Source organism: Oncorhynchus mykiss, chromosome 21, assembly GCF_013265735.2.
Source record: "Oncorhynchus mykiss isolate Arlee chromosome 21, USDA_OmykA_1.1, whole genome shotgun sequence".
Classification (NCBI taxonomy): domain Eukaryota; kingdom Metazoa; phylum Chordata; class Actinopteri; order Salmoniformes; family Salmonidae; genus Oncorhynchus; species Oncorhynchus mykiss.
The window spans coordinates 38,845,265-38,955,846 of record NC_048585.1 but is presented as its reverse complement, the minus strand read 5'-3'; the positions used below and the strand labels follow the sequence as shown (position 1 = coordinate 38,955,846).

General features: G+C 43.1%; 3 protein-coding genes across 7 annotated transcripts; 1 reads left to right on the top strand and 2 right to left on the bottom strand.

Moving 5' to 3' along the window:
* Positions 1-12,734: 12,734 nt before the first annotated feature.
* Positions 12,735-16,790, top strand: LOC110500353 (mediator of RNA polymerase II transcription subunit 11). 3 transcript variants are annotated; one of them, XM_021577676.2, is made up of 3 exons: positions 12,735-13,032; positions 14,874-15,004; positions 16,327-16,665. In XM_021577676.2, exons 1-3 carry the CDS (start codon positions 12,963-12,965, stop codon positions 16,468-16,470), a joined length of 345 nt encoding a protein of 114 aa, XP_021433351.1. In that variant the 5' UTR covers positions 12,735-12,962; the 3' UTR covers positions 16,471-16,665. The 3 variants fall into 3 exon arrangements, with proteins under 3 accessions (XP_021433351.1, XP_021433350.2, XP_036813678.1); XM_021577675.2 differs by having other exon boundaries at positions 12,738-13,075; XM_036957783.1 differs by having other exon boundaries at positions 12,955-13,075; positions 14,874-15,078; positions 16,327-16,790.
* On the bottom strand, positions 16,728-87,912 carry arrb2b (arrestin, beta 2b). 2 transcript variants are annotated; one of them, XM_036957781.1, is made up of 15 exons: positions 87,645-87,912; positions 34,949-34,979; positions 33,876-33,936; positions 32,418-32,462; positions 32,039-32,241; positions 31,307-31,366; positions 30,920-30,987; positions 30,604-30,739; positions 30,250-30,334; positions 29,872-29,944; positions 28,309-28,446; positions 23,121-23,204; positions 21,715-21,791; positions 21,555-21,609; positions 16,728-21,444 (listed from the first exon to the last, which is right to left on the bottom strand). In XM_036957781.1, exons 1-15 carry the CDS (start codon positions 87,665-87,667, stop codon positions 21,351-21,353), a joined length of 1,233 nt encoding a protein of 410 aa, XP_036813676.1. In that variant the 5' UTR covers positions 87,668-87,912; the 3' UTR covers positions 16,728-21,350. The 2 variants fall into 2 exon arrangements, with proteins under 2 accessions (XP_036813676.1, XP_036813675.1); XM_036957780.1 differs by lacking the exons at positions 34,949-34,979; positions 87,645-87,912 and adding an exon at positions 34,258-34,441.
* Positions 87,913-91,316: 3,404 nt separating this feature from the next.
* hmgb3a (high mobility group box 3a) lies at positions 91,317-98,731 on the bottom strand. Of its 2 annotated transcripts, none has more exons than XM_021577670.2 (5): positions 98,610-98,731; positions 95,645-95,874; positions 94,735-94,874; positions 93,119-93,293; positions 91,317-92,782 (listed from the first exon to the last, which is right to left on the bottom strand). In XM_021577670.2, exons 2-5 carry the CDS (start codon positions 95,792-95,794, stop codon positions 92,624-92,626), a joined length of 624 nt encoding a protein of 207 aa, XP_021433345.1. In that variant the 5' UTR covers positions 95,795-95,874; positions 98,610-98,731; the 3' UTR covers positions 91,317-92,623. The 2 variants fall into 2 exon arrangements, with proteins under 2 accessions (XP_021433345.1, XP_021433346.1); XM_021577671.2 differs by lacking the exon at positions 98,610-98,731 and adding an exon at positions 97,247-97,362.
* Positions 98,732-110,582: the final 11,851 nt, after the last annotated feature.

Here is a 110,582-nt window from a genome sequence, read left to right as displayed (position 1 = left end):
GACATTATCGAACAAATCAAACATTTATGGTGGAACTGGGATTCCTGGGAGTGCATTCTGATGAAGATCATCAAAGGTAAGTGAATATTTAAAATGCTATTTCTGAGTAATGTTGACTACCCAATATGGCGGATATCTTTTTGGCTGCTTTGTTGTCTAAAGGCTGTACTCAGATTATTGCATGGTTTGCTTTATCCGTAAAGTTTTTAAAAAATCTGACACAGCGGTTGCATTAAGGAGAGGTTTATCTAAAGTTCCATGTATAATAGTCGTATCTTTATCAATGTTTATTATGAGTATTTCTGTAAATTGATGTGGCTCTCTGCAATATCACCGCATGTTTTAGAACTACTGAACGTAACGCGCCAATGTAAACTCAGATTTGTTTATATAAATATGAACTTCATCAAATAAAACATACATGTATTGTGTAACATGAAATCCTATGAGTGTCATCTGATGAAGATCATCAAAGGTTAGTGATAAATTTTACCTCTATTTGTGCTTTTTGTGACTCCTCTCTTTGGCTGGAAAAAATGGCTGTGTTTTTCTGTAGCATGGTGGTGACCTAACATAATCGTTTGTGGTGCTTTCACTGTAAATCATTTTTGACATCAGACACTGTGGCTGGATTAACGAGAATTTTATCTTTAAAATGGTGTAAAATACTTGTATGCTTGAGGAATTTTAATTATGAGATTTTTGTTGTTTTGAATTTGGCGCCCTGGACTTTCACTGGCTGTTGCAGGGGGGGGTTCCGCTAGCGGAAGCCACCAACCTCCTTTGGTTTGTATGTACGCGTAGCGCGCAGGGGGTTTGTGTGTGTGTGTGAGATACCTGGTTTCAGGTAGAGGGGTCCAGGCAGACAGGGTCTGAGAGAACAGTCTCTGTAGCACACTGGAATACTGCACCAACCCACTGCCTAAACTGAGATAGGAAAGAAGAATTCAAGTCCATCAGTCCACTAATTAATAAAACACTCATTGCATTTAGATTTTTTTTTTTCAAGCCAGCACTTGCGTAGCCTGATCCCAGATCTGTTTGTGCGGTCATGCCAACTCCTTGTCCCTCATTGTTTGACTAGACAATGACAGCAATGGAGTTGGCATGAGCGCACAAACAGATCTGGGACCAGGCTAGCACTTGGGTTGCCTTCAGTAGGTACTTACGCTGTGATGAGAGCGTGCAGCACCCGCAGAGTATCTTTGTGTATGGCAGGCAACACCAGCAGCTTCACACACCCATCAGCTGTTACATTCTGTTGATAAAGAGAGCCTTGTTAACGATACACCAAGACCCCCGTGTACCTAACCTTACTGCATTTTTGGTTTGACAAAACAGTGGTGAGTGAGTGAGTGAGTGAGTGAGAGAGAACTCACTATGCTCTTGGAGCTGACCGCCAGGGCGCGACAGACCAGGTTTAGCACCTGCTGTACAGGTAGACGCACTGCAGAGGCCGGGTCCACACTGTGTGTGAGAGAGAGCGAGAGAGAAGAGACAAGACATGAACAATTGTAATTTGGGTAGTTAGTAAAAGCTTCCAGTGTGTGTGTGTGTGTGGACCTACCGGAGTGTGTGTTTGAGAGCCAGGCAGGTAGCTCTGTGTCTGTGTTGTAACTGCAGCAGGAGGAGGGGGTCTGTGTCATGCAGAGGAGAGTAGGGCAGCTCTACACCTGGCCCTTCATACTGCACTGTCCCTTCTGAAACACAAGAGGGCAGAACACACAGTAGGGAAAGAGGCATGACTCACTAGACTAGATAATAGGGATGGGAATCGTTCCTTTCAAGCACGATCTAGATACATGGGCTCTGATATGGATACTTTTAGTGTGAAACGTTTCTTTTTGATTTGGGGAACAACATTTGTTGCATGAAAACTAACATTTGTTGCATGAAAACATTAATTTTCCGTTCTAAATTCAAACCTGTTACCGATGGTGCTATAGCCTGACGACTCACACTAAATTATCACGCTGCTCTGTTGTTCGCTACCGACTTTAGTCCGAGACTGTCATCATTGAAGTTGTTCGTGGTGACGAGGGCACGTGGGGCTTTGTACAAAAAGTCCTCAGCGATTTGATCGTCTCTAACCAATCAGAGTATCAAATCCAAAGACTCATTTTCAAACCGCCGCTCTGGCCCAACCCATTGGCTTCTAAACCAATCAGACGGCGCGAATGTGTTCAAATTTGGTGAAGGGTTGGGGAGGTATTCATTGCGGAGGAGAAACTAATGTCCGTGGGCATGGCGTAGCATTTGGCTGGAGCAAGGAGTCTGGGTTGCCAGGAAACGGGAGCTGAGGACCTGAGCATCCAGATTAGGGGGGGGGGATGTTTTATCTGAACTCCCCATCACATACTGTTTAACTTGCCATTTTAACAGATGCTTTTTTTATAATAATGATTCAATATTGATAGCCAATTAATATAAAAACACAGCTTTGGATTTCACCCCCGTCTCAAAAACAAAATGGTGAAACTCGCAAAAAAATGATTGCTGCACTTGTTATGAAATTACACATTTTAACTGTTCCTGTAAAAATGACCAAATGCAATAACTGTTTAAAGCAAAACTACCAAAACTATTTCTTATGGTCAAACCTGGCAATCGAAAAGACCCAATCAGCAGTTAGATGTGCAAATCAGCAAGATGTAAGTTGTGTCCACTCCGGTAGCCTACACAACTCCACCGGTAAAACACAATTTTCTACAATGCATTTAGTAACAATAACCCAGCAAATTAAAATGGTTGTCACCCAACTAATAAAGCCTATGATTTGACATTGCAAAAGCCATTTTACAAGCATTGGAATGCTGAAGTTGCCATGCAGGAGTTTGAATATAAGATCAGTGGTAGAGATGCACGATATATCGGTAAGCATATCGGAATCGGACGACCTTAGCTAAAAATGCCAACATGCCAACAAAAGCAGAAAAATACTAAGCGCAAACTTCCAACAACTAAACAAGTTCAAGTCGAGCAGTCATTTGAAAGAGTAAGAAAGTTTCAGCGAGACAACTCAAAGGTGAAATCCATTAATGCCAAGATAATGGAATTCATTGCCATTGACAATCAACCGCTCTCTTGTCCTGGATGATGTTGGCTTTCACAGACTGGTCGAACACCTCGAGCCCCGGTACACACTACCAAGTAGGCGCTATTTTTAGATGTTGCCCTACCAGAGTTACACAGTATTGTTGAAACGCACATCCATGAGCTACGTTCTATGAGCGTCACTGCTATTAGCTTCACGACTGACATTTGGACCAGCGAAGTCAGCCACATGGGCATGCTGAGTCTGACAGCACCGTGGTTCGACGAGGCTTGCGTACTGAGGAAAGCCGTATTGCTCAAGAATGTGCTGGTTCACATACCGCTGCTGCCATTTCAATGGCATTTGAGAACATGTTTGAAACTTGGAAACATGAACACACTCCTAGCTCCATTCGAACAACTGACTGGAGAAATAAGCTAATAAACCGCGTCTGCAGCAGACGTAATACCCTCTGTCATGGCATTGATACGCCTGCTCAACAAAACACAGACCGTGGGGTTAAAACTTGCAAAAGTATTCCACAAGAGGCTGTGAACAAGCGGTTCGGTGGAATTCTCTGAGTCGCCACCATGCTCGGTGCCTAGCATCATGCTCGGTGCTAGGTACCGCTACGTCGATGGAGGCAAGAAACAGGGTTTACTTGAAATGTTACAGACACAGCTGGATAAGACAGAAACGGACAGTGACAGTGCGCACCGAGGATGAGAGGCCACGGACAGACCGAGCTGAAACTTCACTGCTTGACATGTATGATGAAATCCTGGTTGAGACTGAACTAATCTGGAGTATTTCTCCTGTCTTATCTGGTGTCCTGTGTGAATTTACAGTTGGAGTCAGAAGTTTACATACACTTAGGTTGGAGTCATTAAAACTTGTTTTCAACCACTCCACAAATTTCTTGTTAATTAACAAACTATAGTTTTGGCAAGTCGGTTAGGACATCTACTTTGTACATGACACAAGTCATTTTTCCAACAATTGTTTACAGACAGATTATTTCACTTATAACTCACTGTATCACAATTCCAGTGGGTCAGAAGTTTACATACAGTGCCTTGCGAAAGTATTCGGCCCCCTTGAACTTTGCGACCTTTTGCCACATTTCAGGCTTCAAACATAAAGATATAAAACTGTATTTTTTTGTGAAGAATCAACAACAAGTGGGACACAATCATGAAGTGGAACGACATTTATTGGATATTTCAAACTTTTTTAACAAATCAAAAACTGAAAAATTGGGCGTGCAAAATTATTCAGTCCCTTTACTTTCAGTGCAGCAAACTCTCTCCAGAAGTTCAGTGAGGATCTCTGAATGATCCAATGTTGACCTAAATGACTAATGATGATAAATACAATCCACCTGTGTGTAATCAAGTCTCCGTATAAATGCACCTGCACTGTGATAGTCTCAGAGATCCGTTAAAAGCGCAGAGAGCATCATGAAGAACAAGGAACACACCAGGCGGGTCCGAGATACTGTTGTGAAGAAGTTTAAAGCCGGATTTGGATACAAAAAGATTTCCCAAGCTTTAAACATCCCAAGGAGCACTGTGCAAGCGATAATATTGAAATGGAAGGAGTATCAGACCACTGCAAATCTACCAAAACCTGGCCGTCACTCTAAACTTTCAGCTCATACAAGGAGAAGACTGATCAGAGATGCAGCCAAGAGGCCCATGATCACTCTGGATGAACTGCAGAGATCTACAGCTGAGGTGGGGAGACTCTGTCCATAGGACAACAATCAGTTGTATATTGCACAAATCTGGCCTTTATGGAAGAGTGGCAAGAAGAAAGCCATTTCTTAAAGATATCCATAAAAAGTGTTGTTTAAAGTTTGCCACAAGCCACCTGGCAGACACACCAAACATGTGGAAGAAGGTGCTCTGGTCAGATGAAACCAAAATTGAACTTTTTGGCAACAATACAAAACGTTATGTTTGGCGTAAAAGCAACACAGCTGAACACACCATCCCCACTGTCAAACATGGTGGTGGCAGCATCATGGTTTGGGCCTGCTTTTCTTCAGCAGGGACAGGGAAGAGTTAAAATTAAAATTGATGGGAAGATGGATGGAGCCAAATACAGGACCATTCTGGAAGAAAACCTGATGGAGTCTGCAAAAGACCTGAGACTGGGACGGAGATTTGTCTTCCAACAAGACAATGATCCAAAACATAAAGCAAAATCTACAATGGAATGGTTCAAAAATAAACATATCCAGGTGTTAGAATGGCCAAGTCAAAGTCCAGACCTGAATCCAATCGAGAATCTGTGGAAAGAACTGAAAACTGCTGTTCACAAATGCTCTCCATCCAACCTCACTGAGCTCGAGCTGTTTTGCAAGGAGGAATGGGAAAAAAATGTCAGTCTCTCGATGTGCAAAACTGATAGACATACCCCAAGCGACTTACAGCTGTAATCGCAGCAAAAGGTGGCGCTACAAAGTATTAACTTAAGGGGGCTGAATAATTTTGCACGCCCAATGTTTCAGTTTTTGATTTGTTAAAAAAGTTTGAAATATCCAATAAATGTCGTTCCACTTCATGATTGTGTCCCACTTGTTGTTGATTCTTCACAAAAAAATACAGTTTTATATCTTTATGTTTGAAGCCTGAAATGTGGCAAAAGGTCGCAAAGTTCAAGGGGGCCGAATACTTTCGCAAGGCACTGTACACTAAGTTGACTGTGCCTTTAAACAGCTTGGAAATTCCCAAAAATGTTGTCATGGCTTTAGAAGCTTCTGATAGGCTAATTGACATCATTTGTGTCAATTGGAGGTGTCCCTGTGGATGCATTTCAAGGCCTACCTTCAAACTCAGTGCCTCTTTGCTTGACATCATGGGAAAAATCAAAAGAAATCAGCCAAGACCTCAGAAAAAAAGATAGTAGACCTGTCTGGCCAACAACCTCCTTCCCTCAGTAAGAGCATACTTGTGTCATGCAATACAATGAAAATTAATTCCTTAAAAATCATGTGTGATATTCTGGATTTTTGTTTTAGATTCCGTCTCACAGTTGAAGTGTACCTATGATAAAAAATTACAGAGCTCTACATGCTTTGTAAGTAGGAAAACCTGCAAAATCGGCAGTGTATCAAATACTTGTTCTCCCCACTGTATATCCTGACTCAGTTACACCAGCTGTCAGGCGGAATGGGCCAAAATTCACCCAAATTATTGTGGGAAACTTGTGGAATGCTACCCAAAACATTTGACCCAATTTAGGCAATGCTACCAAATACTAATTGAGTGTATGTAAACCTCTGACCCACTGGGAATGTGATGAAAGAAATAAAAACTGAAATAAATCATTCTCTACTATTTTTCTGACATTTCACACTCTTAAAATAAAGTGGTGATCCTAACTGACCTAAGACAGGGAATTTTTACTAGGATTAAATGTCAGGAATTGTGAAGAACTGAGTATAAATGTATTTGGCTAAGTTGTATGTAAACTTCCGACTTCAACTGTATGTATGCTCTCTCTAATCCTCTCCCTTTCTCTCTGAGGACCTGAGCCCTAGGACCATGCCTCAGGACTACTTGGCCTGATGACTCCATGCTGTCCCCAGTCCACCTGGTTATGCTGCTGCTCCAGTTTCAACTGTTCTGCCTGAGGCTATGGAACCCTGACCTGTTCACCGTACGTGCTACCTTGTCCCAGACCTGCTGCTTTCAACTCTCTAGAGACAGCAGGAGCGGTTGAGATACTCTGAATGATTGGCTATGAAAAGCCAACTGACATTTACTCTTGAGATGCTGACCTGTTGCACCCTCAACAACCACTGTGATTATTATTATTTGACCCTGTTGGTAATCTATGAACATTTGAACATCTTGGCCATGTTCTGTTATAATATCCACCAGCCACAGCCAGAAGAGGACTGGCCACCCCTCATAGGCTGGTTCCTCTCTAGGTTTCTTCCTAGGTTCCGGCCTTTCTAGGGAGTTTTTGCTGTTTGGGGTTTTTAGGATGGGATTCTGTACAGCACTTAAGGGCTTTATAAATAAATGTGATTGATTGAACAAGAAAACAGCACAACAAGTAAGTGAAAGAAATAGGTTTTGATTATGTTTTACTGGTAATGGGGATATACAGTGGGGCAAAAAAAGTATTTAGTCAGCCACCAATTGTGCAAGTTCTCCCACTTAAAAAGATGAGGCCTGTAATTTTCATCATAGGTACTCTTCAACAATGACAGACAAAATGAGGGGAAAAAATCCAGAAAATCACATTGTAGGATTTTTAATTAATTTACTTGCAAATGATGGTGGAAAATAAGTATTTGGTCAATAACAAAAGTTTCTCAATACTTTGTTATATACCCTTTGTTGGCAATGACAGAGGTCAAACGTTTTCTGTTAGTCTTCACAAGGTTTTCACACGCTTGCTGGTATTTTGGCCCATTCCTCCATGCAGACTCCTCTAGAGCAGTGATGTTTTGGGGCTGTTGCTGGGCAACATGGACTTTCAACTCCCTCCAAAGATTTTCTATGGGGTTGAGATCTGGAGACTGGCTAGGCCTCTCCAGGACCTTGAAATGCTTCTTACGAAGCCACTCCTTCGTTGCGGTGTGTTTGGCATCATTGTCATGCTGAAAGACCCAGCCATGTTTCATCTTCAATGCCCTTGCTGATGGAAGGAGGTTTTCAAAATCTCACGATACATGGCCCCATTCATTCTTTTCTTTACCCGGATCAGTCGTCCTGGTTCCTTTGCAGAAAAACAGCCCCAAAGCATGATGTTTCCACCCCCATGCTTCACAGTAGGTATGGTGTTCTTTGGATGCAACTCAGCATTCTTTGTCCTCCAAACACGACGAGTTGAGTTTTTACCAAAAAGTTATATTTTGGTTTCATCTGACCATATGACATTCTCCCAATCTTCTTCTGGATCATCGAAATGCTCTCTAGCAAACTTCAGACGGGCCTGGACATGTACTGGCTTAAGCAGGGGGACAAGTCTGGCACTGCAGGATTTGAGTCCCTGGCGGCGTAGTGTGTTACTGATGGTAGGCTTTGTTACTTTGGTCCCAGCTGTCTGCAGGTCATTCACTAGGTCCCCCCGTGTGGTTCTGCGATTTTTGCTCACCGTTCTTGTGATCATTTTGTGATCTTGCGTGGAGCCCCAGATCGAGGGAGATTATCAGTGGTCTTGTATGTCTTCCATTTCCTAATAATTGCTCCCACAGTTGATTTCTTCAAAACAAGCTGCTTACCCATTGCAGATTCAGTCTTCCCAGGCTGGTGCAGTTCTACAAATTTGTTTCTGGTGTCCTTTGACAGACAGCTCTTTGGTCTTGGCCATAGTGGAGTTTGGAGTGTGACTGTTTGAGGTTGTGGACAGGTGTCTTTTATACTGATAACAAGTTCAAACAGGTGCCATTAATACAGGTAACGAGTGGAGGACAGAGGAGCCTCTTAAGGAAGAAGTTACAGGTCTGTGAGAGACAGAAATCTTGCTTGTTTGTAGGTGACCAAATACATATTTTCCACCATAATTTGCAAATAAATTAATAAAAAATCATACCATGTGATTTTCTGGATTTTTTTTTCTCATTTTGTCTGTCATAGTTGAAGTGTACCTATGATGAAAATGACAGGCCTCTCTCATCTTTTTAAGTGGGAGAACTTGCACAATTGGTGGCTGACTAAATACTTTTTTGCCCCACTGTATGTAAATGCCAACAAAATTACTTTTTGGTCAGTGTGTGTGTTTCAACTATGCTTAAAAAGGCAGCTTTTTTTTTTTTATATCAGTATCTTTTTTTTGGCAAGGAAAATATTGGCTATCGTTATCGGCCAAAAATGTCATATCGGCGCATCCCTAATCAGGGGGTATGCCTAGCACTTGTTGGCATGAGCAGCTGCGCTCTGTGCGCGCACACAGTTATCATCTGGCTTGGAGATCAATGACTGTCACACACATTTACGTGCTTAGTTAGATAGGCTACTATTCAGTCTCAAAAGACAAGAGGTATTTTCGAATGGGGGAAATAAAATGACATGAGTAAAAGACATCAGTGAATCTACTGCTACTACTTTCACCACATTTAGTCTTGAAACCTTTGGTTGTTTACTACACTGGGAGTCCTTAAAGAGTTGGGTGGGACTAAGGTTTTACGAGGGTATGAACAATGCTGAATGGGTGTAGACAAAGAAGAGCTCTCCAGCAGGTGTACCAAAACATTCACAGGCCATTTTCTCTAAAGTGAGGTTTGAAAATTGATCAACTTTCAAAAGCACAATTACTTTCCCATTGTTCCTCAACTGCAGTGTATGATATACCATTTTCTAGATCGGAGTCTCTACTTTTATCCAATGTAAAAAACACTATTTCACTACATAGGACCGAATCCAGGTGGTGAGTCACAAATAAACTGAAGACAAACCTCTTGTCCTTTTGGGTTGGCACTGTCCATTTTGGCTAAGAAATAGGCACCCAGTTTGTCCTGTTGAAGACAAATTGTCAGACAGATAAAACAACAACACAGTGTCTCCCAAATAGGATGTACTAAAAGAGCATCCTAATTGTAATGTAGTTTATGAGTGTGTTGTAATGCTCACCCTCAGGGAGCCACAAGCTTGGGGATAGAAGGTCATGCAGTCATCCCCTCAATGGCAGCTAGGTGACACTAAACATACACACACAGTTACCGAATTCTGCACTAGTATTTCTCAATAAAAAGTCCAACAGAGAATGAATCACTCGTGTTTCCTTTGCCACCTTTTTGCTTTAGGATCCTCCAGCTTACGTAGTTAACTACTACTGTATACAAGCAATTTCCCCAGCCCTAACTTACCTCAGACTTGAGGCCTAGCAGGGAGGTGAGGATCCCCAGGATAGAGTTGAGGCCCACCTCCCTGGCCAGCTCAGGTAGCTGGGAGGAATACTGGAGCAGGTCCTGGAGGACCCCCGCCGCTAGCTGGACGGACGGGAGGGGGTCCTGGGACTGGGGGGGAGAGAGGAAAAAAAGGGTTTGAATTAGCTTAAGTAAAAAAAATTTAAAAATTAAATAAGAAATGTCAAGAGATTTAACCCAGTTCTTTCTGATGTCCCTATCCACATTTGATTAAGCAAATTCATAAAAATCTGTGCCTCTCTCTAGGCTATGCATTGTGCTGTACAGGTGTGCGTCTTCAAATCAAAGTTTATTTGTCACGTGTGCCGAATACAACAGGTGTAGGCTCTATCCAATAGTGCAAAAAAGGTATTAGGTGAACAATAGGTAAGTAAAGAAATAAAACAACAGTAAAAAGACAGGCTATATACATTAGCAAGGCTATAAAAGTAGCGAGGCTACATACAGACACCGGTTAGTCAGGCTGATTGAGGTAGTATGTACATGTAGATATGGTTAAAGTGACTATGCATATATGATGAACAGAGAGTAGTAGTAGCGTAAAAGAGGGGGTGGCGGGACACAATGTAGATAGCCCGGTTAGCCAATGTGCGGAAGCACTGGTTGCTCAGCCCAATTGAGGTAGTATGTACATGAATGTATAGTTAAAGTGACAATGCATTTTTGATAAACAGAGAGAGTAGCAGCAGCGTAAAGAAGCCTTTTTGAGAAGCCTTGTTGTCCTCGACTTGGCACTCCGGTACCGCTTGCCATGCGGTAGTAGAGTAAACAGTCTGACAATGTTTAGAGCCTTCCTCTGACACCGCCTGGTGTAGAGGTCCTGGATGGCAGGTGAACTCTTCACGACTGTCTTGGTGTGTTTGGAACATTCTAGTTTGTTGTTGATGTGGACACCAATGAACTTGAAGCTCTCAACCTGCTCCACTACAGCCCCGTCGATGAGAATGGGGTGCGTGCTCGGTCCTCCTTTTCCTGTAGTCCACAACCATCTCCTTAGTCTTGGTTACGTTGAGGGATAGGTTGTTATTCTGGCACCCCCCGACCAGGTCTCTGACCTCCTCCCTATAGGCTGTCTCGTCGTTATCGGTGATCAGGCCTACCGCTGTTGTGTCGTCTACAAACATAATGATGGTGTTGGTGTCGTGCCTGGCCATGCAGTCGTAGGTGAACAGGGAGTACAGGAGGGGACTGAACACACACCCCTGGGGATCTCCAGTGTTGAGGATCAGCGTGGCACATGTGTTGTTACCTACCCTCACCACCTGGGGGCGGCCCATCAGGAAGTCCAGGATCCAGTGGCAGAGGGAGGTGTTTAGTCCCAGGATCCTTAGCTTAGAGATGAGCTTCGAGGGTACTATGGTGTTGAACGCTGAGCTGTAGTCAATGAATAGCATTCTCACATAAGTGTTCCTTTTGTCCAGGTGGGAAAGGGCAGTGTAGAGTGCAATAGAGATTGCATCATCTGTGGATCTGTTGGGGCGTTATGCAAATTGGAGTGGGTCTAGGGTTTCTGGGATAATGGTGTTGATGTGAGCCATTACCAGCCTTTCAAAGCACTTCATGGCTACGGACGTGAGTGCTACGGGTCTGTAGTCATTTAGGCAGGTTGCTTTTGTGTTCTTGGGCACAGGGACTATGGTGGTCTGCTTGAAACATGTTGCTATTACAGACTCAATCAGGGACATGTTGAAAATGTCAGTGAAGACACCTGCCAGTTGGTCAGCACATGCCCGGAGCACACGTCCTGGTAATCCGTCTGGCACGGCAGTCTTGTGTATCTTGGATTTGTCTCAGTAAATGTTTTGAACAGATGTGTCTCCAGTGTGTGTGTGTGTGTGTGTGTGTGTGTGTGTGTGTGTGTGTGTGTGTGTGTGTGTTTATTGTGAAAGTCTACAAAAGCGCTTGACTTGGACTGAAATAGGTGCTGGTAGTTATATTTAGGTGTAGGAGATCCACAATACTTTTTAGTTAATATTCTATAAGAGAAACAGGAGCTCAAGCAGTAGAACATTTCAGGTGCTCCTCCTGAGCTCCTGCCAAAGTTAAGCACGGGTCTACAGGTGTCTTCATACAGTGTCTTAGCTTCACACTGTGTCTTACCTGTATGACCTGTTGTAGGGACCGTAGCCATGAGAGACAATGTTGTTGGAACACATTACTTGAACTGTCTTTGACCAGCACTGAGAGAAGACACAGCCCCTCAAACTTGGTTTTGCTGTTGCCGAGTTTGGCGTTGCTGAGTTCCACAAGACCACCGACAGCTCCAGTAATCTGAGTGATAAGAGCGAGAAGTGACATCAACCAGGCCATCAACACTGCTATACAAACTTTAGAAGCAAAGCGACATTAGAGTTGGCTATGTAGCAAGATATGACACAATGGTATTCAGCAAGGGAAAAACAAAGACTAGCACGAGTCGATTGCATTGAGACATCAATCATTGAGACAGCTGCCGAGTGGCGCAGCGGTCTAAGGCATCTCAGTGCTAGAGGCGTCACTACAGACACCCTGGTTCAAATCCAGGCTGTATCACAACCGGCCGCGATTGGGAGTTCTTAACTGACTTACTTAGTTAAATAAAGGTAAAAAATAGAAAGCAGACGGGATGCCATGCGTGGCCAATTCCAAGAATAGCAAGCCAGTTTTACCTGTGTCGAGAACACGCCGTGCTCCCGGTAATTCGCTAAAAGTGCTGGTAAATATTCGGTCCGCTGCTCTTTCAGAACAGACACCAGACCCTCGGTTAGCATGCATCCAATCCGCTGTTACAGCTATCTTCCCACTCCGCCACACTAAAACGTCTAAATTATGCGACGGATGTAGTTATTCATGCAGTCATTTATATGCGCCTTTACTCGGAAAGCTTTTTGCTTTGTTGATGTTCGCTTTCTGTAGTGTTTTTGGCATTATGCAGGAGTTTGGCTACATTTAGGATTAATGCATTTAAGTAATAACCTATTTTCTACGATAGTGTTCCGTACGTAGCCGATTCTGATAAGAATCGTCTATTTTTATTACTCCCAGTGTGTGAAATTGATCCTGATGGCGAATGACCGACTGCGAGCTTTGGAAGAGGTTGAGAATCAAATTGCAACGATTCTGCAGTGCGCCGGTTCGTCTACCGCTGCATGCAACAACAACAGTTCAAATACATTGTAATAACAAACGCATACCTAGCTAGTTAGATATACAATGCATTCCCGAAAGTATTCAGACCCCTTGACTTTTTCCACATTTTGTTACGTTACAACCTTATTCTAAAATTGATACTACAATTTTAGAAATGTTATATATATTAAACGTAAAAAAAACTGAAATACCACATTTACATAAGTATTCAGACCCTTTACCCAGTACTCTGTTGAAGCACCTTTGGAAACTATTAGAGCCTCGAGTCTTCTTGGGTATGACACTACAAGCTTGACGCAACTGTATTTGGGCAGTTTCTCCCATTATTCTCTGCAGATCCTCTCAAGCTCTGTCAGGTTGGGTGGGGAGTGTCGCTGCACAGCTATTTTCAGGTCTCTCCAGAAACGTTCGATCAGGTTCAAGTCCAGGCTCTGGCTGGGCCACTCAAGGACATTCAGAGACTCGTCCCGAATCCACTCCTGCGTTGTCTTTGCTGTGTGCTGAGGGTCATTGTCCTGTTGAAAGGTGAATCTTCACCCCAGTCTGAGGTCCTGAGTGCTCTGGGGCAGGTTTTCATCAAGGATCTCTCTGTATTTTGCTCTGCTCATCTTTCCCTCGATCCTGACTAGTCTCCCAGTCCCTGCCGCTGAAAAACATTGCCACAGCATGATGCTGCCTCCACCATGCTTCACCGTAGGGATGGTGCCAGGTTTCCTCCAGGCGTGACGCTTGGCATTCAGGCCAAAGAGTTCAATCTTGGTTTCAATCCTTGCAGAGAATCTTGTTTCTCATGGTCTGAGAGTCCTTTAGGTGCCTTTTGGCAAACTCCAAGCGAGCTGTCATGTGCCTTTTACTGAGGAGTGGCTTCTTTCTGGCCACTCTACCATAAAGGCCTGATTGGTGGAGTGCTGCAGAGATGGTGTCCTTCTGGAACTATGTCAGAGTGACCATTGGGTTCTTGGCTACCTCCCTTACCAAGACCTTTCATTCCCCAGATTGCTCAGTTTGGCTTGGCGGCCAGCTCTAGGAAGAGTCTTGGTGGTTCCAAACTTCTTCCATTTAAAAATTATGGAGGCCACTGTGTTCTTGGGGACTTTCAATGCTGCATAATTTTTTGGGGACCCTTACCCAGATCTGTGTCGACACAATTCTGTCTCGGAGCTCTACGGACAATTCCTTCAACCTCATGGCTCGGTTTTTGCTCTGGCATGCACTGTCAACTGTGCCTTTCCAAATCATGTCCAACAATTTATTTTACCACAGGTGTACTCCAAGTTGTAAAAACATCAAGGATGATCAATGGAAACAGCATGTACCTGAGCTCAATTTCGAGTCTCATAACAAAGGGTCTGAATGCTTATGTAAATAAGGTATTTGTTTATTTTTAATACATTTGCAAAAATGTCTAAACTTGTTTTTGCCTTTGTCATTATGGGGGTATTGTGTGTAGATTGATGAGAGATGTATTTAATCCATTTTAGAATAAGGCTGAACGTTACAAAATGTGGAAAAGGGAAAGGTGTCTGAAATACTTTTCGAATGCACCGTACATTAGCTCTGATCCAGGGCGTTAGTGTGGCTTGCTAGCGCTGGGCCTTCACCCTGGACCAGAGCAAACAGTAGTACCTGTGCCATTACATAGCTAGCTAACTGTACCTAGCCACACATTTATAGTACTAGAAAAGAGCTCTTAGAAGGAATGGGCATTCATTGTCACTCTATTTTCTCAATGTCTGTAGTTGTTTAAGACAAGCCATGACAGTTTCTGTAAGTAAATACATCAACTGTAGGCCTAATTCTGTTTTCTGTGTTTATCTTCTCTAGGCAACATTGTGTTGGAGCTGTCTAAAGACAAGCACAATGCCAGTTTCCTGGACAGACAGCTCAGCCAGTTTACTGGATCCGTCAACAGAGTGGAGACTGAGCTCAGCTCACAAATCAGATACCTCACACAGGTAACGCACGCAGACAGACACAGTTGTACGTTTACTGGGGCCGTCAGAGTGGAGACTGAGCTCAGCTCACACAGGTAAGAGGGGACACACAGAGATGCACAGACAGTCGGCCCAGTCAATTCACTAGCTCTGTCAGAGTAGACCGAGTTCAGGTCCCAGATCAGTACCTCACATAGGTAGGAGAAAGAAGACACACACACGCATGCCCTCACACACAGTGTGCCATGCCGTGAATTGAAACGTATACAGTACCAGTCAAACGTTGACACACCTACTCATTCCAGGGTTTTACTTTATTTTACTATTTTCCACATTGTAGAATAATGGTGAAGACATCAAAACTATGAAATAACACATGGAATCATGTAGTAACCAAAAAACAAATCAAAATATATTTTATATTCTTCAAAGTAGCCACCCTTTGCCTTGATGACAGCTTTGCACACTCTTGGTATTCTCTCAACCAGCCTCATTGGGTAGTCACCTGGACTGAATTTCAATTAACAGGTGTGCCTTGTTAAAAGTTCATTTGTGGAATTTCTTTCCTTCTTAATAATGCGTTTGAGCCAATCAGTTGTGTTGTGACAAGGTAGTGGTGGTATACAGAAGATAGCCCTATTTGGTAAAAGACCAAGCCCATATTATGGCAAGAACAGCTCAAATAAGCAAAGAGAAACGACTGTCCATCGTTACTTTAAGACATGAAGGTCAGTCAATCCGGAATATTTCAAGAACTGAAAGTTTCTTCAAGTGCAGTCGCAAAAACCATCAAGAGCTATGATGAAACTGGCTCTCATGAGGATCGCCACAGGAAAGGAAGACCCAGAGTTACCTCTGCTGCAGAGGATAAGTTCATTAGAGTTAACCACACGTCAGGTTGCCACCCAAATAAATGCTTCACAGAGTTCAAGTAACAGGCACAACAGTTCAGAGGAGACTACGTGAAATCAGGCCTTTGTGGTCGAATTGCTGCAAAGAAACCACTACTAAAGGACACCAATGAGAAGAAGAGACTTGCTTGGGCCAAGAAACACGAACAATGGACATTCGACCGGTGGAAATCTGATGTCTGTCTGAAATCTATTATTCTACAATGTAGAAAATGGTAAAAAAAAAAATTAAAACTTGAATGGGTAGGTGTCCAAACTGTTGACTGGTACTGTACATGTAACTTGGTAGTGTTGATATAGCTCTCATGTAGTTGACCTTTTCTTTCTACATCAAAGTTATGCTTGTTTCACATTCACCTAGTAGTGTAGCCTTGTGCCAGCACTAACATTTCTCCCTTTCACCACACTGCCTTCTCTCTCCGTCCCCTGCAGGTTGCCACAGGCCAGCCCCACGAGGGCTCCACATACTCGGCCAGGAAAGACTGTCAAATGGCCTTGAACCGAGCAGAATACACCAGGGTCAAACTGGGAGAGCTGGGACGCACCTGCGAAGTCATGCTGGATCCACAACCCTGAGAGAACACACACGGTCGGTCGGCACTCGGGCAGAGCGCAGTAGGGGGATGTTTCCATCGCTCGCTGTCACCATGGTGTTTTAGGACCACCTGCCCGAAGAGAGGTGGGGACTGAAATACTTCATTTTTGTTTTGTTTTTGTATGATATCAGTCATGTATCTGGCAATGTTCTGTAATAAAGTTAGTGTTTCATTACATTATCCTGCTTGTGTCATGCATACACAGAACGTACACGAACTTACAAATAGACCATTTTGTATGTTAAGTTTTTTATTTGACATTTTCTAAAATGCAGTACAAAATAAAGAAGCGACATATATTCTCCAATGTAATTTGTTTTATAATCTTACATTTTTTTCATTGTCATTTTGTTCCATTTTATTGAGTAAAATAACATTGCTTATACAGCATCTTGGTTTCCTTGATAACAATATACTTTGTCTTAATTTTAATTAATTCACAGATAAAGTATCAGGTAGCATTTAAGTATAGTTCTCTATGAATCTACATTTTTGTGGTAGCTTAAATTGTCCTTAAAATAAAATGTCTGACTCAATACACAAGCCTACAAATTGACATGATTGCGTGCGTTTCCATGGATAGATACCTCAACTAAGATTGAAGGGAACAAAAATAAAATATTTGTTTTTAAAAAGGGGAAGTTAAGTATTTTACTGAATATTTTAGATGGTTCCTCACCTTGAAAGTAGTCTATGGGCCAGGAAAAACTAATCCATGGTTGTAAAATACTGAACTTCGACTTTTAAGTTTTTCTACACTTCACTGGTTTATAGACATGAGGACAATCGCCATTCAGATTTACAAAAAAAAGAAAAAAAGCTGGTAACACTTCTACCTGAAGCAGTTTCTTATGAAGTCTTATGCCTTATTAAACATTCATAGCACATGTAAATATAACATAGTAACAAAACAAGAGGCCCCTAGCCTTAGCTGTGATATATTATCAGTATAACGGCCTTACTGCTTAATTACACAGTTTAATAAACCTCTATGGCCTCTACGGTGCTGTGAATGTTCATAAGGCTTTATAACGCTTCGCAAGATGCCACTTAAAGTACAGAGTTACCAAAAAGCTCATTGTAACGTTTACATGGTCCCTAAGAGTTTCTGGAGGTTCTAAAAGTTCTAATCACAAATATCACAACATGTTCCATATTGTTGCAGTGCATTGTTAGAATACCATGCCATGCGTTGATCCATTCATAACACGAACAGAGTATGAGCTTCGTAACCTTCTTATGAACCTTTATAACCTTCATGTGAAACTTCAAAACCAATGTGTTGTGACTGACATCACACCCCTGGAAATATATTTACACAAAAGCAAAACATTAACTTGAATGCAGATTTCCTTTCTAGTAATTATATTTCTATAATTGTTACAACCTCAACCATCTGGGTTTCGTTCAAATGTGTAAAAACCAACCAATGTACAAAATGTTTTGTTAACGTGACCAATAACTCTTGTTAACCATGGACAGTTGTTGAATTAGGCAGCACGTTGTGAAAAAAACACATTCTTGTCATTGAACCAAAATGGCTACAGTTACAATCTAATCCATTTAAACACACCTCTGCCCTGATATTAAAATACATCATATAAGAAGAGGTGGTCATTGTTGTTACATTGCATTTGCTGGCTTAGTAATTTGTAACTCTTGGTTTGCTGTCGTTGAAGCTTATCCTTCTGAAACTGTACACAAGGTGGATACTTTATCTTTTATGTTTATACGTTATATAAATCTATAACCTGATCAAACACAGTGATTTCCAATCTGATAAGTGAGCCAAGTTGCCATCAATCGATCCTCCTTATCTACCTTTGTTCTGCACCTACACACCATGATAGACACACGTAATTGACTGCAATGTACTTCTCTGTACTATCCTATCGGGTGTCTGCAATCTAGATACTACAGCAGTAGCCTATGGCTGAATCCCAAATCACCCCCTCGCCCCTCCATTTGCGCGTTCACGCTTTCCTCCACCATTTGCACAAGTGTCCCAAAGCTGAGGGAGTGAAAATGATCCAAGGGTGTAAAGGGATATTTAGACTCTCAGATAACAAGGCTGCAGGCTTCAGAGTGAAGTGCAATCCCAACATGCACTGCGATATGTTTGGAGTTTGCGCAATTTCATACAAAATAATGTAGAGGTGTGCCTAATTATATGTCACATGCGTTTGTTTTTTTTTTGTCTGATTTCAAGACTTGACACATGTAAAAGATTAAATACCTCCCAAATTAAACTGTTACTGAGGTTTATATCTTGTAAAACGGCAGAGGGGATTTGTTCACTTGAATTTCATGCTTGTTTTATTCATTTCAGTGTGTCCCAACGTTGATGGGGTTATTGCTTATTCCATCGTCACCCTCGGAGTTTCGTCAGCAACACGCGACAACGGAGGGCCCTCAGAGCGAGTTGGGAGGGGCGAGGGGGTGGTTTGGGATTCACTGTATCTCTCTATATCCTGTTCCAGAGGGGCCCCTGGTTATACCGGTTTCCTATACAAAACATATTTATTGACCTTAACGTGGACTTGTGAAACCAACATTCAATTGATGTAGAATTTTTAAAGTTCAGTTTACACAATTTTAACTGTGAAACCGGTTCAGAACTAAGAACAACATACTAAGAGGTCCTGGAGAACCTGGATTGGGGAGTCTGACTATCCTATAAACTGTGCTCTTATTGGACTGCAGTGTTCTATAGTGAACTCTTATTGGCTGTTGAGTTGCATTTACAGTAATAATATTTACAGCAGTTGAGAGAATACAGCAGGGAATTAGCATAAGGTTAGTTTATATCACTTATGACTTTTTAATAATGAAAAATAAAATGTCTTTAGAATAAAATAAAAATAATGGCAACATTTAAGTACACATATCTCTGGTGATTATTACAACAATAAAAATATAATTATTTTCCCGACATTATTTTCCCTACCTCCCATCCCCCGTGCCTGGCTTTTCCCCTCTTTCCTCCCATCGCCCTTTCCACTCCTCCCAACATTGGTGATTCTGATGATTGAGGCCAATGTTGGATGCTGGTAAGTTTGAGAGATTGGACAATGATCAATTTAGCCGATTTGAGGTAGAAGATGCACTTTAACCACAGATCTAGGATCAAATAACTCTACCATCAATCCTAACCTTTACCATTACACGGTCAGATTGTTTTAATCAGTGTATCAGTGATTAGGGGAAAACTTCAACCTGCATCAAACTTTCTCTCCAGAATCGACAGTATATTCGAGAGACCTGCAGAAGACTGCAGTACTGCTTATCACACACCAGGTGTGCCATTGAACACACATTTGTGACTAATCAAAAAAATCTCCTTGGCTGATTTTTAATCAGTTTTAGCCAGGTTGATCGTAATGAATAACACTACATGGACGGGACCGGGGCTGATCCTAGCTCAGTACATCCTAGGCATGAGCCCTAATCTTATCGATGGTGGGGTTCAATCAAACTGCAACCAGGACATGCCATTTGACCTTTGTCAAATAATAAACTTTTGGCAAATCATAAATGTAAAAGAATAGTTATTTATCGTGTTCATGGCAATCAATGCATGTAGGGTGTGTGTGTGTGTGTGTGTGTGTGTGTGTGTGTGTGTGTGTGTGTGTGTGTGTGTGTGTGTGTGTGTGCGTGTGCGTGTGTGTGTGTGTGTGTTGATGCCGGAAGTCTCCTATGTAGTCCCTAACAGAAAAGGCCACAATGTCTGCACATACGATTCCGCGTATCTTCACGATGAGTGCACCACACTCGCACCCTCCGTGTAAGTGCACTGCGCTTAAAAACACTCACTGTACTCTTAGTGCACTACACTCACAACCCTTCCTCGCTGTGAGTGCACTACACTTACACACTCCCTCAACTGTGACAATATGCAATCGTTCTACACTTGCCATAATGGATAGAGTATTGAGTTATTACAAATTGGGTAATGAGCGTGTGTTAAGGATAAGTGAAAATCTGCAATGATCATGTAGCATAGTGACCCGTCATGTTGTGGTCAAATAAATAGGTGGGTAAACGCTGGTCACCATTGGCGGTGAGTAAAGTAAATGCTCCCTATACTTTCAATGCATTTTCCCGCAAAAAGGTGGAAGAGAAAAAAAAATCTGCGTAAATGGCGTTTAGGTGCGTTTACCCTCCACTCCACCACTGATAATAACGTAATAACAGTGTAATAACAGGTTATAACCATGTAATAACAATGCATTTGCATAAACTATTAAACTCGTGTTCCCTCTAAGTAGTTGTGCAGCAATGTAGTCCTGTACATTCAAGTTCCAGATTCCCCACATTTTCAAATAATTCCCAGATTTTCCAGAAATCCCGGTTGGAAGATCCCGGAATCAGAAGGGAATAAGCAGGAAATCCGGAATCCTCTAACCGGGATTTAAGGTAAACCTGGGGATTTTGGATATGTTTTTTAATTACAAACATATATCTGTCTGTCTGACCGCTTGTGGGACCTATAGAACATATAAGATCAACCCTGAATCAACGAATGGACCCAAAACATATAGAATGATTTCCTAAAACAGAGACAGTTGACTCGACACGCCCTTTAAATATCTCCATCTCTCTCATTATCTCTGTTTCTCAAACAAAAGGAGTGACAAAACTAAGGAGATGAAATTAACAATGCCATCGCAAATGTAGGAGAAAGAAGATGGGAGAGCAATTTGAATATGAAGAGAAGGGGGGGGGAGGCTTTTAAAAATATCTGAGTGCTCCTGCACCCCTTTTCTGGAGTTGGGCCTACTGTCTGGTGCTGAGGCTAGACCAGTGACTCGCCTAGCTCCTCTCCCCAGGTTTGGGTGCCTGGTCCTGGGGCAGGGAGAATTAGCAGAAGTGGTCATCCTCATCGTCCTTCATTCCTTTCAGTCGGAGACGGGCAAAGTCCTCGAACACAAAGTCATCATCCTGAGAGAAATTACTGACAGAGAAGGAATGGAGGAAGAGATTCAAATTGTGTTCAACAACAAACAAGGTTAAATTGAAATCTGAGAAACACACTCTCTCTCTCTCTCTCTCTCGCTCTCTTACTTTGTCTCAAACTCTATAAGGTTAGTGTCCACTGGGGCATCAGTTTCTGGGACGGCTGTTGGAGAAAGTAATGACATGGCAAAACAGGTAACTATCACTGAAAAACACTTCTATTTCTAAAATGTCATTTTCTCTCGATCACACACACACGGGTCTGTACCTGATTGAGGTCTGGAAATGTGTTGGTCTGAGGGTTTGGGGTGCATCAGGACAAAAGGTAGCTCCACCGACACGTCGCTATACAGAGGACATACACAGTCATGTTAAAGCAACGCCAGCCCACTGGGCACACCAAGTCATTTCAACAATGGACAATTGGGTAATATTTGGTCGAGACATTGTGAAGCTCTCCTAAGACCTGCGACAACCTGCGCATGCGACCTTGAACAAGCACGTTTTATACGATTGCCTAAGAGGACATTTATAGTTACAGTAACTTCAAATGGATGTGTTACTCATTTTAATGTTGAACGTTACATTAGCTTGTAAGATAGGTTATTTACTGTAATACAAAAGTAATACCGAATTCTGTTTGGTTGACAACCCAACCAAATATCAACATTTAAAAGGATATGTATCTGCTGTTTGGAAAGTTCCATCTGAGCCACTGGCCTAATCCCATTCTTTAACTTCTATTTTTGGTTGAGATGGAGACGTGAATCCAACATATGATTTGTTAACTTGTCGACAAGCTAATAGGCTATTTATTGTATTTCAAATGTGATGTTGAATTGTGTTTGGTTGTCGACACACTTAAAGGAGATTTAGGGCAATTCTACTAACAAAGACTACGGAGATTCACTTTAAAATGTATCTCAAACAAAACCCAATGATTGCAAAGGTAAACAAACCATTCAACTCGATTCACAAGGACAACTTTTAACAGTTTCCAATGACAAACACATTTACTTCAAACAGCGCAGATGCAAAGTTAAAATGACCATTCGGAATGACTTCGATAGCAACACTGAATCTATTTACTTTATAAGTGGAGGTCTCTCAACAATCATTCTCACGATAGCACATTGGTAAGTCAGTGACAAATATCATAGTTAAGCAAGGCTGGGCTTGATTAAAACCCTGGATGGGAGACTAAAGGATAGCTGTAGATATAGAAATTCTCTAGTAGGAAGTACTGCCTAGCCTACTGTTTTTTTCCTGATAGTGGATTTAACGTTGAAAATCTGTCGTTGTTTTAAAGGTACAAATTCAACATATTTTATGTTGAAATTTGCTTACCATGATTACACAATCCCGTGGTTGAAATTTCACCCTCAAACAACAGTTATCGTCGACTACTTTTTTTTCCAATTCGAAACGTATTTGCCACGTTGACTCCATTCACAATAGGTTGACAAAGGAAATCGAAAACAACGTTGATTATGATTAAACTAAATTTGCCCCCCCCAAGTCGGAGACCAATCAGATGTCAGGCAGAGGTGGACCTAATACTCGTAAAACATTCCAGCTTAATCCAGGTGGAAATGTTTACTTTTTACAACCACTTCGCAAATCTATGTCAGACAGACCATTTAGTGGATGTGTATGAGCCCAGATGTAACGTACCCGCCACGGGACACCACTAGTTTGACCTTGACTCTGTAGGACACCAGGATTCCCAGAACCTCCTTATTGGACACATCTTTCACTCTGGAACACATCAAACAGACACACATCAATGAAACCCGACAGATAGACAAGAGGAAAACTGCATGCAGATACACACCCAGTTTATTAGGTGCGCCACCCCCCCGTTCACGAAAAATGGATCGTGGCTTCCTATATGAATCGAATCCAATTGTATTGGTCACATACGCATGGTTAGCAGATGTTATTGCGAGTGTAGCGAAATGCTTGTGCTTCTAGTTCCGACAGTGCAGTAATATCTAGCAAGTAATCTCACAATTCCACAACAACTACCTAATACATACAAATCGAAGTAAAGGGATGGAATAAGAATATATGCATATAAATATATGGATGAGCGATGACCAAGCGACATAGGTAAGATTAAATAGATGGTATAAAATACAGTTGATACATATGAGAAATGCAAGATATGTAAACATTATTAAAGTGGCATTATTAAAGTGACTAGTGATCCATTTATTAAAGTGGCCAATGATTTCAAGTCTGTATGTAGGCAGCAGCCTCTCTGTGTTAGTGATGGCTGTTTAACGGTCCGATGGCCTTGAGATAGAAGCTGTTTTTCAGTCTCTCGGTCCCAGCTTTGATGCACCTGTACTGATCTCGCCTTCTTGATGGTAGTGGGGTGAACAGGCAGCTCGGGTGGTTGTTGTCCTTGATGATCTTTTTGGCCTTCCTGTGACACCGGGTGCTGTAGGTGTCCTGGAGGGCAGGTAGTTTGCCTCCGGTGATGCATTGTGCAGACCGCACCACCCTCTGGAGAGCCTTGCGGTTGTGGGTGGTGCAGTTGCCGTACCAGGCGGTGATACAGCCCGACAGGATGCTCTCAATTGTGCATCTGTAAAAGTTTGTGAGGGTTTTAGGTGACAAGCCATATTTTTTCAGCCTCCTGAGGTTTCCAAACTTTCCACCTTCTCCACTGTTGTCCCGTTGATGTGGATAGGGAGGTGCTCCCTTTGCTGTTTCTTGAAGTCCACAATCATCTCCTTTGTTTTGTGGACGTTGAGTGAATGGTTGCTTTCCTGATACCACACTCCAAGTGCCCTCACCTCCTCCCTGTAGGCTGTCTCATCGTTGTTGGTAATCAAGCCCACTAGTGTTGTGCCGTGTGCAAACTTGATGATTGAGTTGGAGGCATGCGTGGCCACGCGGTCGTGGGTGAACAGGGAGTACAGGAGAAGGTTGAGCACGCACCCTTGTGGGGCCCCAGTGTTGAGGATCAGCGAAGTGGAGATGTTGTTTCCTACTTTCACCACCTGGGGGCAGCCCGTCAGGAAGTCCCGGACTCAATTGCACAGGGCGGGGGTGAGACCCAGGGCCTCAAGCTTAATGATGAGCTTGGAGGGTACTATGGTGTTGAATGCTGAGCTGTAGTCAATGAACAGAATTCCTCTTGTCGAGATGGGATAGGGCAGTGTGACGTGTGATGGCGATTGTATCGTCTGTGGACCTATTGGGGCGGTATGCAAATTGAAGTGGGTCTAGGGTGGCAGGTAAGGTGGAGGTGATATGGAGCAGGATAGGGAGGGCCTGTAGTCCTTGGTAGCGGGCCTCGTCCATGGCACTGTATTATCCTCAAAGCCGGTAAAGAAGGTGTTTAGTTCAATTGCAACTCCATTTTGTCTCTATAACGACATCTCGCTTTTTTGATTGCCTTGCGGAGGGAATAACTACACTGTTTGTATTCGGCCATATTCCCCAGTCATCTTTCCATGGTTAAATGCGGTGGTTTGCTCTTTCAGTTTTGCGCAAATGCCCCCATAAGCAGGCAGACAGGCATTGAGGCATTCAGTTACTCTTTGATTAAATTTTGGAATGGGAAAACAAGGGACCTAAACGACTTTGAGCATGGTGTGATAATCGGTGGCAGGCACGCTGGATCCAGTAATACCAAAACGGCCACCCTTCTGGGCTTTTCACACACAACCGTGTGTAGGGTTTCCGACAAACAAAAAACATCCAGTCAACGACAGTCCTGTGGGAGAAAATAGCTTGTTAATGAGAGAGCTCAGCTCGAAGGATAATGGCAAGAATCGTGCAAGCTAACAGGCGGGCCACAAACAGACAAATAACAATGCAGTACGACAGTGGTGTGCAGAACGGCATCTCGGGACGCACAACTCGGTGATCCTTGTCACTGATGGGCTATTGCCACAGACGACCACACGGGGTTCCACTCCTATCAGCTAAAAACAAGAAGAAGCGGCTCCAGTGGGCACGCAATCATCAACACTGGACAATTGAGGAGTGGAAAAACATTGCCTGGTCTGAAGACTACTGGTTCCTGTTGAGTCATGCTGATGGCAGAGTCAGGATTTGGTAGAGGCAGCATGAGTCAATGGACCCATCCTGCCTGGTGTCAATGGTACAGGCTGGTGGCGGTGGTATACCGCCGTCCAATCTGCAGTACTTGCGTGATGCTATCGCGTCAGCATGGACCAAAATCTCTGTGGAACGCTTACAACTTGTAGAATCCATGCCCCGAAGAATCCAGGCTGTTCTGAAGGCAAAGGGGATCTGACCCAGTACTAGATGGGCGTACCTAATAAACTGTCCTGTGAGTATATAGAGTGATACGTTGATATGAGAGGCAGTGTTGTTTGGTGGACATTCCTGCAGTCAGCATGTGGCATTGTGTTGTGTGACAAAACTGCACAGAGTAGAGTGCCCTTTTATTTTCCCCAGCACAAGGTGCACCTGTGTCATGATCATGTTGTTTAATCGTCTTCTTGATATGCCACACCTATCAGGTTGATATATTATGTTGGCAAATAAGAAATGCTCACTAACAGGAATGGAAAACTTCTGCACACATTTTTTTTGACATAATACGCTTTTTGTGGGTATGGAAAAATTCGGGGATCTTTTATTTCAGGTAATGAAACAACACTTTACATGTTGCGTATATATTTTTACAGTGCATTCGCAAAGTATTCAGACCCCTGGACTTTTCCACATTTTGTTACGTTACAGCCTTATTCTAAAATGCATTAAATGTTTTTCCCCTCATCAATCTACACACAATACCCCATAACGACAAAGCAAAAACAGGTTTTTAGAAATTTTGGCAAATTTATATAAAAATATATATATGTTAAATTTACATAAGTATTCAGACCCTTTACTCAGTACCTTGTTGAAGAACATTTGTCAGCAATTACAGCCTCAAGCCTTATTGGGTATGACACTACAAGCCTGGCATACAGTGCCTTGCGAAAGCGTTCACCCCCCTTGGCATTTTTCCTCTTTTGTTGCCTTACAACCTGGAATTAAAATATATTTTTGTGGGGGTTTGTATCATTTGATTTACACAACATGCCTACCACTTTGAAGATGCAAAATATTTATTGTGAAACAAACAAGAAATAAGACCAAAAAAAACAGAAAACTTGAGCGTGCATAACTATTCACCCCCAAAAAGTCATAATTATTGGTACTCCTCATTTAGTACTTAGAGCAACCACCTCTGGCATGGATAACAGCATGGAGTCTTTTTTACAAGGTTAAATACTTTTTAGAGCCACCTTTTGCAGCAATTACAGCTGCAAGTCTCTTGCGATATGTCTCTATAAGCTTGGCACATCTAGCGACTGGGATTTTTGCCCATTTTTCAAGGCAGAACTGCTCCAGCTCCTTCGAGTTGGATGGGTTCTGCTGGTGTTTCCCTCAATAATTTCCCTGTATTTAGCGCCATCCATCATTCCTTCAATTCTGACGAGTTTCCCAGTCCCTGCTGATGAACAACTGCTGCCACCACCATGCTTTGCCTTGATGACAGCTGTGCACACTCTTGGCATTCTCTCAACCAGCTTCACCTGGAATGCTTTTCCAACAGGCTTGTAGGAGTTCCCACACATGCTGAGCACTTGTTGGCTGCTTTTCCTTCACTCTGCGATCCGACTCATCCCAAACCATCTCAATTGGGTTGAGGTCGGGTGATTGTGGAGGCCAGGTCGTCTGATGCAGCAGTCCATCACTCTCTTTCTTGGTCAAATAGCCCTTACACAGCCTGGAGGTGTATTGGGTCATTGTTCTGTTGAAAAACAAATGATAGTCCCACTAAGCACAAACCAGATGGGATGGCGTATCGCTCCAGAATGCTGTGGTAGCCATGTTGGTTAAACATGCCTTGAATTCTAAATATATCACTGACAGTGTCACCAGAAAAACAGCCCCACACCATCAAACCTCCTCCTTCCCTGCTTCACGTAGGGAACCACACATGCAGAGATCATCCGTTCACCTACTCTGAGTCTCAAATTTGGACTTGTCAGGCCAAAGGACAGATTTCCACCAGCACGTCTCTTCTTCTTATTGGTGTCGTTTAGTTGTGGTTTCTTTGCAGCAATTCAACCATGAAGGCCTGATTCACACAATCTTCTCTGAACAGTTGATGTTGAGATGTGTCTGTTACTTGAACTCTGTGAAGCATTTATTTGGGCTGCAATCTGAGGTGCAGTTAACTTTAATGAACTTATCCTCTGCAGCAGAGGTAACTCTGGGTCTTCCTTTCCTGTAGCGGTCCTCAGGAGATCCAGTTTCATCAAAGCGCTTGATGGTTTTTGCGTCTGCACTTGAAGAAAGTTCTTGAAATGTTCTGTATTGACTGACCTTCACATCTTAAAGTAATGATGGATTGTCTTTTCTCTTTGCTTGTTTGAGATGTTTTTGCCATAATATGGATTTGGTCTTTTACCAAATAGGGCCATCTTCTGTATACCACCCCTACCTTGTCACAACACAACTGTTTGGCTGAAATGCATTAAGAAGGAAAGAAATTCCACAAATTAATTTTTAACAAGGCACACCTGTTAATTGAAATGCATTCCAGGAGACTACCTCATGAAGCTGGTTGAGAGAACGCCGAAAGTGTGCAAAGCTGTCAAGGCAAATTTGAAGAATCTCAAATATAAAATATATTTTGAAACATTTTTGGTTACTACATGATTCTATATGTGTTCATAGTTTTGATGTCTTCACTTTTATTCTACAATGTGGAAAATAGTAAAAAATAAAGATAAACGCTGGAATTAGTAGGTGTCCAAACGTTTGACTGGTACTGTATGTGAGTTTTCATGTGCCTGTCTCTCTCTCTCTAATCTCTTACATGGTGCTGGAGGCCAGGTTGGTGTCTTCGTGCTTCAGCTTCCCGTCCAGAGCCAGGCCTCTCTTCTCTCTGTTATTGGTGAGCATGGGAGTCAGGGTGTACACCTTACAGAACGTACTGCTGGGGGACACCTGGTCACTGTGGAGAGAGAAAGAATTGATCATATCTCTGTTTCATCATACGTGGTTGTTTTTTTAATCACTCACTCTCGTTCGTACACGCGTCCACAACGCTTGGGAAGCAGTAAGGAAAGTTGAGAGGAAAGAAAAGGATTAAAGATGCTGACATTAGAGCAGAGAGGAAGAGGATTATTGAAGGGGACTAGATTGGGTACCAGTCAGAGATTTCCCGCAATATGAGAGGAAGGGTAATTGGGATTTGGGGCCATTGGCTTCTTGAAGAGGACTGGATAAGGGGGGAACCAAAAGGATAATTATCCAGGTGGGAGGTTAGGCATCAAGATTTAGGCTATGAGGGTTTTGGTGAGCCTAAATCAAGCCAGGCACTGGGGTTGTGGGGAGGTCTAGGTCTGCGAGTTCCGGGGGTTAAAGTAACTGTCCAGTGAAAATCTCACTTTTAAAAGTTCATATTCGGTTAACTCATCCCCAAATAATGTTGTTGACTCATCATATGCTCGTATGAGGCCAAATAATGAATTGGAAGGGGGGGGGGGGTACACTTCAAAAACCCCACCTCAAACTTGTATCTCAAACAGACCGTTTCAAAAATGCTTGCTATTTCCTCATAAAGGATGACGTCATGACTTGGCCAATCAGCGATCTACTCGTATTCATATTTGAATAACCGGTTCACACCCACACCATTCGGTTGTTGGGAGTACGCCCACACCATTTAAAACACAGAAAAGCAGCTTTTTAACACACTTAATAAACAAATTCGAGGTCATATTTGATAGAAATCTGGAAACACTGGATAGTTACTTTAAGCCATTCGTACTGTTGCTCCTCTACTCACCAGTCGGCGGTGTGGCCCACAGACTTATTGTAGGTGTCACATCTGTGCAGCACTACATCAGTCACCTGTAAAACTACAGTACAGGGGGAGAGAACACCAACTCCATGATGTCATAACAAGGGGACGAGGGGCTGTGATGTTACTAGACGGGTTGGGGGTGATGAGGTTGCCTGGGGTCTCAGAGTGGGTTGGGTGGGAGGTAGCAGGGCAGGAGAGGTGTTGAGCTGAGAGGAGGAGAGGGGCAGTCTGGAATGGTAGTACCAGTAGAAAGGTGGGTTTGCAGGGTCTGGTATATCGGGAGAGGGGCAGGAGTATGATGTCGAAGCATAGCACATTTTCAGTGAGCATAGAGGGTCAGACAACATGAGGGTAGAAGTTATGCAGAAATAATGAACGAAGAGTACCGAAAGTGAGTCTCTATTTGGCCACACAACCTGTGCGTTATTCACCCAACATTCTCTCACAGAGGAGAAAAGAGAGAGGTGAAAAAAAAGGAGAGTGGTCCCGAGGGCCAAAGGAGAGAGAGAGCGTGATAAAGAGAAGGTTACAGGGATGGAGAGAGAGGTTCCGGAGAGAAGGGGTACTCACTCTGCCTCCTCCTGTGCAACAGGACACTTGTACTGAGCCGTACTGAACAGACAGATATCGGCATACTGACGCACTGCGGCAGGGGAGAGAACGGGTTAACAACACCAGGAGAGGCAAACTACTGACAGACACACAGCAACAAAAGATGGAGAGAGCAGAGGAGTGGCAGATGGGAAGGTTTGCGCCTCTCCTCTGCTACAGCCTTTCCCAAATCGCTCCGAAACCCTCACCCTTGAGCCTAACCCCTCGATGTTTGTAGATCTGTAGGGTTTGGGTAAGTATTAGCAGTGCAGTGATGGAGCTTATGCATAAAAGAAGGGTTGGGGCGAGGGGGGGGAGATTGACTTGGGGCCAGCTGATTACACGTTTGTCTCTTACCTGAAATTTTCACCCTCTTCACTGTTTTGGTGGAGTTGTTGGTGACATGGACATTCACACTGATAGGCTCTCCATGGTAGTAGAGCTGAGAAAGAGGGGGAGGAAGAGAGGAAGACAGAAGAGCGGAAGACCGAGCGAGAACGAGAAGGAAAGGAAGAGACGGAGAGAACGGGGAGGAGTGAATTCGGTTGGTTGGGGCGATAATCTCAGGCTTTAACCAATCCAATCAACCAAATGTTTGCATAACGCTTTTAACTAATTAATTAATGTGTGTGTGTGTGTGTGTGTGTGTGTGTCCGTCGTGCGTCTGTCTAAGCGCGTCGGCCTCTGTCTGTCTCGGGGGGCCTGCCCTACCTCTTTATCCAGTGAGGCCTCTAGATGTAGGGATCTATCTGACAGTAGGAAGGATCGCGTCGTCTCCACCATGGGCTGAGGACCAGGCTTCTCAGGGGCGTACTGCACCTTACGGATCACCAGACGCACAGAGTTCCTATAACAACATATGTAATATCATATGAAAAAGCTAGTCATATAACAAACACACACACACACACACACACACACTAGGGTTATCAACAGCACAGAGTTCCTTAAACAGCACATACACAATCACTTAAACCATCTGCACTGAATCCCCGGATCAAAACGCAGGGCTTCGACGACACTGTACCTTTTGTGTATTTTCTCCTCTACAGTCCTGGCGCAGAAGGCTCTGACCTCAAAGTCCACTCCACAAGCCTGAGCAGAGATGAAGGCAGAGGCAGATAATCAATCAAAAGTTTTGTGAGTGTGCGTGTGTGTGTGTGTGTGTGTGTGTGTGTGTGTGTGTGTGTGTGTGTGTGTGTGTGAGTGAGTGTGAGTGTGAGTGTGAGTGTGAGTGTGAGTGTGACTGTGAGTGTGAGTGTGTGTGTGTGTGTGTGTGTGTGTGTGTGTGTGTGTGGTGTGTGTGTGTGTGTGTGAGTGTGTGTGTGTGTGTGTGTGTGTGTGTGAGAGTGTGAGTGTGAGTGTCAGTGTGAGTGTGAGTGTGTGTGTGTGTGTATGTGTGTGGTCTCTGTACCTTCCCCGTGTCCTCTGGTCCTGGCTGTAGAGTGACTGAGCAGGGCAGGTTCTGAGGGATCTGAAAGAGAGATATGTGACAGTCACGCCACAGAATCAATACACACCTGCTCACCAACAAACAGGCACACAGACACCGGAGACAGAAATGCACAACCACAGAATTGAACACGGGCAAAGAGGAACCTAAACAAGTTGATTTAAACGGGTGTGTTTGCTGCTCAGTGGGCCAGTCTACAGAACTCACGGTGAAGTTGAACCGGTGTGTTTGCTGCGCAGTGGGCCAGTCTACAGAACTCACGGTGAAGTTGAACCGGTGTGTTTGCTGCTCAGTGGGCCAGTCTACAGAACTCACGGTGAAGTTGAACCGGTGTGTTTGCTGCGCAGTGGGCCAGTCTACAGAACTCACGGTGAAGTTGAACCGGTGTGTTTGCTGCGCAGTGGGCCAGTCTACAGAACTCACGGTGAAGTTGAACATGTGTGTTTGCTGCACAGTGGGCCAGTCTACAGAACTCACGGTGAGGTTGAACGGGTGTGTTTGCTGCTCAGTGGGCCAGTCTACAGAACTCACGGTGAAGTTGAACATGTGTGTTTGCTGCACAGTGGGCCAGTCTACAGAACTCACGGTGAGGTTGAACGGGTGTGTTTGTTGCGCAGTGGGCCAGTCTACAGAACTCACGGTGAAGTTGGAAGGGTGTGTTTGCTGCACAGTGGGCCAGTCTACAGAACTCACGGTGAAGTTGAACGGGTGTGCGTGCTGGCCCAGCTTCTTCAGCAGTCTCTCCTGCAGGTGGCTGAGTGGTTTCCGCTCCTCCTCTGTGGTGGCGGCGGGGAAGGCCTGGAAGGTGGAGATGTAGAGGTCTTTCCTAAAGGACAAACCCAGAACGTCCAGGTCCTCACGGCCATACCGGAACGCACAGGTCAGAGTCACAAAGACTGGAGGAGGAGGGGAGGGAGAGGGAGAGGGAGGAGGAAGAGATCGCAGGGGGGAAAATGAAGAAGAAGGAGAGAGGGGAGACGGGAACATGAGAAGAGTAATAAAGGAATGTGAAATTGTGAATACTTTATTATTATTTTTAATCACTCGCGCGCGTGCACTCACACACACTTACCTTTACGGTCTTTTAGGTACTCTGGGTCTATTAGTAGCACTCCATCTGTAGAAAAACAACACACACACACACAGTGAAAAACAACACACACACACCGTGAAAAACAACACACACACACTGTGAAAAACACACACACACACACACACACACACACACACACACAATGTGAAAAACACACACACACACACTGTGAAAAACACACACACACACACACTGTGAAAAACACACACACACACACACACTGTGAAAAACACACACACACACACTGTGAAACACACACACACACACACACACACTGAAAAACAACACACACACACACTGTGAACAACACACACTGTGAAAAACAACACACTGTGAAAAACACACACACACACTGTGAAAAACACACACACACACAGTGAAAAACACACACACACACACACACTGTGAAAAACACACACACACACTGTGAAACACACACACACACTGTGAAACACTCACACACACACTGTGAAACACACACACACACACACACTGAAAAACAACACACACACTGTGAACAACACACACTGTGAAAAACCACACACTGTGAAAAACCACACACCGTGAAAAACCACACACCGTGAAAAACAACACACACACACACACTGTGAAAAACAACACACACTGTGAAAAACAACACACACTGTGAAAAACAACACACACACACACACACACACACACACACATACATACACACACAGTGAAAAACAACACACTCTGTGAAAAACAACACACCCACACACATCGAAGAACACACACACACACACTGTGAAAAACAACACACACTGTGAAAAACAACACACACTGTGAAAAACCACACACACACATACACACACACACACACATACATACACACACACACACACACACACACACACAGAGATCATATTATGTATGAGTGTTTCTGTTACCCAAGCCGCACAGTATTTGGTTAGTGAGATTGAGAGTAATAGTCAGATGTGCATGCTCATACACACGCACACACTACTGAAGCTGCATTGTACGCAAAAATACAGAGTACACAAAAATACTTTACTTCTTAAAGCCGACAGTTATAATGCATATTATTAGACTCGTATGAGCCTTTATGACCTCTTCTAGAAAGCAGCGTATGGATTTCAACACAGTCGAGAATGACCTGATACTTCTCTGGCGTATCGTAGATGTATAGTCCCACAAGTAGTGCCGGTGTGTGTGTCATAGAAAAAAAGAGTTGGTTGTTCTGATATCGTAGTCCTGTGTGTATAAGTCAATGTGAAATAATCTAAACACTACCTCACTAGGGTTACTCCCATTGTCGCACACCCCCCGTGGTGAGGGTGTTTCCCCAATGTGAGGTGCTGTCGTCATAGCAACCCCGAGCGAGACGCCAGGGGGTTGATGTGTTTTTCCGACAACATTACATCAACAATAGTGTGTGTTTGTGTTACTACTCACCCACTGGATCTACATGGTCTAGGTGATCCACAAAGTCTCTCTTTCCCAGGTATACAGTGAGCTAGAGAGAGAGAGGAGAGAGAGAGAGAAAGTTACAGAGCAAGAGGCAGAGAGAGAGAGAGAGAGAGAAAGTTACAGAGCAAGAGGCAGAGAGAGAGAGAGAGAGAGAGAGAGAGAGAGAGAGAGCGAAATGGACAGAAGGGTAGAGATAACAAAATAGACAAAATGATAGAAAGAAGGCGAGAGAGAAGGATGGAAACAGAGGGTGGGTAAAAACGGGAACAGTATGTGGAAATGGAAAGGAAAACATGGCGTACGTCAACATGACTCTTTCAATTAGACCATACAAGTGAAACACACACACACACACACACACACTGACCCCTAGTCTCTCCACTCCCTTCCTGTATACTATCTTGCCTTGTGGGGTCAGATCACAAAACACGTCATCTACACACACTGATCCTTCCATCATGGAGACACAGAGAGAAAGAGTGAGGGAGTGAGAGAGAGAGAGAGAAAGAGAGAAAGAGAGAGAGAGAGAGAGAGAGAGAGAGAGAGAGAGAGAGAGAGAGAGAAATGGAGAGAAGGAGAGAGAGGGAGGGAGAGAAAGAAATGTAGATAACAACAGAGAGGGGAAAGGGAGCAAAGATGATGCAGCAAATTAAATAAGAAATCAATAAAAGGCACTTGTATGCAGGAAAAATCTACAGAGGCAAAAGTATAGGCCCGTAGGAAAAATCTATAGTTATAGCAGAGAGGAAAGATCACCTAAGTCTTTCGACATAAAGACAGATAAAAGCTAGGAGAGAGAGAGAGATAATCTACTGTTGTAAAGAAAGAGAGATAATCTACTGTTGTAAAGAGAGAGAGATAATCTACTGTTGTAAAGAGAGAGAGAGACAAGCTACGCGTGTAATCCAGGAGAAGAGAGGAGCAGAGAATGAGGGAAGAGACAAGAAGAGACAAGCGAGAGAAAGTCTACAGGGAAAGGAGGAGGAACCTTACCTTCTTCTGTCTGACACACACACACGTACTAGCAAGCAGGCACACAAGGGGGAGTTGTGACCTACCTTGCAGTTGGGACTGGACTTCTTGAAGACTCTGAAGAAAGAAAGAAAGAAAGAAAGAAAGAAAGAAAGAAAGAAAGAAAGAAAGAAAGAAGAAAAAAAATAAGGAAAAAAAGAAAAAAGAAAGAGAGAAAGAGAGAAAGAAAGAGAGAAAGAAAGAGAGAAAGAAAGAAAGAAAGAAAGAAAGAAAGAAAGAAGAAAAAAAAGAAAGAGAGAAAGAGAGAAAGAGAGAGAATTAGTCACCAAAGATTCCAATTTGTATAACTATATAGCGATATTCCCGCTCAAAGTAGACGTGTTCATTACAGATACAGATCAGACATCAAAAGACAGTTGTATGAACGTAAACCACAACCAGTGAGACAATGCAGTGGTCCTACTCTAGAATGGCCTGTGCAAGATGGAGCCTGTCTCCGTAGTGTAAGGCAGCTTAATGTACAAGTACACCCCCTGGACAGGACACCAGCCTTACCCCAAATCTATCTAATTAATGCTGAGGGCCAAGCAGAGAGGCATCGGGTCCATTTTTACAATCTTTGGTATGAGACTTGCAAAACAGACCAGGCCAGGGTTTGGGGTTTGTGACGTCAGTGAGATACGTGAAAAATACTTCCTTTGTTGTTTTTACTCCAACCTCGTGAAAAGTGACAAACTGACACGTTTTCATTTTCGCCAACAACAACTTTATATCGAAGGGGCATCTTTGATTTGACGGCCTGCACGAGCGCAGTTCGGGCCCGCGAGACAACCGTTCGACCCGACGACGTGCTTCTGTGCATGAGCTTTTAGCTAGCCTACGTGGCCACGGCATCGCCTACGAGCATGATCAGGATTTCTATCGGAGAAGCCGTTTCGGCCTGTCGTGAAACTGTGCTGCCTTTGGTGCGTCTACTAAGTTGAACGTGAGAGACCTAGCTCCTCCAAGTCAGAGAGGCTGTTGTTCAGTGGCCATAAGCCAAAGTGTCATGTGTCCGATGTTGATGGTGTGACAATGAGTGCGCCCCCAGACTATCATAAACCGTTAAACTCTGTATCTCGGCTGCACCGCTAGAGATGAGAAAACAGAGAGAGAGAGAGAGAGAGTGGAGAGAGAGAGAGAGAGAGAGAGAGAGAGAGAGAGAGAGAGAGAGAGAGAGAGAGAGAGAGTGGAGAGAGAGAGAGAGAGAAAGAGAGAGCGAGAGAGAGAGTGGAGAGAGAGAGAGTGGAGAGAGAGAGAGAGAGAGAGAGAGAGAGAGTGGAGAGAGAGAGAGAAAGAGAGAGAGAGAGAGTGGAGAGAGAGAGAGAGAGAGAGAGAGAGAGAGTGGAGAGAGAGAGAGAAAGAGAGAGAGAGAGAGTGGAGAGAGAGAGAGAGAGAGAGAGTGGAGAGAGAGAGAGAGAGAGAGAGAGAGAGAGAGAGAGAGAGAGTGGAGAGAGAGCGAGAGAGAGAGAGAGAGAAAGAGAGAGAGAGAGAGAGTGGAGAGAGAGAGAGAGAGAGAGAAAGTGGCCATAAGCCAAAGTGTCATGTGTCAAATGTTGATGGTGTGACAATGAGTGCGCCCCCAGACTATCATAAACCGTTAAACTCTGTATCTCGGCTGCACCGCTAGAGATGAGAAAACAGAGAGAGAGAGAGAGAGAGAGAGAGTGGAGAGAGAGAGAGAGAGAGAGAGAGAGAGAGAGAGAGTGGAGAGAGAGAGAGAGAGAGAGAGAGAGAGAGAGAGAAAGAGAGAGAGAGAGAGTGGAGAGAGAGAGAGTGGAGAGAGAGAGAGAGAGAGAGAGTGGAGAGAGAGAGAGAGAGAGAGAGAGTGGAGAGAGAGAGAGAGAGAGAGAGAGAGAGAGAGAGAGAAAGAGAGAGAGAGAGTGGAGAGAGAGAGAGAGAGTGGAGAGAGAGAGAGAGAGAGGGAGAGAGAGAGAGAGAGTGGAGAGAGAGAGAGAGAGAGAGAGAGAGAGAGAGAATGCGAGAGACAACAACAGGGACCGCAAAAAAGAGGGGGAGACAGGCAGACAGAGGGAGTGGAGCGAGAGAAGGGGAACAAAGGAGACGCAAAGAGGGACAATGAATGAATGAAATACACTTACTAAAGAAACGGAGGGGGGAAAGAGTAAGGGAAGATAATGTGAGAGAAACAAAATGGTATGTTACTGTGGTGGTGTGTTGTGAAGCTTGGGGAGTCACACATTAACAGACACAACAGTGATGAACAATGGTTTATTACAATATGAAAAGATGATTGGTCATAATGACAGAGAAGAATGCAGAGTGAAGAGGGGGGAGAAGGGAAAGAGAGAGAGGGTGGGGAGGGAGACGGGGAGAACAGGGCGTGAGTGAGAAAGCACGAGGTAAAAGGAGGTGGAATACAGGCAGAGAGAGAGAGGAGGGGAAGAGAGTTGGAGAGAGAGCGAGAGAGAGAAAGCTAAGAGAGGGAGAGAGAGAGAGAGCAAGAGAAGGAAGGAAGGAGGGATAGAGAGAGAATGAGCTACAGGTGTTTGAAGGTCTGTCTAAACATCATAATATGTGGTTGAGTCAGCAACTAGAAGAGATGGATCAAAGGAAACTGTGGGATGGAGGAAGGGATGGATGGATAGAGGGAGGGAGGGATAAATGGATAGAGGAGGGAGGGATGGATAGAGGAGTGAGGAAGGGATGGATAGAGGAGGGAGGAAGGGATGGATAGAGGAGGGAGGAAGGAATGGATAGAGGAGGGAGGAAGGAATGGATAGAGGGGGAGGAAGGGATGGCTAGAGGGGGAGGAAGGGATGGCTAGAGGAGGGAGGAAGGAATGGATAGAGGGAGGAAGGAATGAATGGATAGAGGAGGGAGGAAGGGATGGATAGAGGAGGGAGGAAGGAATGGATAGAGGGGGGAGGAAGGGATGGCTAGAGGAGGGAGGAAGGGATGGCTAGAGGGGGAGGAGGGGTTGGCTAGAGGAGGGAGGAGGTAATGGATAGAGGAGGGAGGAAGGGATGGATAGAGGATGGAGGAAGGAATGGATAGAGGGGGAGGAAGGGATGGCTAGAGGAGGGAGGAGGTAATGGATAGAGGAGGGAGGAAGGGATGGATAGAGGATGGAGGAAGGAATGGATAGAGGGGGAGGAAGGGATGGCTAGAGGAGGGAGGAAGGAATGGACAGAGGGGGAGGAAGGAATGGATAGAGGAGGGAGGAAGGGATGGATAGAGGATGGAGGAAGGAATGGATAGAGGAGGGAGGAAGGAATGGATAGAGGAGGGAGGAAGGGATGGCTAGAGGGGGAGGAAGGAATGGATAGAGGGAGGAAGGAATGGATAGAGGGAGGAAGGAATGGATAGAGGGAGGAAGGAATGGATAGAGGGAGGAAGGGATGGCTAGAGGGGGAGGAAGGAATGGATAGAGGGAGGAAGGAATGAATGGATAGATGGGGAGGAAGGGATGGCTAGAGGGGGAGGAAGGGATGGCTAGAGGAGGGAGGAAGGAATGGATAGAGGGGGAGGAAGGGATGGCTAGAGGGGGAGGAAGGGATGGCTAGAGGAGGGAGGAAGGAATGGATAGAGGAGGGAGGAAGGAATGGATAGAGGGGGAGGAAGGGATGGCTAGAGGGGGAGGAAGGGATGGCTAGAGGAGGGAGGAAGGAATGGACAGAGGGGGAGGAAGGAATGGATAGAGGAGGGAGGAAGGGATGGATAGAGGAGGGAGGAAGGAATGGATAGAGGAGGGAGGAAGGAATGGATAGAGGAGGGAGGAAGGAATGGATAGAGGAGGGAGGAAGGGATGGCTAGAGGGGGAGGAAGGGATGGCTAGAGGAGGGAGGAAGGAATGGATAGAGGGGGAGGAAGGAATGGATAGAGGAGGGAGGAAGGGATGGCTAGAGGGGGAGGAAGGGATGGCTAGAGGAGGGAGGAAGGAATGGATAGAGGGGGAGGAAGGAATGGATAGAGGGGGAGGAAGGGATGGATAGAGGAGGGAGGAAGGGATGGATAGAGGAGAGAGGGATGAATAGAGGAGGGAGGAAGGGATGGCTAGAGGGAGGAAGGGATGGATAGAGGAGAGAGGGATGAATAGAGGAGGGAGGAAGGGATGGATAGAGGAGGGAGGAAGGAATGGATAGAGGAGGGAGGAAGGGATGGATAGAGGAGGGAGGAAGGGATGGATAGAGGAGAGAGGGATGAATAGAGGAGGGAGGAAGGGATGGCTAGAGGGAGGAAGGGATGGATAGAGGAGGAAGGGATGGCTAGAGGGAGGAAGGGATGGATAGAGGGAGGAAGGGATGGCTAGAGGGAGGAAGGGATGGATAGAGGAGGGAGGAATGAATGGATAGAGGAGGGAGGAAGGGATGGATAGAGGAGGGAGGAAGGGATGGCTAGAGGGGGAGGAATGAATGGCTAGAGGAGGGAGGAAGGGATGGATAGAGGAGGGAGGAAGGGATGGATAGAGGAGGGAGGGATGAATAGAGGAGGGAGGAAGGGATGGCTAGAGGGAGGAAGGGATGAATAGAGGAGGGAGGAAGGGATGGCTAGAAGGGGGAAGGAATGGATAGAGGGAGGAAGGGATGGCTAGAAGGAGGAAGGGATGGATAGAGGAGGGAGGAAGGAATGGATAGAGGAGGGAGGAAGGGATGGATAGAGGAGGGAGGAAGGGATGGATAGAGGAGAGAGGGATGAATAGAGGAGGGAGGAAGAGATGGCTAGAGGGAGGAAGGGATGGATAGAGGAGGGAGGAAGGGATGGCTAGAGGGAGGAAGGGATGAATAGAGGGAGGAAGGGATGGATAGAGGAGACAGGGACGGAAAACAACAACAAGTGAGTGAGGAATAGAGAACGTGTGAATGAGAGGGAGAAAGAAAGAAAGATAGAAAGTAATTAAGAAAGAAAGTCATTAAGAAAGAAAGAGAAGGCACACCGTGTGTGTGTGTTGGGGAGACACAGGTCAACGTGTGTGCCTGCAGCAGGCCACGTGTGCCACTTTTCACTCCCCAACTGATATGGATGCTAGCCGCTTTGTTGGACAACATAGCAGCACACGCACAAATACCGTACGCACACGGCCCTCCTCTCCCTCCCTTCCAGAGTGCCTGCTTAATCTTTGGCTAGCTCCATAAATTCTTGTCATTCTCCCCATTTTACTGCTCTTGCTTTCCCCCTGATAGCCATTTCCCCCCTCTTTCTTCCGTTCCCTCTCTCTGAACTCTCCCTCTCTCCGTAGAGCTAATTACAGATTTAAGGCCTATTAGTGTAATGCCTTAAGTGCATCCCAAATGGCACCCTAGTCCCTTCATAGTGCACTACTTTTGACCAGAGGCCTATTGGCCCTGGTCAAAAGCATTGCACGATATAAGGAATAGGATGCCATTTAGGATGTAGACAGTGTCTCAGCCTGCCTGGTCTAATGAACAGACCTTATTAATACTGCATCTTCTCTAACCAGCCTAGGGCGACGCACGGCCAACACACACGCACACATATTGAAAGGTTACTGATCAACGACGAGTCAGAACTGCCTATACTCTCATTTAGCTGTTAATCCACTTTCGTGTGTGTGTGTGTACTCGCTTGTATGTGTGTGTTACAAGACTCGCGCCCCCCCGCACGGATTCTATTTAGTTGCCATGGCAGCCAGATGGGGATTGCGCCTGTTGTCATGGGAACGAAAAAGGCCCAGAAAATGATAAGATACAATATGTACAGTTGAAGTCGGAAGTTTACATACACCTTAGCCAAAGGATCACCACTTTATTTTAAGAATGTGAAATGTCAGAATAATAGTAGAGAGAATGATTTATTTCAGCTTTTAATTCTTTCATCACATTCCCAGTAGGTCAGAAGTTTACATACACTCAATTAGCATTTGGTAGCATTGCCTTTAAATTGTTTAACTTGGGTCAAACATTTCGGGTAGCCTTCCACAAGCTTCCCACAATAAGATGGGTGAATTTTGGCCCATTCCTCCTGACAAGAGCTGGTGTAACTGAGTCAGGTTTGTAGGCCTCCTTGCTCACACACACCTTTTCAGTTCTGCCCACAAATGTTCTATGGGATTGAGGTCAGAGCTTTGTGATGGCCACTCCAATACCTTGACTTTGTTGTCCTTAAGCCATTTTGCCACAACTTTGGAAGTATGCTTGGGGTCATTGTTCATTTGCGACCAAGCTTTAACTTGGACACTGATGTCTTGAGATGTTGCTTTAAGATATCCACATAATTTTCCTCCCTCATGATGCCATCTATTTGTGAAGTGCACCAGTCCCTCCTACAGCAAAGCACCCCCACAACATGATGCTGCCACCCCTGTGCTTCACGGTTGGGATGGTGTTCTTAGGCTTGCAAGCCTCCCTCTTTTTCCCCCAAATATAATGATGGTCAATATGACCAAACAGTTCTATTTTGTTTCATTGGACCAGAATACATTTCTCCAAAAAGTACGATCTTTGTCCCCATGTGCAGTTGCAAACCATAGTCTGGCTTTTTTATGGCGGTTTTGGAGCAGTGCCTTCTTCCTTGCTGAGCTGCCTTTCAGGTTATGTTGATATAGGACTCGTTTTACTGTGGATATAGATACTTTTTTACCTGTTTCCTCCAGCATCTTCACAAGGTCCTTTGCTGTTGTTCTGGGATTGATTTGCACTTTTCACACCAAAGTAAGTTCATCTCTAGGAGACAGAACGTGTCTCCTTCCTGAGCGGTATGATGGCTGCGTGGTCTCATGGTGTTTATATTTGCGTACTATTGTTTGTACAGATGAACGTGGTACCTTCAGACGTTTGGAAATTGCTCCCAACGATGAACCAGACTTGTGGAGGTCTACAATATTTTTCTGAGGTCTTGGCAGATTTCTTTTGATTTTCCCAAGATGTCAAGCAAAGAGGCACTGAGTTTGAAGGTAGGCCTTGAAATACATCCACAGGTACTCCAATGGACTCAAATGATGTCAATTAGCCTATCAGAAGCTTATAAAGCCATGAAATTATTTTCTGGAATTTTCCAAGCTGTTTAATGGAACAGTCAACTTAGTGTATGTAAACTTCTGACCCACTGGAATTGTGATACAGTGAATTAAGTGAAATAATCTGTCTGTAAACAATTGTTGGAAAAAGGACTTGTGTCATGCACAAAGTAATGTCCCAAACCGACTTGCCAAAACTATAGTTTGTTAACAAGAAATTTGTGGAGTGGTTGAAAATCGAGTTTTAATGACTCCAACCTAAGTGTATGTAAACTTCCGACTTCAACTGTATATGCATATGTACTTTGGATGGTGTCAACATTGATCGTGTCCCTGCTTCCGAGTATCTGTATAGATGAAAAGCTGTCTTTTAAAAAGCATATTCATGAGTTAGTTAAGAAGCTGAGAATAAAAATGAGCTTCTTCTATAGAAAATGGGTCCGGTCTCTCGATAAATAGTAAAAAACAGATTATTCAGTCAACATTCCTATAGGTCCTAGACTACGGCAACATCATTTATATGAAAGCAGCTGCTACATTCATTAAAGCCATTAGATGCCGTTTATCAAAGCTCATTGTGCTTTGTTTTAGTGCGACAATTGTAATGCTCATCACTCTGCATTCTGTACCAGAAAGTTGGTTGGTCCTCTTTGATTTCACATAGGTTGATACATTGCTATGTTTTCATTTATAAAAGCCCTTTTACAAAAAGTCCCACTCTACCTAGCATCCTTACTAAACTCCAGACATACGAGTTGCCACGCCTGGTCTTAGGTGTCACGGCTGGCTGAAGGACCAAGGTGCAGCATGGTAAGCGTACATTTGAACTTTATTTAAAAATGACGCCGACAAAACGAAGAACAAAAAAAAAACAACCGTGAAGCTTTGGGCTATGTGCCCTGAACAACTACAAAGTTAACTTCCCACAAAACAGGTGGGGGAAAAGGGTACCTAAGTATGGTTCTCAATCAGAGACAACGATAGACAGCTGTCCCTGATTGAGAACCATACCAGGCCAAGACATAGAAATATAAAACATAGAAAAAAGGACATAGAATGCCCAACCTAGTCACACCCTGGCCTAACCAAAATAGAGAATAAAAAGCCTCTCTATGGCCAGGGCGTGACATTAGGGATGGCTAACTCTGGAAATTCCTTTGGTCTCTACTAGGGTTGCACATTTTGGGAAATATTCAGAGGTGGAAACTTTCCGTGGGAATTAATGGGAATACATGGGAATTAACGGGAATTTATGGGAATTCATATTAATACCATTTAAATGTTGATGTTTTTTGCATTGGATATATTTACCATATCATATGGAGACAGAACCATAAACCGTTTACCTTATAAGTAAACATAATTGCAAATGATTAAATCCTTCCCATAGAAATGAACTTTAATTAAATGAGTTGACTCTTCACATGGGATGATTTCACTGAACAACAAAAGAAAGGGAATATGGAATGATCCCCAATGATCCATCGCATCTCCCAGAAACATTTTCAACATACAATGACAGTCTACAAACTAAAGCTTTGTCTTCCTCTCAGGCTCCCATGACTTCTCCCTGGACCTCCTCAATGTCCGCCTCTTGAACACAAGACTCTGAGGCCTCATCTTCACTGTCACTTTCCAACCTTCTTGAGGATGGCTCGTTGTCAGGCTCAAAATTCCTCAAATTTGCCCAAAATGCCACCAATTTTTCAACCCTTGTATTGATCAGCCTGTTGCGTGCTTTGGTGTGTGTGTTCCCAAACAAGGATCAGTTGCGCTCTGAGGAGGCTGATGGGATTTGGAGGATGATGGAGGCAACAGGGGAAAGAGTCTCAGATCCACAAAGTCCCTTCCACCAGGTGGCTGATGAGATATGTTGGCACGGCTGCCCTATTGCATCTCCATCCCAAAGCCTTGCTTGGATGTGTACTTCACCAGACAGCCAAGAACCTTGCCCTCATCCAGGCCAAGGTGGCGAGACACGGTAGTGATGACACCATAGGCCTTGTTGATCTCTGCACCAGACAGGATGCTCTTGCCAGCATACTTGGGGTCCAACATGCACGCTGCGGTGTGTATGGGCTTCAGACAGAAGTCTTCACACTTTTTGATGTATTTCAGAACTGCAGTTTCCTCTGCTTGGACCGACAGTGAAGTGGGCAGGGTAATACAGATTTCTTCTCTTTCATCTGCAAGCAGAGTCTGAACATCAGACAGGATGGCATTGTCTCCCTCAATCAATGCAATGGCCACTGCTATAGGTTTCAGGAGTTTCAGGCTGCTTACCACTCTCTCCCAAAATACATCATCCAGGAGGATCCTCTTGATGGGGCTGTCCATATCGGCAGACTGTGATATGGCCATTTCTTGGAGAGACTCCTTCCCCTCCAGGAGACTGTCAAACATGATGACAACACCACCCGGACGGGTGTTGCTGGGCAGCTTCAATGTAGTGCTCTTATTCTTCTCACTATGCTTGGTGAGGTAGATTGCTGCTATAACTTGATGACCCTTCACATACCTAACCATTTCCTTGGCTCTCTTGTAGAGTGTATCCATTGTTTTCAGTGCCGTGATGTCCTTGAGGAGCATATTCAATGCATGAGCAGCACAGCCAATGGGTGTGATGTGAGGGTAGGATTCTTCCACTTTAGACCAATCAGCCTTCATGTTCGCAGCATTGTCTGTCACCAGTGCAAATAACTTCTGTGGTCCAAGGTCATTGATTACTGCCTTCAGCTCATCTGCAATGAAGAGACCGGTGTGTCTGTTGTCCCATGTCTGTGCTCTTGTAGAATACTGGTTGAGGGGTGGAGATGATGTAGTTCATTATTCCTTGCCCACGAACATTCGACCACCCATCAGAGATGATTGCAATACAGTCTGCTTCCTCTATGATTTGCTTGACCTTCACTTGAACTCTGTTAAACTCTGCATCCATACCTTCCGATACACATTTCCTGTGAGCATCAGAGGTGAACCAGTTGCATACACAGCTCGAGCAAGACATTCATCAGCATTTCTGACTACGTTCCTCCATTGAGTCAAAAAAACTTCTGATTCCAGGAGGACCATGAGCTGTTGCTATCAATAAGGTGTCGGATTCATAATTTTCACCTCGAATAGAAGAAGAGGGACTTTTGTCAGAGGTTGCTTGTTGTGAGCGCTGAGGGAACTTTATGCACTTGGCCAGATGATTCTGCATCTTTGCTGCACTTTTCACATATGATTAGGCACAGTATTTGCAAATGTACACAGCTTTTCCTTCTACATTAGGTGCAGTGAAATGTCTCCACACGTCAGATAGTGCCCGTAGCATTTTCCTGTAAAGATTCAAAAAAATGAGTAAAAAAATAACGAAATACAATTCCATGTACAGATAAATAGTTGAGCAGTTAGATTAAACAACTCCTTTGTAAGATAAATGTTTTAAAATGAAACATGTATGGAAACAGGTGAATTAACACTCCTCAGTTAGCAGGGTCAAGTAAGCTAAAACCCATATGGTAGCAAAAACTAACTAGCAGAAATTGTTAACAAGTTAGAAATTAATTAAACACACTTTGATGTAATTAACAAAAAATAATGTATATGTCATATAAAATATATTTACCCCACCCAGTATTGTAATCAAAACTTACCAGAAAGCATGTAGTCCTTGGCTCAGACAGTGTAGTAGCGTGGGCTCAATAGCATCTCATTAGTGTATAAGATCTTGAGAATCAGCTGTACATGTGATGGAAGAATGCACTGCACATTGTTGGAAGAATGGACTTCCAACAATGAACTAAGCAAAATTCCCAGGCTCAACTTCCCATGGAAAATTTACGGAAATTTACCGGAAAGTTTCAGACTTTTTGTAACCCTAGTCTCTACTGAGTTAGGTAAATTAGCTTTTCATTTTTTTTTTTGCACCTTATATGTGGAACAATCTTCAAAATGTTCTGAAATTTGACGTTTTGGTGTCTGTAGGCCAATTAAGAACTTGCATTTTGTGTTTTCTGCCATTAATGTAATTCTGGTCTCATCTGTAAAAGAGAACTTGGTCTCAGTATGACTCCCTGATAAAAACTAAAAGGTTATATAAATACATAAATACATGTAAATACAGACATCACAAAGCTGCCCTGACTGGGAGCACGATCCCAGAAAGAGTGGGAGAAAGCAGCCAAGAGGCACACACGCATCTGCACACACACACACACCCCATCTTAGGAAACATACATACACACGCGCACACGCCTTAATAAACACACGCGCATCTGCTCACACACCCACGCCACCTTAGGAAACATACACACACACACATACCCCACCTTAGGAAACATACACACACACACACCCCACTTTAGGGAACATACACACACCCCACTTTAGGAAACATACACACACACACACACACACACACACACACACACACACACACACACACACACACACACACACACACACACACACACTCAGCCTTAGAAAACACACATACACAGCCTTAGGAAACAGACACACACATGAGCGCATCCGTACACATGCAAATACAAACAATTGCAGGCTTTCAAAAAACACACAAACACACACAGGCCTATGACATGGGTCTCCCCAATGAGTGGAGAAAGCAGCCAAAGCCCCACGCAGGCATATGCACTCTCTCTCTCCCTCCATGTCTGTCTCTCTCTCTCCCTCCATGTCTGTCTCTCTCTCTCCCTCCCTCCGTCCGTGTCTGTCTGTCTCCCTCCCTCCCTCCCTCCCTCCATCCGTGTCTGTCTCTCTCCCTCGCTCCCTCCGTCCGTGTCTGTCTTCCTCCCTCCCTCCCTCCTTCCCTCCCTCCATCCATCCATGTCTGTCTCTCTCTCTCCCTCCCTCCCTCCGTCCGTGTCTGTCTCCCTCCCTCCCTCCCTCCATTTGTGTCTGTCTCTCTTCCTCCCTCCCTCCGTCCGTGTCTGTCTCCCTCCATCCGTGTCTGTCTCTCTCCCTCCCTCCCTCCGTCCGTGTCTCCCTCCCTCCCTCCATCCGTGTCTGTTTCTCTTCCTCCCTCCCTCCGTCCGTGTCTGTCTCCCTCCCTCCCTCCGTGTCTGTCTCGTTCCCTCCCTCCCTCACTCCGTGTCTGTCTCCCTCCCTCCCTCCCTCCCTCCCTCCCTCCCTCCATGTCTCTCTCTCCCGCCCTCCCTCCCTCTGTGTCTGTCTGTCTGTCTGTCTGTCTCTCTCCCTCTGTGTCTGTCTGTCTGTCTCCCTCCCTCCGTGGCTCCCTCCCTCTGTGTCTGTCTCTCTCTCCCCCTCCTTGTATGTCTCTCTCCCTCCCTCCATGTCTGTCTAACTCTCTCCCTCCATGTCTGTCTCTCTCTCTCCCTCCATGTCTGTCTCTCTCTCTCCCTCCATGTCTGTCTCTCTCTCCCTCCATGTCTGTCTCTCTCTCCCTCCATGTCTGTCTCTCTCTCCCCCTCCATGTCTGTCTCTCTCTCTCCCTCCATGTCTGTCTCTCTCTCCCCCTCCATGTCTGTCTCTCTCTCCCCCTCCATGTCTGTCTCTCTCCCTCCCTCCCTGTCTCCCTCCGTGTATGTCTGTCTCCCTCCCTCCCTCTATGTCTGTCTCTCTCCCTCCCTCCCTCCGTGTATGTCTCTCTCTCTCCCTCCCTCCCTCCTTCCGTGTCTGTCTCTCTCCCTCCGTGTCTCTCTCTCCCTCCCTCTCTCCCTCTCTCCCTCTGTGTCTGTCTCTCTCTCTCCCTCCGTGTCTCTCTCTCCCTCCCTCTCTCCCTCTCTCCCTCTGTGTCTGTCTCTCTCTCTCCCTCCGTGTCTCCATCCCTCCCTCCCTCCATGTCTGTCTCTCTCCCTCCCTTTAACATGGAACAGTGTGTACTGGCACTAGATCAGGCAGTCCATATTGCTGAGAGAGTCCAGTCCATGCCTATTGTGAGGTCAACAGAGGCCCCTGGCCCACAACACAACACAACACACCACAACACAAGGTAGAGAGAGATAAAGGAAATAATTGGACCAAAACAGCCATAAACATTTACAAATGCATCTGGTGTGTGGATGAAGCTAGTTTGGAATGATTGTCTGAGCTTTCATACTGTTATAAACTACAACAAAGAATAAAGAATAAGATGGAATTTCATAATGTCACAAATAAAAAAAGCCATGTTATAGAACAGAGAAGAAGAAACAGGAAGCTCAGATTCTTCCTGTTTCTCGATCTTAAATCCATTCGACTTGATCTGCCAACAGAGCCCGGCCTTTATAAACACAGCACTGATATAAACACACAAGCTGCCCTCCACACATGTGAACGCACGCAGACACATACTGGCTAATAGAGTCAACATATACACACACATTTCAGAGTGTTGATATAGTCAAGTATATACAAACACATACACATGGGGCCCAGAGGAAAGGGAAACATTAGTGATACCAGACACCACCGTACACGACACACACACACACACACACACACACACACACACACACACACACACACACACACACACACACACACACACACGCAGGCAAACAAGACCTACCCTCGGAGACACTTTCCCTGCCTCTCTACTCTTTCCATTTCCTAATTCATCCCTTCTCTCTCTCTCTCTCTCTCTCTCTCTCCTATCTCCTTCTCGCCATCTAGCTCTTCCTCTCTCCCCTCCTTTCTCGCTCTCTCTCTCGCTCTCTACATGGCTCTGTCCAGCTAAGCTCAGCTAAGCTTCACAGAAGACCACCACAGCTGTGTGACATCATGATGACATCATACAGGAAGTGATCCGTGTCCCTGTGGGTCGGTCAATAGAACCCCTCTCATTGCAAGGACAGTGTGCGAGTGTAAGAAATCTATCAGGGTCTTAATTTAACTTGGGGCAGGTGAAGATGAGCTAAATAAAGATGCATTTATCCATGCACACACACACACACACACACACACACACGCGCGCGCACACGCACACGCGCACACACACACACACACACACACACACACCTCTCTAACCTTCTCAGAGAGACAGAGAAAGAAAGAGATGCCATAAAAGAGAGCTATACAGTTAGATAGGTGTTAAACCCATTATAAGGAGAGGATAGGAGAGCAACTGAACTGAACACACACACCCCCCCACATGCCCGTATGGTCCCTCATAATGTGTTCTCTGTAGACATAAGGGTGTGACGTGGGTGTGTGTGCAACCACACAAAATAATTGTCTACGAAATGCATGCAGTTCAGTGGAGTTCACGCACGCACACGTGCACACAAAGACTGTCGAGCGGTTCTGATCAATAGTATCCTTTAGTGTATCGATCTGAAGTCTCTGTGGAAAAATCCTTCACATTCATTATGTTAATGGTTCAATGGTGCGTGTGCGTGTGTGTGTGTGTGTGTGTGTGTGTGTGCGCGCGCGCGCATCCATGAGTAGTTACATCTGGGGCCAGGAGGTTTCCTGACCATGTGACGTGACCAGGAAACCACTGGCCCTTTCTGTAGAAAACAAACATGATCCTTGTGTTTCTGTTGTTCGGTTGTTTGTCTGGTTGTTCCTCTCTAACAGTGTTTCCCAACTCCGGTCCTCAAGTAACCCCAACAGTACCCGAGTGCTCAGTACCCGAGTCCTCAGTACCCGAGTCCTGAGTTGAATCAGGTGAGTTTTTGTCCGGGGCTACAACTAGAATGTGTACCGTTGGGGTTACTGGAGGACCGGAGTTGGGAATAACTGCTCTAACACACAGACAGATTAGGGATTCAAATGTGCCAGATTACCTCATATGTACAGTAGTGAAGCGTTAGCAGATTAACACACAGGCAGACATAGGCCGGGACAGATTATCTCATATGTACATTAAGGCATTGAGAGATTAACACACACACACACAGGACGGCTCAGATTATCTCAGATGTACAGTAAAGTGTTGGGAGATTAACACTCTCAAAGTTTTAGAGTTTAAACCCGCGGCAAGACTACAGTAATCCTAATCTGGAAGACTCTTGAATGTATGGAAGACTCTTGGTTCCGAATCAACACCCACAGTCCTAGACTGGAGTAAGAGAGGGGACTGTGTGTGTTTACACTGTGCAATGTTTAGTGTAAAAACATGACGGAGGCTGAGCAGAAAGAATAGAGAGGAAGGGAGAGAAGGAAGGGGTGATCAAGAGAGAGAGAAGCGAGAGAGGGGGAGAGAGAGGAGCGACAAGAGAGCGCACGAGAGTGCGGGCGCACGCGCGAGAGAGAGAGGAGCAGGAGAGGAGCGACAGAGAGAGAGAGGAGCGACAGAGAGAGAGAGGAGCGACAGAGAGAGGAGCAGGAGAGGAGCGACAGAGAGAGAGGAGCGACAGAGAGAGAGAGAGGAGCAGGAGAGGAGCGACAGAGAGAGAGAGGAGAGAGGAAGACACTTCAGATTTTAGAACAAGGAACAGCCTGTGTGCGTCAGAGGCAATGACAATGTGTGTGTGTGTCAGTGTTTGTGTGTCAGTTTTGTGTGTGTGTGTCAGTGTGTGTGTGTCAGTGTTTGTGTGTCAGTGTCACAGGTGGCCGGTGGCACCTTAATTGGGGAGGACAGGCTCATAATAATGGCTGGAACACAATATATGGATTTGTATCAAACACATCCAAAGACATGGTTTCCATGTGATTAGTACCATTCCACTCACTCCAGCCATTATTAAGAGACATCCTCCCCTCACAAGCCTCCTGTGGTGTGTGTGTGTGTGTGTGTGTGTGTGTGTGTGTGTGTGTGTGTGTGTGTGTGTGTGTGTGTGTGTGTGTGTGTGTGTGTGTGTGTGTGTGTGTGTGTGTGTGTGTGTGTGTGTGTGTGTGTAGCAGGAAGTGGTAGGATGGGGGGTCATGGGGTTTTGTGGTCTAGGTGTTAAAGGTTGCCACAGGAGGCGATGACACAGACTCACACACTCGGAAACAAACACACAGTATAAGGAAGAAAACACACAAGGTAGGACACACACACACTTCCTTTACTGAAAGAGAGCGAGAGCGCCGAGCGAGAGAGCCGAGCGAGAGAGGAGTAGCACAAACCCTGTCAATACCCGAAGTCGCAAACAACATGACCAGACAGACAGGTTGCAGCAACAACAACAACCTAACATGGTTTAACTCAGTCCCGTGCTGTTGTCTAGGGAACTCTGCCCAGTTTGTCTGTCAGACACACACACACACACACACCCTACCAAAAAATGACTAAGCCTATGTCTAAAATAGCTTTCTAATCCCTATAGTACACTACTTTCACCAGGACCCTATGGATGTAGAGTAGTGCATTATATAGGAAATAGGATGCCATTTGAGACACAGTGTTTAACCATAGAATGACTGAGCCCATGTCTGAGATTCACTAAAACAGTATCCTGTATCTGCCTGCACATAAAACACCTATGTCAATGGTCGAAACCCGGGAACTAAGCAGGTCATTCACGTTGCAAAGCTGACTGTTCCGTTTGCAGCAAGAGACTGTGCTGGTTTGGTCGAATACAGGGTGAGAATACATTTCTTAAAAATGTTACCCTCAAAAGGCCTCAACCACACAATCAGTGTGTGAGAGAATGTGTGTGTGTGTGTGTGTGTGTGTGTGTGTGTGTGTGTGTGTGTGTGTGTGTGTGTGTGTGTGTGTGTGTGTGTGTGTGTGTGTGTGTGAGAGAGAGACGGGGTAACACTGGTGGTCTGCTAGTTTAGTAATCTGTTTCCTATACCTGTGTGTGAGTTGTCTAACTGGGGCAGGATATGAGCGGGCAGGAGGACCAGGCAGAGAATGTGCTGCCTCACAGATCATATATGTATATACACACACACACACACAGTTGAAGTTGGAAGTTTAAATACACTTAGGTTGGAGTCATTAAAACTTGTTTATCAACCACTCCACAAAGTTCTTGTTAACAAACTATAGTTTTGGCAAGTCAGTTAGGACATCTACTTTGTGCATGACACAAGTAATTTTTTCAACAATTGTTCCCAGGCAGATTATTTTACTAAATCACAATTCCAGTGGGTCAGAAGTGTACATACACTAAGTTGACTGTGCCTTTAAACAGCTTGGAAAATTCCCAAAAATTATGTCATGGCTTTATAAGCTTCGGAAAAGCTAATTGACATCATTTGAGTCAATTGGAGATGTACCTGTGGATGTATTTCAATGCCTACCTTCAAACAGTGCCTCTTTGCTTGACATAATGGGAAAATCCAAATAAATCTGCCAAGACCTCAGAAAAAAAAAATTGTAGACCTCCACAAGTCTGGTTCATCGTTGGGAGCAATTCCCAAATGCCTGAAGGTACCATGTTCATCTGTACAAACAATAGTACGCAAGTATAAACACTATGGGACCACGCAGCCGTCATACCGCTCAGGAAGGAGATGCATTCTGTCTCCTAGAGAGGAACTTACTCTGGTGCGAAAAGTGCAAATCAATCCCAGAACAACAGCAAAGGACCTTGTGAAGATGTTGGAGGAAACAAGTATCTATATCCACAGTAAAACGAGGCCTATATCAACATAACCTGAAAGCCACTCAGCAAGGAAAAAGCCACTGCTCCAAAACCCCCATAAAAAAAGCCAGACTACTGTTTGCAACTGCACATGGGGACATAGATCGTACTTTTTGGAGAAATGTCCTCTGGTCTGATGAAACAAAAATAAGTTGAGGCAAAATGGCCTAAGGACAACAAAGTCAAGGTATTGGAGTGGCCATCACAAGGCCCTGACCTCAATCCCATAGAAAATTTGTGGGCAGAACTGAAAAAGCATGTGCGAGCAAGGAGGCCTACAAACCTGACTCAGTTACACGAGTTCTGTCAAGAGGAATGGGCCAAAATTCACACAACTTATTTTGGGAAGCTTGTAGAAGTCTACCCGAAATATTTGACCCAAGTTAAACAATTTAACGGCAATGCTACCAAATACTAATTGAGTGCATGTAAACTTCTGACCCACTGGGAATGTGATGAAAGAAATAAAAGCTCAAATAAATCATTTTCTCTACTATTATTCTGGCATTTCACATTCTTAAAATAAAGTGGTGATCCCAACTGATCTAAGACAGGGAATTTTTACTAGGATTAAATGTCAGGAATTGTGAAAAACGGAGTATAAATATACTTGGCTAAGGTGTATGTAAACTTCCGACTTCAACTATATACAGTGCCTTGCGAAAGTATTCGGCCCCCTTGATCTTTGCGACCTTTTGCCACATTTCAGGCTTCAAACATAAAGATATAAAACTGTATTTTTTGTGAAGAATCAACAACAAGTGGGACACAATCATGAAGTGGAACGACATTTATTGGATATTTCAAACTTTTTTAACAAATCAAAAACTGAAAAATTGGGCGTGCAAAATTATTCAGCCCCCTTAAGTTAATACTTTGTAGCGCCACCTTTTGCTGCGATTACAGCTGTATGTCGCTTGGGGTATGTCTCTATCAGTTTTGCTCATCGAGAGACTGACATTTTTTCCCATTCCTCCTTGCAAAACAGCTCAAGCTCAGTGAGGTTGGATGGAGAGCATTTGTGAACAGCAGTTATCAGTTCTTTCCACAGATTCTCGATTGGATTCAGGTCTGGACTTTGACTTGGCCATTCTAACACCTGGATATGTTTATTTTTGAACCATTCCATTGTAGATTTTGCATTATGTTTTGGATCATTGTCTTGTTGGAAGACAAATGTCCGTCCCAGTCTCAGGTCTTTTGCAGACTCCATCAGGTTTTCTTCCAGAATGGTCCTGTATTTGGCTCCATCCATCTTCCCATCAATTTTAACCATCTTCCCTGTCCCTGCTGAAGAAAAGCAGGCTCAAACCATGATGCTGCCACCACTATGTTTGACAGTGGGGATGGTGTGTTCATGGTGATGAGCTATGTAGCTTTTATGCCAAACATAACGTTTTGCATTGTTGCCAAAAAGTTCCATTTTGGTTTCATCTGACCAGAGCACCTTCTTCCACATGTTTGGTGTGTCTCCCAGGTGGCTTATGGCAAACTTTAAACAACACTTTTTATGGATATCTTTAAGAAATGGCTTTCTTCTTGCCACTCTTCCATAAAGGCCAGATTTGTGCAATATACGACTGATTGTTGTCCTATGGACAGAGTCTCCCACCTCAGCTGTAGATCTCTGCAGTTCATCCAGAGTGATCATGGGCCTCTTGGCTGCATCTCTGATCAGTCTTCTCCTTGTATGAGCTGAAAGTTTAGAGGGACGGCCAGGTCTTGGTAGATTTGCAGTGGTCTGATACTCCTTCCATTTCAATATTATTGCTTGCACAGTGCTCCTTGGGATGTTTAAAGCTTGGGAAATCTTTTTGTATCCAAATCCGGCTTTAAACTTCTTCACAACAGTATCTCGGACCCGCCTGGTGTGTTCCTTGTTCTTCATGATGCTCTCTGCGCTTTTAACGGACCTCTGAGACTATCACAGTGCAGGTGCATTTATACGGAGACTTGATTACACACAGGTGGATTGTATTTATCATCATTAGTCATTTAGGTCAACATTGGATCATTCAGAGATCCTCACTGAACTTCTGGAGAGAGTTTGCTGCACTGAAAGTAAAGGGGCTGAATAATTTTGCATGCCCAATTTTTCAGTTTTTGATTTGTTAAAAAAGTTTGAAATATCCAATAAATGTCGTTCCACTTCATGATTGTGTCCCACTTGTTGTTGATTCGTCACAAAAAAATACAGTTTTATATCTTTATGTTTGAAGCCTGAAATGTGGCAAAAGGTCGCAAAGTTCAAGGGGGCCGAATACTTTCGCAAGGCACTGTATATAGTTATACATATTATATACACACACACACACACACACACACAGTCGTGGCCAAAAGTTTAGAGAATGACACAAATATTAATTTTGTCAAATGTGGAATACTGAAGTATAATTACAAGCATTTCATAAGTGTCAAAGGCTTTTATTGATAATTACATGAAGTTGATGCAAAGAGTCAATATTTGCAGAGTTGACCCTTCTTTTTCAAGACCTGTGAAACTGGCATGCTGTCAATTAACTTCTGGGCCACATCCTGACTGATGGCAGACCATTCTTGCATAATCAATGCTTGGAGTTTGTCAGAATTTCTGGGGTTTTGTTTGTCCACCCACCTCTTGAGGATTGACCACAAATTCTCAATGGGATTAAGGTCTGGGGAGTTTCCTGGCCATGGACCCAAAATATTGATGTTTTGTTCCCAGAGCCACTTAGTTATAATTTTGCCTTATGGCAAGGTGCTCCATCATGCTGGAAAAGGCATTGTTTGTCACCAAACTGTTCATGGATGGTTGGGAGAAGTTGCTCTCGCAGGATGTGTTGGTACCATTCTTAATTATGGGGCGGCAGGGTAGCCTAGTGGTTAGAACGTTGGGCTAGTAACCGAAAGGTTGCAAATTCAAATCCCTGAGTTGACAAGGTACAAATCTGTCGTTCTGCCCCTGAACAAGGCAGTTAACTCACTGTTCCTAGGCCGTCATTGAAAATAAGAATTTGTTCTTAACTGACTTGCCTAGTTAAATAAAAATTAATGGTAGTGTTCTTAGGCAAAATTGGGAGTGAGCCCACTCCCTTGGCTGGGAAGCAACCCCACACATGAATGGTCTCAGGATGCTTTACTGATGGTAGCGCTCACCTTGTCTTCTCCGGACAAGCTTTTTTTCCAGATGCCCCAAACAATCGGAAAGGGAATCAGAGAAAATGACTTTACCCCAGTCCTCAGCAGTCCAATCCCTGTACCTTCTGCAGAATATCAGTCTGTCCCTGATGTTTTTCCTGGAGAGAAGTGGCTTCTTTGCTGCCCTTCTTGACACCAGGCCATCCTCCAAAAGTCTTTGCCTCACTGTGCGTGCAGATGCACTCACACCTGCCTGCTGCCATTCCTGAGCAAGCTCTGTGCTGGTGGTGCCCCGATCCCGCAGCTGAATAAACTTTAGGAGACGGTCCTGGCACTTGCTGGACTTTCTTGGGCACCCTGAAGCCTTCTTCACAACAATTGAACCGCTCTCCTTGAAGTTCTTGATGATCCGATAAATGGTTGATTTAGGTGCAATCTTACTGGCAGCAATATCCTTGCCTGTGAAGCCCTTTTTGTGCAAAGCAATGATGACGGCATGTGTTTCCTTGCGGGTAACCATGGTTGACAGAGGAAGAACAATGATTCCAAGCACCACCCTCCTTTTGGAGCTTCCAGTCTGTTATTCAAACTTAATCAGCATGACAGAGTGATCTCCAGCCTTGTCCTCGTCAACACTCACACCTGTGTTAACGAGAGAATCAGTGACATGATGTCAGCTGGTCCTTTTGTGGCAGGGCTGAAATGCAGTGTAAATGTTTTTGGGGGGATTCAGTTCATTTGCATGGCAAAGAGGGACTTTGAAATTAATTGCAATTCATCTGATCACTCTTCATAACATTCTGGAGTATATGCAAATGGCTATCATACAAACTGAGGCAGCAGACTTTGTGAAAATGTATATTTGTGTCATTCTCTAAACTTTTGGCCACGACTGTATATATGAGTAAGAGGAAAGACTACATAAAACGTACTGATTCTGCCTTGCAAATCCTGATAATTCACAACTAGGAAAGAGAATGAGCGAGAAAAAAGGGCTCAATCTGGTTTGAAGTAGCGCTCTACAGCAAACCCATCGTCACTCCTTCGAAACCTATAACCTCTCTTTACTAAGAACCAACTAACCCAAAAGACCTCGCAGTTCATTCAATTCAATAAATGACGAGAGGCAGATGTCATTGTTTTGACTTTTGACATAGTTAGCATTTCACACACACACTTGCTCAACCCTGTGAGACCGAATTGGACTGAACTGAACACAATCTAACACAGTGACATTTCCCTTCAGTTCAAAATTATTTTGTTGTGGTAAGAAACCATTGAGGGAGAGATTTTGGGTAGAGGGGGAGGACAAAGAACAGTGAAAGGAGTGAAAGGAAGAATTTAGATAGAGGGATGAGGACATGCGAGAGTGGAGGAGTGTGTCCAATTTTGATTTGGACAACTCATTCCCTGTCCTCCTTTACTCACTCATTAACTCTCGCTCTACCTTTCCCGGTCTCTCCTCTCGCTCTTGTCTCCGTCTCTCTCCTTCCTTCCCCCTCTCTCTCTAGTTTGCTTTCTAATAGTAGAGAACTTCCTGTGCTTTTGCAAAACAATCACTCATCTGTCCATCCTTCCCTCTCTCCTTCCCTTCCTCCCCCCCCTCCCTCCGGCCCTTCCTCTGTCTGACTGACTCGAGGAAACCCTGCCTTGCCCTCCCTCCCTCCTCTCTCTCTCTCTCTCTCTCATTTTCTCTGTGCCTTCTCTCCTCTCTCCATTTCTCTGTTTTTCTCCCCTTCAGTAATACCTAGTCAAGATAGAAAACTGGGAGAATGAGGGTAATAGAGAGATGGATGCAGTGAAACAGAGCAAGAAAACGGTGGTTTGAGCTAACGTCCCTGATCAGATTGTGGTGAAATATGACAGAAAGCAGAGATAGATACACTGAATCAAATCACAACGTGTCTCTTCCTCTGTGATACCTGGCTCAGGCAGTGGTTTAAATGCAGGGGTTAGAACCGGTTCAGGGAACAGTACCGGAACCGTTTTTGGGGGGGGGTTTAGGAACAGAATCAGAACCGGAAACGAAAGTAATCTATACAGTTCCGGAATATATATATATATATTTTATAGCATGCGAACCGGTTAATTACGTTATTTTACGTTCTGGGCATTTTTTTCCAGTCCCACAAAAAAACGCAACAAAGTGCCTATGCAAAGTCCTCACTCTGTCACTCAGAAACGTATTCCAGTGTCTACCTACCAGCTGAAAATCTTTGCCAGTGTATGTGCGCATGTTTGTAGGCTTTCTGCCCCTCCCCCTCCATAGCACTGTAGCTTACGGACGTTACAAGCGTGACTCAGAAATTAGGGAGAGAGATTTTTCATTAGAGAAGAATGGATTAACTTTTGAATGCAAGTTAAGGATATTATAGTTGTCCTTTTATATTGGATTTATTAACAACAAAAAGGTAAGACGTGTTTTTTTTACCCCCTTTTTCGGGATATCCAATTGCGATTAAATCTTGTCTCGTCGCTGTATATCCCCAACGGGCTCGGGAGAGGCGAAACATTACCCTCCAAGCTGCGCTGCTTCTTAACATCCGCTCGCCTAAACCGGGAGCCATCGGCACCAACGTGTCAGAGGAAACACTGTTCAACTGATGATTGGAGTCAGCTTGCAAGCGCCTGGCCCGCCACAAGGAGTCACTGGAGCGCAATGAGCCAAGGAAAGCCCCCCGGCCAAACCTTCACCTAACCCGGAAGATGCTGGGCCAATTGTGAGCCGCCCTATGGGACTCCCGATTCCGGCCGGCTGGGATTGAACCCTAGGCTGTATGGACACCTCGACACTGCGAAGCAGTGCCTTAGACCGCTGCGCCACTCGGGAGGCCTGTAAGATGTGCTTTTATTTAAATGCTGGTGCTGCTCTGCACACAGAAGCTTGTTAGCTAGCTAGCTCTGGTCCAATGTTAAGCCAACTCTCTTTAGTTCAACGATATTCAACATTTCCTCCATAGAAGTCGCTCCTCTGTAGGTATAATTCTATAGGCCTAATTCAGACAACGCATGTCATAACAACAAAAACACAATTTCTGGGGTTTAAAAAGAAACAGAAAGGAACCATATAAACCGTTACTGTTTTGGGGTTCAAACCGGTTCAGAACCTAATTTTGCTGGTCAGACGAGTGGAATGTTCAGAATGAAACGATAGGAAATGTATTTCTGTTCCAACCCCTGGTTAAATGAGATAGATCAGAAATGTTCGTATCTAGCCTCTGATTCAGCTCCTATGCCATCCGTGAAGAGAGAGGGACAGAGAAAGACGGGGTGGGGAAGAGCAAAAGGGGGAGAGAGAGAGTGAGCGAGAGTGAGAGGAAGGGACAGAAAAAGAGAAGGATAAATAAGGCAAAATAAATGGAGAAAGCAAAAGATACAAAGAGAGAGAAGGAAAAAGAGAATGAGAGAGGGGGGTATAAAAAGAGAAGGAGAGTTCTTGCTTAATCAGTCTGCTCTCACACTTCCTCTTTCCTCTATTCTGCAAGCTCATTTCCTGTCATCACAGGGAAGATGTGAGCAACTGGGTTAACATAAATGTACACAGCCTACAATAACATCTTGCATACTCTTGCCTGCATCTATCTGATCTAAGGTGTAATAATTAGTACAAATAGTTGCAAATTAGAGTTTTCTATTGGACAATTTCAGGTATGTTTATAACTGTTTTGTTTGCTTCCATTTAGAAACGTTTTTCAACAAAATTGACAGATTGATAAACACCCCTGATCACCTGCACACAGTTCACTGTCATAGCAGCCACATACAAACATCATGGTCACTTTGCTCGTTGTATAAATCATTCTTGCATCTACGCACTCTCCTCTCAACATTTCCCTTTGCTTATGGACTTTCCCTTTGCAGTGCACGAAACAGCAGCCGTCTGTGACCAGGTGAAAAAAAATTTTTCCAGCCAAACCTTCAAACCATAACCACTAGCCGCTACACACAGCCTACATCTTCGTCACCATATTAGCTGGCGTCATAGTCAACATAACTACTAGAACTAACGCATTAGTAAACCCTTTACAGTAAAGTGGACAGCAAGCTGTTAAACCTGCCCGGCAGGCCCCGGTGGCAATACATTTATAAAACCAAAATCTTGACTTGGAAGAGTTCCAGTGTTGGATAGCCATAGCCAGCTAGCTAACATGGCATCCCTCTCTGTTTGACTAGAATAAACTGCATTCGTTGGCTAAATAGGTGAAAGTGAAACAAATACAACAAAATATAGCTAGCTCTTGCTCTCTCTCTTGCGTCTCCTTCATTTTTTAAAGAAATTAAATTTGTGCCTTTCTCTCTTTGAGTCAACTACTCACCACATTTTATGCACTGTAGTGCTAGCAAGCTGTATTTTATGCTTTTAGTACTAGATTCATTCTCTGATCTTTTAAATGGGTGGACAACATGTCAGTTCATACTGCAAGAGCCCTGATAGGTTGGAGGACATCCTCCGAAAGTCATCATAATTACTGTGTAAGTCTATGGAAGGGGTAAGAACCACGAGCCTCCGAGGTTTTGTAAAGAAGTCGATGTACCCAGAGGAGGACGGAAACTAGCTGTTCTCTGGCTACACCATGGTGCTACCCAACAGAGTGCTGTTAAAGCTACTGTATACATTCTTTGCAAAAAAGTGTTTCAATAAATTGCTTGGTGAAGTAAATATATTTAGTATAGTTTTATCTAAAAATTATTACTTTTTCTGTTTCAATATTAACATTTTTCCAAAATTCACTGAGGATGGTCCTCCCTTTCCTCCTCTGAGGAGCCTCCACTAAGATATACAGTACCAGTCAAAAGTTTGGACACACCTTCTCATTTAAGGGTTTTTGTTTATTTTTTCTATTTTCTACATTGTAGAATAATAGTTAAGACATAAAAACTATGAAATAACCCATGTAGCAACCAACAGTGTTAAACAAATCCACATTTATTTTAGATTATTCAAAGTAGCCACTCTTTGACATGAGGACAGCTTTGCACACTCTTGGCATTCTCTCAACCAGCTTCATGAGATAGTCACCTGGAATGCTTTTCCAGCAGTCTTTTCCAATGCTTTTCCAACAAAGTTCCGCACTTGTTGGCTGCTTTTCCTTCACTCTGCGGTCCAACTCATCCCAAACCATCTCAACTGGGTTGAGATTGAGTGATTGTGGAGGCCAGGTCATCTGATGCAGCTCTCCATCACTCCCCTTCTTGGTCAAATAGCCCTTTACACAGCCTGGAGGTGTGTTGGGTCATTGTCCTGTTGAATAGTTCCACTAAGCCCAAACCAGACGGGATGGAGTATCGCTGCAGAATGCTGTGGTAGCCATGTTGGTTAAACATACCTTGAATTCTAAATATATCAATGACAGTGTCACCAGCAAAAAATAAATAAATAAATTTTAAAAAAAAAAAGGTGCTGACATGTTGCACTCTCGACAACCACTGTGATTATTATTATTTGACCCTGCTGGTCATCTATGAACATTTGAACATCTTGGCCATGTTCTGTTATAATCTCCACCCGGCACAGCCAGAAGAGGACTGGCCACCCCTCATAGCCTGGTTTCTTCCTAGGTTCTGCCTTTCTAGGGAGTTTTTCCTAGCCACCGTGCTTCTACACCTACATTGCTTGCTGTTTGGGGTTTTAGGCTGGGTTTCTGTACAGCACTTTGAGATATAAATAAATTTGAAAAATCACCTACATTGTCACCAGCAAAGCACCCACACCATCACATCTCCTCCTCCATGCTTCACGGTGGGAACCACACACGTGGAGATCATCCGTTCACCTACTCTGCGTCTCACAAAGACACGGCAGTTGGAACCAAAAACCTCAAATTTGGACTAAAACAGACCAAAGGACAGATTCCAAGGGTCTAAAGTCCATTGCTAGTGTTTCTTGGCCCAAGCAAGTCTCTTCTTCTTATCCTTTAGTAGTGTTTTTTTTAACAGAAATTCGACCATGAAAGCCTGATTCACGCAGTCTCCTCTGAACAGTTGATGTTCAGATGTGTCTGTTACTTGAACTCTGTGAAGCATTTATTTGGGCTGCAATTTCTGAGGCTGGTAACTCTAATGAACTTATCCTCTGCAGCAGAGATAACTCTGGGTCTTCCTTTCCTGTGGTGGTCCTCATGAGAGCCAGTTTCATCATAGCGCTTGATGGTTTTCACGATTGCACTTGAAGAAACTTTCAACGTTTTTGAAATGTTCCGGATTGACTGACCTTCATCTCTTAAAGTAATGATGGACTGTCGTTTCTCATTGCTTGTTTGAGCTGTTCTTACCATAACATGGACTTGGTCTTTTACCAAATAGGGCTATCTTTTGTATACCAACCCTACCTTCAAAGCATAACTGATTGGCTCAAACGCATTGAGGAAAGAAATTCCACAAATAAGCTTTTAACATAACGCTTCTTTGGTTCCTACATGATTCCATATGTGTTATTTAATAGTTTTGATGACTTCATTATTATTCTACAATGTAGAAAAAAGTAAAAAATAAAGAAAAACCCTTGAATGAGTAGGTGTGTCCCAAACTTTTGACTGGTACTGTATATACACTGAACAAAATTATAAACGCAACATGCAACAATTTCAAAGATTTTACTGAGTTACAGTTCATGCAGGGAAACTGAAATTCATCAGGCCCTGATCTATGGAATTCACATGACTGGGCTGGGGAATCAGGCCGAGCCAATCAGAAATAGTTTTTCCTGACAAAAGGGCTTTGTTATAAACAGAAATACTCCTCAGCACCCCCCACACCTCCACTCAGACAATCCCACAGGTGGAGAAGCCGGATGTGGAGGTCCTGGGCTGGTGTGGTTACACGTGGTCTGCAGTTGTGAGGCCGGTTGCCAAATTCTCCAAAACGACATTGGAGGCAGCTTATGGTAGATAAATTAGCATTCAATTCTCTGTCTACAGCTCTGGTGGACATTCCTGCTGTCAGCATGCCAATTGCACGCTTCCTCAAAACTTGAGACATCTGTGGCATTGTGTTGTGTGACAAAACGACACATTTTATTGTCCCCAGCACAAGGTGCACCTGTGAATGTATTGTCTTGGCAAAGGTGAAATGCTCACAGCAATGCAATCTCCATAGACAAACATTGGCAGTAGAATGCCTTACTGAAGAGCTCAGTGACTTTTATAGGATGCCACCTTTCCAACAAGTCAGTTTGTCAAATTTATGCCCTGCTAAAGCGGTCCCGGTCAACTGTAAGTGCTGTTATTGTGAAGTGGAAACATCTAGGAGAAACAGCAGCTCAGCCACAAAGTCGTAGGCCACACAAGCTCACAGAACGGGACCACTGATTGCTGAAGCACGTAGCATGAAAAATTGTCTGTCCTCGGTTGCAACACTCACCAAACTGACTCTGTAAGCAACATTAGCACAATAACTATTTGTCGGGAGCTTCATGAAATGGGTTTCCATGGCCGAGCAATCGAACACAAGCCTAAGATCACCATGTGCAATTCCATGTGTCGGCTGGAGTGGTGTAAATCTCGCCGCCATTGGACTCTGGAGCAGTGGCAACGCATTCTCTGGAGCACTGAATCACGCTTCACCATCTGGCAGTCCGACGGACGAATCTGGGTTTGGTAGATGCCATGAGAACGCTACCTGCCCCAATCCATCATGCCAACTATAAAGTTTGGTGGAGGAGGAATAATGGTTCAGGCTAAGCCCCTTGTTCCAATAAAGGGAAATCTTAATGCTACAGCATACAATGAAATTCTAGAAGATTCTCTGCTTCCAACTTTGTGGTAACAGGTTGGGGAAGGCCCTCTTCTGTTTCAGCATGACAATCCCCCCTGTGCACAAAATGAGGTCTATACAGAAATGGTTTGTCGAGATCATCTTCCAACAGAACAACGACTCTAAGCACACAGCCAAGACAACGCAGGGTTGGCTCCGGGACAAGTCTGTCTGAATGTCCTTGAGTGGCCCAGTCAGAGCCCGGACTTGAACCCGACATAACATCTTTGGAGAGACAGAAAATACCTGTGGAGCAACACCACCAATCCAACCTGACAGAGCTTGAGATGATCTGAAGAGAAGAAATGGGACAAACTCCCCAAATACAGGTGTGCCAAGCTTGTAGCGTCACACCCAAGAAGACTCAACGCTGAGATCGCTGCCAAAGGCGCTTCAACAAAGTACTGAGTAAAGGTTCTGAATACTTATGTAAAAATGTGTTATTTGCTAAAATGTCTAAAAACCTGTTTTTGCTTTGTCATTATAGGGTATTGTGTGTAGATTGATGAGGAAAATGTTTTACTTAACTTCTTTGGGACTGGGGGTCAGTATTGAGTAGCTTGGATAAAAAGGTGCCCAGAGTAAACTGCCTGCTACTCAGGCCCAAAAGCATAAAAAAAAGCATATAATTAGTGGATTTGGATGATTTGAATGATGTCTGTGAGTATAACATAACTCATATGGCAGGCAAAAACCTGAGAAAAAATCCAACCAGGAAGTGGGAAATCTGAGGTTTGTAGTTTTTCAAGTCATTGCCTATTAAATATACAGTGACTATGGGGTCATATTGCACTTCCTAAGGCTTCCACTAGATGTTAAAAGTCTTTAGAACCTTGTTTGAGGCTTCTACTGTGAAGGGGGAGAGAAAGAGAGCTGTTTGACTGAGAGGTCTGACAGAGTGCCATGAGCTGATCATGCGCGCCCCCGTGAGAGTTACCTGCGTTCCATTGCATTTCTAAAGACAAAGGAATTCTCCGGTTGGAACATTATTGAAGATTTATGTTAAAAACATCCTAAAGATTGATTCTATACATCGTTGACATGTTTCTACGAACTGTAATAGAGGTCGACCGATCGGAATGGCCAATTAAATAGGGCCGATTTCAAGTTTTCATAACAATCGGGCGCTGATTTAAAAAAAAAAGTTTTTTATACCTTTATTTAACTAGGCAAGTTAGTTAAGAACACATTATTATTTTCAATGATGGCCTAGGAACGGTGGGTTAACTGCCTCGTTCAGGGGCAGAACAACAGATTTTCACCTTGTCAGCTCGGGGGATACAATCTTGCAACCTTACAGTTAACTAGTCCAACGCAATAACGACCTGCCTCTCTCTCGTTGCACTCCACAAGGAGACTGCCTGGAGACTGCCTGTTAGGCGAATGCAGTAAGCTAAGGTAAGTTGCTAGCTAGCATTAAACTTATCTTGTAAAAAACAATCAATCATAATCACTAGTTAACTACACATGGTTGATGATATTACTAGATATTATCTAGCGTGTCCTGCGTTGCATATAATCTGACTGAGCATACAAGCATACAAGTATCTAAGTATCTGACTGAGCGATGGTAGGCAGAAGCAGGCGCGTAAACATTCATTCAAACAGCACTTTCGTGCTGTTAAAAGGAACCACCAGCTTTCATATGTTCTCATGTTCTGAGCAAGGAATTGAAACGTTAGCTTTCTTACATAGCACATATTGCACTTTCACTGTTTTTCTGTGACTAGCGCTGACCTAACATAATCGCAAGGTGTGCTTTCGCCGTAAAGCGTTTTGAAATCTGACACAGCGGTTTCATTAAGGAGAAGTTTATCTATATTTCCATGCATAACACTTGTATCTTTTATCAATGTTTATGATGAGTATTTCTGTAATTTGATGTGGCTCTCTGCACTTTCACCGGATGATCATAACACACCAATTTCAAATGAGGTTTTTGGACATCGAACAAAACACACATTTATTGTGTAACATGAAGTCCTGTGAGTGCCATCTGATGAAGATTATCAAATGTTAGTGATCAATTTAATCGCTATTTCTGATTTTTGTGAGCCCTCTCCTGAAAAATGGCTGTATGGTTTTCTGAGACTAGGCGCTGACCTAACACAACCGTTTGGTGTGCTTTCGCCGTAAGGCCTATTTGAAATTGGACACTGTGGCTGGATTTACAAGAAGTTTATCTTTAAAATTGTGTAAAACACTTGTATGTTTGAGGAATTTTAATTATGCCATTTCTGTTGTTTTGAATTTGGCGCCCTGCAATTTCACTGACTGTTGGCGATGTGGGACGCTACCGTCCCACATATCCCAGAGAAGTTAATTCATTTTAGAATAAGGCTGTAACGTACCAACATTTGGAAAAGGGGAAGGTGTCTGAATACGTTCCGAATGCAATAATTTGTTTCAGGACAATTTGTGTAATAGCGCTTGGTAACTGTTGGAAGCCTTACTTGGCCCCAGTCTTACTTAGTTAGGAAGAACATGAGCTTCTACCAGTATTCTTTGATTCATTAAGTAGCCGTTGGTATCGTCTTGCTAGGTCAGTTGCATTTAACTGGTGTCTTTTACCTAGTAGCCTACGTTATCATTGCTGCTTGAACTAAAATGGAGACACAGAGCAAGAGATATAGATAGAAGGAAGTAGAGAACGAGAGAGGGTGATAAAAAGAAAAGGAGAGGAGAGAGACAGAGTTCGTGATGAATCATTCAGTTCTCACACTTACTCTTTCCTCTATTTATCAAAGAGAAGACGTGAGCAACTGGATTCACAGAAATGTACACATACCTGTATATACAGTATATATACACACACGCACACAAAACGGGTACGTGCACACACACAAACACACACACACACACACACACACACACACACACACACACACACACACACACACACACACACACAAGGCGTTTTACCTACTGCCAGGTGTTAGCCATTGCTGCAGGTGTAAGAGTCAAAGCCACACTAAACTGAGGACCAAGTAAACCAGAGAGAGAGAGAGAGAGAGACAGAGAGAGAGAGAGACAGAGAGAGAGAGAGACAGAGAGAGAGAGAGACAGAGAGAGAGAGAGAGACAGAGAGAGAGAACAAAAGAGAGAAAGAGAGAACGAGAGAGAGAACGAGAGAGAAAAGGGAGAAAGAGAGAAAGAGAGAAGAGAGGAGAGAGGAGAGAGAGAGAGAGAGAGAGAGAGAGAGAGAGAGAGAGAGAGAGAGAGAGAACGAACAACAACACATAGCCCATTATTATGATTATAACATCTATCATTCATACTTCCCTTATAAAATAATCGGAGCTCAGGTGTGCATATACTGGTCCCGGTGAGCATTGACACAGACACACACCTGCGAGTCATCCGATTACCCAGGAGTCATTAAGGAAAGAGCAATAATAAAATAATGAAATGTAGGTTGTGTGTGCGCCTGCGTTCACGTGTTCTCCAAGCCGACCCCACTACCAAGAAATTTCATCAGCATATTACACTTGCATCACCCATCGAAAACTAAACTCCACAGTAATCCATTACAACACCTTGGCGACATACCAAATGGCACCCTACACCCTCTGGTCAAAAGTAGAGGACTACGAAGGGAATAGGGTGCCATTTGGGACACAGACCCTTGACCCCTTAGATACACTAAATCAATCAATCCTCATAGATGAATTATCTTGACACAATTATTCATAGAAACACTCACAGGGACACGCTAAATGCGCATTAAACACACTTGGCACTGTTCTAACGTCAATCGACTTTTCACATCTACTATTAGAACACCTCAACGCGTCACTGAAGCACTCAGCCAATCAAACCTGTCATTTATTGATGAATTATCGTTAGAGAAACGTGAACGGTTTAAAGCTGGACCGTTCTAGAAACACTCATGGACACACTAAATATGAACTGCTCTACTCGGACGCATGAGACATGGTAGGTCAATAGATGTCGCACAAAAACCTTGGAGGGCAGGCAGAACAGTGCACAGGCAGCCGGATGGGCGGACAGACAGACAGACAGACAGACAGGAGACAGACTGGACTAGCTTATACTGTGTAACAGCACACCAATGGAGGCTGTTGAGGGGAGAACGGCTCATAATAATGGTCGGGAACGGAGCAAATGGAATGGCATCAAACACCTGGAAACCATGGAAACCATGCGTTTGATACCATTCCACTGATTCGGCACCAGTCACCCCAATTGAGGTGCCACCAACCTCTTGTGCAGTACACACACAGAGAGACACGAATACATACAGTATAGCAATGTAAACAGACACGTATGTGCACACACACGCATACACAAGACTATATACTCAGACAGTATGCTACACAGAGAGAACACACACACACACCGACAGTGTGTGTTAGAGATTACAGTAGCGGGGGCAGGCAGCTCGTGAACTTGTTGGTGAGCTGAAAATGCAGCCAGCCTGCGTCAGAGAGGACAGCGTAGGGCTCTAGCATTCGTAATGTTTCCCTGTGTGTGTGTGTGTGTGTGTGTGTGTGTGTGTGTGTGTGTGTGTGTGTGTGTGTGTGTGTGTGTGTGTGTGTGTGTGTGTGTGTGTGTGTGTGTGTGTTATGAGCTAGATGTAGATGTTGTTACTGGCACTAAATGCTAAAAGCCTTATCTAAGCAAAGGGATGGTGTGGTAAAACACACATGCACGCTCAGACACTTCGCGCGCGCACACACACACACACACACACACACACGCAGTGTGGGAGAGGTCACACTCACTTCCACACACACACCTTTTATAAACACGCTTGTACCAGTGCACAAAGGGACAGATGTATCTAGATACAGTACACACACACACACACACACACACACACACACACACACACACACACACACACACACACACACACACACACACACACACACACACACACACACACACACACACGTGTAGGATTTGGGAATTTCGCATGAGATGAAGCCTTGTGCTATTTTTCCCCCCACGCAAGGCGCGGGAGAGAAGGAGAGAGAGAGAGAGAACAATAGAGACTCAATCGCTCTCCTCCTCTCTCGGCACACATTTACACCAACTACAATAACCACAATGCACTGGCAACAATGGGCCAGTTAAAGGGATTAGAGCGGTGGAACGAGGCAGGAGGGAGGGGAGGAGAGGAGAAAAGAACAAAAAGACGGGAAGAGAGAAAGAGAGGGAAGACAAAGCGGGCAGTAGCTCGGGTTTAGAAGGAACAAAATACAGATAGCAGCCTTTCTGCACAGGCACAATGATGTGACCAGCAAAACACAACACAACTAAAACATATGGATTCATACCAGGCTACGGTGACAGATAGACACTTTTCCCATGGCACGGTAGAAGTCACCTACTAATCTTTAATGATAAGTTGACATGGGAAACCTGCGCTTGTTTTATATTCTTACATTGTTATGAAGCTCCTACCGCAAAGCTTAAGACTCCTTTTTCAACAGTATTGACCATTTAGAATACTCGTGGCCCAATACTCAAGATCTCACGCCCATCGTTACTCTGAATACACATTACATTTTTGTTGTTGCAAGTCTGTTCATTTCTTGTTCGTGACAACCAGGCCACACCAAAACGAACTCAACATAATGAACATAGCTATGTAGCTACACTGCACACAGGTTATGAACTCCAGATCGTGTACACGTTAGCTAGCTGGTGGTTTCGCCTACTCGGAAAAGCGATGTCGTCAGATATTTGCCTATTTCATTTTTTTGTCGTCCAATTTTTTTTGACAAAAACTCGTTTATAGCAACAAACACACATTGATAACAACAAACAATGGCCTTACTGTTCTAAAATTCCTTCGTCCTCCATCCCTACGCATGGATTTCACCAGAGAGCAAAACGCAAACAGATACACGCGTGGTGCAGAATGATAAACGCACACACACACACACACAGACATACACTTTCAGTAAAGCAAGCTGAATACAACCATGAGACACAGGTGAACAAGAGGCCAACGCTGGGCTTTATTCAAAACTCTCACACACACACACACACACGAAAACATAACACACACACTTTATCATAGTGAGTCAATATTGGAGCTACGGGATTTGAATAGGGCGAGACTAGCTACCAGTGCACCTGTGTTCAACTCATCAATCATTCAACGAACGAACACACACACACACACACACACACACACACACACACAGTGTTAATGTGTTTCCCTGTCAGTCAGTCAATCGTGAATATAGGATATGTACACAGTCAAATCAGGATCTGCACTGGCAGGACGGAGAGACGAAGAAGGAAAGTAGATGGGGAGAGGAGCGAGACAGAACATGCAAATGTTAGTAGGGAAACTAAACAGAGCAGGACGAGAGAGAGAGAGGGCGATAGAAGGAGCGAGAGAGAAAGGGAGAGATAGGAGCAAAAGAGAGGGAAAGAGAGATGGAGGGAGCGAGAGCGAGAGTGAGAGAGGAAGCGAGAGAGAGAGGGAGAGAACGGAAGCGAGAGAGAGAGGAAGCGAGAGAGAGAGAGAGAGAGAGAGAGAGGGGAAGCGAGAGAGAGAGGAAGCGAGAGAGAGAGAGAGAGAGAGAGAGAGAGAGAGAGAGAGAGAGAGAGAGAGAGAGAGAGAGAGAGAGAGAGAGAGAGGAAGCAAGAGAGAGACAGCTGTTTTATTGGAGTATCAGTTAGAGAGTATTGTAGTGTGTGTGGTGGTGGTGTGGGGGGGGGGGGGGGGGGGGGGGGGGTGGAAGATACTGGAAGATACTGGTACTGATCACCTGTCAGAACACCCAGGGAGAGAACACACACACACAACCTCCCCACTCTTCTCACTCCAGCCAGTTTGCTCAAGATTCACTGCGGAATTAGACATCCAGGTGAGCAGGACTTCAAAACAGGCAACTAGGGACAACATTGAGCGTTATTGGCATCAAGTTGGCATGGGTATTGCTAGGGCAGGGGTTCCCAAACTTTTTTCCCGACGACCCATTTTTGACATCTGAAAATTCTCACGACCCCAACAATGTCAACATAAATTACAATAATGTAATTAACGGCCAATGTTCACTTTTTTAAATTGAGGCGATGGCAGTCAATTGCTAAACATTCTAACAGTACCCCTGATTGTATTCTCAACACACCATCATATACTTATGACAATCAAATTCAAAATGAGTGTGACATCATTTCTCTTCTATCACCACCACTAATGCGATGGGTGCGCTTGATGCATGTCGGGAACATCTCAAAGTCGTGGGGGGGTGTGATCGACAGTGCGCACCTCGACTCTCTCCGTCACGTCCCACCTGGATGGGTATTTTGTTTTTAAACGCAGACGAGAGCCCTGGATCAGCGTACCATGAGTTTTAGTGCCGTGTCCCTCCGAGTCAGGAACCAAAACTCCTCCGCAAGTGACCTGTGATGTGAATGAGTTGTCTGCAGCATTTCGGTCACATGACAGCTCGATCAGCTGTTCGATTTCACTTACCGGCATGTCAACCGAGCCAGGATCACAGTCAAATGGATTTTGCTGATTCGGTCACTCATCTGTATAGCGTTTTTGTATTTCCCCTGCATGCCTGCATTCCGTTCGTTCAGTTTCCCCAACTATGCCTGTTAAAATAGGCAAGGAGACACATTTTCTTTTCATAACACAGAAAGTCAAAGTCTGTTTTTTTGTTGTTGTTTTTTTTTTACACCCATTGCGAATGACAACAGTTCCCCTCTCAATACAAACGATCTTTCCAACACTCCCACTCAACAACCACCAAGCCCTTGGTGTGAAATAGAACATTGTCATGCTCTGACCTCATTTCACCACATAGTTTTGCAAACAGACAGGCGCGATGTAGTTTACAATCAAATTTGTTTGCCGAGTTCTGCGCTCACCTCTTTTGCCACCAGTTACTCTCAATGTATCCATTATACACTACATTACCAAAAGTATGTGGACACCTGCTCATCAACCCTCTCATTCCAAAATCATTGGCATTAATATGGAGTTGCCCCCCCCCCCCCCCCCCCCCCCCCCCCCCCCCCCCCCCCCCCCCCCCCCCCTTTGCTGCAATAACAGCCTCCACTCTTCTGGGAAGGCTTTCACTAGATGTTGAAACATTGTTGTAGGGACTTAATTCAGAAACTTGCACAAGAGCATTAGTGAGGTCGGGGACTGATGTTGGGCGATTAGGTCCGGCTCGTGGTCGACATTCCAAAATCATCACAAAGGTGTTCGATGGGGTTGAGGTCAGGGCTCTGTGCAGGCCAGTCAAGATATTCCACAGTGATCTTGACAAACCATTTTTGTATGGACCTCACTATGTGCACGGGGGCATTGTCATGCTGGAACCGGAAAGGGCCTTCCCCAAACTGTTGCCACAAAGTTGGAAGCACAGAATCGTCTAGAATGTTATTGTATGCTGTAGAATTAAGATTTCCCTTCACAGGAACTGAGGTGCTTTGACCAAACCATAAAAACCATTATTCCTCGGCCAAACTTTACAGTTGGCACTATGCATTGGGGCAGGTAGCGTTCTCCTGGCATCCACCAAACACAGATTCATCCGTCGAACTGCCAGATGGTGAAGCGTTATTCATCACTCCATAGGAATGTGTTTCCACTGCCCCAGAGTCCAATGGCGGCGAGATTTACACCACTCCAGCCAATGCTTGGCATGGCGCATGATGATCTCAGGCTTGTGTGCGGCTGCACGGCCATGGAAACCCATTTCAGCTCCCGAAGAACAGTTATTGTGCTGACGTTGCTTACAGAGGCAATTTGGAACTTGGTAGTGAGTTGCAACCGAGGACAAAAGATTTGTACACGCGCTACATGCTTCAGCACTCGGTGGATCTCTTCGGTGAGCCCTTACGACTTCGCGGCTGATCCGGTGTTGCTTCTAGATGTTTCCACTTCAAAATAACAGCGCTTACAGTTGACCAGGACTGCTCTAGCAGAGCAGAAATGTTTTCTTTATTTTTACTATTTTCTACATTGGAGAATAACAGTGAAGACATCACAACTATGAAATAACACATAAGGAATCATGTAGTAACCAAAAAAAAGTGTTAAACAAATCCATATATATTTTACATTTGAGATTCTTCAAAGTAGCCACCCTTTACCTTGATTACAGTTTTGCACACTCTTGGCATTCTCTCAACCAGCTTCATGAGGTCGTCACCTGGAATGCATTTCAATTCACAGGTGTGTCTCCTTAAAAAGTTAATTTGTAGAATGTCTTTCCTTCTTAATGCGTTTGAGCCAGTCAGATGTTGTGACAAGGTATGGGTGGTATACAGAAGGTAGCTCTATTTGGTAAAAGACCAAGTCCATATTATGGCAAAAACATCTCAAATAAGCAAAGAGAAATGACAGTCCATCATTACTTTAAGACATGAAGGTCAGTCAATCCGGAACATTTCAAGAACTTTGAAAGTTTCTTTAAGTGCAATCGACCACACTATGATGAAACTGACTCTCATGAGGACCACCACAGGAACGGAAGACCCAGAGTTACATCTGCTACAGAGGATAAGTTCATTAGAGTTACCAGCCTCAGAAATTTCAGCCCAAATAAATGCTTCACAGAGTTCAACAGACACATTTCAACATCGACTATTCAGAGGAGACTGCATGAATCAGCCTTCAAGGTCAAATTGCTGCAAAGAAACCACTACTAAAGGACACTAATAGTAAGAGACTTGTTTCGACCAAGAAACACAAGCAATGGACATTAGACCGGTGGAAATCCGTCCATTGGTCTGATTTGTCCAAATTGGAGATTTTTGGTTCCAACCGCCGTGTATTTGTGAGACGCAGAGTAGGTTGAACGGATGATCTCCGCATGCGTGGTTTCCACCGTTTTCATGTCTTCACTATTATTCTACAATGTAGAAAACAGTTCAAATAAATAAAAAAAATCTTGACTGAGTAGGTGTGTCCAGAGTTTTGACTTGTACTGTGTATAGTGTAGCTCTGTGGTTGTATCATACAATGCATCCACATGGCAAAGGGAGACACATTCATAACTAGAGTGCAGAGGCCTGCCCGCCATCCCATGATAGACGGAGCCCCATCTGTGCCAAAGCCATCTGTGTTTTTCATCAATATAACCACGCAGCACACTAAACATAGCCTGTGCAGTTCCATGCTCTGGAATCGTGAGACAGAACAATTTGTCCATGTGAATAGCATCCCACGACATGTATTGAACAAAAGTCCATGCACAGGCAACTCGGCCCTCACAGCTAAAGTCCATCTGGAGAGCGGGGATTTATGTCATTCAGTCAGAGTTTCCTCTTGAGTGCTAGCTATAGAATCAGTTCCTAGTTTCCCCCGTGTTATCTGACAAAGGCATTGATGTGAGATTCTGTGCCTCTGCCTCGCAGCAAATTATTTTCACCATATCTATTGCCGCCGGTGACAGCAAAGTCTGTGCAATAGTGTGTGGCTTCATAGCGCAGTGGCTCAGCCATTCACCACGGGAATGATTCAAGTGCAACGCTCAGGTGCGGTCTTTTCCCACCATTCTAAGGGCACTCTCTAGTTGAATTTTTACTTTTAGATATGAATCATTTTCATTTAGATTAAGGTTAGCCGCATTATAATTATTTTGATAGACATAGACGATATTACATACTGCATATACAGTACAAGTCAAAAGTTTAAGAACACCTTTTTATTTATTTATTTATTTATTTCACCTTTATTTAACCAGGTAGGCAAGTTGAGAACAAGTTCTCATTTACAATTGCGACCTGGCCAAGATAAAGCAAAGCAGTTCGACATACAACGACACAGAGTTACACATGGAGTAAAACAAACATACAGTCAATAATACAGTATAAACAAGTCTATATACGATTTGAGCAAATGAGGTGAGATAAGGGAGGTAAAGGCAAAAAGGCCATGGTGGTAAAGTAGATACAATATAGCAAGTAAAACACTGGAATGGTAGATTTGCAATGGGAGAATGTGCAAAGTAGAAATAAAAATAATGGGGGTGCAAAGGAGCAAAATAAATAAATAAATTAAATACAGTAGGGAAAGAGGTAGTTCTTTGGGCTAAATTATGGGTGGGCTATGTACAGGTGCAGTAATCTGTGAGCTGCTCTGACAGTTGGTGCTTAAAGCTAGTGAGGGAGATAAGTGTTTCCAGTTTCAGAGATTTTTGTAGTTCGTTCCAGTCATTGGCAGCAGAGAACTGGAAGGAGAGGCGGCCAAAGAAAGAATTGGTTTTGGGGGTGACTAGAGAGATATACCTGCTGGAGCGTGTGCTACAGGTGGGAGATGCAATGGTGACCAGCGAGCTGAGATAAGGGGGGACTTTACCTAGCAGGGTCTTGTAGATGACATGGAGCCAGTGGGTTTGGCGACGAGTATGAAGCGAGGGCCAGCCAACGAGAGCGTACAGGTCGCAATGGTGGGTAGTATATCGGGCTTTGGTGACAAAACGGATTGCACTGTGATAGACTGCATCCAATTTGTTGAGTAGGGTATTGGAGGCTATTTTGTAAATGACATCGCCAAAGTCGAGGATTGGTAGGATGGTCAGTTTTACAAGGGTATGTTTGGCTGCATGAGTGAAGGATGCTTTGTTGTGAAATAGGAAGCCAATTCTAGATTTAACTTTGGATTGGAGATGTTTGATATGGGTCTGGAAGGAGAGTTTACAGTCTAACCAGACACCTAAGTATTTGTAGTTGTCCACGTATTCTAAGTCGGAGCCGTCCAGAGTAGTAATGTTGGACAGGCGGGTAGGTACAGGTAGCGATCGGTTGAAGAGCATGCATTTAGTTTTACTTGTATTTAAGAGCAATTGTATTTAAGAGCCATAGAGACTGCCAGAGGTCTGGACAGCAGACCCTCCGATTTGACACACTAAACTCTATCAGAGAAGTAGTTGGTGAACCAGGCGAGGCAATCATTTGAGAAACCAAGGCTGTCGAGTCTGCCGATGAGGATGTGGTGATTGACAGAGTCGAAAGCCTTGGCCAGATCAATGAATACGGCTGCACAGTAATGTTTCTTATCGATGGCGGTTAAGATATAATTTAGGACCTTGAGCGTGGCTGAGGTGCACCCATGACCAGCTCTGAAACCAGATTGCATAGCAGAGAAGGTATGGTGAGATTCGAAATGGTCGGTAATCTGTTTGTTGACTTGGCTTTCGAAGACCTTAGAAAGGCATGGTAGGATAGATATAGGTCTGTAGCAGTTTGGGTCAAGAGTGTCACCCCCTTTGAAGAGGGGGATGACCGCAGCTGCTTTCCAATCTTTGGGAATCTCAGACGACACGAAAGAGAGGTTGAACAGGCTAGTAATAGGGGTGGCAACAATTTTGGCAGATCATTTTAGAAAGAAAGGGTCCAGATTGTCTAGCCTGGCTGATTTGTAGGGGTCCAGATTTTGCAGCTCATTCAGAACATCAGCTGAGCAGATTTGGGAGAAGGAGAAATGGGGAAGGCTTGGGCGAGTTGTTGTGGGGGGTGCAGTGCTGTTGACCGGGGTAGGAGTAGCCAGGTGGAAAGCATGGCCAGCCGTAGAAAAATGCTTATTGAAATTCTCAATTATGGTGGATTTATCAGTGGTGACAGTATTTCCTATCTTCAATGCAGTGGGCAGCTGGGAGGAGGTGTTCTTATTCTCCATGGACTTTACAGTGTCCCATAACTTTTTTGAGTTAGTGTAGCAGGAAGCAAATTTCTGCTTGAAAAAGCTAGCCTTGGCTTTTCTAACTGCTTGTGTATAATGGTTTCTAGCTTCCCTGAACAGCTGCATATCACGGGGGCTGTTCGATGCTAATGCAGAACGCCATAGGATGTTTTTTTGTTGGTTAAGGGCAGTCAGGTCTGGGGAGAACCAAGGGCTATATCTATTCCTGGTTCTAAATTTCTTGAATGGGGCATGTTTATTTAAGATGGTTAGGAAGGCATTTTTAAAAAATATCCAGGCATCCTCTACTGACGGGATGAGATCAATATCCTTCCAGGATACCCCGGCCAGGTCGATTAGAAAGGCCTGCTCGCTGAAGTGTTTCAGGGAGCGTTTTACAGTGATGAGTGGAGGTCGTTTGACCGCTGACCCATTACGGATGCAGGCAATGAGGCAGTGATCGCTGAGATCTTGGTTGAAAACAGCAGAGGTGTATTTAGAGGGCAAGTTGGTTAGGATGATATCTATGAGGGTGCCCGTGTTTAAGGCTTTGGGGAGGTACCTGGTAGCTTCATTGATAATTTGTGTGAGGTTGAGGGCATCAAGTTTAGATTGTAGGATGGCTGGGGTGTTAAGCATGTTCCAATTTAGGTCGCCTAGCAGCACAAGCTCTGAAGATAGATGGGGGGGCAATCAGTTCACATATGGTGTCCAGAGCACAGCTGGGGGCAGAGGGTGGTCTATAGCAGGCGGCAACGGTGAGAGACTTGTTTTTAGAGAGGTGGATTTTTAAAAGTAGAAGTTCAAATTGTTTGGGTACAGACCTGGATAGTAGGACAGAACTCTGCAGGCTATCTTTGCAGTAGATTGCAACACCGCCCCCTTTGGCAGTTCTATCTTGTCTGAAAATGTTGTAGTTTGGAATTAAAATGTCTGAATTTTTGGTGGTCTTCCTAAGCCAGGATTCAGACACAGCTAGAACATCCGGGTTGGCAGAGTGTGCTAAAGCAGTGAATAGAACAAACTTAGGGAGGAGGCTTCTAATGTTAACATGCATGAAACCAAGGCTATTACGGTTACAGAAGTCATCAAAAGAGAGCGCCTGGGGAATAGGAGTGGAGCTAGGCACTGCACCTCTACATCGCCAACCTACTCATTCAAGGGTTTTTCTTTTATTTTTAAAACATTTTCTACATTGTAAAATAATAGTGAAGACATCAAAACTATGAAATAACACATATGGAATCATCTAGTAACCAAAAACATTTCAAAATATATTTTATATTTGAGATTCTTCAAATAGCCACCCTTTGCAACAACAGCTTTGCACACTCTCAACCAGCTTCATGAGGTAGTCTCCTGGAATGCATTTCAATTAACAGGTGTGCCTTGTTAAAAATTAATTTGTGGAATTTCTTTCCTTCTTAATGCATTTCAGCCAAACAGTTGTGTTGTGACAAGTTAGGGGTGGTATACAGAAGATGGCCCTATTTGGTAAAAGACCAAGTCCATATTATGGCAAAAACATCTCAAATAAGCAAAGAGAAAAGACAATCCATCATTACTTTAAGATGTGAAGGTCAGTCAATCCGGAACATTTCAAGAATTTTGAAAGTTTCTTCAAGTGCAATCGCAAAAACCATCAAGCACTATGATGAAACTGGCTCTCATGAGGACCGCCACAGGAATGGAAGACCCAGCGTTACCTCTGCTGCAGAGGATAAGTTCATTAGAGTTACCAGCCTCAGAAATTGCAGCCCAAATAAATTATTCACAGAGTTTAAGTAACAGACACATTTCAAAATCAACTGTTCAGATGAGACTGCATGAATCAGGCTTTCATGGTCGAATTGCTGCAAAGAAACCACTACTAAAGGACACCAATAAGAAGAGACTTGCTTCGGCCAAGAAACACGAGCAATGGTCATCAGACCGGTGGAAATCTGTCCTTGGTCTGATGAGTTCAAATTTGAGATGTTTGTTTCCAACCGCTGTGTCTTTGTGAGACGCAGTGTGGGTGAACAGATGATCTCTGCGTGTGTGGTTCCCACCGTGAAGCATGGAGAAGGAGGTGTTTTGCTGGTGCTTTGCTGGTGACACTGTAGGTGATTTATTTAGAATTCAAGGCACACTTAACCAACATGGCTACCACATCATTCTACAGCGATATGCCATCCCATCTGGTTTGCGCTTAGTGGGACTATCATTTGTTTTTCAATAGGACAATAACCCAACATACCTCCAGGATGTGTAAGGGCTATTTTACCAAAAAGGAAAGTGATTGAGTGCTGCATCAGATGACCTGGCTTCCACAATCACCCGGCCTCAATGAAACTGAGATGGTTAGGGATGAGTCAGACCACAGAGTGAAGAAAAAGCAGCCAACAAGTGCTCAGCATGTGTGGGAACTCCTTCAAGACGGTTGGAAAAGTATTCCAGGTGAAACTGGTTGAGAGAATGCCAAGAGTGTGCAAAGCTGTCATCAAGGCAAAGGGTGGCTATTTGAAGAATCTCAAATATAAAATATATTTTGATTTGTTTCAAACTTTTTTGGTTACTACATGAGTCCATGTGTTATTTCATCGTTTTGATGTCTCCACTATTATTCTACAATGTAGAAAATAGTAAAGAAGAAAAGAAAAACCCTTGAATGAGTAGGTGTTCTAAAACTTTTGATCAGTAGTGTATATATATTTTTTTTTTTACCAGGTTTTGAGAAATTCTCCCGTGACCACATTTTCATATCAGGCAAGCCCCGGTTTCGGAACCGCTGTGCTAGGGCGTTGTGGACGGGGATGGCGAATGGACATAAGCCGCAAACTCCAGCTTTGAGGGTTGCGTGTTCAATTCCAGAGCTAGACATTTTTTTTTTTTTTTTGGTTTATTCCCTATACTATACCTTCATCCTTAACATTCCGAATTAATGCCACAAACGTAACCCGGAGTTATTTTCGTTTTCGTCACATGTTCAATCCCAGTTCTAGGCACTATTTGTTTTATTTTAACCCTGTCCTAAACCATAATCCCTTAACCATTTGGAATGAATGCCTAAACTTAACCTTCGCAATTTGACGTTTATGGACAAACGTCGGATTCTGCAGTGAGTCGGTGAGAGCTTGTTGCAGCCTCCTCCTCTAAGCCTTGCTTATCCAACATCAGGGTCCGTATGTTTTCGAGCTTCTCAGAGTAAGAGTACTGATCTAGGATCAGTAATATATGCTATTTAGCAGTACTCCCCTGTCCATCTTATTCATCTAAAAGGCTAAATTGATCCTAAATCAGCAGTCCTTCTCAGAGACGCTTGATTCTCTCGGCCCAGCTCAACCTTCCCTTCGGTCTCCCTGGAGGTGTGAGAGGGAGGGCCGTAATAGAGAATTTAATGTCTATCTTTGGCTCTCTCTCTCCCCTCTCTCCTTCCTTACCCCCACTCTCTCTATTTCCCTCTCTCGCTCCCTCTTTTCACTTGCTACCCTGAGGCAGAACTTCAATTTAGAACCCAATGGTTCATACACACAGACTAGTCAATAGTTGCATATCGCAATATTATTTTTGGACGATTGTATATTGATATGACTCCCAAGTATCGATTTGTAAAATAAATGTAAAACTGTAGGTTGCGTTTGCTAGCGCTAGTGGGCTGTACGTGCGGTAAAACTCTGGTATTTTTCATCATACTGATTGTTCTCCACCTTCTTTTTAAATGGTGACCCAACATGTTTTCAGCACTTCTATTTCCCTGACTGATCAAAACTCATTTCCTCACGCTCTCTTCTCGCTTCTCTGCAGCAGACATATAATGAGCAATATATTTGGAACGCCAAATCCTAATATCAAATCGCAATGCATATAGAATCGCAGTACATATCTTAACGGCACCTAAGTATCGTACCGCGAGGGCCCTGGCAATACCCAGCCCCAACACACACACACACGCACACGCGCACACACGCACACGCACACACGCACACACGCACACACACACACACACACACACACAAACACACACACAGGGGCTAGAACAATTAATTGATTAAAGGGATTCTAAGCTCTTTTGTTAATCCACACACAGATGGGGGTGGACAGATCAGTTAAAGGGTATGACAGTAGGTGAGACGTCAATGGCCTTGATTTTCTTTTCATCTATCTAAAAGGAGAGGTGGAGAACGTAACACGCACACACGGCATGGGAAACACACGCAAACACACACAGCATACGGAGATACACACACAATCCATTTGTAAGTGACAGAGGTTCAGCCTAAAATACATCCTCTTAAAACTACCAGACTCACTCACTCTCTCTCTCTCTCTCCTTCCCTCTCTCTCTCCCTACCTCTCTCTCTCTCCAGTGAGGTCAGTCAGTCCATCACTATCCTGTTCTATCCATCCATCCCACGCTTGTACTCTTCATGCACCATTTGGGACTGTCTCTGTTCTCTTTTCCTCCTCCCTCCGCTCTAATAACAGAGGGAGGAACGAGTGTGGGGGGGGGGGGGGCTGAGGAATTCCTTCATGCTCAGGGAGGATGCATCTTTGTACATACAGGAGTGTGTGTGTGTGTGTGTGTGTGTGTGTGTGTGTGTGTGTGTGTGTGTGTGTGTGTGTGTGTGTGTGTGTGTGTGTGTGTGTGTGTGTGTGTGTGTGTGTGTGTGTGTGTGTGTGTGTGTGTGTATTAAGAGGGGCCAGACAGGGTTGCAATTGACTTCCCTCATCACTCACCATTCCATCTCTCACCATTCCATCTCTCACCATTCCATCTCTCACTCCATCTAGTTCCCTCTATCTCTCCCTGTGCTCCTCTCTGCCTCTGTGTTCTAACTACTAAAGTTGTGTAACACCACTACAATAGTCAGAAACTTCACCCCAAGGCTTTCTATCACCCAATACACATCATAAGCAAATTAAATCAAATTGTATTTGTCACATGCCCCGAATGCAACAGGTGTAGACTTTACCATGAAATGCTTACTAATGAGCAATTTCCCAATAATGTTTAGTTAAAAAATAAATAAAAGGAGATAGTAACACAATAAAATACTAATAACAAGACTACATACGAGGAGTACCGGTACTGAGTCAATGTGACGGGGCACGAGGCAGTTGAGGCTATATGCACATGGCAGTACTGACGTTAAAGTGAGAGTTCACTCAACAAAAAAAATGTACCTCTGAAGTGTTGAAATGAGTCCACATCCCGAGTCGTTGAACTGAACTAAGAACCCTGAACAACCAAAGGTTGTTCCCCATTGTACAACCGCGTGTGTGCGTGCGTGTGTGTGTGTGCGTGCGTGTGCTCGGGTGCATGCTTGTGTGTGTGCGTGTGTGTGTGCGTGTGTGTGCGTGTGTGTGCGTGTGTGTGTGCGTGTGTGTGTGTGTGTGCGTGTGTGTGTGTGTGTGCGCGTGTGATCATATCTAACAGCAATAAAAGGACAACTGGCTTGCGGGCGGTTACAATGCGTTCTACATCACACCCACTCCTCTACGCCTCCTCTCTATCTGTCTCTGTAGTGAGAAAAGCGAGGGAGTCAAAGAGAGGAGCAAAGGATGAGAGAGAGAGTGAGAGCAAGAGAGATGACAGACCAGATTGAGAGGGCCAGTAAAAAAAATAGGTGTTATTTTTTCCCCCCTAGACTAATCCGAAAGCATAGCACACCGGATGGATGACACCGATTTCTTGCAAGCAGCCTCCTGCTTACCCTCTGTGAATCTATGGGTGAGTCTTAAAATGGCACCCTATTCCCTTTATAGTGCACTACTTTAGACCAGGGCCCATAGTGCCTAGGGCTGGACTAATAATCCAATTAATTTTGATTCATTTCGAATGTATGTTTTAGTGCAATGTTCCAAATGTCTGAAATCGCAAGAATCAAGGTTGTGTCTTTTTGGTCTCATCTCCTTCTGTGCTGTGTGCACCAGCCCCTCCCCCTGCCACTCAACAACAACAAAGGCAAAAGATCAATTCATCCTCTCTGACAAAGCGCAGCTTCAATTCACTATTTGCATTTGAGGTTTGGTCCAACAGAATCAGTCGTTTCCCCTTTTTATGTTTTCAACTACTAAAACCAGATTGTGGAAAACTACATTTCTCGGTTTCTGCCGCGTGCGGCATTGTGGTACCTAACATACTGTACCTAACATACTGTACCTAACATACTGTACCTAACATACATGCTAGCTATGTGCTAGCAGTCTAGTCTGTGTTTTATCAAATGTGCAAGGAGCATTTAAAAAGGCACATTTATATAAGGAATTGGCAACTCGTTCTCATTCTGAGAAATAAGCGAATTCTTATCCAGGTAGGCCCCTTGATTTCAACATCTAAACAAAGTGAACAGGCTGTTGTTGTTCAAACAGTCGGAGGGTGTACTCATAACAGTGTTCTACCTTGTCGGCAAGCAAATAGATCCAAGTTGGCTAGACTTGTAAAGATTAGCTGGTTAGTCACTAGCACGTGTGCTTCACATATTGTTTATGAGACCTGTGTTCATTTTCTAGTACGCCTGCTAATAATCCTGAGTGGATGTGCATTGTTCTGATCAGATTTGTAACAAAAAGGAATGGTCATAGACAGACTATAACGCCAGATCAGTGATTATTACAAGAAATGCAGGTTAAACTATTTTGACTAAATAGTTAGCTTATTAGTAGGCCTTGGTATCCTTTTACAAGCCCTGAATTCATTTGATTACTCCTGACTGTTTGAAATGAAGTGTATTTGACCTTTAATTGTGCAACAAAGCTTTAGAGAATTGTTTGTATTTTTAGGTATGCAGTATATAGCCTATTGTGAAACGGCCATAAGAAATAGAAAGAAATAAAAAAAATAAAAAATAATCTCGATATGATCTTTAGGCCATATCGCCCAGCCCTAATAGTGCCGATAGGGTTCTGGTCTAAAGTAGTGCACTATGTAGGGAAAAGGGTGCTATTTGGAATATACCCTTTGCTAATCAATAGGCCTTGCCTACCACTTTTTTTTGTTATGTTTTTATTTGGTCAGTTGGCAAAAGAAGAACCCTGTTATAATCAGGTTTAAACTACAACATCCCACATCCCACACACCCATAAGATAGATAAAAACCCACCACACACACACACACAGAGAAAAGGAAACCACATTAAACATGTTCATTTGTTCTTCTTCCTCAAGTGGTCACATTTAACTAAGAAAGGAGGGGATTAAAGAAAACAATATTTAGCTTTCTCCATATGTAGGCTAATTCAGATGGACAGAGAGAGACAGAGAGAGAGAGAGAGAGAGAGAGAGAAACAGTCAGAATGAGAAAGCCCGCGAGAGAGTGAGACAGAGAGAGAAAAACAGAATGAGTATTTCACATGGGATCTATCTATTGTACTGTATCTCGGATCATGAACTCCCAAGGTCTAGGCTCGAGCTACCACCACGTGTGCGTGCACTAGAATTAAACCAGAACCATACGTCAAACACACGTCATAGTCGGAGGTGTCATGCTTTTGGTAGGATAACGTTCCAGTTTTATTTTCACAGAAACAGACAGACAAACAGTTGGCGGCTTTTAGAGGTAGCCTTGTGCATGACATTCAGGGTTACCCTAAAAATGAAGTGGGGCAGCAAGCAGGGCCGGATTAAGAAATCATAGGCCCCGAATGGCTACTCTGACAAACTGAGATCAATCTGGTCTTGAATTCAAACAAACAATAGCCAAGGCCAATGAAGCAACACACAGATTGTACAATATTATGAGGATGTAGAGATATATACACACACACATACAGTGGGGCAAAAAAGTATTTAGTCAGCCACCAATTGTGCAAGTCCTCCCAACTAAAAAGATGAGAGAGGCCTGTAATTTTCATCATAGGTACACTTCAACTATGACAGACAAAATGAGAGAGAAAAAAATCCAGAAAATCTAATTTTCTAATAATTTATTTGCAAATTATGGTGGAAAATAAGTATTTGGTCACCTACAAACAAGCAAGATTTCTGGCTCTCACAGACCTGTAACTTCTTCTTTAAGAGGCTCCTCTGTCCTCCACTCGTTACCTGTATTAATGGCACCTGTTTGAACTTGTTATCAGCATAAAAGACACCTGTCCACAACCTCAAACAGTCACACTCTAAACTCCACTATGGCCAAAACCAAAGAGCTGTCAAAGGACACCAGAAACAAAATTGTAGACCTGCACCAGGCTGGGAAGACTGAATCTGCAATAGGTAAGCAGCTTGGTTTGAAGAAATCAACAATCAGCAAAAATCAGCAAAAATCCCAGAACCACACGGGGGGACCTAGTGAATGACCTGCAGAGACCTGGGACCAAAGTAACAAAGCCTACCATCAGTAACACACTACGCCGCCAGGGACTCAAATCCTGCAGTGCCAGACGTGTCCTCCTGCTTAAGCCAGTACATGTCCAGGCCCGTCTGAAGTTTGCTAGAGAGTATTTGGATGATCCAGAAGAAGATTGGAAGAATGTCATATGGTCAGATGAAACCAAAATATACCTTTTTGGTAAAAACTCAACTCGTCATGTTTGGAGGACAAAAAATGCTGAGTTGCATCCAAAGAACACCATACCTACTGTGAAGCATGGGGGTGGAAACATCATACTTTGGGGCTGTTTTTCTGCAAAGGGACCAGGACGACTGATCCGTGTAAAGGAAAGAATGAATGGGGCCATGTATCGTGAGATTTTGAGTGAAAACCTCCTTCCATCAGCAAGGGCATTCATTGAAGATGAAACGTGGCTGGGTCTTTCAGCATGACAATGATCCCAAACACACCGCCCGGGCAACAAATGAGTGGCTTCGTAAGAAGCATTTCAAGGTCCAAGAGTGGCCTAGCCAGTCTCCAGATCTCAACCCCATAGAAAATCTTTTTAGGGAGTTGAAAGTCCGTGTTGCCCAGCAACAGCCCCAAAACATCACTTCTCTAGAGGAGATATGCATGGAGGAATGGGCCAAAAACCAGCAACAGTGTGTGAAAACCTTGTGAAGACTTACAGAAAACGTTTGACCTCTGTCATTGCCAACAAAGGGTATATAACAAAGTATTGAGATAAACTTTTGTTATTGACCAAATACTTATTTTCCACCATAATTTGCAAATAAATTCATTAAAAATAATTTTTCCTCATTTTGTCTATCATAGTTTAAGTGCACCTATGATGAAAATTACAGGCCTCTGTCATATTTTTAAGTGGGAGAACTTGCACAATTGGTGGCTGACTAAATACTTTTTTGCCCCACTGTATATATACCGACCTTTCAGAAAGTATTCAGACCCCTTGCCTTTTCCACATTTTGTTATGTTACAGCCTCATTCTAAAATTGATTCAATTGTTGTTTTTTTCCTCATCAATCTACACACAATACCCCATAATGACATTGAAACTTGTCTCGAAGCCACTCCTGCGTTGTCTTGGCTGTGTGCTTAGGGTCTTTGTCCTGTTGGAAGATGAACCTTTGGCCTGGTCTTGAACGCTCTGGAGCAGGTTTTCATCAAGGATCTCTCTGTACTTTTCTCCGTTCATCTTTCCCTCGAGTCTCCCTGTCCCTGCCGCTAAAAAACATACCCACAGCATGATGCTGCCACCACCATGCTTCATCATAGGGATGGTGCCAGGTTTCCTCCAGACGTGATGCTTGGCAGTCAGGCCAAAGAGTTCAATCTTGGTTTCATCAAACCAGAGATTCTTGTTTCTCATGGTCTAAGAGTTGTTTAAGTGCCTTTTGGCAAACACCAAGCGGATGGCATGTGCCTTTTACTGGAGCTGTCACAGTGACCATCGGGTTCTTGGTCACCTCCTTGACCAAGGGCCTTCTCCCCCTAAGGGTCTGCATACTTATGTAAATAAGGTATTTCCCTTCTTTTTTTGTATTTTTTTTTAAATAAATGTGCAAAAAAAATGTTTGCAACTGTGTCGTCTGTCATTATGGTGTGTAGATTGATGAGGAACATGTTTAATTTAATACATTTTAGAATAAGGCTGTAACGTAACAAAATGTGGAAAAAGTCAAGGGGTCTGAATACTTTCCAAATGCACTGTATATATAGATATCATAATCTACAGTAGGATACTAAATAAAATGTCCAGTGAGAAACTGACACACCTAATTATGAAGATGAAGCAATATGCTACTCACAGTGATGGCTTTAGCCTATCTCAAGATGAGATACTTATAAAAAAAACAGTGCTGTTGTTTGCTACAAATTGGGATTTGAGAAAAATGTATCTATTGCTTTTACAGGCAGATTAGTCTCCTTTTTTCAGCAGTAGGCATTTGCTTTTCAAACTGTGTGTTTTTCCCGGCTATTTAATTTTGAAATGTGAAAAAAGCAAACCAGGACTGTCATCCATTGCTAGTGTAACCATGAGTTTAACAGTCAAATTGCCAGGGTAAGAAGTTACAAAACCCTTCTATGGATTACATGGCTATGGCCACAACGCAACAAGCGCTAGTCTGTATTTGTTGCGCATGCTACCCAAACTGCAGCCTTTCCGACTGTAGGCGTACCGGTAACTGCCAAAATAAAGAAAACACTTGAGAAAACAAAGGATACAAAGTATATGTTATGGTGTGGGTTGCCTTTTCCTGGCATGGTTTAGGGCCACTTGTAGAATCTATGCCCAGGCGCATTGAATGTGTTCTGGCAGCTTGTGATGGTACAATACCCTTTTAAAACACTTCATGCTAGTGTTTCCTTAATTTAGGCAGATACTGTATGTGCTTGTGATAAAACTCAATCCACAGTTATTGTATTTTTTTTTACAAACTATTGATCCTCTGTGGCTAAATTATGCTCTCTGCTGTACTTGAGAGCAGGCTCCTGTGGTTGGATAAAACGTTATATTACATTTAAAAATATATATTGTTTATTTTATGCCTCTTGGGCCCAGCCCATGACTCACACAATTAACCAGTCACATTTTATTTATTAGACCATTTTTGTTTGTTACCCAATCAAGGCAGGGGCCCCCAGTTACCCACATGGGCCCTCTACCTCCTCTCCTCCCCCATGTGATGATGAGCAGAGCGGAAGCAGGCTGTCTACACTCATTGAGAGCAGGCTCCTCAGTCTTCCTGTCGTTGGCGGTTGCATTGAAAAAGTATAACATATATACTACATATCAATTAAACAGTATATATATTTTCTTAATTATTTTATTTTTGTTAACATCTTTTCTGTTTATTGGGCCCCCACGGGCCTGGACCCAGGGGCTTCAGCACCGGTAAGACCCTGCATTAATTCGGCCCTGGCAATAGGTTAACCTACTGCAGTCTAGGTTACATTGTAATAATAAGATAGTTTTCACGTTGACAATGATGAGGCCGCACACAGTAATATCATTTTTATAAACACTGTATCAAGACATCCAAGTCGCTGGTTACAATAGCCGAGTTCATCAACACTTGCTAGATCTGGTTGGAGTAGGCTAGAATTCATGATGTATTGAAGGTTGTTTGCCATGTAACCCCACCCTATGCGAATTCTGACAGCTGACAAACTGATCCACTGTTTTGCATGCTGGATAACTGTATCGCCACAAGTCCGTAGGCTAGGCTATGCGTTGCGAGCATATTTGATGATGATGATATCGTTCGCACTGCAATTCTCACTCCCTCCTTCCCTCCTCTCTTCCCCTGAACCAACGAGCACACTTCTTAATTAACCCCTTCTTATCGCGGATTCTTTGCTGGGAAACTCGACCAGTGTGCTGCCTTCACGTCCCAGTCTCTGCGTGTTAACCTAGGCCACCCTTTCATCCCTTCGATTGCCTATTTTCCCAAATAACACAAAACATCACCGCAAAAAAATCAAACGCCAAAAAAAATAAAAAATACTGAGAACGTCTCCTACCTGGTGCCTGCCTTGTCTCCCATCTTCGCAGGCCTTGTGTTTCAGTGCTACTAAAGTGTAATATTTGTGTAAATCTGAATGCTATTTTGGATATCAAGGTCTTCGTCAATTCTCTCCTCTTTCCTCCTCTCCGTTGCGGGCTCGAGGTCCAATCAGTCTCGGTTCGGCTCGCACAGTTAGCTACCTGAAATGCCGTTTCCACAGCCTACAGACGGCAATGAACAGTTCGTTTCGTTCCTCGCCTTCTCCAGTTCTGACAGCGAGCGAAACACAGAGCGACGCCCTCCCCGTGTGACAGACACCACCTTCGACCAATTGCTGCTTCGGAAACATGTGAATTAGTGAACGACAACAAGGTTGTCCCGCCCTTGCCCTCGGGCCCACCAATTAGAAATCTGCTTTAGGAAGAGGGTGTGGCTTTTTGTCACCGATAAGGAGGAAAACAAATCGCTGGCAGAATGTATTTGTTTTACTCTTGTCACAATCATAATTCAATGTCCTCCAGTTTGTCGTGCATTTCCATAGGGAATAACCAAAATAACCAAACCTTAAACCGAATTCAGGGTTTCCCTGTCCCCAGTTCACCACATCATTTCTGGATTGAATCCTGATTTTAATATGGTATTGAAATGTAATAGAAGTGTAGGCTAGGTTATAGACTTCATATAGGAATGTTATATATTTCAAAGGTGACACTTGAGAGAATGCTCCTTAGATGATTTCTTTCACTGCAAGGCCTGACAGTTAATTTTTTATAATCAATATTGGTGCAACAATAGGATAATCTGCTTCAGCGCTGAGACCTTTTCGGTCATCATTTGTCATTGGAAAGGCTGCTTCCCTGTGTGTGTGTGTGTGTGTGTGTGTGTGTGTGTGTGTGTGTGTGTGTGTGTGTGTGTGTGTGTGTGTGTGTGTGCGTGTGCGTGTGTGTGTGTGAATATGTTTTTGGTTTGTAAAACAAGGAACATTTGGACAAGTGGGTTTAAGGATTAGGTTTAGGAGTAAGGGTTAGGTTTAGGGTTAGAGAAAATAGGATTTTGAATGGGAAACAATTGTTTGGTCCCCACAAGGATAGTAAAATAAATGTGTGTGTCTGTGTGCGTCCATAAGTGCGTTTGTGTGAAATTACATTAAATTCAGCATTGAAAATCGGTGCACGTTTAAGTTTGTTCCACCTGAGCGAGTCTGACCACAAGTCAGAGATCACTATGATGACACACCAAATGCGTTTGATGGATCCTTTTTGTCTTCTTCCAATGCCTCTAAAAGGGAAAGTAATCCAAAAGTAACTGGAAGTAATCAGATTACGTTACTGAGTTTGGGTAATCCAAAATTTACATTACTGATTTCAATTTTGGACAGGTAACTAACCAGTAACTATAACCAATTACATTTAGAAAGTAACCTACCCAACCCTGCATGCTTGTGATTGTCCATCTAGCTCTATTGCCACCTAGCGGCAAAATGTAGAAAGTAGTGAATCCAGATGTGATCCCAGCTGTGCTATTCATTGGCACAGTACATGCAGAGGAGGGCTTAAAATGGGAATTCAGAGATGGGGAGCTCTATTTGTTGTTGTTGTTGTTGGTAGTGGTGGTGGTGGTGCTGGTGGTGGGGTATTAGGGTTAGGGTTGGAGTTGGAGTTGGAGTTAGTGTGCTACCTTTTCAACCCAGATTCAACCCTAACTCGAACCCTAGCTTCATGTCTACATCCTAGTTCAACCCTAACTGCTGTGAAGAGTCATGGCACCCCTACAGGACTCCAATTGCTTCCAATTACCCGAGGTCACTCCCCTTCCATCCACCTGTTCCCACTCCACTCTCCTCTACATTTTTCACCCCTTTCATTCCCCATAATAAGCTGCATGCTCCTTCCTACCTACCAGTTCAGTTAATGCTCGGTGATGCTTTAGGTGGCCCTGTGGGTGGCCCTATCCTTCCTCCTTCCATTGTGCCTGATAGGATGAAGTAAGTAGTCTTTGTTATTATACTGTTTGAAGAAGTCCTTAATAATACATACTTGTTGCCCAATGTTATATCCCTTTGTATATCCGTGTCCACAACTTGCAAAATGCTATGGCTCCTTTGTTCTAGGTATGATTTTGCAGTCTCCTCAGTTGAAAGTTCATGTTAAGCTCGCATTCTCCCCCATGTTCACTTGGTACTACTTTATGATTCATGCACCTCTTACGTTGTGTCCCTAATGTTTCCCTTTTGTATCTCCCTTCCAGAACACCACCTCCGTGTTATCCACATCCACCTCCAAGGCTTTACAAGCCACACCCTGAAGCACATCCTTGTTATTCACATCCACCCTAACCTCCAACCAAACCCTCCCCCACGTGCGCCGTTCGTTCCTGCATTGTTCAACTGTGCGAGTAATAAATACCACCAAACCTGGATTTCCTCATCTCCATCTCCTTCGTTGCATTCTGACGGTGGCAGACAAAGTCCCAAACGTACAGTCCATCCTAGCCCTAGTCCATTTTCTTCACTAACCCAAACTTTAGCCTCAACCACAACCCTTATCCTAGAGAGAGAAGCAAGGGTCTTCCACTCTTTAATTCATCGAAAACAACCCTCTAATCACCCCCTTGTGACCCAGCGGACACCATTCATATAGTACATTCTCTATTACCCAATTAATACCATTATCCAAACATGTCAACGCTGCCTAACAATAGACCTGTGGACCCCTACTGAGAGCTATGTATATTGTTTAAGGGAGTCACTCTGTGGATTGTGCAATGCTGTGGTTAAAGGGATAGTTCATCCAAATTACTAAATGCCCCGTCAGCAGTCTATGGACAAGTTATGACAGCAATCTATGCTTTGGTTTAGTTTCCACATGCTGTTTCCTGGTACTGTTTCCACATGCAAATCTTTTAGCATTTGTGGCACAAATCCCATTCAAGTCATGGGACCGATATTAGCATTTTTCTCACATGCTCAAAACATCTGTAAATTACTTTGTTGAGCTTCACAAGAAATTGGAGATACTTTCGGATGATTTAGACAAATGCTAATATCGGTCCCATGACTTGAATGGGATTTGCGCCGCAAATGCTAAAACGTTAGCATGTGGAAACAATGCCAGGGAAACTAAGCCAATGCATGGATTGCTGTCATAACTTGTCTATAGACTGCTTACAGGGAAAAGGAAACCAATGTGTCATTTTGTAATATTGGGTGAAATATCCCTTTAAAGAGAGTGGTAATACAGACCCATTATATTTCACTGTCAAGAGGATAATAACACTGTAGGACATGTGGGAGTAAAATCAGATTTACCTGTCAAAATTAGGGATTAAAGGTGAATTCTAGGATTTTCCCGAGAGTGACCTATATCACATTGATTAATCAACAACGTGTAATGTAAAAAATATGAAGTTGTAATTATTTGTTAGAATATTCGGTTGTCAACCCTGGAGGTTGAGATGGAATAAGTCAGGTATCTGACCAGCAGGATAATTATTTTAAGAGTAAAGTATAGAGTTCAAAGGGCAAATCATGTGCTCTTTATTGTTGATCAACTTTTAGTTATAATATCCAGACCACTCTTTTTATAATAATAATACATATGTTATAGGCAGGGATGTTCACTTTTTTGGCAGACAAGTGTGGAGCAAGTTTAGATGGTTTGGATGGAAATCATTAATACATAACACCACGTGTAAAAATGTCATACTTTAATAATAATAGCAAACGTAGCTCTTCTAAAACATACAAAAAAGAAAAAAAATCCTCTTAGATACAGATAAGTACAGGTTTATTATAATAGTCAACAGCCGTGCTTTTTCACTCAATGTGTCGTGTTTTAAACCATGAGAAGATCTTGTAACAATGAACGAACGGTTAATAGTAAAAGTGCACTTAGCCAAAAGGGAGATAATAGTTTCCATTATATACCATTGGTTGGGTGGTATCCACCCTCCTCTGTTGCATGACTAAGTGAAAATTTGACTTAAATGGAAGTTAGGAATTACCCCAGGCAATGAGTGAGTTGTAGTGTGAAATTACTGTTAGCCAGCGTGCACTAGCTAACCAGCCATGACTGTTTGTTAACATGGGAGGCTGTTGAACAGTGAGTTCGACTTTCACGATTACAACACTTCCTGGTGCAACAACCAACACACAGCTACATACACAGCCACCTAGCTACACCAACAACACCACTACTAGATATGTGCAATCTGATATCACCTTACATCCGGAGGCCTCCATTTCTTTTGTTAAACGGGAAAAACAAGGACTAAGTCTAAATCAACCATATACAGTAACACACCACCTTGCACATTCTTAAAAAAAAAAAAACGATGTCTGCCTCCCAAATGACACCCTATTCCCTATATAGTGCACTACTTTTGACCAGAGCTCTATGGGATTCCCTATGAGCCCAGGTCAAAAGTAGTGCACTGTATAGGGATTAGGGTGCCATTTGGGACGCACAGCCAAAAACAGAATGTTTTGCCGCAATGCTACTACTGGTTTTAAATGCTTCTCCGTTGAATCGATGTACACCCAGTATAGTGACAATGCTATGAGGGTTTTGAGGAAGACACTGGACAGTGCTGGTGAAATGGACACAGTAACACACACACACGTGCATGTGTGCAAACACACAGCCGTTGGGGGGATTATTAGGGATCTGCTTTGAGTTCAATCACAGTTGCCGAGGTAACGTACAGTCTCAACTTCTTAAGCGGACTCAGTGTTACATAGAGAACTTTGCATAAGCGGTTTACACAAAATCAACATAGTGACAAAGTCAAAACAACAAAGAGTGGAGAGGAGGGAAGTGTGGCAGGGGCGGAGCAACGTAATTAAGCAACATAAAGATATCACCAGTGTTTCTTCCTCTAACCCTACAAATCGCATTTCAAACTGAAAAAAAAACCCTGCATCACTTAATAATCATGACCATCGTCGTCATCATCTTCATCATAATAACACAACACACAAAACAGAACGCGGTCGGTCTACTCGTCATCCTCCTCCTCCTCCTCATCCTCCTCCTCGTCTTCCTCGTCGTCATCATCATCATCGTCATCCATATTACTCTTCGTCATGGGTTTAGGGGCCATCACCATGCTCGGAGCACCCACCTTCCCCTTACCGGACTTATAGTCAGCCACGTCCTGGAGAGAGAAAGAGAGAGAGAGAGATAGATAGAGAGAGAGTAGGGAGGGAGACAAATGTGTTATTATCAGTATCATATTATATTACCATCTTTCTATCTGAATGAAGTTTACAAGCTATATGGATACATCTCTAAGGTGGCTTCCTCCCCTTATCTCCTTTCGAGATGAACCCATAGAGAGGTATAGCATCTTGGTTCTGTCGGCGTGTGGTTTGTTTTGCTTAGTATTGTATTCTGTGTGGACCCCAAGGAAGAGCAGCTTATCCTAAATGAAAGAGGATCTCAATATTAAAAATGCACTAATTCAATAACTAATACACAGGTGTTCTTCTACCTTCTGATACTTGTCTTTGAGTTTGTTGGCCTTGATCAGGTAGGGCTGTTTCGTAGCATCAGTAAGGTTGTTCCACTGCTCGCCTAGTTTCTTGGCCACGTCCCCTATCCCCAGGCTGGGATGCTGGGCCTTGATCTTGGGCCGGTGGTCTGCGCAGAAGATGAAGAAACCAGATCTAGGGAGAAAGGTAAAAAAAATTTTTTTAAAAGGTACAATATTAATTTATTTACCCGTATGGATTTTCTTTTGTCATTTTGGGTGATGTGACGTCTTATGTGATATAAACACGAGCTAAGTAGTGTGTTGCGTGTCTGTCTGTCCCCCCATCTGTCCGTCCAGTCATATACAGTGCCGTCAGAAAGTATTCACACCCCTTCACTTTTTCCACATTTTGTTGTGTTACAGCCTGAACATAAAATGGATTAAATTGAGATGTTGTGTCACAGGCCTACACACAATACCCCATAATGTAGAATTTGAAGAAATTAATAAAAAATGAAAAGCTGAAATGTCTTGAGTCAATAAGTATTCAACCCTTTTGCTATGGCAAGCCTGAATAAGTTCAGGAGTAACAATTTGCTAAATGCCACTGGCCTACACACAATAACCCATCGTGTCAAAGTGGAACAATACAAAAGAAATGGCTTAACAAGTCACATAATAAGTTGCATGGACTCACTCTTTGTGCAATAGTGTTCAACATGATTTTGGAATGACTACCACATATCTGTACCCCACACATCTGTAAGGTCCCTTAGTCGAGCAGTAAATTTCAACCACAAAAAAACAGGGAGATGTTCTAATGCCTCGCAAAGAAGGGCACCTATTGGTAGATGGATAAAAAATAAAATATCCTTTTGAGCATGGTGAAGTTGAATATCCCTTTGAGCATGGTGAAGTTATTAATTCAACTTTGGATGGTGTATCAATACACCCAGTCACTACAAAGACACAGGCGTTCTTTCTAACTTTTTCAGATAAAAAGAACGGAATAGAGCTAAGCACTGGCAAAATCCTAGAGGGAACCTGGTTGAGTCTGCTGTCCAACAGGGAGACAAATTCACCTTTCAGCAGGACAATAACCTAAAGCACAAGGCCAAATATACACTGGAGTTGCTTACCAAGATGACGTTTAATGTTCCTGAGTGGTGTAGTTACAGTTCTGACTTAAATCAGATTGAAAATCTTTGGCAAGGCTTGAAAATGGCTGTCTAGCAATGATCAACAACCAACTTGACAGAGCTCAAAGAATTTTTAAAAGAATAATGTGCAAATATTATACAATCCTGGTGTGGAAGACTCTTAGTAACTTACCCAGAAATCACTGCCAAAGGTGATTCTAACATGTATTGACTCAGGGGTGTGAATACTTATGTAAATGAGATAATTCTGTATTTAATTTGCAATACATTTTTCAAATATTTCTAAAAACATGTTTTTACTTTGTCATTATGGGTATTGTGTGTAGATGGGTGTAACAGGCTGTAACACAACAACACGTGGAATAGGTCAAGGGGTATGAATACTGTATGTGTGTGTGTGTGTGTGTGTGTGTGTGTGTGTGTGTGTGTGTGTGTGTGTGTGTGTGTGTGTGTGTGTGTGTGTGTGGTACATACGGGGGCCTCTTTGGTGCATTGGGGTCCTTCTTCCTTCCCTTCTTGCCGCCAGGGGCAAAGTGCATCATCTCGTTGTCATAGCGCACCTTATCCTGCTTCGCCATGTCCTCAAACTTCCCCTTCTCTTTGCCAGACATAGTCTGCAAAAAAATCATAACATTTATACCACTTTAAAACATTCCCACCAGTAGACGGACACACGGGTTGTGTTCATTAAGCACCAAACAAAAAAAAGTCTTATGCATGTTGTAAGTGATCGTTTCATTGTATTTTTTATACATGACAAATAGACTTAACCTTGTACCCTTGAGGGGCTACCTGGACGTGTCCTTCAATATAAGACATCAGTATTTTTGTGTTTTCTGTTGCAATTTTTTGGGGAAATATAATTGCTGACATAATTTACATTGCATGCTAAGTCAGCATGACATCATTGAGTACATGTGTGGTCTTGTTGCGCCACCTAAAGTGGGGAATATGTAACTGCTCATTCGTTACCAAATAACTTGCCATTCTTGACTTGTACAGTACCAACCAGCTTGTAGTTTACCAGCTGGTTTGTCAAACGTGTCCTTTATGGGAACAATAGATTTGGAAACAAAAGAATGATTGAATTTCATTTAGCTCCGTCCCAATAACCAAACATGTGCAGTGCACTACGCAGTATTAAGAGATGTAAACTCGAAAAATCCACTATCTCATCTGGTCATCATTGTCTATACAGTGACTTGTGAGCTGTGAAAATAATTCCCTCTTGAAGAAAAATAAAAGTCATCATCGTTCATCAATTACCAATTAAACAATCAATCAATCAACCAATCATCTGTCTACCCATCAATTAATCAACCATCCACCAACAATCAATCGCATTCTCGGAAGAACAATCTATTCTATTATATTCTATTCTCACCTTCCATCGTCCGGAGCACTTCTTGGAAAACTCAGCAAAGTTGACAGGTATCTCGGGACTCTTCTTCTTGTGCTCCTCCCGGCAGGTCTGAACGAAGTAGGCGTAGGCAGACATCTTGCCTTTGGGCTTCCCAGGGGTGCCTTTAGCCATCCTGGTCACTGGGCGGGGCCTAGCGGCGTTGTGTAACTCGTTTATTGGTTAATTGGTCAGGTGGTTGATTGGGTCAGTATCTGGAGAGGGGAGAGTGGAGAGAAGATGGATATCGGTTCATTCAATGCTGTGGTTCGATTTTTGCTGGGGAAGTAAACAAAATATTTATTTTTTTATCAGGTGATGAGACTGACAAAGAATACTGAACAAAAATATAAATGCAACATGTCACAATTTAGTTACATTTCATATCAGGAAATCATTCAATTGAAATAAATAAATTAGGCCCTAATCTATGGATTTCCCTAATCTATGGACTTTGAATACAGATATGCATCTGTTGGTCACAGATACCTAAAAAAAAAAGTAGGGGCATGGATCAGAAAATCAGTCAGTATCTGGTGTGACCACCAATTGCCTCATGCAACGCGACACATTTCCTTCGCATCATTTTTTATGATTATTCAATCAAGGTTTGATAACATTTGTTAAAGTCTCTATATTGGTTTGTAAAAAGTAATAGACTAATTTAGACATAATTTGATTACGCAACATCTATTATATTCATTTAACATCATTAGCCACCAAGTGAAGGTCGACTTCATAGTATGGTGGAACCATAGAATTAGAATGAGTTCTAGACTTAGAATGAGTTATAAAATCGGAATGAGTTCCAATTAGAATTAGAATTGGTTGAAATGAATTAGCATTCTGTGGGTGTGACACTGAAGAAGAAATTGCTCAAGGAGTCTTGGAATTAAGGAAAATGTGGAATTAAGGAAATTATATGTATTTTTAAAAATGTATCTAGGAGTCTGTGTGCTGATCTGATGTCTGTTTTTGATTTGTTATTATGTTGTACAATGTACTATGTAATTACAATGTAATACGATTGCATTATTTAAAGTGTTTTCTTTTAATTCCTCAAAAATACTTAAAATGATTTGACTACTAACTATTTGATAAATATGATATCATTGTTAAGAATGTGAATTCATACTCTTAGGAATGTGAATTCATACTCTGATATAAATTCAATATTGGAAGAAAAAAAACGATTTCGAATCTAAAAAGGATTTTAGAATTTTTACAAAATACCTTACATTAAATCTCAATCTAATAAGGATGCCCCGCCATATTCTCCTCTCGCCACCGCCCACCTCCTTGTCATTAGCCATTTTCAAGCTTTTAATTTCATATTTTTCAGCTCCCCTAAACTTTACTTCACTGCGCCCAACGCAACGCGAACTCTACTCTCTTCATACAAGCTATAGTATAGCGAGCGCTCCGACTCTGGTTACAATGTTGCGATAGAATGAGAAGCTTCAACTACACGGACGGAGAAAAAACAAAGGTCATCAACGCGAATTATTCATCTTCCATTTTGTGAAATGCGTTCTCATGAGAGAAACTCCTGTTTATTTTCCACCTTCTTGCATATCTCGATCTTACTTTGCCCAAAAATGTATGACTTTTTCTGGTTTTAATTCGCCGCTCCGTTCGGTTGCTTTCAGTCCCAGTTCATAGCGCCTTGTATTGGGTAGTACTAGCTGCTATACAGGCGAAGAGAGCTTGCTGTTCTTCGCTGGAGCTCCCATTGAATAAAATGGCTTCTGTAGGTCTAGCGAGAGGAAGGCTTATGGGCTTGACTATGTAACAAAGCGATACACACCACCTCCGGTTCCAAGGGCTATAACGACTGAATTTGACTGTTAATTAAAAACAAAACAACGTAGTCAGATAAAATAAAGACGGTTCTTTTTATTCATGTTAAAACAGTAAAACTGGCAATGCGTATTTCGTGACATTTCACTGTTTTCCGAAGTTATACCCCTGACGGTCGCTTGGTGCATTGCTATCCGTTAACAAAGACAGTGCGCCAGCCATTTCTTATGTGAGTCATCCTGGTGCAAGCGAGAAGTTGCGAAAATGAATAAAAAGGGGGGAAATAAAAATCCTTTACGGCAGAAAGTTAGAGATAAACATTTCGAATGGAAAACGATAAAGAGCGGTATTTTTCGTCCGTAGGAAATTGTTTTTTTCCTAAAAAAATCGCCGTCCCTTCTCCGTGTTAGAACTGCCTCTCTTCAATGGTTTAAATCGCCAGCCATTTTACTACATGGTGAGAGCGATCATTTGACTAAGCAAGATACAAATCTCCAAAACTAATTTTCGACAATGACATTCACATTTTCTTTACATGGTTGAATAGAGATAATAAAGTTGGGCGGAAAACGAACATTTCCTCTGAAAATGTACAAGTATTTATGTAGATGACATCGAAATTGGTTCGCAATAGAAGGACAGTGTTATTCGTAGACAGGCTATAGCCAGCCATATTCAGTGTCACACAGCAGAGATGCGTGTGAGGAATACAAGCCTCAGAAAATGTACAGTTTAATAACTTTTGGTTACTTTAAAAATCAGGAAAAAACACAGAGTCAACGAAACAACAGTGACATGTTCATTTTCGTTATGGTAAATGACCCTGTAAACGATAATAAAATAGATCAAGAACATTCTCGGCAGATTTCTGTCAATAACACAACACATCACACATTATAGGGAGGAAAATTATCAAACACTATTTGCTTGCAAGATGAATAACATCTAAACACATGTAAACTATAATTGCACTAAAATACCACATAAACACTTAAAAATAACACAATCTTACTTCAAATGATTAAAATTACAATCTAATTTAACACAAAACAATATTCTTAAGGTATTCCAATGGAAAAGTAAAAAAATAAAAATAAATGTTAATGTCATGTTACTATTGCGTTATGAATAACATAACAGTGGAACGTACCTGTATTGTTAACGATCAGTCAGTCTGGATTCTGGAATCCTACAGTCTCGCCTTTCCCCTATCTTCTCTATCCCCATGTAGACTACACAGCCTCGCGCTAGCTCAATACGAGAACGGCCTGATTGGCTAGCGGCCGGGTCGATTCAAAATAGCCTCCCAAACTGCTGATTGGACGTGTCTTCACACGCGCTCCGGATTTCTCGTTCGTTATTGGTCGTCACGGAGGCCTGGTCACACCCACCCCTTTGAAAAAGAGCCGCTGAGAAAAGTTTCAGACTAGTATAGAAATAAGTTCACAGGGTGAGGATGGTAGGCAGTGTGTGCTGTTAGTGCGTATGGGTACAGGCTGTATGCTGACATAGAGGTTCAATGGGAGATCTTTTTAGATGTTGGGAGACAGCGTTCTTTCTCAGGTGATGGGTTCAAATAGGACAGTAGGCTACAGATACAGATCTGAACACACCTGTAAAGTCATTGGATTGACAAAGGATGGATATACATAATACGATAATGAATTAATTGTACTACAGTTTTGTATTTGACCTCATATGTAGTGATAAAATGTATAGTTTATTGGAGTTAGGCCTATAGATAATTAAGCAATAAGGCCCGAGGAGGTGTGGTATTCTGGCCAATATACCACAGCTAAGGGCTGTTCTTATGCACTACGCAACGAGGAGTGCCTGAACACAGCCCTTAGCCGTGGTATATTGGCCATATATCACAAACCAACGAGGTGCCTTATTGCTATTATCAACTGGTTACCAACGTAATTAGAGTAGTACAAATAAATTATTTGTCATACCCGTGGTATACGGTCTGATATACCATGGCTGTCAGCCAATCAGCATTCAGGGCTCGAACCACCAAGTTTATCATATTTAATGAATCACTGTAGGATAATTACCATGTTGTAATCATTTAATAAAATGTAGTTAGATGGTGCCTATATTTCTCACTAATTTGAGATTGAGACCTGAAGATTTCTCTTATTGCTTATAGTGGAATCTATAGAATAGATTATGTGGAATGGTCTCTTCAGGAAAATGCTCTAATACATGTTTTACCTCCGACTAAACTATCCCTTTAAAGGGTCCTCCAGATCTACTCCTTGTGGGCCACACCATTTTGAGTGAACTGTCCCTTTAAAGCAAATGCACATATTTCAGTGTTTGTTGATTTTCGCCATTTCCTTTTAATCATAGATATATTTTTGCCATGGCAACCAGGTGTTTAGACTCTTCAACCAATCAATCATATTGATCAATGAAGTGCTGGTGAAGGAAGATATATGAACATCAGCAGGACTGCATGCAACCCTCATGGGCAGGAGTTGTGCATTGTTGTTTTAAAGCAGGGGAGGCCAATGGTCCTCTTTGGGAGCTGTACCCAGTTGTGCTGTAGTAGGGAGAAGCTACCCTACTGCCTCCAGCTACACCTACCCTAAGGTGTGCTATGTGTGTTATAGTAGGGCTGGACCAAAAGACTGCATACACACTGCACAAGAGACCCAAACGGTATCTGATCCCCAAGGTGAAGGAATGGCACACATCCAACTCCACAATTAAATATGTGTGATTTGGTCTCCGTTCCATTTCCAAAAACGTGCATGATTTGTCATAGATCACTTGCTCCCCTGCTCCTTTCTCTATGCTTTTGACCCAAGGTGACAGTAGAGCAACAGAAACAGCCTCTGGTATCTGAGAAAAGGGCTATAAAGCTATAATTCAATAGGAATTGATTATGGGCTATAGGTCGAGCCATCACTACATTGGTAGTGCTGCACAGCTGTAATTACACTTCTACATCATGCAGCAGCTGTAGTCTGTAGCTGTAGAGTAATTACACTTCTACATCTTGCAGCAGCGGTAGTCTGTAGCTGTAGAGTAATTACACTTCTACATCATGCAGCAGCTGTAGTCTGTAGCTGTAGAGTAATTACACTTCTACATCATGCAGCAGCTGTAGTCTGTAGCTGTAGAGTAATTACACTTCTACATCATGCAGCAGCGGTAGTCTGTAGCTGTAGAGTAATTACACTTCTACATCATGCAGCAGCTATAGTCTGTAGCTGTAGAGTAATTACACTTCTACTTCATGCAGCAGCTGTAGTCTGTAGCTGTAGAGTAATTACACTTTTACATCATGCAGCAGCTGTAGTCTGTAGCTGTAGAGTAATTACACTTCTACATCATGCAGCAGCTGTAGTCTGTAGCTGTAGAGTAATTACACTTCTACCAAATGCAGCTGCGGTAGACTGTAGCTGTAGAGTAATTACACTTCTACATGATGCAGCAGCTGTAGTCTGTAGCTGTAGAGTAATTACACTTCTACATCATGCAGCAGCTGTAGTCTGTAGCTGTAGAGTAATTACACTTCTACATCATGCAGCAGCTGTAGTCTGTAGCTGTAGAGTAATTACACTTCTACATCATGCAGCAGCTGTATTCTGTAGCTGTAGAGTAATTACACTTCTACATCATGCAGCAGCTGTAGTCTGTAGCTGTAGAGTAATTACACTTCTACATCATGCAGCAGCTGTATTCTGTAGCTGTAGAGTAATTACACTTCTACATCATGCAGCAGCTGTAGTCTGTAGCTGTAGAGTAATTACACTTCTACATCATGCAGCAGCTGTAGTCTGTAGCTGTAGAGTAATTACACTTCTACATCATGCAGCAGCTGTAGTCTGTAGCTGTAGAGTAATTACACTTCTACATCATGCAGCAGCTGTAGTCTGTAGCTGTAGAGTAATTACACTTCTACATCATGCAGCAGCTGTAGTCTGTAGCTATAGAGTAATTACACTTCTACATGATGCAGCAGCTGTAGTCTGTAGCTGTAGAGTAATTACACTTCTACATCATGCAGCAGCTGTAGTCTGTAGCTGTAGAGTAATTACACTTCTACATCATGCAGCAGCTGTAGTCTGTAGCTGTAGAGTAATTACACTTATACATCATGCAGCAGCGGTAGTCTGTAGCTGTAGAGTAATTACACTTCTACATCATGCAGCAGCTGTAGTCTGTAGCTGTAGAGTAAATACACTTCTACATCATGCAGCAGCTGTATTCTGTAGCTGTAGAGTAATTACACTTCTACATCATGCAGCAGCTGTAGTCTGTAGCTGTAGAGTAATTACACTTCTACATCATGCAGCAGCTGTAGTCTGTAGCTGTAGAGTAATTACACTTCTACATCATGCAGCAGCTGTAGTCTGTAGCTGTAGAGTAATTACACTTCTACATCATGCAGCAGCTGTAGTCTGTAGCTGTAGAGTAATTACACTTCTACATCATGCAGCAGCTGTAGTCTGTAGCTGTAGAGTAATTCAACCTTTTACTGCAGTAGGTTAAATCAGGGTCACACAGTGTTTCTTGGTAGTCTTCAACATATCTACTTTGAGACAAAAGTACACACCTCACACACATGGCGATGGGATTAAAAAAAGAAGACACCTGGACCATGTCAGATATAGAGTTGAAATGTGTTACATTTGTAGTTTGTATCCCAATATTAAACGTTTTATACATCACAGAAGACTGAACTACAACAAAATCGTTTGACATAGAAACACCAGATTTTCAGCGTTATTAAAAAAAAAAAAAAAGTTGATTAATTATTAAAAATATGAATCAAATCAAATGTATTTATATATCCCTTCTTACATCAACTAATATCTCACAGTGCTGAACAGAAACCCAGTCTAAAATAACATTCCACCCATGAGGCCACTAGGTCATTTGACTGCAGGAAAGGGCTACTTTTCTTCAGCATGCAGCAGCTGTAGTCTGTAGGGTAATTCAACTTCTACATCATTCAGCATCTGTAGTCTGTAGGGTAATTCAACTTCTATATCATTCAGCAGCTGTAGTCTGTAGGGTAATTCAACTTCTACATCATTCAGCAGCTGTAGTCTGTAGGGTAATTCAACTTCTACATCACTCAGCAGCTGTAGTCTGTAAGGTAATTCAACTTCTGCATCATGCAGCAGCTGTAGTCTGTAGCTGTAGAGTAATTACAGTTCTGCATCATGCAGCAGCTGTATTATGTAGCTGTAGAGTAATTACACTTCTACATCATGCAGCAGCTGTATTCTGTAGCTGTAGAGTAATTACACTTCTACATCATGCAACAGCTGTATTCTGTAGCTGTAGAGTAATTACACTTCTACATCATGCAACAGCTGTATTCTGTAGCTGTAGAGTAATTACACTTCTACATCATGCAACAGCTGTATTCTGTAGCTGTAGAATAATTACACTTCTACATCATTCAACAGCTGTATTCTGTAGCTGTAGAGTAATTACACTTCTACATCATGCAACAGCTGTATTCTGTAGCTGTAGAGTAATTACACTTCTACATCATGCAGCAGCTGTATTCTGTAGCTGTAGAGTAATTACAGTTCTACATCATGCAGCAGCTGTATTCTGTAGCTGTAGAGTAATTACACTTCTACATCATGCAGCAGCTGTATTCTGTAGCTGTAGAGTAATTACACTTCTACATCATGCAGCAGCTGTAGTCTGTAGCTGTAGAGTAATTACACTTCTACATCATGCAGCAGATGTATTCTGTAGCTGTAGAGTAATTACACTTCTACATCATGCAGCAGCTGTATTCTGTAGCTGTAGAGTAATTACACTTCTACATCATGCAGCAGCTGTAGTCTGTAGCTGTAGAGTAATTACACTTATACATCATGCAGCAGCTGTATTCTGTAGCTGTAGAGTAATTACACTTCTACATCATGCAGCAGCTGTAGTCTGTAGCTGTAGAGTAATTACACTTCTACATCATGCAGCAGCTGTAGTCTGTAGCTGTAGAGTAATTACACTTATACATCATGCAGCAGCGGTAGTCTGTAGCTGTAGAGTAATTACACTTCTACATCATGCAGCAGCTGTAGTCTGTAGCTGTAGAGTAAATACACTTCTACATCCTGCAGCAGCTGTAGTCTGTAGCTGTAGAGTAATTACACTTCTACATCATGCAGCAGCGGTAGTCTGTAACTGTAGAGTAATTACACTTCTACATCCTGCAGCAGCGGTAGTCTGTAGCTGTAGAGTAATTACACTTCTACATGATGCAGCAGCTGTAGTCTGTAGCTGTAGAGTAATTACACTTCTACATCATGCAGCAGCTGTAGTCTGTAGCTGTAGAGTAATTACACTTCTACATCATGCAGCAGCTGTAGTCTGTAGCTGTAGAGTAATTCAACCTTTTACTGCAGTAGGTTAAATCAGGGTCACACAGTGTTTCTTGGTAGTCTTCAACATATCTACTTTGAGACAAAAGTACACACCTCACACACATGGCGATGGGATTAAAAAAAGAAGACACCTGGACCATGTCAGATATAGAGTTGAAATGTGTTACATTTGTAGTTTGTATCCCAATATTAAACGTTTTATACATCACAGAAGACTGAACTACAACAAAATCGTTTGACATAGAAACACCAGATTTTCAGCGTTATTAAAAAAAAAAAAAAAGTTGATTAATTATTAAAAATATGAATCAAATCAAATGTATTTATATATCCCTTCTTACATCAACTAATATCTCACAGTGCTGTACAGAAACCCAGTCTAAAATAACATTCCACCCATGAGGCCACTAGGTCATTTGACTGCAGGAAAGGGCTACTTTTCTTCAGCATGCAGCAGCTGTAGTCTGTAGGGTAATTCAACTTCTACATCATTCAGCATCTGTAGTCTGTAGGGTAATTCAACTTCTATATCATTCAGCAGCTGTAGTCTGTAGGGTAATTCAACTTCTACATCATTCAGCAGCTGTAGTCTGTAGGGTAATTCAACTTCTACATCACTCAGCAGCTGTAGTCTGTAAGGTAATTCAACTTCTGCATCATGCAGCAGCTGTAGTCTGTAGCTGTAGAGTAATTACAGTTCTGCATCATGCAGCAGCTGTATTATGTAGCTGTAGAGTAATTACACTTCTACATCATGCAGCAGCTGTATTCTGTAGCTGTAGAGTAATTACACTTCTACATCATGCAACAGCTGTATTCTGTAGCTGTAGAGTAATTACACTTCTACATCATGCAACAGCTGTATTCTGTAGCTGTAGAGTAATTACACTTCTACATCATGCAACAGCTGTATTCTGTAGCTGTAGAATAATTACACTTCTACATCATTCAACAGCTGTATTCTGTAGCTGTAGAGTAATTACACTTCTACATCATGCAACAGCTGTATTCTGTAGCTGTAGAGTAATTACACTTCTACATCATGCAGCAGCTGTATTCTGTAGCTGTAGAGTAATTACAGTTCTACATCATGCAGCAGCTGTATTCTGTAGCTGTAGAGTAATTACACTTCTACATCATGCAGCAGCTGTATTCTGTAGCTGTAGAGTAATTACACTTCTACATCATGCAGCAGCTGTAGTCTGTAGCTGTAGAGTAATTACACTTCTACATCATGCAGCAGATGTATTCTGTAGCTGTAGAGTAATTACACTTCTACATCATGCAGCAGCTGTATTCTGTAGCTGTAGAGTAATTACACTTCTACATCATGCAGCAGCTGTAGTCTGTAGCTGTAGAGTAATTACACTTATACATCATGCAGCAGCTGTATTCTGTAGCTGTAGAGTAATTACACTTCTACATCATGCAGCAGCTGTAGTCTGTAGCTGTAGAGTAATTACACTTCTACATCATGCAGCAGCTGTAGTCTGTAGCTGTAGAGTAATTACACTTATACATCATTCAGCATCTGTAGTCTGTAGGGTAATTCAACTTCTATATCATTCAGCAGCTGTAGTCTGTAGGGTAATTCAACTTCTACATCATTCAGCAGCTGTAGTCTGGAGAGTAATTCAACTTCTACAGCATGCAGCAGCTGTAGTCTGTAGGGTAATTCAACTTCTACATCACTCAGCAGCTGTAGTCTGTAAGGTAATTCAACTTCTGCATCATGCAGCAGCTGTAGTCTGTAGCTGTAGAGTAATTACAGTTCTGCATCATGCAGCAGCTGTATTATGTAGCTGTAGAGTAATTACAGTTCTGCATCATGCAGCAGCTGTATTCTGTAGCTGTAGAGTAATTACAGTTCTGCATCATGCAGCAGCTGTATTCTGTAGCTGTAGAGTAATTACAGTTCTGCATCATGCAGCAGCTGTATTCTGTAGCTGTAGAGTAATTACACTTCTACTTCATGCAGCAGCTGTAGTCTGTAGCTGTAGAGTAATTACACTTTTACATCATGCAGCAGCTGTAGTCTGTAGCTGTAGAGTAATTACACTTCTACCAAATGCAGCTGCGGTAGACTGTAGCTGTAGAGTAATTACACTTCTACATGATGCAGCAGCTGTAGTCTGTAGCTGTAGAGTAATTACACTTCTACATCATGCAGCAGCTGTAGTCTGTAGCTGTAGAGTAATTACACTTCTACATCATGCAGCAGCTGTAGTCTGTAGCTGTAGAGTAATTACACTTCTACATCATGCAGCAGCTGTATTCTGTAGCTGTAGAGTAATTACACTTCTACATCATGCAGCAGCTGTAGTCTGTAGCTGTAGAGTAATTACACTTCTACATCATGCAGCAGCTGTATTCTGTAGCTGTAGAGTAATTACACTTCTACATCATGCAGCAGCTGTAGTCTGTAGCTGTAGAGTAATTACACTTATACATCATGCAGCAGCTGTATTATGTAGCTGTAGAGTAATTACACTTCTACATCATGCAGCAGCTGTAGTCTGTAGCTGTAGAGTAATTACACTTCTACATCATGCAGCAGCTGTAGTCTGTAGCTGTAGAGTAATTACACTTATACATCATGCAGCAGCGGTAGTCTGTAGCTGTAGAGTAATTACACTTCTACATCATGCAGCAGCTGTAGTCTGTAGCTGTAGAGTAAATACACTTCTACATCCTGCAGCAGCTGTAGTCTGTAGCTGTAGAGTAATTACACTTCTACATCATGCAGCAGCGGTAGTCTGTAACTGTAGAGTAATTACACTTCTACATCCTGCAGCAGCGGTAGTCTGTAGCTGTAGAGTAATTACACTTCTACATCATGCAGCAGCTGTAGTCTGTAGCTGTAGAGTAATTACACTTCTACATCATGCAGCAGCTGTATTCTGTAGCTGTAGAGTAATTACACTTCTACATCATGCAGCAGCTGTAGTCTGTAGCTGTAGAGTAATTACACTTCTACATCATGCAGCAGCTGTAGTCTGTAGCTGTAGAGTAATTACACTTCTACATCATGCAGCAGCTGTAGTCTGTAGCTGTAGAGTAATTACACTTCTACATCATGCAGCAGCTGTAGTCTGTAGCTGTAGAGTAATTACACTTCTACATCATGCAGCAGCTGTAGTCTGTAGCTGTAGAGTAATTCAACCTTTTACTGCAGTAGGTTAAATCAGGGTCACACAGTGTTTCTTGGTAGTCTTCAACATATCTACTTTGAGACAAAAGTACACACCTCACACACATGGCGATGGGATTAAAAAAAGAAGACACCTGGACCATGTCAGATATAGAGTTGAAATGTGTTACATTTGTAGTTTGTATCCCAATATTAAACGTTTTATACATCACAGAAGACTGAACTACAACAAAATCGTTTGACATAGAAACACCAGATTTTCAGCGTTATTAAAAAAAAAAAAAAAGTTGATTAATTATTAAAAATATGAATCAAATCAAATGTATTTATATATCCCTTCTTACATCAACTAATATCTCACAGTGCTGTACAGAAACCCAGTCTAAAATAACATTCCACCCATGAGGCCACTAGGTCATTTGACTGCAGGAAAGGGCTACTTTTCTTCAGCATGCAGCAGCTGTAGTCTGTAGGGTAATTCAACTTCTACATCATTCAGCATCTGTAGTCTGTAGGGTAATTCAACTTCTATATCATTCAGCAGCTGTAGTCTGTAGGGTAATTCAACTTCTACATCATTCAGCAGCTGTAGTCTGGAGAGTAATTCAACTTCTACAGCATGCAGCAGCTGTAGTCTGTAGGGTAATTCAACTTCTACATCACTCAGCAGCTGTAGTCTGTAAGGTAATTCAACTTCTGCATCATGCAGCAGCTGTAGTCTGTAGCTGTAGAGTAATTACAGTTCTGCATCATGCAGCAGCTGTATTATGTAGCTGTAGAGTAATTACAGTTCTGCATCATGCAGCAGCTGTATTCTGTAGCTGTAGAGTAATTACAGTTCTGCATCATGCAGCAGCTGTATTCTGTAGCTGTAGAGTAATTACAGTTCTGCATCATGCAGCAGCTGTATTCTGTAGCTGTAGAGTAATTACAGTTCTGCATCATGCAGCAGCTGTATTCTGTAGCTGTAGAGTAATTACAGTTCTGCATCATGCAGCAGCTGTAGTCTGTAGCTGTAGAGTAATTACAGTTCTGCATCATGCAGCAGCTGTATTATGTAGCTGTAGAGTAATTACACTTCTACATCATGCAGCAGCTGTAGTCTGTAGCCGTAGAGTAATTACACTTCTACATCATGCAACAGCTGTATTCTGTAGCTGTAGAGTAATTACACTTCTACATCATGCAACAGCTGTATTCTGTAGCTGTAGAGTAATTACACTTCTACATCATGCAACAGCTGTATTCTGTAGCTGTAGAGTAATTACACTTCTACATCATGCAGCAGCTGTATTCTGTAGCTGTAGAGTAATTACACTTCTACATCATGCAGCAGCTGTATTCTGTAGCTGTAGAGTAATTACACTTCTACGTCATGCAGCAGCTGTATTCTGTAGCTGTAGAGTAATTACACTTCTACATCATGCAGCAGCTGTAGTCTGTAGCTGTAGAGTAATTACACTTCTACATCATGCAGCAGCTGTATTCTGTAGCTGTAGAGTAATTACACTTCTACATCATGCAGCAGCTGTATTCTGTAGCTGTAGAGTAATTACACTTCTACATCATGCAGCAGCTGTATTCTGTAGCTGTAGAGTAATTACACTTCTACATCATGCAGCAGCTGTAGTCTGTAGCTGTAGAGTAATTACACTTCTACATCATGCAGCAGCTGTATTCTGTAGCTGTAGAGTAATTACACTTCTACATCATGCAGCAGCTGTATTCTGTAGCTGTAGAGTAATTACACTTCTACATCATGCAGCAGCTGTAGTCTGTAGCTGTAGAGTAATTACACTTATACATCATGCAGCAGCTGTATTCTGTAGCTGTAGAGTAATTACACTTCTACATCATGCAGCAGCTGTAGTCTGTAGCTGTAGAGTAATTACACTTCTACATCATGCAGCAGCTGTAGTCTGTAGCTGTAGAGTAATTACACTTCTACATCATGCAGCAGCTGTAGTCTGTAGCTGTAGAGTAATTACACTTCTACATCATGCAGCAGCTGTAGTCTGTAGCTGTAGAGTAATTACACTTCTACATCATGCAGCAGCTGTAGTCTGTAGCTGTAGAGTAATTACACTTCTACATCATGCAGCAGCTGTATTCTGTAGCTGTAGAGTAATTACACTTCTACATCATGCAGCAGCTGTAGTCTGTAGCTGTAGAGTAATTACACTTCTACATCATGCAGCAGCTGTAGTCTGTAGCTGTAGAGTAATTACACTTCTACATCATGCAGCAGCTGTAGTCTGTAGCTGTAGAGTAATTAAACCTTTTACTGCAGTAGGTTAAATCAGGGTCACACAGTGTTTCTTGGTAGTCTTAAACATATCTACTTTGAGACAAAAGTACACACCTCACACATGGCGATGGGCTTAAAAAAAGAAGACGCCTGGACCATGTCAGATATAGAGTTGAAATGTGTTATATTTGTAGTTTGTATCCCAATATTAAATGTTTTATACATCACAGAAGACTGAACTACAACAAAATCGTTTGACATAGAAACACCAGATTTTCAGCGTTATTAAAAAAAAAAAAAAGTTGATTAATAATTAAAAATATGAATCAAATCAAATGTATTTATATATCCCTTCTTACATCAACTAATATCTCACAGTGCTGCACAGAAACCCAGTCTAAAATAACATTCCACCCATGAGGCCACTAGGTCATTTGACTGCAGGAAAGGGCTACTTTTCTACAGCATGCAGCAGCTGTAGTCTGTAGGGTAATTCAAATTCTACATCATTCAGCATCTGTAGTCTGTAGGGTATTTCAACTTCTACAGCATGCAGCAGCTGTAGTCTGTAGGGTAATTCAACTTCTACATCCCGCAGCAGCTGTAGTCTGTAGGGTAATTCAACTTCTACATCATTCAGCATCTGTAGTCTGTAGGGTAATTGAACTTCTACATCATTCAGCAGCTGTAGTCTGTAGGGTAATTCAACTTCTATATCATTCAGCATCTGTCATCTGTAGGGTAATTCAAATTCTACATCATTCAGCATCTGTAGTCTGTAGGGTAATTCAACTTCTACAGCATGCAGCAGCTGTAGTCTGTAGGGTAATTCAACTTCTACATCATTCAGCATCTGTAGTCTGTAGGGTAATTCAACTTCTACATCATTCAGCAGCTGTAGTCTGTAGGGTAATTCAACTTCTACATCATTCAGCAGCTGTAGTCTGTAGGGTAATTCAACTTCTACATCACTCAGCAGCTGTAGTCTGTAAGGTAATTCAACTTCTGCATCATGCAGCAGCTGTAGTCTGTAGCTGTAGAGTAATTACAGTTCTGCATCATGCAGCAGCTGTATTCTGTAGCTGTAGAGTAAATACACTTCTACATCATGCAGCAGCTGTATTCTGTAGCTGTAGAGTAATTACACTTCTACATCATGCAGCAGCTGTATTCTGTAGCTGTAGAGTAATTACACTTCTACATCATGCAGCAGCTGTAGTCTGTAGCTGTAGAGTAATTACACTTCTACATCATGCAGCAGCTGTAGTCTGTAGCTGTAGAGTAATTACACTTCTACATCATGCAGCAGCTGTAGTCTGTAGCTGTAGAGTAATTACACTTCTACATCATGCAGCAGCT

Excerpts from the sequence above, each read along its gene's own strand:
- LOC110500353 (XM_021577675.2), top strand. The coding sequence starts at position 12,970 with ATGACCGACTGCGAGCTTTGGAAGAGGTTGAGAATCAAATTGCAACGA. Across the intron at positions 13,076-14,873 it reads AACAACAGTTCAAATACATT|GCAACATTGTGTTGGAGCTG; the intron begins GTAATAACAAAC and ends TATCTTCTCTAG. Across the intron at positions 15,005-16,326 it reads AAATCAGATACCTCACACAG|GTTGCCACAGGCCAGCCCCA; the intron begins GTAACGCACGCA and ends CGTCCCCTGCAG.
- arrb2b (XM_036957780.1), bottom strand. The coding sequence starts at position 34,350 with ATGATGGAAGGATCAGTGTGTGTAGATGACGTGTTTTGTGATCTGACC. Across the intron at positions 32,463-33,875 it reads AGACCATGTAGATCCAGTGG|ATGGAGTGCTACTAATAGAC; the intron begins GTGAGTAGTAAC and ends GTTTTTCTACAG. Across the intron at positions 31,367-32,038 it reads CACACCCGTTCAACTTCACC|ATCCCTCAGAACCTGCCCTG; the intron begins GTGAGTTCTGTA and ends TCTCTCTTTCAG.
- hmgb3a (XM_021577670.2), bottom strand. The coding sequence starts at position 95,794 with ATGGCTAAAGGCACCCCTGGGAAGCCCAAAGGCAAGATGTCTGCCTAC. Across the intron at positions 94,875-95,644 it reads AGTGCTCCGGACGATGGAAG|ACTATGTCTGGCAAAGAGAA; the intron begins GTGAGAATAGAA and ends ATTTTTTTGCAG. Across the intron at positions 92,783-93,118 it reads TCAAAGACAAGTATCAGAAG|GACGTGGCTGACTATAAGTC; the intron begins GTAGAAGAACAC and ends TTCTCTCTCCAG.